The sequence below is a fragment of the Scatophagus argus genome, chromosome 12 (genome assembly GCF_020382885.2).
Source record: "Scatophagus argus isolate fScaArg1 chromosome 12, fScaArg1.pri, whole genome shotgun sequence".
Taxonomy (NCBI): Eukaryota; Metazoa; Chordata; class Actinopteri; family Scatophagidae; genus Scatophagus; species Scatophagus argus.
The window spans coordinates 17,216,967-17,337,896 of NC_058504.1; the positions used below are offsets into that span (position 1 = coordinate 17,216,967).

At 40.2% G+C, this 120,930-nt stretch overlaps 1 protein-coding gene across 6 annotated transcripts; it reads left to right on the forward strand.

The window, feature by feature from the left end:
- The first annotated feature begins 35,059 nt into the window (after positions 1-35,059).
- gria1a (glutamate receptor, ionotropic, AMPA 1a) lies at positions 35,060-99,046 on the forward strand. 6 transcript variants are annotated; one of them, XR_006844890.1, is made up of 16 exons: positions 35,060-35,514; positions 35,654-35,788; positions 53,352-53,591; positions 57,345-57,529; positions 61,067-61,120; positions 63,426-63,584; positions 63,999-64,166; positions 65,160-65,264; positions 65,821-65,931; positions 70,963-71,169; positions 71,714-72,159; positions 86,794-86,992; positions 87,455-87,702; positions 91,550-91,664; positions 96,488-96,882; positions 98,670-98,805. XR_006844890.1 is itself a non-coding variant. In XM_046406207.1 (16 exons), exons 1-16 carry the CDS (start codon positions 35,427-35,429, stop codon positions 98,835-98,837), a joined length of 2,763 nt encoding a protein of 920 aa, XP_046262163.1. In that variant the 5' UTR covers positions 35,061-35,426; the 3' UTR covers positions 98,838-99,046. The 6 variants fall into 6 exon arrangements, 3 of the variants coding, with proteins under 3 accessions (XP_046262163.1, XP_046262164.1, XP_046262162.1); XR_006844889.1 differs by lacking the exon at positions 91,550-91,664 and adding an exon at positions 90,699-90,813 and having other exon boundaries at positions 35,061-35,514; XR_006844891.1 differs by lacking the exon at positions 98,670-98,805 and adding an exon at positions 90,699-90,813 and having other exon boundaries at positions 35,061-35,514; positions 96,488-96,622.
- The last annotated feature ends 21,884 nt before the right edge of the window (positions 99,047-120,930 follow it).

Here is a 120,930-nt window from a genome sequence, read left to right on the forward strand (position 1 = left end):
ATAGCAAGAGGGTTCCAGGTTCGAATCCTCCGGCTTCCTCCCACAATACCAAACACATTAAGTTAATTGGCTACACTACGTTGCCGCTAAGTGTGTGTGCATGTGGTTGTCTGTCTTTGTGTTTTGGCCCTGCGATTGACTGGTGAACAGTCCAGGGTGTACCCCGCCTTTCGTCCGTAGTCAGCTGGAATAGGCTCCACCTCCCCCCTGCGACTCTGATGGATGAGCAGTATAGATAATGGATGGATGGATATTCCATGTGGAGCTTCAGACACAAAACATTTATATTCCATTATGATGTGCATCTTATTATTAGTGTTAAACTTAATAAATTGAATTGTCTATATTAACAGTTCAAAATTATCTTTTTTTTTTCTCTTTTCATTTGAAAAATATTCATATTTGGTCAGCTGAAGTCATTATATTTCATTGGAATGGGTTTAACCATTCTTTCAGCCATGTATCTGAAGAATTTGCAGATTATTTTCATGTTTTTGACATGCACTTGCACCAAGAATACTCTCCGGATATGCTGCATACAGGTCAACACATGCAAAAAAGAAAAGAAAAGAAAAAGATGTTGGTAACGTATTTAATTGCCATGTCAGCACATAGCCATATGGTTCTTGGGAGCATAATGAAGCCAGAGAGAGAGGGAAGCCAGAGACTAAACACTGTGTGAGCCTCATCAGTTGCAGCTGTAGGCAGTGGACACAAACTTCTCTCAGCGAAGAACTCTTTGACCTTGGTCAGAGTATTCTTGGCAGAGGCTCTAGTTTGCACTATCCACTGCAACAAAAAGCAAAAATGGCAATTCAAATATAGCCTTTGTTGAAATTCATTCTCGTTTATTGGAGCTGTATGGTTTGGTACCTGGAGGTCTCTTAAATGTACCTTAAATGATCTTTTTCCTGTAAGTTTTTATTTACATGGGCATGTACCTCTGACTTTTCTTTCTTGAAGCTCATATTGCCTGTTGCTTATCATCTGCACTTGACTAATTCAACCGAGGAGCTGTCATTGTCCATCCACAGTCGCCTATATTGTCTTTGTAGAAAATGAATATTACTTTACAAACTTTATAGCTATCATGGCTGCCATTACTATTTTTGGGGGGAGGTTATTGTATAGACTAATAGAATTAAACCTTCCCAGAATGGTTCACTATGGAAAATAAAAATAACCAATTTGTACCTATTGCACTGTACTTCCTCCTAATGCGAGAGGAGGAGGTGGTTTGATAACGTCACATCTGCCTGTGCACAGTCATGAAGATCTCATAAACCAGAGCAAGACTCTCAGATAAATCAGCACCTAAATGTCAATACGGCCTTTGGAACACTGTATTTATAGCTTGGCTACCACACTCTTATTCACTCTGTCTGGTACTGGCTTTGTGATGGGCTTTGTCTTGATGCAAACACATATACCTTTAGCCTCTCACTCTCAGATTTTAATTTTTTCTTTTCTTCCAGTTTAGCTTTCTTAACATGTTATGTTCTAACCTTGTGTCACAACTGAACTGTGGACCTGAACCCAAATGCACGACTCTTAAAGTACAAAAGAGTAAAGTACAAACTGAAAATCACTCTTCACAGAGGAAAAAACCTACACTAATCTAAAAAACAAAAACTCACTAGACTGAAGCTAGGCTAAGAAAACAAACAGAAAAAACACTTAGAACAAAGTAACAAAATAACAAAACCTGGCAATGGCAAAGGCATGGAGATGACACTGGTTGTCTGACACAAGGGACAAGACAAACTGGCACGGGACAAAGGGAGATGAGGACTACACACACACATGAGGTTATGACACAGGTGGAAACAATCAGGGCAGAGACAGGTAATCCCATCCATCCATCCATTTTCTGGACCGCTTATCCGTCAGGGTCGCGGGGGACCTGGAGCCTATCCCAGCTGACTACAGGCGAGAGGCGGGGTACACCCTGGACTGGTCACCATTCAATCACAAGGCCGACACACAAAGACAGACAACCACACACTCTCACACTCACACCTAGGGGCAATGGAGAGCAGCCAATTAACCTAATGTGCATGTCTTTGGGATTGTGGGAGGAAGCCGGAGAACCCGGAGAAAACCCACGCAGGCACAGGGAGAACATGCAAACTCCACACAGAAGGGCCCAGACCGGGATTCGATATGAGGTGACAATGGTAACCACTGCACCACCGTGCCGCCCACAGGTAATCCCAAAGGAAGGAAAAAGACAAAGGGAAAAAGCAAAGCTCACAACAGACACGGACAGGAAGTAGTGACAAAATAAAACAGGAAATCACAGGACAACATGGACACAAGACAAAACTGATTAAATTAACTCAACGTTTCCTGGATATGACACCTTGGTTTCTTAAAAATAATTAGACATACCTCTTAGAATCTCAAAATACTTATGTTTGTTGAGTGTAACGGGCATAAATATATTTGCTGATCTTAATTTTTACTTTAATAAGATATGTAGGCCTTGAGCAACTGTGATCCTTACAGTATATCTGTCTCTAGTTTTCAGCTTGTATTAACAAATTCTTGCTTCATTTTCTGTGTCATGGTTTTTGTGTATTCAGGGAAACTTTGACCTTTGGGCCTCTTTGGATGGTGCTAACACTTAATATAAAATAATGCCTGAAGGCCACAAAGAGTATTCAATGGAAAATGAGACTTTTCACAGCAGATCTGTATTATTAGTGATATTGAGCCCATTACTGCAAGCTTTACATAAACTGTACTTACTTACTTAAACAGACAGCCTTTTTAAGGTTTCTCCAGCTTAGTTCACTTGATTACTTGTGTTGTCTACATCATTGGCTCGTCTCAGGAGGTGAATGTGACTTTGTCCAAGTGTGGATGTGCTACTGGTATTAAACAGCTGGCTTTGCACAGATCAGCCTACAGCTTTGATCCCTTACTGCAAATAGATTTAAAGGTCAATAAAGGTTGTGCCCATGAGGAGCTTTTCTGTACTGAAAACAAATATGGCTCAATCGCAAGCCTTGCTCTAATTTAATCCCGTTAATGCAAGGGCCTGCCTCCCCATGTGCAAAACAAGTTCCCCCAACAGTGTGATTGGTCTAAAGAAATATAAACACGCAATAGTGTTTTTCCCCCATACCAGAATGATAATGTGGCCATCAAAATTTTCTTGCACAGCACAGCACTGTGGAGATAGCTTTGGCTATGTAAGACTTAAGACTGCCACATACTTTAAATTAAAAGTGGTAGCATGCAAAATCTTGTTTAGCAACTTGACCAACCTCAGGTGTTTACATCAGTAACTCTACAAGCATAAATTTCTATCTTGCTTATCCCAGAACTTACATTTATTTATATGAAAATACAACATGAATTTTTGCTTTGAATTATGTGCGATCATTGTTCCAACTTGTTATGCACATGTGGAAGGAACATGTGGTGCGGACAGTCTGAGGACATGTGTTCACCCTTGCCAACACTGTGTTTGTGTTGGTGTGCTGGAGGAGCCCTGGCTGATCCAAACAGATCCTGAGGCCAACAGAAGTGTCCCCAGATGGGTTGCCTGAGGCTGGTAAAAGGAGAGAGATTTAGCCTTTGCCAGCCTGACCGCAAAACCGAGTGAAGAGATTCATCATGCTTATGTGATCAACATGATAAGTGTAGGAAAGTGACAAACCCCCTCTTACAAAAAGGGGAAAAGGAAGGCCACACTGTATTCACTTTTCTACCTTACTATTTAGGTCAATAATGCAAATTAGTGAAACTCTTCTGGGTTAAAAACTACATTAAACTAATTATTTTACACAGATTATTGTCTTCAAAAATAGTGAGAAAAAGGGAAATGCTGGTGCAGGCAATAGACTATATAGATAAAGATAGGTATGGGAAGTGATCAAGTTTAAGTAATGATGAAGGAACAAGATGAAAGAAGATGGAGAAACTATTGACTGACCAACACAACATCATAATAAAAGCATAATCAGATGGCTGAAATTGCCTGTCAGAGGCAACAGTATGACAACATTAAGATGGAGACACTTTTCATTTCACTCCCTCAGCACACTATGTTAAACTATGTTATGGGAAAAATCATTTTAATGCAAGCCATCAGTATTCACTCGAGTTAAACAGACCTCTTGTGAGGACGCTTTTTCCATAGTGGAAGTGAATTAATATTCATACAAGTGCACTTCTCTGGATGCAACCATATGTTTATGAGTTGGGAGAAGCACAGAGCATCTGCTGACACCCTGGCAGACCAGAAAAGAAGCTACCCAGGAAATGAGCTCTCGTAAATAATCTGTGAAGTTTCAAACTGAGAAAAAACTTGGGAGAGAAAGACAAATTATACTATATGTCTAGCACATGATGTAACTAGTTTAGATTATTTCTTGTGTCCTGCAAATTGCATGAAAAAAAAAATCAACTACACATTTTATATTTAAAAAGCAGTTGCAGTACTTTCATTACTCCTTTACATTTCATTACTATTTCATGACTTCACATAACGACATTTGCAAAATCATGACCACACAGAGAAGCTTAAAATCAAAACCTATACAGAATTTCATGACAACTCTCTTTGGACCTTTACATCAAACATAAATCAAGCTTTACATTACTCACAAAAAAGTAATCATTTTACTGAATGTGTTACTGCGTAATGTGCCCAACACCGATTGCTTTTCACTCATCAGATTTGTTAATGTATACATAAGCTGACAATTGTGCATTTCTCTGCTTATCTCTGTTCTTGCCTTTCACTGTCTTTCCGTCCTGGCATCCTTTGTTCTGCCATTTCGATCTCATGGTGTTTGCTATTTTTCTCCTGTAATCAGACACACAGATTCATCTCTGTCACCCTCAGACATCACCTAAATCAATTTCCCAGCACTCTCCCATCTTGGAGGGCTGCCGTCAGGGTTGGCCCCTTGTAGCTGGGGACACACTTAAGCGTACACACACTTTCTCTTTCATTCACCCACACAGTCTCTAAAGCACACAAACAGGGACATATAACACACACACACACACACACACACACACACATCCAGGTGATTCACCACATCACTGTTCTCTAATGTCTTACTTGCTTCATCTTTGCAACATCCATTTGTCACCGCTGACAGGTGCTGGCAGCAGCATCTATCCATCGTGGCTTTATCCTCATGCCGTCAGCCCACACTCTGTTTCCCTCAACCCTGACCTCCTCTTCTTTTTCTGAGCTATGGAGGAGGAAGTGAGAATGGTATACAAAGTGTAGCTTATATTGATGCAGGGCCATGTCTTCAGGTGGCACTCGGCTTTGATGCCAGGGTGTTCAATCCCAACGTGGGGCTTTAAGTTGTGCAGTCATCCAAACAGCCAGTCAGCCGTAATCGGTGGTATCAAGGAGAGCACACAACGCATAAGGGAGGAGGACTCAGCTCAGGCTGGCATCAGGCGAAGAATCGCTTAGACATGGTCACATGGCTTCTGTGTGAGTGTGGTTGACATGGAGCCATATTCAGCATGTAAATGTAATAATATAGAACTGAAAACAAATAGAATACCCCTATAAATTGATACAAATTAGAAATGAGTTTTCCTTTTACAGTAAGCTATAGATCAGAGCTAAGGATAGTCATGTTAGTCAGTTGGTCAATCACTTTTATCTGGACTGAAATATCTCAATTAGTGTTGGAATAATTACCATAACATTTTATACTGACATTCTTAGTTCCCAGAGGATGAATCCTTCAGACTTTGGTAATCATCTGGCTTTTCGTCTAGTGCCATTTTGAGGTTGGCATTTGTTGTTTTGTTTGCAATTAAATTAGGTTCACACATTCGTATTCATGCCCGAAATATTATTTATTCCAATACTTTGGTTTTTGAATAAATACCAAGCAAAGAAAATGAATGACTAATCAACCTGAACAGTAGTCTCTGTTTAGTTAGCAAAAGTTAGCATGCTAACATAATAAACTAAGAAGTTGAACATGGAAAACTTTATCCTGTGTAATCAACAAGTTTTTATTGTGAGCAAGTCTGCATTTGATGACCATTTAATTCAAAGCACTACTGGGCCTTAAGCCTCACAAAGCCACTAATATGACTATAGACTCACTTATTTATGAATACTTTGGTATGATGTGATTGTATGTGTTTGTGTTTATGTTTATTTGAGTTTGTGCGCTTGTAGCCACATTTGTGGGATTGTAATAAGTCCTGTATTCTTACGAGCAGAGAAACCCCCTACTGACTGCCTGATCTATTTCTGTAGCACCTTGATGAATAAATATGCATCTCAATGAGTATAAAATGATTTTCTTGATATTGCTTTCAATGCTTTACAATGGAGGGTTTGAATTAATAGAGCTCATGTGCTGTGTGAAGTCATCAACAAGTTTGTTAATTAATGCATATATGGCTTAATGAATGACCTTATTAGCATAGCTGGCTAGGTGTTATGTATCGTGGTGATTATAGCCATGCATTAATAGGTTCGGTACCGCTTGTGAAAAGTGTGTACAGGAGGTGCTTGATCCTGAAGAAAATCCTCAAAACACAGGGAATCTGTAGAAGGTTCACTTAGAAGGAGAGAGAGAGAAAAAAGAGAGAATAATGAAAAAGTTATCTACAGTACTGACCTTAAGAGTAGCTCTGCAATGCCAGCTCATCCATCTCTTCCTGGTTCCTCCTTTGTTTGCCCGACTTTGCCACTCAAACACGGTGTATGTTTGTATGTGTGTGTCCACTGATCCGACTGGCCTTCTCCTAATAAAATATTGATCTACAGATCAAAGACAGAGGGAGTCAGAGTCACAGTTCCCCTCTCCATAAGAAACAAAACAATGATTGTTTACAGCATGTTTTTAATTCTTATTTTTTATGCCAATCAGGAAGACAATCAATATCTCACAATGTCTTGCAATGCCATGTCCAAGTGCATTTGTTAAGTTACAATACGAGGATCCTTCGAAGATAATGAATACATTGAGGCAGTGTTGTTATATTTGCAGCCACTTTGAACTTCTTTGGTGTGTGGCATCAGAAGTCACTCCACCGAAGCTGTGAGTCATCAGTGTTTGCTGAAATAAATTTGTCTGCTATGCTTTTCAATTCTGCTCACGGTCATAATGCTTGTCAACACAGAGATAGTTAACAAAGGAGCCGTGCTGCTCCATGACATCAGGATCAACTACAAGACAGCATCCAGTCTATTAGAACACACTGCTGGCTCACTACGCAAATTAAATATGTCACGTTTGGGGTTGAATACTTCTGCCTTTGAAATACATAGTCTGAATTGTTCATGTTGAAAGTCTAAACAAACATAGATTTGACCTGAAGGAGAAAAATCCACATGCCATGCAAAACTATGGCCAGTAATTGTGTTGACAGTGATTAATAGTGATGTGCTGAAGCAAAAAGGATCATAAATCACATGTGACAGCACTCATGGAGCGTAGCTAGAAAACATGCAGCAAGCGTGCAGGCATCTTACAACCTGAGAGTCTTTGTCGACTCATGCTTTGTTGTTTACTCTCTTTTTGCAAAATCGATTCTGAGCTTACTGAAGCTTTGTAAGAGCGTTCTGCTCGACATTTTCTTCTTCTTCATCAGGCAGATAAGTGAGTTTTATGAGTTAGTTTAAGTTGAATAATAGTCTTTTAGCTTTTCAAGTCTATACTAATGCATTTCTCACATGGTCACTTGAACTGATGTCTTTGTGGAATGGCTACACTGTAAGAAACGTGGACAAAATTCCTCTTAGGATATGCTCTGGTTCTGTGTTTTCTTTTGTCTCTCTCTGTTTCCCTTCTCTCTTCCATTTTGTGCTGTGTCTGTGAGTGTTTGAGAGCAGAGCTGATCAGAGCCCCTACACCTTCCTATCATCCTTACCTGAACACCTGTTAGTCTTCTCCTTCAGTCATCATCTTCCTGCCTCCTGCTTTATAGGACTGGCTCCCCTGCTTCACACAGATTATACCATCAGCTCTTGTGGTATTCATGTCAGGCCAGCTCTGCAAGTTAACTCTCTGCTAGAGTTTTTTGTTTGCTTCTAATTCTTGTTTTTTGTGCTCAGGTTTATGCACCTGCCTCTGCCTGCCCAGCTCAGTTCCTGTTCCAGAGTTTGTTTCCCATTGGCGTTTTGGACTCACCTTTGTTTCAGACCACACACACCCACCTGCTGCCCACACTGATCATTGGTAAAGTTTCTGGATATACTAATTCTGTTGAACGGCTTTGTAGGCCTACATAGTTTCAGTCATTCCTGTTGTAAAGAGCTTTTGAACTATTGCTCTCTAGTCTGTGTCTGCTTTTTGAGGTCCAGTTTTGTACTTAAACTTAACAAGTTGTAGTTCTCATTTCTTGCAAAAATGAATTTCAGTCTCAGCTCATATGAGACTGCAGCAGTCTGACTTGGCCAAAGTGAGTGTCTGTCTTCCAAAGTTTCAAACCAATTCTTTAAGCAGATCTGATCAGTTGTCACATTAACCTGAAAGCAAAACATTAATCTTTCAAAGGTGAAAATTGGTGATTTGAGAAGGAAACTGTCAAACAAAACAGCATGTCAAAATCACCGACTGTATATAAAAGGGGGTGAAACATCATGATAGTTTCAGCCTGCTTGCAACACTTCCCCACTGTGCAGACTCTGTCTCCAAATTACGTCACCAACGCAAGATGGCAGTGCTCGTATCTGAGATGTTTTGGCTTAATTTGGATGGATCATCCATCTTGTCATCATGTCAGAATCAAATTCATGTTTGACTCCATGATAGAAATTTATTTATGTCAGCCATGTGATGTGAAGCAAAGTGATCCTAGTACCTCCTCGCTTGACGTGCCCCTCAGGCAAAGTGCTTGGCAAATCCAGTAGGGATAAATTTGTCCTTGTTTATGTTTACAAGCCTCAAATTGTTGGCAGATGTATTTCTCCCTCTGTGTGTAGGGTCTCTTGTGTGGGAGATGGATACACTTTTATCTTTGTACTTAATGTAGCAACACGATTACCGAGGAGCATTTTAGCGTACATACTGTAGTACTCAGGCTGCTGATGCAGTTCATGCCTCCACATGTGCTTTAAGACAAAACCTGCACAAACCTCCTATCTCCTCTAAAGCATGGCTCTGGAACAGTGGCTGAGATAAGCTTTGCAATTTTACACAGCAGCACACCAAAAGAATCACGGGGAATACATTTACACATGTGGTCAAGCTAATGCTCTTCAATAATTGAGAGCTGTGAAAGTAAAGACATCAGTGAATGAAAAGTTGTATGAAAAGCTCTTCATTCATTAGCAGAAGCCCTGGTCTATGCAGCTTTAAGTTCATCAACATTTGTTTGCTTACACCCAGCAAAAGGACACAGGGTTACACTGAATTTATTAGTAATGTAAACACATAAAAGTGATGTGTGTTGTTTGTGGTGTGACTAGCAATTTTTGGAGCTCATCATAAATTTTGAAAGATTTAGTCTTGATGGAAGACTGGTGTTTATGTGTTGGATCCAGTGTCTTTTAAAGGGGTTTTTCATGTCTTAGCCTTCAAATCACCCATGAGACCTCTCCTCAAAACTGGATAATGTGGAAAAGCTGCCAATTTATTTTCAGCTTCTTTCTCCATGGAATGGGCTTTGTCTGCCTCATTGTATTGCAAGGCAATAGATGTTCATGGGTAATTTCACACACTTGTGGAAATGTTAATCTCCAATGATAATACTGCAAATGGAGTTCAATAATTTGATCTGGCATGGTAAAACATCTTTGTCTGCTCAGGCTTCACTTCCCCCAGTCTGTTTCTGCTTTGTTGCTGCTTCTGTATGTCTTTTTCCTTTCTTATCCACATATGGTACCTAGAATAAATTCAGCTGTCATGCATGAAACTGCATTAGTCCTGGCTGGCTCGTGCTTTGTCATGATTTGGGGGCAGCCATGGCATAGAGGTTGGAGAAGCGACTTATGCCAGTTTGGTCACCCCGAGACTGGCAGAAAAAAAACTTGGGTGGGTGTGGGGGGGGGGTTAATCAACACTCTCCCCCCTCCATTAGTAATGGCTGAGGTGCCCTTGAGCAAGGTACCTAACTGCTCCCTGGGTGCCTGACATGGTAGCCCACTGCTCCTGTGTGTTTCACTGCATGTTGCATGTGTGTGGTGGATTAGAATCTCGTATGTAAAAATATACTGACAAATAAAGTTTGAAGTTCATAGCTTTGCCTTCTTGGCTGAAGCCACGCTTTATAGTCATCTAATTGAGGCTTTTAGGTCCAGTTACTTTCAGATGGCCACTTCAGGTCATAGGGTCTGTGGCACTAACTGTTGGGTGAACCCCCTTTCTCAAGGGAGAGGCAGCACAAGCCACTGGGTGGTGTCATCCCACCTCCATCACCATTGAGTTTACCCTGACTGCCCTGAAGCCTGAGTAAAAAACCATGGTCTAACAAGGTGGAAGAATAATATCAGGGTGATGATCATATAAAATTCTAAGTACAAGGGCAACCAGATATATCTCTTTTTCTCACTGATGGTGCAATTATCATTTTTTCATTTTATCATTTTTTTTTTATTTATTTATTTTTTAGCCATGATAGTAACAGTGTTCTATGAGTAACAATGTCAGTCAGTTAGTCCACCACAGTGCTCCAGACTGAAGTGTCTCAAAAACATGAATCATGACATTGTCTAGGATAAATAGATTTTCAAGATTCCAAGACAGTGAATCCTACTGATGTGGTGCCCTCACTTTTCCTCTAGCATGATGAGATTCACATTGAAATATTGCATAACCATGGAATGAAAAGCCATGAAATTTGGCGTACACCTTTGTAGTTCGTTCAGGATAAATTCTCCTGAGTTTTCCTCTAGTACTGTCATCAGGTCAAAAATCCAAATTTTCCAATACTTCGGTTATGACAACACTAAGATTGTGATCACGACAAAAAAATTAGACAGTATTAAACAGTAGTATGCTAGCATTGTCATAGTGGGCATGTTACAGGCTGTTAGCATTTCAAAGTATCATTGGGCTTAACAGTAACACAGAGCTGCTAGGATCTTGTTTTAACTTTATTCAGAAATTCAGTGGCGAGCAATCCTTTAGTATCTTATATCCTAAACCAGAATCTGGCCTTGGCCATTCAGGTCTCTGACTAATTTATGTTCACATTTATGTTCACATATTAACAGGAAAAGCAACTAGCTATTTCAACTATTTTTCAACATTCTTTCATATTTTTTATTTTGCAGTTAGTCTATGCAATCTTTTTTCATGTGATTTATTCCCATAGTTTGCATTTGGTGAACTTTGAGCCCAAGATGCTGTGACCTTTGTGAGTGCTAGTGGCTGTAGGCTATTGCCATTTCTTAAGTCTTTTAATATGATGATTATGTCTCTAGTAATCTAACTACTATTATAAATATTAGCATTGTATCATAAGTCCTAGCAAAAGACCTCAGTTCTCAGCTGCACTCAGTCGCTACCCAAAAATCTTGTTTTTAATTGAAAATTCACTCACTGCTTGACATAAATATGGAATACATTGGATTCAGTGGTTAAGTTGGTTGAGTGATCTCACTGCTGCTATGTAAGTTGGAGCTTACTGGTTTGGGCTAAACAAATTTTACTACTGTGTTAAACATTAGAAGTAACCAGGTTTAGTCAAAATATTTGGTAAAATTAAGAATGATTGTTTCCTGTGGAGAGTTATTTAATTGTGACTATCAGATAAAGGCATCAAGAGAATAAAACGAACAGATTTATTTCTGCAGGACAGCTTGACAAACTGAGTTGCCGCCCACAGCTGGGTATTAGGGAACACAGTGGTTTATGTTTAACACAGAAACAGCATAAGGCAGCAACACATTATGTCTCCTTATAGTCACTGAATTGGATCACCAGCTACAGTTATCATCTATGTACATAAATGTGTGTGTTTGTGTGTGTGTGTGTGTGTGTGTGTGTGTGCGGGTCAACGAAACTGGAAGGAGGTAGAATAGAGGAATGTGTCCATACAGAGAACCCAATTAGTATCACATTCTTTCAAGGCACTGAGCAGAACAATGGAGGTAGCATAAACAGCATTTCTTTGGGCATAGAAAAGCAGTGAACTCAGCCTTCTTCTAAATTCCTGTTTATATTATATTTCTTACTAAAACAGCATTACTTATGTAGAAATATAATAATTTATCAGATTAACTGACATTGGTACCACAGTCTGCTTCCATGTAAATCAGGGGGAGATTGCTCCATGGTACCCACATGATAAATAAACATAACAACAGTCTACATTCACAGCTACCCTCAGGATAAGAAGGAAAGGATGCATCATTGGCGATTTTGACTGGTACATTAGATCACTGATTACTGTTCAGCTTGAGGAATGGTTGCAAGTCAGTTGCATTATCTCAGTGATATGTTATCAGTCCCATATAGTCAATAATTAAAAGCCTAAAGCAGTTGGAACAATGTTAATCAGAGAGAAGAGAAAAGGTTCATGTCACTATTATGGTTTGTCATTGTGGAACTTTGCTGATAGGTCAGCTAACCCTCAAACTTTTGCTACTATTGCTAATATTCACCAGAAACAGTAATGGGAGACATTTGATTTGTCTTGATTTGACTTGAGTTTGTGGTTTGTGTGTGTCAAATAAGACACTGTTTAGGTTAACGTAAAAGTGGACTCCGAATAAGCAGATGCACTCAGGCAGGATAAAAAGATCAAAGTCTTTACTTGAGTAGAAAATCCAAAGCACTAACAAATTATCAAACTGTCCAAAATTCAAAAACAGAAAACAACACACTAAACCGAGCGACAGGAAAATTCTCAGTGATCCAAGAGAAAAAGCTTCAATCCACAAATGAAGATCCAACTCTGGATACGGAAGAGACAGAGGCAACACTATGACAGAAGAGGGTATAATCTGGTGATGATGGAAAGGAGACGCCGATCTTGAAAAGATCCAGGTCTTGATGAGGAGACTGACTGCAGATGAGCATCAGGTGCAGGTGAGTGACTGAGACGACCAGTTCAGAATCAAAACCAAGAACTGACTAAGAAACAAGCCATCACCTAAATCAGGAAAATTCATCATATTGAAACCATTGCTCTCAATACTAAAATTTAGTGTAGCCTTGAGTATCTGCTGCGATGTCTTGTTCTGGACCAAGCGTTAGATAGAAGGACAGATCACGGCCATGCTGCAGAAAACTTTTGAGAAGTTCTTCTGAAAAGAGTTGGCAGACTTGTCATGTGTAGCTCTTCTCTGTTGTAGGTTACTGTGGGTGAGCTCCCACGTCTGAGAGTGGCTGAATTGAAATCCTTTTGACTGTCCTAATACTGGATGACAGACTCAGATTGGCTGTGAGTCACCAAGCTGTCTTTCTTCCTGAGAGGTTGCACTAGTGGTTGCCTAATGAAAACTTCTTCAGACCTCCAGTGGTTTGAGTGCCAGCATGACTTTGAGTCATGGGAGTGTGACACATCAGTAGAGAACACCAAACAAATAACTTAGGCCTCAAATGGAAATAATTCAACCCTACTGTCTTATGACAAGCCAGGAAAAGAATAGAGAGGAATGCTATGGAAATTTTATGTACAATATAATTGATAAGGTTTAGGATGAATGAGGACAGACAATATGAATTTTTCTTCCTCCTGTTATACTCAAGCAGCTTGCAGAAGAGAAGTGGAGCTGCAGGGTTAAAGAGGTGAGAAGTCTCCCATCGTGACAGGAGTGTGGCCATTATCACTCAACAGCCATGGGTTTTAAATGGAGTTATTTCTGCCACGTCCAGCTGCCAGCTGGAGATAAGCGCTGTTTGGCTGAACCTGTGAACCTACCAGCGTTTCTTGGAACCTGTTCTCACCACATTAATTGATGAATGCACCTTCAACACTGCTGCCTCATATTAACACAACAACAATACTGTAGCTGGGATAAATGGATAGGCAGTTTGATTTCAAGTCAAACTGAATTATTGTACTGTAGGGACAAGGCATACGATGAGGCACTGAGCACTCGCCTAAGAGTACTGATACGAGAAAACCATCATGCCTCTAAGCCACTTGTGCTTTTTGTTGTTGTTTAAGTTCAAGTTAATTAAGTTTTTTATTACTTTTACAGAATACATGACATTTATTTACTTAGACATTTACTTAGGCATAAATACGACATGTCCCAGGTGGGAGGACTGTGTGCATATTATGGACACGTGGAAATAGGATAAAGAAAAACTAAAGAAGATGAAAAGGGATCATTGTTCTTTGGTATTACGCATCTGTTAAGGGATTTTACCTCTTTTCAAGCGGTTAAAATTGCTCTCACACTTCATTCACATTCTGTTTTCTCTTAATACATGCCATTGAAAGAGAATGTTCACCTATATAAACAGTGAAATTACAACATAAATGCAATGACACATGAGACTGACAACTGGATTACAGATAAATTGAAATTTTCTAAGGTCAGCATGTAAAATGGAAGTGGTAAGGCATGGAGCACCATTTAAACAGAAGACTTTCCATTTTTATTTCAGCAAGGGGAAAGCATTATCATGTCAAGCCAGCATTTCCTACAAAGGAAAGGTTTATGACCTTAAGATAAAGCAAGGAAGCTCTGTTTACCTGCTTGCATGTCCTCTGACGAGCCATTTATCCAATCTACTACTACGCTTGATTCCCACACTTTATTTCACAGCAGAAGTTTTGACTTGTAACAATAGAAAAGCATGTGGAAAAACAAGTGGAAATACTAACATTAATGATGTATACTTTCCAAAAACTATTCCAATGCAGCAAGTATATGGTCTCTGGTCATATTGTTTGGGGAGCACTGGCGTAAACTGATGACTTTTCTGGGGGTCTACCAAGGTATAAGCCTGAAAAGTGCACCCAAATTTAAAACTTTCAGAGTATAAAACCCTTTGATTTCAGTAACAAATGACATTTTTTTACACCAGTCACAAACGTCAACATTACACTATTAGTAAAAATTAAACAGTTGTCTCTCCATTTTATATCTTTCCAACAATCTTTGTTTTCTGGTGTGTAACAAGTCTTACAGCCTCCTTCATCTGGCTCTGTTAAATACAGTGTATGTTGTTTTGCAGTGTGGCTTCCCTTTAATTTTTTGTCATAGTGTTACGTAACTGACAGTTACGCTCCCAGTTCTCAGGTGCAGTGACCCATAGCAAGCAATTTGGACTAGCCCTGACACTGCAGAGACATGGATCCTCTGTAGAACCATGACACTTGGGCCACATTAGTACTCTGTTGATGCAGATGACACAGCCTCAGGCTACTAATGGGAATATAGTGAAATACAGTACGTTCATTAATCAATATTAACTATGTGACATTGACAGTATTAATTGCTATGAAGACAGTAGTGATGATGGTAGTAATGATAATCATTTTATTGATGCATGTAACATGCAATTTACTCTCATGTGGCACAATAAAAGCGTGATGTTTTTCTTTAAATCAGCTGCCCCAGCCTCAAACTCTGACCTCCAATTGAACAAATACTCTTGACCTTATATTTTTTTAAAGGCTGTGCTGCTTTTTAAAATATAACGAGACATTTATCTCTTCTGTCCCGATTGGTGTTATATTTCCTAGTTATGTTGCACTTGATTTTTAAGAGTCTCTTGTTAAAAGCCTCTGTGCTCATCGTGTTTTAACCTCCATTCCCTGTTGTCAGGCTTAGAAGACAGACATCAAAGAAACAGTCTTGTTTTTAATTTCCATTACATTAACGACCCTGTTGATTGGCTCTGTAAAACTAGATATTATATCCATGGCTGCAAATACCATTAACTGCTTCATGCACAGCTCAACCATGCGGACCTTAAAGAAATAAATAGAATGGGTATGCAGAATGATTTGAGACACACACAGTCACTGTTTATATGCCTTTTAACAGATTTTTCACTACAAGGTGGAGTAAAAAAGATTGTTTCTTTTGATGTTTTAAGTCCAGGCCAAGGCTAAACCTTGGGGTAGGGTCTTGTAAAAACAGACAAAGCCAAGTCAAGGTTCAGAATTTGCTTGAGAGTGAGTATACCTACAAGTTTAGCTAGTAAGGCCAGTACACTCAAGAATGAGGGGCTAAAGATTAGATTAGGAGCTAAAGATTAGACTGTAATGATGCTCAGGTTTCTGTGGGGCTTCAGCATAAGAAACATTAAACTCATGTGTTGTCATCGAAACAGTAAAGGGTTTAATAAACTTCACCAATGAATTCTACCCCTCAGATTTGTCCCCTTACCTGCTTCTGTACCCGAATAATATGCCAATAAAATGCCTTAAGTGTTACAAATCACTTTCTTGACCTTGATAGGGCAACCAACCATGATGAGGGCCTACAGGGAATTTATACCTCAGCCTATCTAAAGAGCTGACTGGCAACGGTTGATACATAGACAGTGGGAGAGAGAAAAGAAGAGAGTCAGAGACAGGAGAAACCATGTATTTGTTGGAAAAGATGCTTGGTAACAAAACCTGTATTTCTGAATCAAATACTGTACTTCTGTATGTTCTATGAGAGTACATAAAAATAACCCTGAGGAATGAACACATTTTAATTTTTCCAAGTGGATCACATTAAAAAAATCACATCACAGACTTTGATCATTGCAACAAGAATAAACAGGATATGAAACTGACTTTTCCCAAACAGAAACTGCAAAAACAAGAACACACAACCAACAGAATGACCACATCTCTGCTACGATTAGTTGATCAATTAATTAGATGCCAACTGCAAGCCTGCTCAGACTTAGTATTACCATCCATCCTGAGTGATCCAATCACAGGTGGACGCTTTAAGTCCAGCAGTTCCAACTTGGCATTAAAATACATCTCCACGTGCTTTGAGTTACCATTTGCAATCCAGTCTCACCTCCCTAATGCAAATAAACACACATATCATTGGAAAAAACTGACACTGTTTTTTCAGAAATAACTGAATGTATACATCTGACAAATTTACAAGAAGGCCCATATAATCAAGAATTCTTTTTGTAGTAAGCATTTCATTAAATTTATACTGTTTCTTCTCACTCAACAACTCACAGAACTGCAGAGTTTTAGTTTTAGACTTTCTGTACACTGTCAGAATTTATTCAAAAAAGGTGTTTCTGTCTTCCATTAAGTGCATTAACACTTTTTCAAAAAATAAATAAATAAATAAAACACACGTCAAGCAACACACTTAAAAATACACTGATGGAATGACTGCTGTTTACCAGTGACTGACGTAGTGCTGTGAGCAAACAGAACCCATTGAATACCAAATTGCCTTTTGACGTGGGCCACAATGTTGCACTTCCATTAGAGAGGTTACAGTGACTTCTAACAGGTTATGCTTCCCCCAAGATTTGGTGATCACTCCCTTCCCTCCAACAGCCAATGTCACAAATGTGACAAATATCCAGCAGCACTGCAGGCTGCGCTGCCAACATCAGATTGTGGGTGAATGACAGAAGTTACTTGGTTCCTTCCAAATCCTCAGCCTGTGAGTTTATAGAGCTTTGCTTTTTCTGTTAACTTGTTGATGATAAAGAATGCATCCTGGTGAAAGCAGACAAGGATTACTTACTTGGTGGTACAGTGTCTTGAGCACCATGCGCAATACACCAGTAAACACCAGACAGTAAATTATTTTACTCCTTGAAAGGTAAAGAAGAGGAAACTTGCAGTGCCTGGACGATACACAGGGCCTCAAGTGTATCTTTATAAACCACTCAGCCAGTGGAGGAATATTTGTGAAGGGAAGCATTCAAATCCAACAGTGTAAGTAAGTTGTAATTAATTACTTTATCTGTGTTTTATTTTCCAGAGAAACAGCTTCAACGTCTTGAAAAAGACACAAGACATTCCAGAAAACTTTGGGAATTCCTATAAAGAGAATACTCGAAAGTAGACAAAACTCTACTTTGGAAAACCCTTCTCTATCAGTCCCAGCAGCTTAAAGAAACACAACAGGGACTAGAAACACTTGTACAGCAACCAATGACCCTCTCAGACTGAGTGGCCAATAGGAGCTTGGGCCGCAAAAATGAGAACTTACTTTTTGCCTCTGTGATGCTGCTCAAGAGGGCACAGACAAAGGGCCATCAACAGAGGAAATTACCTCTGTGGCAGAGAGAGGAAGCCCAGCTGGCTTTTCATTCTCAAGCCACAACATGCACTGTTCAGGATCTGGTTGCTTATTTGCTAAAGGACCAAACACTTGACTGACCTATGTTGGGCAGTGCTTTCACACCCTGCAATTGACTGGCACTCAAATTACTGAGGCAGGAAAAATACAGTGAGACAATTCCCATTAAGAAACTCATAATCCAGCTAAGTATCAGCCTCATTACTCTCTGTTAACCAACAAATGCTTTTGAGAACCATGAATAATTCATAGGGTGGGAATCTTAATCCAAGAGAGCTGCAGAGGCAGGACACAGATACAATTGCTGTTTGCCCAAAAACCACCAAGGTTTTTTCACCTTAACGTACTACAAGACCATATACCTTTGTAGAAAAATATCATATAGAGTAAGATAAACAGGAAAGCTATGACCATTACGTTACTATTACCAAAATGTTATGCTATCGTATATAAATTAATTCAATACATTTGTTAATGAGTCTCCAAGAGTGTATACTTCTTCAATTTGCTTACCAGTCTGACATTTTACACCCCACTAGGCATATTAATTCAAAAACAAAAATTGCTTCAGGGTTTCGGAGGGAATACTGCAATTAAACTGGCATTACTCACCATTACTCATCACTTCTGAAGACAGATTGTACTGTATACAGCTTACAGAATATGGAAAATATAATTCCTGGAGCAACGTAAGAAAGGAAACTCTGAAGCACTGTGAGGTAAAACACAAGAGAAGAATGTATGATTCTTTGTGTTTTCTGTCCCTGAATGGACACATTACATTTTTTGCCTTTTTTTTTTTTTTTTTGCTTTGCTTTTTAGCAATCATGCCCAAATTACCAGTAAACATTCATTCATCACTTTAGGGGGTGGCTACATAATAACAAATGCTTGTGGTAGGAGAATGAAAGAAACATAAAAGAATGGATTTGCAGAGAGGCGATAACGCAAGAATCTGTAACATCTGCTCTAACAAACCCACTATAATAGCACCTCTCAACTATTATCACATAACGTACAATGAGGCAAACAGTTTTATTGCAGCAGTAGTGTTATTTTTTTGCTTCAAGATATAAACAATGAAAGATTCCTAGATACATAACCAACTGGAAGTATTTTATTGTGCTGCATGCCAGTAGCTGGATAAAGAAGCCGTCTTTACACACATGCAGTATGTTTGTGTATATGCTAGGCAATGCATATTCATTTTGCTATTGTCTCATATGACAACAACTTATGCATTGAATATTTCCATGTACATGAAACATGATCCCTTTTCCCCACTCTCTGTTCTCATATCTTTTCCTGGTTTGTGGTGCTTGTCCTTTGAGGCTCAGCAAGCTTATAAGTCTGTCGTGTAGAGCTTTCATCCAAACTATACACGTAGCAATGGCACCAACCCCCAAGAGAAAAGGTAATGAAACATCCCCCCTCAGCAGCTTAGAAGAGAACTGCAGTTTCCATAGGAACAGATCTAGAAGCAATTAAATATGACGCACATAATGAAGCTTGATGAGCCATCATTCAGGAATGTCCCTCGAAATTCCATCTGAGATGTGCAGAACCCTCCCCGCAAGCCTTTCTTTTATTTCTGACTCTTCATTGCTTGTGTTTTCCCTGTCTTTCCTTTCCGCTCCTCACCAGATGCTAGTTTAAAGCACACTTTCCGCGATGAATCTCATCTTTACATCATGAGGGTCCTATTCATCTTCTGATCAGCCAGCATGTCTGAAGTGGAGATCGATGACACAGTCTCATTTTCTGAAAAGAGAGAATGAGATGATGAGAATGGGCCGGTGAAGCAAGCACAGAGATAAATTTAGGGATGATTAGGAAGTAAGGGAAGGCATTAAGGAGAAAATTAAAAAGGAGAGAGGGAAGATAAAGATACAAAGACAAACTGGACAATGACAAGGATAGAGAAAGAAGGTGAGCAGACGGGCAGACAAGAAGGAAGAAGGGGGAGATGTATCAGTGACCCTGCTTTGGGGCTAGTCCACGCTCCATTAAGGCTCATCTGCATAATGTTCCTCCTGGCCTCATTAAAGATGAGCAGAGGTGCTAGCAACATTTTGCCAGGTAACACATGTGAAAGCATTCCCTCCTTTCCCTCACAGTCCCCCCCCACCCATATTCCATCACCGCTTTCCATCCCTCCGCCTGTCCGACCTTCCCTCACTCTGCCTATCAAAAACGCATAGGAGAGATAAAGGGAACATCTGACAGTCTGCAACCCTCTCCACCTCTCATCCATCATACATAAATGCTTCCCTCCCCTCCATCGCTGAGCTGCCACCCCCCTACTCATTTGCTGGTATATGTTCTGCCTCCCTTTCTGCTCCCCTCCGGCGTACCTCCGCTTGCTCTGGGCAAAAGCATGACTGCACGTCGGCAGCAGTTTAGCAAAGTACACATCTTTCCAGGAAGAAATGAATGGATTCCATCTATATTTTTGCCTTGCTTTCCTCCTTTTTCCAATTAGACTTAACAGAGAGTGACAACAGCTCTGGTGCCAGTGTTAAAGGCCACCGGTAAATGGATAGCATGTGTAAAAATTGATGCTTTTTTTCTGTAAAACTGAACATTAGGAAACACACATATGCATCAACCAATACAAACCAATAGCCCCAAGGAAGGGAAATTCAAAATAACATCAAATGCCATCCACCATGCCCACCTTCTTTATTTGCTTTAATATCTTGACTTAGAGAATAATGCCTGCTGTGGCAATCAATAGATTTCCTCAACTAATGTCACTCTCTGTTCTGCTCTCTCCCACACACCTCGTCACTTGTTGAGAGGCTAGCTAGCACAGCACAGATTTTTTCTCATTTTCCACTCACACACTCCATTTGTTTTCTACATCTTTGTATGTCTCTCCAGCTCTGGTCCCTTTTCACTCTGTCCTCTTCTTTCACTCTTTCTCTCTCTCCCTCTCTCCCTCACTCCCTCTCTTTGACAGCTGTTGTTGCTTTGCTGTGTTTGCAGCCTACGCCTTATCCGGGCATGAATTCATTTAGCTGCCATTAGATGCCTCTCCACAGACCCTGCCCAGAGCTCTTCTAAAGGAGGGAACCCATTTAAACAGCATAATTCATAACACAGAGAACAGCAGTACAGATGGAAGAGTAATGTGCTTAATGCTGTCAACTGTGAGTAGACAAATAGCTGGTCATTAACACCCATATCAGTGCATGGGTAAAAAAGTAGATACTTCAGTGTTGTTATCATTTACATAGAATATGTTGCAGTAAGCGCTGCAATTTTGACATCAAAGTATTCTCCCAGCAAAACAGCACATTCCATGGGATTTATGCTGAAATGTAGGGTCTTATTTTGCTCACACAGCCTACGTATGCAAATTCTCCTCAACTTTTAAACCTTTTATCCAACTTCCCTGGATTCTCTGGCTCTTATGCTTGCCATCAGCATATTTCAGCAGTCACCTATCCAGCTTTGTGTACCATATGTCCTGAAACCATATGAGCATGCCTGTTTTTAGACTCAATCCCTCCTTCTCTTCCATCCCTTCTTCCCCTTCTCCTTCTCTCCTTCCTCCCCTACAACATATAAATAGACAGACTGCAAACTGTGTGTTGCATTCTGGTTTGAATCCTATTTGAAGGACAGGAGCTACTTTGTGTGGACCAGTATTTACCCATCTGAGAGTAGAAAAATTACATTGTGGGGTACCCCAGAGCTCTGTTTTCGGGCATTCATTCATTCAAAATCTACATGCCTCCACCAGCTGAAAATCTACATGCCTCCACCAGCTGAGTTATGTAAAACAACAACATATCATATGATAACTATCCAGCCGATGCACCAGTTCCTACAGTAATGTCACCTGAAGGCAATGTTACCAACATTTTTAATCTGTTAATAATTATTTTTAATAAAAATAGCATTATCCAGGGGGATTTTATCCTATTTTCAGGAAAAGCATCTATTGCTTTGGTACTTGGAGCATACAGCCATCCATCCATTTTCAATACTGCTTATCCATCAGGGTCGCAGGGGGTTGGAGCCAGTTAACTACGGGCGAAAGGCGGGGTACACCCTGGACTAGTCGCCAGTCAATCGCAGGGCCGGCACACAAAGACAGACAACCACACACTCACACCTAGGGACAATGTAGAGTAGCCACTTAACTTAATGTGCATGTTTCTGGGATTGTGGGAGGAAGGCAGGGTACCCGGAGAAAACCCACGGAGGCACAGGGAGAACATTCAAACTCCACATAGAAGGGCCCAGACCGGGATTCAAAACTGCTACCCTCTTGCTGTGAGGCAACAGTGCTAACCACTGCACCACCTTGCCACCCTGGAACATATGTGAGAAAGTAAAAAAGTGGTAAGACTAAGTAATTGAAGAGAAATAAAATTAAAAATTTTGTATATTTTAAGAAAAGTAGATGATCTGAAACCTGTTTCCAACAGCATTCACTTGAATGGTAAAGTGAATGGCCATGTGATTTTTTTTTTCATGCATGCTAGTGTCCATGGAGAAGAGATCTGAAACAATGTTGAAACATTTGTCTGGGTGGAGATCTTTTCTGTCTTAATACTCCATTACTTTGCTTTGCCTTTGTCCTTCCTCTGCTGCATAAGTAGTGATAATAGTGTTGTCACTTCCTCTATAAGCCAAGTCACCAGATAGCTTTGTAGCCTCTGCTCAGCTCCGATAATGTCTTCGTATCATCTCTCTCGTACAGGTCTAGTCATACATATTAATTGGAAATCAAATTGAAGATGCCCCCACCCCTCCCCACCCATTACTTTTGCAGAGGTATTAATGTAAACCATTAACCTATTATTATACTATATTCCTCAGATAACTTGCGTTATGCATGCCTATATTGAATTTGCATTGTAAAGTTCGAACATCAGCGCAAAACACAAAATTAGAGGCCTTAAATGTGCAACAAATGTCTATGTTTTTTCAGACCATATTATTTTGTGTGTGTAGTGTGTGTGTGTGTGTGTGTGTGTACACAAGAGTGTGTGATGTATTTGTGCAATGCTTCCTCAAACCAAACACTACACTTTTCCTTCCTGCAGGGAGGAAGAAAATGAAGCTGTTCTCCACTGAGATTTGTCCCTTGTTGATGTTGTCTTCACTTCAAACTGCTGGGTCATTACTGAACCACACGCAGCTTGGCTTAATGTCTTTTGACTTAACACTAATGGCTGACTCTGCATCTGTCCCTGCAGGGAGGAGGGTGGATGAGAAAAGGTCACACTTATTCTTATTTGCAACAATTAAGACTGCAATTCCAATGTCATCAGTTTTCTTAAAGTACTTGTACAAGGATGTTTTGGGCTTTCATAACACCACTGATGAAGAAATTATGCCCCATTATAGCAGGAAAGGAAAGGAGAGTAGCTCAGAGGCGAGAAGAGGAGAATAGATGGAAAGTGACGAGAGGGAAGAAAGGAGTTGAGAGGGGAGGAAAGGAGTGGAAAGATGAGGTGAGAACAGGAGAATGAGAGGAAGGCAAAGCTGAGAGGAGAGAAGAGGAGAAAGGACTTGGTTTCCTCTCTCCTTTCCCTTCCTTTCTTCCCTCCACCACTTCTCCATCTTTATCGCTCCTCTCCCTCACTTTTTCACCCCCTTTTCCCACTCAATGCACTGTGTTGGATAATCCATGCATATTTAACATAGCTGCATCTTCAAAGCTATGAACTTATTCATTAGCATTTAGAGTGCTAATGAAAGCACGCAGAGTGCTAGCACCCTCGCTGTTTCCCTACACCCTCAGCTCATCCAACCCCACATCACCCACTTATTTTTACAGAATCTGCAGCACCTCAACTCCAACCTGTCCAAGCTCCCTCTGTCTCTCGCTCTCTTTCCCTTTTGAGCACAAAATTCAATTACAGAGGGACTGACTTACAATTTAAAACAGAGAAATGTGTAGGAGAGCAGAACCCCACAGGGTTTTCTTTTTCTTCATGCACCAACACCACCACTTCCACCCAAGGTTGCTCTATTCATATCTCACCCTTCTGTTTCTTTTTTTTCCACTTTATCCTTTCCTTTTTCTTCCTTGTTATAGCCTGACTGAGGAGGGAGAAGATCCCATGAGTCACCAGGGGTCATGAAGGTGTGTTGTTCATTCCTTGACACGCCCCCATTCTCCCTCTGTCTCTTCCTTGCTGTAAACATGCTCTCTTAGCCTCTTACTGCACACTCAGAACAGACAGGAAGCATCTGGATGCTCAGCTAATTGGACAGACAACAGTGTTCTCCACTCCCATTCAGTTCCGTTCAGTGAATGAAGGGAAAAGTGGGCGCCTTTTCTCAGCGGCCAAACGCAGTGGACGTCTTTGTCTTCCCTCAGCCTGTGGCCTCAGTTTCGGTCTCTTTCATTGCTCCATTCTGAAAAGAGAAGCTTTGGAAGCCGAGGCTGCTACTGTCACAACGGGGGTGGATCTCTACGCCTCCTCCATGGCTACAGATTCATCGCTCTCCCACACAAATACACAAGAGCCCAAGCAGATAGTCTGATTGACAGAGAGACATAGTATACAGAAGCAATAAGTGAGAAACTTGAAAGAGTGATGAGGGAGGAGGAGGATGAGGAGGAAGAGGGGTGGGAGGGGGGCAGACACTGGAGATAGTGGGTGTTTTGCAGAAAAAAGTGGGGTCTGGAATGAGAGAGTTAATCTGCAGAGGAACAGATTGGCTTCCCATCCCTCCTTCCCTGTCCTTCAAAGCAAAGCACAGACTCAGCACTCTTCAGACACACATGCTCTCTCTCTCTCTCTCTCTCTCTCTCTCTCTCTCTCTCTCTCTCTCTCTCTCTCACACACACACACACACACACACACACACACACAGTCTTGTTTCCATTACTTTTGGGGACATTACACACACTTACATTCATTTCCTAGAAGTTTAACCACCACCTAACCATAACAATGAACATTACTTGTCTAATCTTAACCCTAACCTTAACCTAGCCTAACTGGAGTTTGCTTGCTCTCCCTGTGCTTGCGTGGATTTTTGCCGGATACTTTATTTTCCCTGAGGGGAAATTCTTCTTTCTTACAGACATTGCAATTTTCCTGACCAAGAAAATGAAGGAAAAAATATAAAAAAATATAAAATAAATTATAAAATATAAAATCTTTACACACACACACACACACACATACATATATATATATATATATATATATAACATACATACATAACATAAATATATATAACCACAATCCCAAGAACATGCACATTAGGTTGCCCCTCCCAAGTGTGTGTGTGTGTATGTTGGTCTTTGTGTGTGACTGACTGGCGACCAGTCCAGGGTGTACCCCGCCTCTTGCCTGTAGTTAACTGGGATAGGCTCCAAACCATCCACATCCCTGATAGATAAGTGGTATAGAACATGGAAGGATGGAAGTAAGGAGGGTCCTCACAATGTGACTCTGTAAACAAATTTTGTCCTACAGGAAGACACATCCACATACACATACACAGGCATCCAACTCACAAAAGAAAAAAAATGGAGAACACCAACGCATGCTGCTCATACTGTGAATAATGCAAATGCAAATATACACAGACACTAACAACAAAACAGGGTAATTTAATTCCACCACATCCATGAACAGGTATGGATTTATAGGCTACACACGGCTCCATCCCATTGCTGCTCTCCATTTTTGGCACAAAGACACTTGGGGTGACCAGAATGGGGTTTTGTGACTTGAAAGATATGGGTCAATAAAACACAAGGGACATTTTAGCTCAAAAGGAAATTGATTTCTCAGCAGCCACAATGTACTGTGACCTTCACAAACCTTCACAGACACTTTTCTCGTGACTTTATGGGGATTGAGCTACATTTCTTCTATCGTTTGTTCCAAACAAATTCCACTGCTGACCCCTCAGCATATCACAGTCTATTAATCAATATTCTGGACTCATCAGCTCAGAGCTCCTTTGGCTTAACTGTAGTTTAAACTATGGGAATCTGTATGAGTAGCCACAAATATCCAAGGGCTGATTTTTATCCCCTGGTAGCAGAACAGTAAGTTTTAACTTGCAAAGAAAAGCGTCAGTAAACCCATAATTATTCACTTATTAAAAGATTTTGAAGATAATGTGTTAGGGCGCTATAAAGTATACTTTTTGGGCTTATTCACCTCCTTCCTTTCATTTCATTTCAAACCTTTATTTTACCAGAAAGTCCCATTGAGAATTAGATGAAAAGATCAATACCACTCTAATATCTGCCTTTTATGGCTGTAATACATGAGATTTTTGTGAAGTCAACTCCATTTTTTGATTCTCTTCATGGCATGATTGTTTTCAGGACTTACCATTTAATATATTTACATTCAATAATGACTTCTTATTATAGTTGTTTTCAGTGAGTCTGCCACTCTTGTGCTGGATTCAAAATTGCTTTCACACTCACATGGGGTTCACAGGAAATGATGCAGCATTATACATACATTAAGTGGCTGCAAATGCAAGGGGAACATTTTCTGCTGCTACTGCTGCTGCTTCATGTTAAAAGCAATCTCCAGAAGTGTTTTCTGTGGTAATAAAGTTAGTATGAAACCCCATTTGCCACAGCATACACTGGTCTAAAGGATTATAATTTTAAATATACAGCACCAGCTGGCAGTTGGTTAGCTTAGCATAGCACATAGGTAATATAATGCAGCCTCCAGCCTCCAGAGTAAAACATTTTCTTCATTTTCTTATGTTTTGTCTGTTTGCATGTATTTTCTTGCAGTTGAAATGTGTTGGGCTCTTATGCACAGACACGCCATTTTTTTTCCCCCACAGTCCCTAATAAAAAAGATAAAGTCAGTGTATTAATACAGTAACAGTAGAGTAGTTGTGAGTGCATGTATGTCTGACCTGGTTTGCTGACCCAGTAACTGTGGGCATGTTCACCTGTATTACTCACACTTGTCTGCTCTATGCAGCTCAGGCAGCCCAGCAGCACACCGCGATCTATCAGGCTCACTACTGAATCATAATTCCATCCAAAGTGCAGGTCACCTGGGGGTTGGGGCAGTGGTGGTGTGTGTGTGGGGGGGGCGCGGCGGTGCTGTGCTGTTTAACTGTTGCTCTGAACAGTTCAGCCATGTGACCAAAGCAGTGGCTTGCACCTCATACGTTAGACTTCAACGTGTAACAGGCGACCAGCAAGTGTGATTCTTCAGTATGGTGTGTCTGGGAGTCATGTTGTGGGGAAAGATAAAATGTTCTCAGCTTACTAGAGATTTCGAATCAGTGTTGAGATTGTGTGAGAGTTTAGAGCTCCTGTTTACTGAAATGTCTCAAGTTGTGCTGTTTTTACCAGCTCTCTCTCCACTTTGTCTCCACGCCATGATTTCTCACTGACCTTCCCACCTCTGCTTCTCTCTCCCAATTTCCAAGACTTTCTTTGCGAGTATCAAGTCAGTCAGACTGCATCAGGCAGCGCTTGAGACCATTAGAGCTGCTTATTTAACGAGCTCATCACACCCTGTGCAGCTGCCGCAGTAAAGGTATGCGTTGCTGACATAAATACACACACACACAAATTGATTGGACCAGCACTGATTTCCCTGGGCAAATGTAGGATGCGTGGTCGCTTTCATGGGTAGGAGCTGTCAATTCCATCGCCTGCAATGTGTGCTGCAACACATGAGCCATGATATTGAACTATTGTGTGTATAAGAAAGAGAGAGAAATAAAGAGGCAGAGAGTGGTTAATCAACCCAGCCTCGAGGTTTCAGAGGGATTTCATGATTAGAAAATTAATTACTTTGCATCTAAATTTTCGTATTCTTTTTTAATGAAAGGCGTGAGTCTATGCTTCTCCTTCATCACTCTTAGGCCTATGGTACCCATTCTGTGTAATAATTCCACCACCTAAAATAGTACTGTTAACATTTTCAGTGTTATATTTTTATTCTTCTGTCTCTTCCTCTGGCTAAATGGCCAGGACTACTATTATTGTATGCAGCCACTTCCAATTTGAGTCTCAAATGATTGTAATGAAATCAGTTCACTAGTAAACACTGGCCAGTAAGATTGACAGCTCGAGGTCCCATTATTCATTTATTTTGCGTGTCTGATCTCATTTGGGCTGACCCTGTTAGCCGTGCAGAACGTTAATTTGTTTTGATTGAACCTTAAATGCTTCTTAGCGGAGGCACAAAATTCATTCAAGACTTGATATTCGAAATGATTAGACAGTGAGACAGGTAGGTAACATATCAATTTACATCCCTCAAAATGTACTGTTGTTATAGCACATTCACCTGAAATGTGTCCGTACCATCATGCAATAAACAAATCTAAAGAAAGAGATATTCTGATTAACTTGATTATCCTCAGATTATCGCACATTTCTTGCAATAGCAGATGGTGGAGCAACTAAATACGTTTCACGTGAATAACAAGAGCTGTTTATCCTCTTCACTAAAGCAATTAACAAACAACAAGCCTCATTTGCTTAGTCCAATAAAAAGAAGGTGTCAGAATTCATTTGACTATCATATATTCATCATATATTTTGTAAAAATTACTGCACACAGGAGTGGTTAGCACTGTCGCCTCATAGCAAGAGGGTTCCAGGTTCAAATCCCGGTCTGGGCCCTTCTATGTGGAGTTTGCATGTTCTCCCTGTGCCTGCGTGGGTTTTCTCCGGGTTCTCCGGCTTCCTCCCACAATACCAAAAAAATGCACATTAGGTTAATTGGCTACTCTACATTGTCCCTAGGTGTGAGTGTGAGAGTGTGTGGTTGTTTGTCTTTGTGTTTTGGCACTGCGATTGACTGGCGACCAGTCCAGGGTGAACCCCGCCTCTCGCCCGTAGTCAGCTGGGATAGGATCCAGCTCCCTCGCGACCCTGACAGATAAGCGGTATAGAAAATGGATGGATGGATGGATACTGCACACAGGACCTGAAATAGTTGTCATACATAGTACACAGGTGACGGCTCAGGGAAGTTTCATAAGTCAGCCTGTTAACAGGTGTTTTTCACAGCAGACATTCTGACATGTCAGAGAAGGAAAAGCACAGGTGTGAATAATATTAGTTAGCTACTTCAGTTTCAGGATCCTGGTTTTGTTCATGCCACCTCACTGTCACACTGTAATGCTTTATGGGGAGACTCGAATAGAACAGAGCCCTTCTTAATGTTATGAATAACACCTGTGCTTTTAATGCTTCAAGTCTTAATGTAAAATGAAACGCCTGTTTCTTTAAAGCAGCTTTGTTAAGGTTTATTAATCAGTCTCATTTTAATTTTGATGCCTCTGTATGTATGACATAAGCAATGTTTCAAGATTTAAGAAAAATGTATACACACACACACTAAAAAATGTTTGAAGCGTCCATTTTATGTTTAATAACATATTAGTGATGCAGTACTGAAGTTCATGTTGTGTTATTCAACTTACTTTTAAGTGAATAATTCTTCCACCTTTTTTTAAATGTTGAGCAAATGTTTTGCAACGCTTCAGTTATTTCTGCATAGCCACAGTTGCAGATACTCTGAGGAACCTTCTCACTGTGATCACCAACTGTTCAAACAAAACATTACTCTGTCTTTGTCTGTCTCTTTCTCTAATTATGATACTTCACGTGTGATTGCTTCTTACAGGAGATGTTGCATAGACATCAGAGGATTTTGAATTATTAATATAAAATAACTAAATGCATATTACATCCTGTTAAACAGCATCCTTATTCAAGCTTCTTTGCCAGCAAACAAACCAGTAATCATTGCATGCACCAGTTATGCCTCATATGTGTTTTTATAGTTCCATGTATTACACAATGCTGTGTTCTTATTGCACAGTAAACGATAAACATCTGGTCAGTGAGCCAGCATGACAGTAAATGTTGATGATGTTATAAGCTGTCAGGTTACAGATACTTGGGTTTTGACACGATTCACGTCGCCACACTGAATTACTGTCACCACAGTGTGAGTACCTATTAGTAAGGCAGAGAATATAAAAATCATTTCTTTCCAGAGTTAGAGAATGATGAATTCTCAGTGACAAAAAAAAATCTACATTTGAAATTTGGCTGATTTATCAATCAGTACCCTTTCACACATTGTTAAGCAGCCCTAGTTGTGAATTTCCTCTTCGTCATACTTATGTCTCCACAGCTAAACAATGGATACAAAAGCCCCCGTGCCTGGTCCTATTGCAGGGCTCTATGTCCTCCACGAGTTTATAGGTATTCACAATATTTCCATTTCCCCAGAGGGGATTAATCAGGCCATTATAATTTGTTCCCTGAAATTTGTCATGTCTGTGTGCTGCGATGCTCGATGTTCTGGAACCGCACAAGTATCGACTCCATCAATCAGTATTACCACGGTAACGTTGGGAGAGCTCCACTTCCCTCACGGCCAGTGGAGGGAAAAGGCAATTATGCAGGTAGCACATCGTCACAACGTCAGCAAGAGACAGAGCCAGAGAGAGAGAAAGAAAGAGAGAGAGAGAGACATAAAGGAACACCTGAACAGCAATAAAAGGCTATGAAGAGAATATGTTTATTCCCCCACTCCACTTAATGTTTTTTTCCCTTTGTACTGCACTATGCCTGTTTGATCATTGACATTATCTGATTGGCTGTACTCTCTGTGCATAAACAGCCTCTCAGGGTATATAAAGGTGATTGATACAAATATTAAGTGTGACCATCTGCAGTTCTTGGTAACTGAAAACTGTCCGACCCGTCAAAGGACTATGCCGATGGTTTTCCACAGTGTAGCTCACTGACGAAGAAACAGTTCTCTTCAGTTCTTACTCCTCTAAAAACCGACCTAGAAATACTCTGCGAACTCTAGTAAAATCATATTTTTCTGATCATTGAATTAGAAAAAAAATAACTGAGTTGCCACATAAAAATAATATTAACTAGATATGGCTAACTAAAATCTGTCTGGATCCAGTTTGAAAACAACTGCCATTGAAAAAACCAAAACTGACAATGAAATGATCCTACTGACAAGTTCAAGCGGTCAAAGCCTGATGGCTCATTGCTACCCCTGTACGACAGGTCATGCTGTGTCCTGTTGTCCAGGTGCACATCAGTGAGCCACACTCATGCACTGGATGAAATGCTTCATCTTTACAATGAACATGGTCACTGTTTCTTTTGAACTTATCCGTCATACACTGTCCCACTGCGGGACAAAGCCACTGAAACACCAAATCTATGGCTGGAAACAGACCCCCACAAATGCATTATTTACTGTATTGACTCTTGAAACGGCACCCAGCTGTTCTGGCAACTTACAGCCTTTAAAAATAAATGAATAAATAAAAGTATGTATTTGTGACCATTTAAAGATTTTTGTCTTCAGTTGAAAGCAATGGGCTTTGAGAGCAAATGCAGGCTTGGGGAAGTCAGAAAACACTTTTGTTTTAGTCATTTCATTTGTTAACAACAAGAAAACAGAAGGTGTTGACTGTCTTATCTTATAGTAAAAAGAATAAAACAAGTGTACGTGGCACATGAAATATGACATTCAGTAAGTTAAATGTTCAGAAACCAAATCTATCTGTAAGTGAATGAAATCATTAATTACATATTAGTCAGTACACTCACATGATTGTTTTAGTAATTCTGAAAAAGAAAAAATTTAATGTTCCAAATCACCCATGAAAAGAGTATTCTTAAGTGACCTAGAGTACATTTTCCTGTTTATGGCATGTGAATTCTCACACAACTTTTCAAAGGTCTCCTCCTCCTCATCCTCATCCTCCTAAAAGCCAGAAAGGCTCTCTGAGCAGACCTGCTGAATCAATTATGGGGGATGTCTAATTAAGCTACATGTCAATAACTCATCCCAATTAAGGTACAGAGTAGAAATCAAGCATGCACTGACTCCAAGTCGGCCTGCTTCCTATCGATTCTGTGCTAATGCCAGGCATTTGTCCAAGACTGGTGTACTTCCACAGTGTCTGTCAGTCAGTCAACAAGTGCTATAATCAAGTGTGCAGATAAAGCGAGTAGCAAGACAAAACCATCAGAATCCATTACTGACTTCTGTGTGTGACATGAAGATTGATCACTGCTGCACAACTAAGTCGTCACATTGAGAGAGGTGGGACCACAATTCTCACACTATTGCTTTACGAATTGTTGTTTTGCTGTTCTTCTTTCCTTTTGTTAGTGAATGATAGGAAACAGTAGCATGCAGAATTGGTCTAATGTGGCTTTTTTCATACAGTCTAGTGTTTTTAAAGGGAAATGGACTGGAAAATCTCATAGGATTGGTGGAATTTCTATTAAAATTCTGTTCTGAGCTGCTCTTACTTCCTTTCTTTACACAGATTTACTTAGAGATCAGACCGACCCACCAGAATAACAAACTGTCCTGTTTTACTGTGATTGACAAGATGATCATACTACACAGAAAAAAGCAGAGGGGATCCATAACAACGGATGTTCACCAGCTAGTTGCTAACTTGTTGTCTGTCTGCTGCTGGACAAACAGCAAGCTAGCTATTAAGCAAGCTGTAAAGAGACCTAGAGTTGTTTCATTCTGCACTGTAGATGGATCTTGAGCAGGCAAAGCATCCCTCTACATATGACTAAATTACTGTAACATGAATTTTTGTCCATATCATCCAGGCATATCCAGCACCATCCCTACCAGCACTTTTTGTTGTTACTGTCAATAGTTCAGGCAGTCTCTGGAGAGCTGTGTACAGGTTGTTTTGCTATTCCACATGCCTACTCCTCAGCCTGTTTGACATATTTAGTTCCTTTGTCACCTTTGCAACAACATACTTTTTATAGTTTTGCCTCCAGCAGTATGACATACACAAGTACTTGACAGCACAAGTGCGTTGGCTCAATTATGGGAATAACACACAGGGGAGTTTTCCTTTTTCTTTTTTTCTTTACCCCCGTCCTCACTCAAGCTGGAGTGGAACCAGCAGATTTTGACAGATTAGCCTCATTATACTCCTCATATTGACTTCTATTAAAAACCCCCAGACAGACACTTACATTATGATCTATGATGAAGATGTCTTTAGAAAAAAAAAGACTGAGTATTTCCTTCTTTCTGTTACATAGTGTCTGTTTGAGGGTGATGATATTTTTAGCAGAGAACAACAAGCTCTGTAACTGTTATTCCTCTGCTTAGCACCACAGAATATTTAGCCACCGTTGCTAATGCTATTCTAAGATCTATTTGCATTAATCAGGATTTTAGAAAAGATTGCATGGCACTCGTTCCACATGGAACACTGTGGGCAAACACACACACACAAAGCACACTCAAACATTGAAATAACCACTATGAAACAGGGTGAAATATAAGCAATAATGAAATAGGTTCTTGCACACGGATAATAAAATGCCAAAACATGTGAGGAAAAACTGAAGTATTATAATGAAGGTCTGGCCAACCATTTATGTTCGAGCTAAACGCTCATCGTTGTGAACAAAGGTGAGAAGAATTGACCATTCCATCATTCATGAATTAGATAACCTTTTACTTCCTTCTTTTCTATCGATCAAGTGCATAAAGTACTGAGGTCTGAGTCATTTGCTGCAGTTTTGCTCATTTGGAAACACTGGAAATCTAATTCAGCATTTAAGTTTTAATCTTCTAAATTTCATCCAATGGGATGAGTGAGTTGGAAACAATAAGTGATTTTAATGATAAATAAATAAATAGATAAAAATGTATCCTGCTTTGGTCTGATAGCTCATCCCTAATCCTAATTGTGTCAAAGGCAGGATTTACCACTTTCAAAACAATAAGCACCAGTGCATTAAACTAGCTTTTCAATCAGTTTGTGAATATATCACAAATGCTGGTGAATTTCACAAGGTACCCAAAAGCTTGGGGAATGTATCCTATCTTCAGGAAATAATTGGCTGTAGCTGCCTGGAAATATATGGTTTAAATCATAACCCCACTTCTCAGCTACCCGCCAGTTGCACATTGTGAGAGGAAGGTGGTGCATGCCAAGCAAATGTCATGTCATATTCAGAAGTGTAAAATTTTATTGTGAACAATGGCAATTTAAAGGACAAATCCTGACAATGTTAAGCCCTGATATAAAGGCAATTTTCCAGTGTGTGTTTTCATCATTTTCAAAACTCTGAAAATGTTCATGTAAACATTTCAGTTCCCAGTGATGTTAAAAGACGTTACATTTCCCCATACCAAACAGTGTGTAGTGTTGGTTACGTTTCAATCCATGTATTATCTGTATTTCATAATCTTCTATGACAGACCAAGCAAAGGCAAGAAAGACTTATTTTGTCTTAAAACCACCAATTGTTCTCTCAGCCATGATAAAACTGTAGGTGTTGAACCCAAGAGCAGGCAGAAAAATGATATTAATATGTTATTTAATATGGTTTGATTTGTTTGATTTTTTTCACTGTATGCAGATATTTATATCACTTCTGGTTGACTGGGTTACTGTTAGAAGAAATTCAAGGTGCTGCATATGAAAAGCAACTTTTCACTTGAATTGTTGATAAAAAATGCAAAATGACTCAGTACAAAATAAAAGCAGCTCATAAATATGGTGTGAATAGTAATATGGATACTTTTTACAGTGCAAGAAAATGAATAGACGTCCACGAAATGCTGTGCGTCTCCTGAGGGACATGTGGGTGCGCTCTGCACGCTGCAAGAAATATTCATTCAAGCAAGTAGTTAAGTCAAGTATTGAGTGCGGCTTTTTTCTTTTTTTTTTTTTTTTTAAACTAAAGGATAAAACGTTTTGCAATAACGTGAAATAATGACACCTTTTTCCGGGCAAAACATCTTGTTGTTATTGTTTTAGGAATAGCTGTCATTTGTTTTGTCATCTCGTCTATGCCACCTTGTTACACCGACACTTATTTCCTTACATTTCTTGGAAGAATCGAAATTTCCCTGCAAAGAAGAAACAAGTAGCGAATATCTTCTCGCTGCATTGTGGGAAAAAAAAAACGACCGCTGTTTGGAGAGGGGAAAAAAAAATCACACCGAGGCTCAACAGCTTTTCAAGACGGACATATTTTTTGCAGTGTGGCTAATGCTGAAGTCATTCTCCGTCTCATACAACAGCAGCCAAGGACACGAGAGCATCAGCAGAGAGAAGAAATAGAGGAGAGAGAAAGGTGCCTCCTCTCGCCATTGCTATAATTGCCTCGCTGTGTCGATGTTGGTGTAAATTTGGCTGTAAGAGGAGGCGATAAGAGCGGAGGAGAAGCGGGGAATATTACTTCACACACGGACAAACCTATGCTTGGATTTCGGCTCTTTTTCCCTTCGCCAATGCAAAAGGAAATATGCAGCGAAGCTTCACCATCCTCTACACCAGTTTACTGGGAATGTGCTTGGGTTCAAGCTCAAGTTTTCCAAGTAACATCAATATAGGTGAGAATTGCGCACACGCGTCAGATCTTTTGTCTCAGCGTTTAAACCTCTATTCCAAGTTTACCTCGTGTGTCTTTTCTGTTCGCGTCTTTTCCTCGATTTGGCCAACATTAACTCCTGATTCTTTGTTGCTCAACAGGAGGATTGTTCCCAACCGAATCGCACGAATATGAGGTTTTTCGTTTCGCCCTCTCTCACCACCAGGACATCCCCAAACTGGTGCCGCAGGTGGATATGGTCAAGATGGGGAACAGCTTCTCCATGACATATGCCTGTAAGTATTAGCCTGTCTCACTGGAAGCTGATTACATCTGCTGGCGTTTTCCGTTCAGTTCGGTCAGCCTGCACATCCACCCCCTCAGTGTGTTTATCAACTTTGTCAAGAGCGCTGAACTCCATTGGTATAAAACCTGAGCGAGAGATACATACATAGATATATATGTACATCTATCTATCTACATCTACCTATATATACATATATATTTGTGTGTGTGTGTGTGTGTGTCTGTGACAGGCCTACAAAGACTTGTGCTTGTGTGTTAGTAGCCTGTGGGTTATCTTAACTGTTGCGTGGGACTACGAAGGACTTATTTTCTCTGCTTTCCCGGGCATGATTGCAGCGTGATTTTGCGCTCCAGGGTAGCCACGGGGTTTTTCAAATCAACGTCTGCAGCAGTGGCAGAGATCTTACAGTTGTGTAATATCAGATTGTACAGCTTTATGAATTTTGAAACGGCTGCCACTGTTCCCTGTGCGCTTTTCCTTTTTCAAACAAGGGTTAAAAAAACAACAAAGAGCCAGAGCGCAAATCAGGGCTTTCAGGCGACGCGAACAAAGAGGGAAAACAACTCTGAATGCATTTCTAATTATCCACGGATTGCAATCCGATTATCTTTTTTTCTGTCAGAATACACACTATTACACCCTCCCTGATCTAATACCCTTTTCAAAGACAGGCATGCACGCGCGCACAATGCACATTTCAACTTTTAGGACGTTAGGATGACCTGTTTAACGTTTCTGATATGATTTTGTTTATTGACGCATGACGGGTAAAGATACAACACGGGTAGTATCTTTTTTTTGTCGTGAAGAGGAAATGTGGCATTTTAAATAAAAAGATGGCAATGGAATGCTACATTTATGGTCAAAAGCGAAGTTTAAAATTATATGAGTTTGGTCAGACCAGTGGGGATGCCACTCTCCTGTTGGTGATAATGTGCGCCATTATGACAGAAGTCATATTTCCTGGAGATACCCTTTGACAGATTTGCCTTTCTGTCTCTCTGCCAGGTGTGTGACATTGCCTCAGTGACAAACATTTAATTACACCGTTCACACCCTGAATGTTGAAATATGGTCTGGTTTTTAACAGCTGGTCTTTAATCTATGTCCACTGGCTTGTCGGTCGCCAATATCAATTGTAACTCAGAGAGTAAACAGGGAAGTTGGAAAAAAGTAGTTGATGGCATTTTAATAAATGCATAAAATACAAAAATTATGACATTCTGACTCAAAATCTCAAGGACAGGGTCTCTGTAACCTTTAAACTTTCCGGTTTAGATTGTAAATCCACAGACTTTTGGTTAAGAATGAGGCATTCAGCTGTGATAATTATTGTGACGTACCAGCCAACACACCCATTTGTCCACTTGTTGATTAGTTTATGGTTCTTTACAAAAGGACAGATAAGCACGTCTACAAATTTAGCATATCAGCCTAAAGTAAATAAACTCTAACAATAAGCAAATCTAAATATTTATTTAATAGTTAGATAATCAGTGATAAGTTAAATAACTTTAAATTTTTACTAAAAAATAAATGGCATCCTCTATCACGTTACAAACACGCAGTTATGTGGCATTCATACATGCACTATAGCCTTAGGCTGTAGGACTATATCCAGCATCCAGGAGTTCACACCTTTGTTGGTATCTGCCAGTACCAGGTGAGGTGGAGCTTTCAACCTCAGAAGTAACACTACTGAAGGTAGGTTGCTTGAGTTCCTCTTCGCCAGCAGCAAGGAAAGATATACACCTTGCTGGCCGTTTGTCATGTGACTGCCAGAGCAACTGAGGCCCGTGTGACCACCTAGTTGAAGCTGACAGCCCGCCCGTCTCTTGCTGCAAGCGTTGTCATCTGTGGGGTATTTCACTCTATCCCAGTAGTGCCAGTCCTCATGTTTCATCAGGTCCTGGATTCCCACAGCCCGGTGCCAACAAATACCTGCTAGTCCGCAGCTTAACGTGATTGATGGGTGGACTGAGTCCTGTCCTTAGTACATGAGTTAAGTCTGTGTCACTTAAAACAGCCCAAAGTTCTAGCCTTGGGACTGGCTGCCGCTGTTTTGGTGCAACCCTAGATTGCTGCAAGGAATTCAACCTCAGTCCCTCCATCAGGGCCCTTTGTGACCAGGTAGGGAACTGAATCGCACACTCACTCATTATTGGGTTATTGCTCTCTGTTGTGCGCATGTTCGGGCTCACGCCGTCTTCCCCCAGTCCTCTAGTCTAAACGTTCATGTTTGCTTGACAAAAGTCTTGCAGATACTGTGCATGCTGTTCATGGTGTCATCATTGGGGCATTGCTTGTCAGATAACATGTCTGTTGGACAGTGCCAATCCAACTTGAATGTAGATTTACAAGAGTCTGGTTGACCCTGATTCCTCCACAAGTCACTGTTGGTAGCTCTAGCATCTGTAAAAAGGTTTCTCATCCACTGCTGTAGGCTAAACTCTTCCGGCCCGGAGATTGCAAGGCTTTGCCACCAGGGCTTTGACCTCCTCTAAACCTAATGTCTAGAGACAGTTGTCTATATAGAGAACTTTCCCACCAACTCATGAACTACTTCTCTTGGTTGGCTCACAAACCTGTTTGTGCAGTACTTATGCTGGACATTGTGACTGGTGAGAAGTGGTCTCAAATGGGAGCACCTGCAACATAAACACCTCAGGTGGATTCTACTTTTGGAGATATACCCTTAAGAAGCAAAGAAGAGAATTAGAAGAGGTCTCAAGAATGTGAGGTCTCACATGGTTCAATCTATTTTTTGCTTTGTGTCTGGAACACAGAAGAAGCACTGCAAGAAAGATAGGACCTGAAGTGGGTCTTGGCAAGAGGATGATGTTCGGGTTCTTTCCCTGGTACTGGAATTAGCAGTTGAGTACTCCTCTGTTCTTGCTACTGTGTTGCACCATATCATGAGATATATGTCACCTCTTCAGGCTGCAACTGAATGATGTAACCAGTCACTTCCACCTTCCGAATCTCTGCCCTGACTGCCTAATGGCAGCAATATGCCAAATGGTATATATGATCAACATTTTATCCTAACACTGCTGGACATTGGGTTTATTTTGCCACTTGAGGCAGGGCAGCTCATAAGGGCTGCCGGGCCTCCATTGGCAGCAGGGCAGACAAGCTCTGGAAAATCAGAGCCGGTCATCAGACGCCATGTCCGGTTGCTGCAGTGGTATATCTTGTGGGTGTTGATACCAATAAAGGGGGAGAACAGCAATATGTGTATGCTCTTTGAGACTCCAGGATCTAACAATGACAGCTTTCTAAATCCAGAATGTTCTTGCAGGCTGAGATGCTGGGAGTCTGGCGAAGGACATTGTAGCTTTGAATGGTTAATATATCTGTCCAGATGTGTGTGGAGGGCTAACTCTTCACGTTCTCCCAAGAAAAGTTAGTAGATTGCTCAGACCCATTGTCTAACAGCATAAGTTTCCACATTATCTATGTTCCATATTATCTATGAGGCATCGGAATCTTCATAATCTTGAGTGAAAGTTTCACTAAGGGCTGCCTATGCAGAGCACCTCTTCATTTGTTTTTATGAGACAAGAACTGCTAGTGGTGTCCTTGTCTGGTGGTTTAATCTTTCTGGTGTCTTGTGTCTCTGGGAACTAAAACTGACACTGAGTTATTACCAGATGTCTGTGGTTGCCTTCATTGTGGGTTTTTCAGACTGTGGTCATTACCCTTATCTACATCCCCTTCCCTTACTACAGTAGTCTACACACATACTTGCCTGCTTGTTAGTGCATGGTTCTGTGAGCTGTAATATTAACAAGTAAGCAGGTCTCCATATCTGCTGCTGAGATTTAATGTAGTAATGTAATGTAGTTGTAGCAGTTCATATGTGCTTCAGTTGGAAATAAATATAAATGTTTACAAGTCATGCAGGTTTATTGACATTCACTGCTGGCTACTGCCAATTCTGAACGCAATGTTGAACACTATCACTATGAGGAAATTTCCTTTTATCCGTCAGTACTTTTTCTGCTGGTGCAGTGGTTAGCACTGTCACCTTATAGCGAAGCGAAAGAGGATTCCAGGTTCGAATCCCAGTCTGGGCCCTTCTATGTGGAGTTTGCATGTTCTCCCTGTGCCTGCGTGGGTTTTCTCCGGGTACTCCGGCTTCCTCCCACAATCCCAAAGACATGCATGTTAGGTTAATTTGCTACTCTGCATTGCCCCTAGGTGTGAGTGTGAGAGTGTGCAGTTGTCTTTGTGTGTCTATAATTCCTGCCTTTCTATATAAACACAGACTTCCTTAAGTTCATCCTTTCCAGAATTGTTGTTATAGTGTTTGTAATTTTGGAGATATGTTTCTTTGTAAATACAATTAAAGCTGCAGAAAACATTTGAAAATATGGACATGCCCCTGGGTGACACACCAACCCCCCCTAGCCATCTAGGCCAGGGAGCAGGCAGAGCTGTGTAATGAAATGTAAATGCACCCAAGATGCCCTCATTAATGAGATGGTCCTGTGATTAGAAGAGAATGTGATGTGAATATGAGTGTCAAGCTGCTGCTGAACATTTTCAAGGATGCCGCTCATGGATCAAACATGGTCTATATAAGCAGAGAGGGATGGAGACAGCAGAGGGTGGTGGTGGTGTTGGGGTTCAGTGATACAATAATGATGTAGCCATAATGTACACCCAGCAGAGAACCAGCAGCATACACGCAGGAAGGAGTTAAGGAATATTTCAAGAATTTGGAATCAAGTGGCTAACGTACAGCATGTACCTTCTGTTATCAGCTTTATTCTGTTTTTTTTTTATTCAGTTAATTGGTAGATTTCCTTTCAATATTCAAAATGATGTGAAAGTGTAAAAGCAGATCTTTTGCCACTGTCAGCACTACAGGATAACCACAGATTTTTCCTACATCCAGTCAGCCCTCTCAGTCTTCCCTTCGATGCCATCAAATATGACATCTTTTCTTCATCGTGTCACACATATCACTGCAGTCCATGGGTATGATGGTGAACTGTGATACAAGCATGTCAGAAAGATTCACACGCGAGGGAGACGGCATAAATGAAAGTGACACCTCCTCCTGCTGTGTGTCACTCGTTCTAAAAGTGTATTTGGATGTTGAGGCTATAGAGAAATGTTTGTAAGGAAAAGGGCTCTGGGGCATGTTTATAATGAGTCAGATGAGAGAATGCAGCCTATTCTTAGGTTTCTGTTGAATATGCCTGTGTGGTGTGTGTATATATGTATGTATGCATCTGGGTGCCCATTCTTGCATCTATGTAGGGTGTCTTAAGTGAGTGACAGTTCACCTCAGTTAGTGTGTGATAGAGTGGGAACCTGCCCAGGGCTCTTGGGGTCCACAAGTGTGAAAAGCAGTGACTGAATGGGCCCTTGTGCATGGGGATGAATGGAGCTCCGGATGAGGGTGATACTCATCAGCTGGCTCTTATGACTTGTCACTTCCTCCACAAGCAAGCACTCCCACCACACACACACACACACACACACACACACACACACTTGCTGGCACCTGCCTAAAGAGGAGGGAAAAAAGGGGTGGGAGGTCGTGGAGCTCTGTGAAATAGGGCAAAGGACTAGTGGACTAAGGAAATGAAAACAAAGAGGAAAGAGAAGAAACAAAACATAATAGATAGAACATTTAATGCCGATGGCGGAGTGATTCATTTTACTTCCCGCCTGTGGAATCATCAGGGTAGTAATGACGATGGTAACACTGTCTGCATAATGTGAGACAGTGGAGCTAATTTGCATTTCTCTGTCTTCTCTGGAACAAACCAAGTCATAAAGTGGTCCAACTGTATTTTGTCACTTGTTATCATGGGTCATGACTCTATATGTGCTTTTGTTTTCACATTTTCAGTGAAAGTGCCTGCTGGACTGACTCATTTTACATGTTTCCAGTGGTTAAAAATTACTGCCAGGGATGCTGTGTGTACATGAATAATATTAGTCACAGTTTCCCTCAGTTAGATATCACATTACCATAATCTGGTATTGACTTGGTTTATAATAAGGACTTCACTGAATCATGAGCTTCATGTCAAATCCCCTGCAGGCTCACGCCTATATTATCTACTTTTCTCTTTGATATCTTACATATGTGTGGTGAGATTTAGCCTAAGCTCTGGCTATTTTTGGTTGAAAATCTGTCTGCATAATATTGCAACTAGTGACAAAATGTAATATTTCAGACAATGGAATTTTAAATGAGATGTACATTCAAATTTGCAAGTCACCACCTCACATTTGATTTTGTGTCCAGTTCAGCCATCCTGATAATAAACCTTTCATTAAGACTAATTAGTGTTTATGGGAAAGACAATTTGTGCTGTTACTGCGATATAGGCAGTTGTATTTCCTTGGGTCTCTGAAGGTCAGTTGAAGAGGACTAGAAGAGGATCTACAAGGGAGCCATGATCAATGAACCAAGTACAGAGGCCTGCCCAGTTGATCAATATGGCACAGATGAGAGGAGGAGGAGGAGGGGGTTATTTCCTTCTGGGCGGGCTCGGAGGACAGATTTACCGTAGGGTGATGGGATGTACGTAGGTCTATGTCACAGAGACAGTGTACAGGTAGAGGTCAAGTACACGGGTGACCGAACGTTGGTGCTAAAAAATGTCCTGCATTGTTGGAAATGGGCTATAATATCAGGAACACAAGTGACATGTACAGTCAATAGTGATTATAAACATTAGCGTTATAGCTATTTTCATGGTTGTGAATGTATTGGGAAAACTGGATGGTATGTGGCTTTACGTTTTGCTCTTAGAGGGTAAAATCGCCCTACTTAGGCCAGAGAAACAGATAGAAATGTCATCAGTCTGAGGTAGAGAATCAGGGGACACATAGCAAAGTAATGATGCAGTTTTTTTACTCTGATAGTGTGTTGCAATGAAAGTAAGTGCTTGGATGTTTAGACTTCTTTCCTTCTCTGTGCTAAGTTCCAAGTTATTACAACTTATTATTTCAATTTTGTCCATTGTTGTTCCTATCGGTAGTAATAACATTGTACTTTTCAGGTTGAATCATCAGATGTGTGAGTGTTGAGTAATCGCTGTACAGAAGTGAAAAGCAGAGTTTAAACATACCCCTAGGTTGACTAAACCAATCTCAAAAAGAAAATTAAGGAAAATAATCAAATTGTTAACCAAACTGACTTCCTGACTCAGCTTTGAACCGTTCCACTTTAGGGATATTCTCTTTCATTTTCACCTCAAAATAAATTATTTAAATGAAAGTATTTAAAATCAGTAGTCTTTATACCTTGTGACACCTCAAAACACCTGCTTCCTCTGTAGATATAAAAAGGTAGATTTGAAGGTAACAAAAGCACAGTGATTCATACTTTCAGATGATTATACACTATTAAAAATCTAATTATGAATATTCAATTTCTGCTTCCAAAGCCACCACTGGGTCTTTAAATGACACCAAAACACGATAGAGACTGTCAGCATATCATCAACAGAATATTTCGGTTCAAACATTTGCCCACCAGAGTGGCGGATAGCCAGCCAAAACTGTCAAAATAAGCTCCAAATAAATTGGAGCTATCCTTTAACATTGCAGAAGAAACAGTCAATTTAACGTTGTGTCTGCCTGCTGCTATATTTGCCTGCCTTGAGTTTTCCTCATCAGAGTACTTCCTTGTTCTGACTACTAAATAGAAGTGTGTGCAAGCATGTGAGACTGCTTTGTGAAATTCTGCAGTCACACACTTGCACACACACAATAGCTTAACAAGAGACAGAACTTGAGCAGATGCATTTTATGTATTATTCAGTGCAACACATCCAAAGCTATCATTCCATGGAGTTATAAGCATAAATATGTAATAATAACCCTGTGGAAAAAAACCCCAAAACATTGCAATTGACTCTGTGAAGCACTGTAATGCTTAGAAATACTTGGCTCTCTATAGGAGAAGCTAAAGAAGAAATAACTCATGTGTGAAGATCATTATGTCTGTATTTCTTATATACTAGCCACACTAGCCCCTTTAGGAGCAAACAATGCCACAAAGAGAGGAATCTCAGCTGGGGTGTATGTGTTAAGAGGAAGAGGGTGGGGGATGGAGGCAGAGGTGGTTGATGTCAGTGGGTCTCTGGGGTGGTGTATATTATTGTGAAGCTTCTGTGTCAGTCATTGAGGTACAGCTGTGGTGACTGACTTCCTTACTGTGTTTAGGGGTATTACCGAGTGTTCATTGCAATGGACGAATATCAGATCACCACTCCCTCCTGACTCTATGGGACATGACAGTTATTTGTTGAGGAGAAAACAAAGAGAATGAAGGAGAAAAAAAAGAAGCTGACGGTTGTTCTCTTGGGCTAGAGTCTGTCAGGTGCTGGTTTGATGAATGAGATGACTTGGATTTTTTTTTTTTTCTTTTGCTCCAGAGCACCAGGGATAGAGAGTGGCCCATAGCAATCAATGTAGATCAGCCAAAACTGCTCCCCAAGCAGCAGAGTGATAGAGTGTGGAGCAGAAGGGGAACAGAGATTGTTTCTCAGTGTTGTGTGTGCCTGTGCTGCTTTACAAAAGAAGGCAAGAGGAGGGGATGTGAAAATGGGGTTGGTCTTAGGAAAGAGAGAGAAAGGTTAGGAAGAAGAAAATAAGCAACCTGTCATTTAATCTCCTCACCCTCTGTATGACCATTTTCTAAGAGCCGCTGCCTTGAGGTTTGAGAATTCTAGTGTGGTGATGAGAAACAGATCTTTGTCACACGTATGCTTCTCATTCACCACATAAATGCACAAACACATTACTGATGGCAGTGTCTACACTGTTCCTATTTGTTCTCCTCATTGTCTTTCTGAGCCTGCTCCGAATCCTTCTTTGTATTCATGCAAGCTCTCCAAGTATTTAAAACAAATCTGTCGTCCCTGGAGGTAATGGCAGCTGGGACATGGAGGTCTGAGCTGAGACGTGTGGGGCTGGCAATTAGAAAACAATGTGTTCGGGGATGAGGACCAGGATTTGTGCTGCGGGGTGGAGGGACGAGTGCTGGATGACGGCAGCTGTCACGGTTTTGCTGCAAAGCAGAGTCCCTCATACAACACATCTCAGGAGCTTCTGTGTACTTTAATGAGGAACAAAGCCTACAAGCATATTAAACAGTGTGACATGGTGTAACTGCTTTTACAGTGACAGCGCAAGACTGCTGTTGTCATCTGCATAGCCACGCAGATGCTAGCGGTACTAAATGACTGCCTTGCCACGGAGACCAGACCTGTAACTGTTGCTGAAAGTTCAAGAAGCAAAGCAGACAAAACACACACACACTCACACAAACAAATTATGCATTGCAAGTGTACAGTAAGACAATATATTCCCTGAAATGCCATAACTTGGTTAGACTTTTGTGACTAATGTCATAAAATGGCTAGCAAATCAGAACTGACAAGATTTCTAGCGGATGTAACTGAGTGTTTGCTTAGCCCCGTGATCCTTAGTTACTGTCTCTGTGCTTGTCAGCCCCCCTGTTCTCGCACTGGACATGTAGTTTACAGTGATATCAGTGGCAGATTCACCACTTGAAATTCTAATTTTTGAAACAAAGGGGCACGTAACTACAGACGAAGGATAACAAATGCCGGCTTTTCAGTTGTAGCCTGTGAGCGCTGATTTTGTCTTAAAAACAGAGCCCCCCTCTGTTTTTTTCTGACCAACATCTTAGCTTCTCACATTAAAGAATTAGCTTCTTTTATTTGATTTATTTATTTTTTTTAATTTTTATTTATTCGTCATGATGGTCATTTTCTACTATTCTATAACACTGGAGAGATTTTTGGATTAATTGATTAATCACAAAAATATTCAACAGACTATCAGCAAATAGGGTAATTGTTTCTTCCACCTCTAGTTTGTTGTTCTAATGACATGATTTTAGCATTTCTAGTTGTACTCAGACATTCTGCTCAGGTCTGTTATTAACACTTCCTTTCATTTCCCAGTGGCTCAGCTGGAAGAAAATTGTTAATTTATACAACAGTTCCCAACGAATTAGTATGTATATTGTGTGTTTGCCTCTCCTTGCTTCACATCCACCACACATCACTTCTTCTCTTCTGTCAGAGAAATGAAAGTGTGTGAGAGGGACCGTCCCTCTGCACCTGTCGACACTGATAGGCAGATGGGAAGATAATTGCAAAGGGATGATTGTTAAGGAGATAATTGGAGTTTCCATACCCCCTGACAGGAGTTGGTCTGGGCTGGGTTTCTGACCCACTGCCCAGGTAAGCATTTATTCAGCAGGCGGCACAGCTCCGCGGCAAAGCAGATTGGAAACATGGCTAGAAACAGAGAGGAGGAGAGACAATGGCCTAGCGTGAGAGGGTTAGAGAGAGAGAGAGAGACACACAGGAAGTGGGAGGTATGTTCAGAGCTGGGGGGAGTACTCTCACACCCTCCATTACCCATTTAATGAGGCGATGCGGTGCCATTGTTTTATTACTTTGAGGAAATAGGAGAAATCTAGATTTCGCCGTGTGGTCCCTGTGTTTCCCACTGCTAGGCTGGCATCTGTTCTCTTTGTTCGCAGCAGTCATCCTATCACCTACTCTCGCAGACACTATAATGCTTCTGTTTCGTCTTCTCTCCAGCAACCAGCTTTGCCCTCTTTCTCCCATCACCTACATTTTCAAGACACGCTTGCTTTTTGGCTCGTCCTTATTAACCTTCCATTACCCCCATTTCAGCTAATGTAATCTCTCTTGAGTATCAAACGCTCCCCAGTGTTAATCGTTAAGATCTGTTTGGCTGGTCAGCTGCTCTGATCACTGCTGTCCTGATTGGTAGAAGCTTGAGAGAATAGTGTCTTCCTGTCAGCCTTCTTTTTCTATTTTTTATTTTTTATTCTTCCTTAGGTATGTCAACCTCCACTTCAACTGCTCATCTTTCTCTTTCTCACTTTTCTCTGTTATTCACTCTCTCTTTCTTCCACACACACTGGTAAGAGCAGCGAAATAAACATAATTTTACTGCTTTTGCACAGGTAGTAAATCTCCCTTAAGCTTTAGGAGCTAAAGCTGTTTATACTGGGGAACATCAAGCGCACCTCTCTGGAGTGCAACACTCCATGGGCCGTATAGATACTCTAGAAAAGTAGAAAGGCAGTGAGGCAGTGAGCCCACATCCAACTAAAAGCCTCTAAAACCTGTTTAGTGTTTGACGCGGTATTACAGAATATGCTTTTTATCTCTTTGCTGTACTTTGACACATTATCACTGAATGAATCATCAGCTCTGCAATAGATTTCAAGTCATTTGCAGGAGATCCCAGTTCTCACTGTACAGACCTCCTACTCAGTCATGTCTGGAGACATTCATACAGATCTACGCTGATGCTGAGTTTTAGTCCCCTGGTTCCCTGTCCTCTGAATGCTAGGGAATTGATTGCACTGTGTGAGTCATGCAGTGTTGCAGGACTCACAGAGTAGGCCACCCCCACCCAACACCTGGAGGATTCTTCAGAAGCACAAGCGTGTGAGACACTTTCTTGTCAAAACCAGTGAGACATTTTTTTTATTGAGATGGGGTGTTGAGGGGGATGAAGGCAGCGTGTGCACCCTCAGCAGGCCCTGAATGCATGTATATGTATCCTCGCCTGAATCGGATATCGACTTCTTTTGCTCTGTCTCTCATTAGTGTAACTGATTATCTCTCTGAAAGATGGATGGGACCAGGGGGACTGCATCAAGCTCTCTGTTTTTATTACACACATCATCTGACAGTTATTAGCCATGGGTGGCTGAGTGGAGGATGATTGTGTACGTCTTCCAGTGTCTGGTGTCAGATGTGTTTATCTCCCCTCAGAGGGCTCTGCGGTTGATTGAGTGACCCTTCACCCTTGTGGAGGTAGTGTATATTGATGCCTAATGTGACAGAACCCTTCCTGCTCCTTTCAGCCCTCTCATCTTTCAAAAGGATACCTTAAACTAAATGTGGAAAAGATGCTACAGCATACCTTGTGAATGTGAGCCAGCTGCAGTCAGCCAAAATGAAAAACCTGTTGTCACAGCTCTACTAGTTTTTGTATATTTATTTTGGAGCACCATTCTATACTTTTATTAGAAATCTCAGAGCAGAGAGATGACAGGAAACGAGGGGGAGAGAGAAATCAGAAATGACGTTCAACAAAGGTCCTTGACCAGACACAGTCCAGCGACGTACTGGTTCACAGTTGGCAATGCAACAATTATAAGCACCAATATGATTTGTTTGGCAGCACAGTGATGAGTGTAAGCACAGTGTAAGAAAAGCCAAAACTGGACAGTTGATCAAAGTTGAAGTTGATTGATTGATTATTTGATGAAAATGAATCAGCAACTATGATGATAAACGGCTCATCATTTCAAGGCTAAACAATAAAGTGCAGTATATTCTCTGGTTTCAGCTGCTGAAAGAAGATTTGTTGTTGTCCTTCCCTTTGATGATTAGATCCCTGGGTTTTGGACTGGCTTTGTGAAGCCTTTGTCTTGGGCTGTAATTTGGGCTGTAATTACTTCACCAGCTTCTGGGTTGACCCTTTGGTTATGTGACACAAAATTGAGCTCAGTGTTCTGAAGTTTAATGATGCACACAGCAATATGTACGTTCAGAGATTTTTTTTTTCATAAATCTTGATAAGAAAGAGTACATAGGAAGTTATATGTGAGGAATGAGGTTGTTTTAAAATGTCAAGGTTGGTTACAAAAAAAATGAATTGAATGGGGAATGGAAACAGCTTGCAAAATGAGTCAAGGTAGGAAAAAAAGGTTATGTTCAGAGTTCAGGGTGTGATGAGAATAGAACAGTGAGAGGAATGTATTTCGCAACATTGAGTTGCAGTTAGTTGCCCTAAAATATAATGTCCTTGGTTTTTCTTGTTGTGTCCTATTTCTATACCAGTTTTGACTGAGAAAGAACAGATTTGAATTCCTCAGGCATCAGTCTGAAATCTGTGGGCTTGTGGTGTAAAGGTGACCTTGGACGGATGACATAAACCCGGGTGTAGTAGTGGGATTGAGGCTCACTGTATGAATGTGGTGTATGTCTCCGGGAATCAATCTGGCGAGGTTATGCTGAGGCTGAGGAAACCTGGGCTGGGTTTAGCTGCTCACTCTTCCATACCATGGTTTTTTGTTCATCTCTGCCTCAACAAAACATTTCTTACCTGGAAGACAGATTTCCTTGGAGTTTTACCTTAAAAATACACAGAATAGAAAAAGAAATATAGTTGATCAGAGGATAAGATGAAGAACTTAATTGGATGTCCCATTTTGTGGAGTCACCTAATATGTCAGTCCTCCATAGTTGGGCTCTATTAAAAAAGGACCTTTATGGATGGCTGAACAAGAACTGTCCAATCAGTACACATCCTCCAGCTCAATCCGTCTTCGTGCTGTTGTGAAATTCCCTTTGTACTGCTGACCTTAATGTTACATGGGATAGTGACATGCAAGTCCCAGAGGAATATACTAGAAACCCCATGTTCCCTCTCTGTGTGCTTGTGGGGGCATATTATATATATATCATATATATATATATATATATATATGTAAAATTTTTGCAAATCTGGTTATGTTTTGGCTCCCCTAAAAGTACATTTAAAATTTGTTTTGCACACTCTGTACAATTTAATTCAACTGTATTGATTTTTTTTTTTTTTTTTTTTTTGAAATATCAAGAAATGCAGAGCTATTGCAAAAAGAATCACACACACCCACACAAAGGAGCGGTTGTGTAAAACACAGACTAGTGAGCAGCTCCAGTGGAGCAGCTGGGAGGCAGGTACCATGCACAAGGGCACCTTGATACCTTTGACCGATGCAGTTGGCCAATATATTTGACAAAAAAAAGTTGACTTGTATTTAAATTTTTTCCCATCAAATGTGCTCACTTTGATATCAGATATCCAATGCATCCTGGAGCTGTTATGTTATTTTTTACAGCTTTATTATTAATGTAGCCATCAAATCAAACTCAGACTTTTATTTTTTAGATTGAACCAGTGATGTCCCAGTAGCATTTTAAGATTTTTCACTGAGCTATAAACATTCAGGCGTAGTATGAAGGCTGCAGCTACCAACCGCTAGCACCCCTCCCGTCATCCACAACTTCAGATGCAGGAACAACTGTCACAAACACGCCCTCTTTGTGCAGCCGGCACAGACACATCTGTCATTTGATATTTGGCTCATGCTAAGCAGAGGAACAGCTGCAGGGCACAGGAAACAGAGAACAGGGAAGACAGTAGCAGCATGAGTTGTTTCTGACAGCTCCTCCTGTTGTGCAAGTATCAGTCCCTTTAGAATTTGTGTTTTCCTCTCTTTTCCTGCGGCTCAAAACTCTTTAGCCACACCAAATGCAAATCAACTAGTTGTTCATTCATAGGAAAAGTTTCGAAAGCTAAGGAGAAAGTTCCAGTGAGGTTTCCAGTCTTCTTGCATCATTTGTCTGCATACGTTTGAGAATTTTGTTGACTTTGAGATTATTGTTTGTTTTGACTGCAAATAAGAATGTGGTGCAGTGGAAATGAGTTGCAAATCGTCCATTATTTTAGAAATTATCAAAGGATTTTGCAAAGCCAAGTCAGTTTTGCAAATTCACTAATTCCTTGAGGGGAAACCTAATTATGACAAAATGTCCAAACACTCACAATTCCCACTTCATCTTCCAAAATCCTTTAGCAGCTCTGAGCTATACTATAATCCCTGCCAGAGAAACAGACTGTTGCCCGGGCAACCTCAGTCCTGCCACTATGGCAGCTGTAACTGTGGCGAGGAGACATGGCGTGCCAGGGTGGACAGGTGTTGCTGGGGTCTTCAAGATCACTTTGGGTCTCTCAACCCCACCTCAAATGTCGTTACACATGTGGAGCAGCGCTAACAAGCTCGTCACACACACAAACTCACTCAGTATGCCGCTCTTCCAGACTGCTGTCTGAACAAGACCTGAGACTGCTGAGTTACACTAATGTTTGAGGCTATGCTCATGTCGAATTAGACAAGCACATGGTTCTCTTTGCCAATTCTGAGCAGGAGGTCCATGCCACATGGCTTCGTGTTTTTTTCTTACATACTGTAGATACAAGAAATGACTCATATGCAGTGAAACATTGTAACCTGCCATAGGGCAGAGCAATGGCACACTGCACAAAAAGTCAAACAAGCCCTCATTACCTTTTATCCCAGGCAGAACATGAAGACCACCTCTGAAATTGGTCCTAGAAAATTGTAAGGGGACATATAATGTGTGCTGGAGGAAAGCAATAGCTGAGAGAGTGTCAATTTAATAGCAAGAACGTGTGCAGACCGTGAAGGAAAGATAGTTCTGTCACTGAGTCAGTGTGTTGAGGCTCAAAATGTCTATTTCAGGGCTTGCTTTAAGTAGGATGAGTCACCAGGCTTTTGGAGCACTAGAGACTGCATATGTGTGTGTGCATTCATGTGTGTGCACGTGTATTTTTATGTGACACCACTGAACTTCTCTCTCTCTCTCTCTCTCTCTTTCTCTCTTTCTCTCTGTTGCTATCGCTCTCTTTTCCCCCCTTTGTCTCCATGACACACACACACACACACACACATACACACACACACGCACGCACAAACAAACACACACGTGCCTGCCCGGAGGGTGCAGGTCTGTGACAGGTTAGGCGTTTTGGGTGCAGGCCATCCTCTCTCCGTCTCTCCCTGAGCTCCTAGCAGCAAGCTGGCCCTCGCGCGGGGACAGGCAGCGACTTCAATCTGTTTGGTAAATACTGAGATAAGTAAGGCCCACCCATCGCCACAGCAAAAAATAACCCAGGCCAGACCTGTGAGTGCAAAGATAGCATGCTATGCTGAAAAGCACAGACAGGATATACCTTCCAAAGAGAAGACCAATGACATAAATGAGCTATTTTAAAATATTAGAGGGTGTGAAATAAGCCAGATTGACGGACAGACAAAGGGAAAATGGAGAGACTGGGGGAGAAAAGCACATGAGAGATTGAAGTCGACTCCCATTGCCAGTAAAATGTCAATGGAACCTTTGAGATGCATTGATTAACCTCTTTACTCCTAATCTGCCTTCACCTCCTCCACCTTTCATTGATAGCAAACACACTGGTGGTACACAGATGGACAAACTGGCCATTTTAGTGTAAACATGCCACAGAGTAGCTGAGTGGACCAAAGCTATTAGAGCTATTTTCAAAAAACACTGCATAAACACTGCAGGATCGCTCAGTTTTTAATTGTGAAAGGGTTAACAAAGTGAAAGTGTGACTAAAGATGTGTCTATTTTTTGCTCTCTCTTCTCAGATTTTTCCTTTTTTTCTTCTTCTTTTTTTTTTTTTTTAACGATCGGGGATAGCATTGCTTTACACATTTGCATATTAAGGTGATAGATGGAAACAATAGAAATGAAACCATGATAAAAACTTTCACACTCTATACAATTCAATTTAACTCTGTTCAGTTCAGTTTAATTCAATATGGAGCTGTAGCTAGTGATTTTTTCCATTATTGAGTCATTGATTAGTTGTTTGGTCTATATAGCATCAAAAATCATGAAAGTGGACATTATAATTTCACAGAGCCGAAATCTGCAGATAGCTTTATCTGTTTGACCAGAAGTCTAATCCACAGAAATATTAAATTTACTACAATGTAAGACAGGGAATAGCAGCAAATCTTCACATTGGAGAGCATGGAATCGACCCTCTTATAGATTATATGATTAAAGATCCCCTCCACATATGTATTAAGGCATTCATAAAAATAGTGTGTCAGACATCATTTTTGCAAAAAAAAAAGGATAATTACCTCATTAAAATCTTTACAATGGCATCTATTCCTTTTCGTTCATTAGAAATTCCAAAATATATGATACATTAGAAAGTTTAACGACTGGACACAAGGTGTCTCCTACTTCAGTGTATGTGTACAAAGGGGTTCAAGTTTCCACACACTTGTGTATCTGATTGTTGGATCTGGACTGGCTTCCACACTGTTTATGATATAGTAAATCATGCTGTAGGCCTGCCTCTTAAAATCATGTTTTCAGTGAGCCCAGAGAAACTAATGTCTTTAAGCAACGGATGTGAAAACAGCGTCAAACTCTGTACAAGAAGAAACATTTTTTTAAGTAGAAATCATTTTAGTTTTAATTCAACAAATCTTTTTCTCTCCTACATGAGGACATCATTTAAAATACAAATATAACATGCCTACTCAGAATGTAGGTGTCATGGTGCAATTAGATACGCGACAGAACAAACAATCCACATTTAACTGTATTGTGCTCAATGTGTAAAATGGTTAAATCTGCCGAATGAAGCCTACATGTTCCAGCGTTGAAAATCCAGTAATTCTTATTATGTTCTGTAGTTTCTTTCCAAAAGTTGGTGTGCACCAAAGTAGTAAGTACATACCTGATGTGAGGAGGTTTTATTTGTTTCATTTTAGCTCACTATAACCACGCAGGTCTTTATTTACTTTTAGTTACTCCTCCAGCTATTCCAGAGACTGACTTTCCCTTTTCCCTGTTTTGTTTATCTTTTCTCTCTGCCAGTTTGCTCCCAGTTCTCCAAGGGTGTGTATGCCATCATTGGCCTATATGACAGGAAGACAGTCAACATGCTCATGTCCTTCTGCGGGGCGCTGCATGTCTGCTTTGTCACCCCATCTTTCCCCATCGAGACGGCCAACCAATTTGTCATCCAGCTGAGGCCTGAGCTCCAGGACGCTCTGGTTGGAGTGATCGACCACTACGGATGGACCAAATTTGTCTACATGTACAGTTCTGACTCAGGTAGGAAACCCTTTACTTAATTACACATGACACATAATAATGTAGTGGGCACCTTCACATCGATAAAGATAGATTTCAAATTTTGATGCATCATAATAAAAAGATGCGACTGTGAACTGGGCTAAGACACTTGGAGTTTACATGCAGGTTATTCTTGTAAATATTTCACTACAGACAGACAGATATCTTAAAGGAATTACTGTCTTCATTCACCTTTTCAAACCTTCACCATAGGATTCCTTTTTAAAAGCAGCTTCACAATACTACAGCCACACAATGACAGTCTGAGGCAGAACCAGTCTTTAAACCAACCATTATCCTTCTTCATATTGCCATGGCTACAGCAGTGGGGTCAATTGTAGCCATTGTGCAGCGATGAGCAACCATCAGAGCATTTATTTTAGACCACTGTCTTTGAGCAGACAGAGAACACAGAAAAGAAACACCGACCTGCACCAGCTAGCAGATAAATCACACAATAGAAAAAAAATTAAGCTTTTCATTGAGCAGTCACTCAGCAGTGACCCATGTTGCATCTGCTCTTTTGTCAGTAGCATGCCAAAAGAAACACACACACACACACAGAAAGTGCTGTGTCTTTCAATTTAAACATCTTAATAGCACTCCTGCAGAGGCAGGTAGAAGTAAAGCAGCACACCTGTCAGCCTCCTGCCTCCTCTCCTCTCCAGCCAGTTAGCTACACCCTCTCCATAATGCCATGCTATCTTTACTGTTGTGGGTTTTGCAGCATGATTATAAAGGGTCTAGTGTGTGTGTGGATGCATATTCCTGTAGTTGTGGGGACAAAAATATGTTTACACAGTCACATTGTGAGGACCTGCCTCATTGATGTAAGTCTATAAGTCTATGTAATGCATGCACATGCATCCCAAAACATGCACCTTTATGTGCACATTTTTTGCACGTGGCGGCTTATTGCAACTTTAATCTGCTCATGTTTTTGACTTGTACGAGAGACGTAAACAGGCTTAAGTCAGCTTTAAAAGACAAATGCCATCATGTCACTCAAAGCTGAAGTGATGGGAGATTTCACAGTGGTCTCCAGTCCTATTGATGCATGATAGCTGCAGCACCACAAGTCTCTCAGAATTCTTTTTATCTTCTGGCATCCATTCATTACCCACTCACAAACTGTGTGAGTGTGTGTGTGTGTGTGTGTGTGTGTGTGTGTGTGTGTGCATGCGTGCGTGCATGTGTGTATACAGGGTAACCCTTGTGTGATTGAGGGTTGGGATGGAGCCACTGGAATCCATATCAGTAGTCCTTGGTTGCCTGGATACTATTCTGACACCCTTTCTACAGGGTTATTTTAAGCCTTTAAGAAAAATCACATTTTAAAAATATTTCAGTTTTCAGTATCTTGTTCTTATCTTATTATCTTTTAAAGAATTTCCAGATAATTTTGCTGATGAAAAGGCCAGCAGTTCTTTAATTCCTTGTGTATATATATTTTTTGTTAGATATGTATTTATATTTCATATTTTTTCATTATTTCATTATTAACATCTGTCTCGCTGTCTTACTGTGCATCATCCACTCTTCTTTTTTTATTTTCAAAAGAATTGGAAAACAAATTTGATAGCCCATTAAACCCATCATAAACAAAATTCAGGTAATGGTTTCCCCAAAGTGTCATTTTCTCTACTCTTAGTCGCCTGGTGCCCAGGTCTCCATTTATTGCCTTTAGCCAGAAGGGCGCTTATGACAACCAGATTCCATTATGATGTTACTTTCTTCAAGGATGGCTTTTTTTTGAGGACCATTTTCACCTTGGCCAGTCCCACGAGCCTCCCTGTCACACTTTCTGTGATTTATAGGGGTGCATCAGCTACATAGTTACATTTAAAAAGAGGAGGCAAGAGGAAATTCTGTGTAACATAGTGAGGCAAAAAAGGGACAAAAGATGGAAAGGAAAGAAGAAAGACTGAACATATGAAAATGTATGGTATGTAATAGGTTAGCCACACTGATCACACAGAGGGAAACTTGACTCCAGGTCTCCTTGTAATATATTGCAGCACACACCACCCTCAGCACTACGTGCTAATGAGATTCAAGCACTAATTTTAGGCCTTGTTGACTGCTCCTCAGCTTTATGTGCCAATGTGGGAACATAATCTACATGACACAGAACCATATTAAATAAATAAATGCATAATGACATTTGGAAAGAAGTAAGATAATAGCAGTAGAAGTTAAATAATAAAAGAAGGGAACAGCTCCAATGGGACAAACTGCTGGGTCCTATTACAGTGCATGGTGCTGTCTATGGTGCTGAAACCTTCACTGACAGCAGGACTTCAGAGACCGTTTTCCATTCTCTTTGGATCCTTATTCAAATCCATGATTAACTGTCTCCTGTCTTCCCATGCCCATCATCAGTTTCCCAGCTACTATTGAATGTGTCAGCACCAAGGACTACAATTATTCACTCATGAGCAACAGAATGGAAAGAGACACCATGAAAAGGTTCCATACATTCCCATGTACCTTTCTGGTAATACTTAACCAACTTTATCATGTCGCTGGTGTCCAATTTATTTACATGTGCTGTATTGTGGTCACATGTGGAGGTGAAACAGCATCCATCTTTTTATTTCTTAATGACCTTGTGTCAAATTCACGCAGCATGACTTGCCTGGAGAGCAGCTGGTGTGCATTGTAATATTGCCAGGCAGTCATCTTTCAGAGGCTGTCACTACATTTCCCATTTTTCTTTTGACAGGATCTGTGTTGTTGCTGTGGTAGATAAACTATTTTTACATTTGCTCAGTTTACATAAAATGCCTGCATGAACATATTACAAACAAGCGTGGAGGATATGCAAAACACATCAGGTATAGGCCTGCAGTGGCTTAAATGGTGTTTGCCAGCTTAGTGGAAGAAAAACAAGTACAGCCACATCATGTATTAGTTTTCATGTCTAAATTTTGTAATTGCTTTAATTCATTTGGGTAATGGCTGCCAGTCTGCTGCGAGTGAAATTACTTTATTTACTCTGTGGAACAATTGTGGCTGCCAGCTCGAAAGAAATCTGATTGGTCTACTGCCAGCAGCAAAGGAGTACAACAGTGACTCAGACTGTAAATCAGATCTCAAGATCAATGTGTTCTCTAATCGCCTTTTATTTCCTGTCTTAGCATGAGCTTTTAACTCATTGGCTGCTCTGTCTTCTTTCTCTGTTACTCTGAAGTGTCTCAGCAGCATCGGTGACTGTAAATGAGCAACAGCACTTATAATTGGTGCTTTGAGGACAAAGCTGCCGATGATGCATGGGCTGGTGATTTGTTAGTGCGAAAATGGTGATTATTTAGCCCAGCACTGTATGATCTGGAAAAGCACACCTGTATGTGTCAGTGTGCTTAATGGACTGTCCCGCTCATCGTACTTCATCACTGACGCTACAGGGGAGGTTCTGATGGATAGGATTATCAGGAGCAGTTTGGTTTGCTTGCAAGGCTTCTGTTTTGTTCTCAAGTTGTTTTAATTTATCTTTCAGCTCATACTGTAACTGCACACGGCATCAGATTAACCTGTGCATAATTTATGCTGCCTAATGAAAAAGATACTTAATGATCGGCTTAGTGGACTTAGCCAGTCATTCTTCACTTCATTCATCTTAGACTTTTTTGTAGAACTTCATAAATACCCGTACAGTTATCTCCCAGAGTTTCTCTTTTCTTGCTTTCCCCAAAACCCAAGAGTTTTAACATCTTTCACTTTTCTGTTTAGGCCTGTCAGTGCTGCAGAAGGTTCTGGACACAGCAGCGGAGAGGAACTGGCTGGTGACCTCAGTCAATGTGGAGACCATGACAGAGGCCTCCTTCTTGAAAGTGTTTCAGGATTTGGACAAGAGGAAGGAGGGCCAGATTATCATCGACTGTGAGACTGAGAGGCTCACTGGCATCCTTAAAAAGGTAAGGAGTTTTCTCTGTTTTGCAACAAAGATTATGTAATTATGTTGCAATATCTAATACAATTCCATGATAAAGACTGCAACCTCAAAATGTTCTAAAACCATAATGAATGATTTTTACATGATCAATAAACTTACCTTTTGGAATCATTCATTTTTCTATTTAAACCTACATACTTCAGAACAAATTTGTACATGTTTTAATCAGATGAAGAAAGGAGTGCGGCAGGAAGAGACAGGAGGTGATATAAATGGAGAGAGGAGGTTGGTTGGTGGTCCACTGTGGTGTTTATTCTCCTGGAGCATCAAGGACAGGAGACATAAATAACACAACATTGGCATTTGGAGTCGGCACTTCTTCTGTGATAGGATCATCACTTACTCACCTCTGTGCTGTTGAAAGAAAAAGGAGCTTGGCATCACAATCGCCTGTTTGCTAAACTCCGAAGAAAACTACGAAGATTGTTGAAGTCAATAATCATAGCCAGACATGGCAGGTGAAGCTTTGATCTAAGCTGCAATCATTAGCAAATCTGTCCAACTAGCTTACTATTTAGTAGCATTCAGTAGTAACCGATGATTCTTTCCAAATAAAGGTGAGCTCTCTGGACAAAAAAATGATATAACAAGCCAATAAACTGAAATCAAGATCCACAGTCAATTTTGAAATGCCCTGTAGAATATTGTCAGACTTGAAATAGCCTAAAAACTTTACCATTAAACACAACGTGGCATTAGAGATAGTTCATTAGCAAGCTTCTCATCCACCACTAACTACTACTGATGTTGCATTGGAAGAGCCATGTGAAGTAATTCATTCAGTCAGCGTAGCCATTTAATTGGCTGCATCACTGTATTGGTATCTTCAGTCCCACTAGTCAATGATGAGGTTATGTGAAGTTTCAAAGTAAGAGGACATTAAACACAATCTCTGCAATTACCCTGGCAAGTAGATTGTGGACCAATTCCAAGGAACATTTTATTAGTTACCTCAATTAATTAGCTAGGTTCCAGGTTACATTTTAAAAAAAAAAAAGTCCTAGTCAATAACAACATTAAAACAAGTTCACTCCATTTAGGTGCTTTTGCTTTTTTTTGCAGTGTGCACAAATGTGGCAGGAACAGAAATCCTGACTTTCCAACAGTAACCAAGGGGAGGCGGTGATTTAATGACATCCACACATGGAACTAGTTAAGCATACAGAGTCAGATGTGTCACCACAAATGTCCATATGTTTGTTCCATTTGTGTTATTTTGCTCATTTATGTCACTTGTGTGATTTATTAGCGCACACACACACACACACACACATACACACAGTCCCTATCTGTATGTGTAGGCCACGGCTGCTCTGTGTGAATGTTATTGATGGCCTGGTGTCTCCAGTTAAGGTTATTGCATCAGTTCTCACCAGTTTACCACAGCTGAGCTTGAGAAGTTCTCTATTCAGACAGCCCCCATCAATCACCCACATCTGGTCCCTGCCTCCACACTGTGCACCCACACAACGGCAAACAAACACACTCACACACACTTTATTTGCCCTTTAAACTCTCTCCTGTGTTCATCTCATTCATCTGATACAGTACACAGATTCTCTTATCGTCGCTGTCCGACGAGAAAAAAATCCTATCTCAGTGACAGTTGACAGTTTACATTGTACGGCATGTCCGCGTTCCTCCCTAGCAACTGATGTGTTGGGTATTTATGTGACCATCAGTCAAACTGTCGTGTGCACATCAATATCAGATTACTATTTGTCCACGATTTATCTTGATTTCAATATAAAATGCGAACCAAAAGCTTTTGTTAGCGTAATGTGTTAAGTGGAGATGCAGAATAGCCTGCAATCAAGTTTGGTGGGACAAAAAATGAGACTGGAGAATTGTAAATAACCACACGTCATAGTAAATAAAATGCTCCTGGAAAAAACGGATTTTGGACATACGTTTTTTTCACGGGGCAGCGACGTTGTGATAATGTCACTGACAGCATCCTGAAGGTGACTTCTTTTATAAGAGTGAGACACAAAGAGTGACCTGTTCTCTTGGGGCTGAACTCTGACTGACTCTTCAAATTTGCATTTATAATTGAAAAGATAAACACATCCAAAACATTTCCATTTGACGGTTCCACCATGGCAGTAATTTGTGTTTTCCTCTCAGCGCTGGTGCGCGTCTCTTTTCCCTTCCTGCAGTTTTTCCTTTCCTGGGGCTCAGCCGCAGGGCTTGCCTTGTGCTGGGGTCACCATTAATAACAAATGCCACCTTCTGTCATGACCTACAGCATCATTAGACACACATACACACAACACACATACAAATGAACACTGCAGAGCGTCAGAAATGTGTGAGGTCAAGCATAGTGCCTGAACAGACAGTGGAATGAGCTTCTTATCCCCTTTGCTAAGTCTATTCAGGCGATTCATGGCTTTGAATAAGTGATCCCCACTCTGCCTTCTTTTATGTGACTGCCCAGTATGCTGTGGTGACACATACACACTTACATATTGTTGTTCAGTACAGCAGACTCTTTATTTAGACATAGGTGAGCTAGACAATTTTCCTTGAGTGCTACCAGTGTGATGTGCGATTTTTTATTCGTACCCCACATGTATGTTCAAATGTCAGTCAGAGTGGTGTCCAACATGCCCGTTTCATTTATAAATAAACCAGTTCTGGCATTACACTACACCTCTCACTGTGACATTCAGACTGCCCTGACACTCCGTGTTTGGCTGCCCTGTGACGCCTGGGTTAGAGAATGACTGCAGTGCAGTTAGATAGAGAGATTGAGCGTAGGCGAGGGAGCGGGCCTTGTGGCACAGTTCAGCGTTGACAGACTTCATTATTTGATGTTATTGTTAGACCACGCTGGAGTTCCAGGGGACTACAATATAGTTATTCAAATATTAGATCAAAGATCAAATTGAAGCCTCAGGGGAAGAATATTGAAAATAGAGGAAAGAGGAGGAGAAGGAAAGTGAATAAAGTATGATATACATTATTACATTAACAAATTGATGACAGTTTGATTTATTACTGATTTATGACTCATAAAAGTGATATGAAGGAGATGTGAAGTGGAATATGTTACGTGCAATTCATTTGACTTTATTTCCTGTTTTCAATTACTTCTTTATTCAGATCAGGTTGTTTTAGGGTGTAAATTGCCCGGTCGCACATCATGATTAAATATTTAATTGAAGTCATCAATTGAGTAATTGTCGTAACATTTAAAAGTAATATTCATCAGTGTGGATGGAAGAGAGGAGATGAGAGATATTATATATCTGTATTATATCTGTAGATTTTTTCAGCCAGATATTAAATTGTATTAGAGTGTTCAGTCTCTTTTCTCTGTTTTCTCGTAAACCTTCTTTTTGGTACTGTGGTTTATACCAGGTATGCTACTGGGACACTGTCAAAACCCCTCGTTTTCTCATTTGTACACACACACACTGGCCCACACCCAAAAGACTGATGGGGTATCACATGCATTTTATTGTCTGTCTTGTCTTTCTCTGACCTCTTCCAGATTGTTGAACAAGGAAAGAATGCAAAGAGCTACCACTACATCCTGGCTAACCTGGTAAGCAATCATCATTACATCACTGTATTTTCATCTGATTTGGATTTCTTTGAAAATTTTCCAAATACTTATCCACATAGTTTCATACCTTGCTGAATTTACGTTATTATTAAAAGTGTTTTACAGCAGGATTCCAAACTATCAGTACTTTATTGCTATTTTAATAGACTTGCATGTGCAGAATAATTTAGTCTAAAAGTACCTGATTTTATGTCTTTTATATTCTCTCATTCCATTTTCCTGTTCAGCTCCATCATATATTCATTCACTGCACTGTCTAATCTGAAGACATGACAGTTCCACCGGAGTAGAATAACTGTAAAGCACGAGCAGGAAACCTGTGACAGTTAGAATCAGAAATCTATTCAGACTCACAGTGACAGACAAAGGTCAGGCCAGGAAGCTCATATGGAATAGCTCTTGTTGTCTGCTGCCATTTTCTTGGTGCAAATGGTATGTAGACCCCTCAGCCATATTCACGCTTTCTAAATGCAAGCAAATGAAGAGAAAATTGACATCAGCTGAGGCTGTAGTAATAACAGCATTAATATGCAGCTGCTGGTTTAAACAATTTCTCACTGCTAGACTCTTAGATTGGCTCAATCTCTCGTCTGGCCCGTTTGCCAGATTTAATTTTAAATGATAAGGCTCGGGCGTTAATAAAAGCTGATACGCCAAGTGTCGACACTCATTTATAATGGGTCCATTAAAGGTTTCACCAAAAAAAACTTTTTCAGAAATGTTTCGAATTTACTCACTCGTTTGTACTGTGTGCATGCCGCTGTCTGTGTGAATCTGAAAAAGATTCGATACAGAAAAGTAAAAGAGTTTGACGTAATACTTAAATGTTAAAATATCTTAAAATATCTGTCAGAAATACCCCCGTCTATGTCCAGCACTTGCAACAGCTCGTTTCTATAGTAACGTCTTCAGCTCACTGCACTGCATTAGCTCATACATGGAGCAGAAAAAAAGACATAACTCTGTCTGTTCAGCTGGGGAATATGGACACCTGGCAACACGCAAAGCTACATTAGGGTGACCGTGGGAAGGAGGAGAGTGCTGGGGAACTGAATACCACCTCTCTTCGTTCCTTGCATTCGTCTCCTGTAGCTTGAGTTCGCCTTCATTTTGTACCTGTCACCATGTGGACCCTCCCCAAAACTGGAGGAGCACAAAATAGTTTGAATGCTAGTTAACAGCTAGTCACTTCTACACAATATGGTGACTGGAGAAAGCAAACCAGTGAGAGTTTCAGGCAGACATGTGGCCAAGAGAGGGCCGAGGCTTCAAATGATATGAAGCAGACACCAGAGCAGAGAAGAAAGAGAAAGGATGGAAAGGTGTGTGCTGTCAGAATGATGCCCGACGAGCAGGACACCATCTAGAGAGGCAGCTTTTCTTCTCATCAGTCAAAAGTTTGCTCTTAAATCTCAGAGAAATCACAGACAAATGTGTTCTTCTCGTCTCCTGCTCTGTCTCTACACCCACCCATTCCCACTTGTCTGCCTCCTCTTCTCCCCACGCCGACAAGCTGTCTGCTGAGAGACTGAATGTGCCTCTCCTTCTCTCGGCCTTTCTCCCTCTCTGGAAAAGAGCCGTCCCCACATAACAGTCAGGGGAAAAAAATACAAGTAGGAGATACAATTACAGTAAATCGCTTCTTTCTCCATTCCACTCTGCCTGTGGCAAACCTCGAATTGTTCACAGTAGCCTATAAGGTTTTGATCCTGCTATTGTTAACAGTAGCCTATGAGAACTCCGTCTGTTAGAGATTAGCTACGGCCAGCTTCCACCATGAGATGAGTTTTTTTTTTTTCTTACCTACCATTCCTCCCTCTCAGGAAAGACAGAGATGAAGTCTGCTCAATGGGACAACTTCTCTAAATGTAAAGAATCATTTGTTTTTTGGGGGTGGGTCTTGTAAAATACTGGATATTTTGACCTTTTCCAGTCTCTGAAAACCATTCAAATTAAATAAGAAGTAATCACTCTATAGACTTTTCCAAGTAGGCACTGATTTGTTTTAAGGGATCAGGGACCTAAAAAGGTTTGGAACCACTGATCTTGTCACCCATGCACTGAATAGCTGCACTAGACAACTAGACTCACATGAGTTTTCATGCCAACAGGGTCTTTACGTAGTCGTAGTGGATAGTGAGCACTGACCAGTCTGGTTCAGTGCTCACTATACATTCCTCTCAGCACTCACGTAACTAGAAGTCCTAATTTTATTTACATTTGAATCTCCTTTCCTACCTGTATGTCTCAGTTCACCACTTTACCTGTCCTCTCCCTGTCTCAGGGTTTTCTGGACATTGACCTGACAGACCTGAGAAAAGGTGGGGCGAACATCACTGGCTTCCAGCTCGTCAATAACTCGGAGCCCAGCGTCAGCCGTGTTGTCCAGCAGTGGATGGAGTTTGACAACAAAGACTCCAAAATGCCCAAAAGTGGACTCAAAGTACTACTTCTTGCTCTTCTTGATGTGTCTTCCTTTTCTTCCATTGTTTTCCTTCTTCTTTAAGCATTAATACAAAAAGTTGTTAAGGATGGCAGGATATGCTAAGAGTTCCTCTGTCATGTTATTTCCCATGTCATTTAGTTTGTTTGGGACTGTCAGCAGTATATTGGATAAAGTTATGAAAGAATTTTTATTAAATTTGGTGGACAGATAACCCTTGACTCTATCTGAGATCGGTAGTTAAGGTCTAGGATCTCTGCTATTTAATGATAATTCGTTTTTAGGCATAACGACTGTCTAACCAGCTGAGATAGAGGATTGGTTTCAAATTCATACATTTGTGTGTTTTTCAAAGATATTTGAAAGATATTTGTTATTTTCTTCTATTTTCTTTTGTCTGCTGTCTTTTTACAGTACACAGGGGCACTAACATATGACGGGGTGAAAGTCATGTCCACAGCTTTCCAGAATTTAAGGAGACAGAGGATAGACATCTCTCGCAGGGGCAATGCTGGAGAGTGTCTTGCTAACCCACCAGCTCCGTGGGGACAAGGCATAGACATCCAGAGAGCCTTGCAGCAGGTCTGCACTCTGCATACACAGGAACATGCTAATGTGTGCACATGCATGTACATCTGTAGAGCCGCACAATCGCACACACGCGCACACACACACACACACACACACAGTTGTGTAAATTCTTGAGTGGCACATTGGCTAACAGCTCCTGAGTCGGGGCTGGCTGAACAGATTAGGTCTCATTCTGTCGTGTAAAGTTCACATTAAGTCGTAGGAGAGCTCTCCAGTATCAAATGTGACATTGTGGCTGGTAAACAAAACCTGCAGGCAATAACACTCTGCTGTGAGGATCATAGAATATGACATCAGCAATTGAGTTTAGAAATGTAATATTTGGCAATGGAAATAGAAATGTTGGACTGACTGTGAGACTTCTTGATTTCAAGGAGACAGAGAAACACTCATGCATGTAAAAACAGACATATCGAGAAACACACTTTTTTAAACATTTAAAATAGCATTTCAAAAAATGTGATACAGAAATACAGTCAATTAAAAATGCAATTAAAAGTCAAAGATGCATGGCAGTATAACTAGTGCACTAAACTGTATTTGTCAGGCTATATGTATAAAGGCATGTGAGCGAGTGTGTGTGTGTGTGCAGCCTGAGGCTCTGTCTGCAGAGTGGCTGTGCAGAGGCCTGCTCAGAGTCAATCTAGCCATCTGCCTGCGGATAGACTGGAGATTGAAGCCGTGTTCGCTCAATTAACTCCATCACACAGCCAAGACAAACACACCGCAATGTACACATACACGGACATCACATGTCATTCACTTCCGTAGGGACCCAAGCAGTGTGGACATTCACAAATGACATCTATACAAACACATGCAAAGCATACTGAACATTCATCGCATGTAAGCGTAAAGTGCAAATGTCTGCTGCCAGAGTAGACATGATGAAAATTGGACTGCATGAATAATAGAATTCACGACGGCCACTATTTGCCCATCTGTCTGTAAGTGACTTATTCGATATATGTGACTCTATTGCAGGTCCGTATAGATGGCCTAACTGGTCACATCCAGTTCAATGAGAAAGGCCGCAGAACCAACTACACTGTTAGCATCATGGAACTTGCCCCTTCTGGACCCAAGAAGGTAAGCCCATAGAATGATGAACAAGTCCACGATTTATTCTTGCTCAAGAATTGTTCTTGCTCTAGACAGTCCTTAAAAATGTCCCCACATACAGTACAGCACTGATTCAGGTAAAATATTATTCATCTTGACCAGTTATAGTGATTCCAAATGGGCCCTTTTTTAGAAAATGCCTAGACCCTCAGAAAAACATGTATAATGTTCATTTTGTGATTGAATTTGAACTTCAATGAGGTAAAGCTAAGCACAATGGTCCCACTGTGTTTTCCAGTTGATAAATTCCTAGGTATAGGTCATCTGCTGACATGTGTTTGCAAAAAATATATATTTAAGCTAGAATAAAACCTTCAGTGGGTTCAATGCCAGTAGCACTTCTGACTGGGAAAAAAGTTTTTCCCATTCCCATTTAACGTTAATGTTAATTTTACAGAATTTACAGGAATGATATGGAAGTCACAAAATGAAAGTGAATAATTTTCACATTTACTTCATCAATTTAAATTTGGATGATAGCAGTAAAAACAGGCTTGTTTGTGACACGTTCTCTTCATCTTAGGTTGGCTACTGGAATGAAGATGAGAAGTATGTGACTACCGCCAGCTTCATGAGAGGCAGCAACGACACTTACGGCCTGCAGAACAGAACTTACATAGTGACCACTATCTTGGTAAGTCAGTGTATAAAATAGAGAAGTTGAGGGATCTGTGGGAGAATGGGCTGGTGAGATGGGAGAGATGGAGGTAGGCAGTGTGACATTTTTCGTTTTCTTTTATAATAGAGTTCCTGGAAATTCAGGCCCCTTAAAGAATTCAGCAGACAACTGTGATTATATCTCCATCCCTTCCTTCCCTCCCCAACTCCATGCTCTCTGACGAGTGCCTGCCCAGAATCAGAAATGCTGTTTTTGGCAGAATTTTGTCTTGGGAACACTGGCTTATGAACTTGCAGCGTTCCGCTGAAAATGCTGGGAAGATGGCACAAACAAAAGAAAAATTGTCTGGTGTCCAGGAATGAACATATCTCATTATATTAATAGTTATACAGTATAAAATAGCACTGGAGAACATTAATCTCTGAGGATGTGAAATGTCAATGTGTCTTTCCTTTCTCTGTCCTCCCATGTTCTTTATTTGGCTCAGATGTCAGGGTGTTCAATACATCCAGGATGATGTAAGTGCCCTGACCTATATAACAAACATGGAGCAGCCGGGCTCTGTGAAGGTTTGAGAACAGGGCAGCAAGAATTTGGTCTGTCTAGCTAACACTGCATTTAGCCTGTCAAGACATGGTTTGGTAATACCTGGCTGCAAAGGGTAATATATATCAGGTCTTGTTCAAAACATCAGAGAATATGGAAACATCTGTATATGCCAGCATTTGTTCTATTTGTATTCCTGGAATATAAGAAGGAATCTATTTTATCAATGCCTATCACTTGTTCAGTTTGTAGCAGACATAGCTTTCCAATATATGGATGAGCTGTGGGGACAAAAAAACCCCCAAAAAGCAAGCTGATTTTAGCAATTCTGCACCAGCCTTTTGGGTCTAGCAGGGCAATGTGTGTGCAGCCGATTGCCAGTGGGAGGGTCAATGGGGTAAAGGGTTTCAACTACTGGTATGTACTTCCCTTAAGACAGATTCACTGCTCATAAAGATAAAGGCTTTCTGCAGGTGATGGAGCTAAGAGACATTGTAAGAATAATAAAAAAAAAAGCATTGGTGCAGTCCAATGTGTGCAAGGGTTTCAGTCGGGGCCAACACAACAACAGTATATACTGACACTACCAATGTCAATCAGGTAACGCTGCATTCATGACATATCATTCCGACCATAAGTACAAGCAACCGAGTATGAAAAACTGTTCATGTCAGCGTCTTAGTTGTAATTAAGGTATGGGGGCTGTCTGATGCCAACTGTATTTCCCACTTGGAAGAAAGAATCACTTAGGTTTCGACAAATTGGTGCTGAGAAGGCTGCAATCGTGAGTGGTTCTGTCTAAATAACCTCCAGCAATAAAGCTAACACAAACAATTCAGCTAATTACAACAGAGCTGTGTTGCTTACACAGTCTGTTTATACCGGTTTTAACTGGATAACAAAGGGCTACAAAAATGTCACCTCATAAAACTTGCTAATTTAGTCTACTTTTACATTTATCTGGCTGGTGTACAGGCCTAGAAATGTGAGTGAGCCAGTTTGAATAATGTGTTAATACTCCCAAATTATACCAACTTTTTCTCAGCCTAATCTCAGTCCTGATGCAGAAAAAAACACTTTTTGGACAGAAATTACGATTTGGTTAAGATAGTATATCCACATAATGAGTAAGCTTCAACAATTAAACTCTACTCTGCAGTAAAAACTAGATGGCAAGCAAGCAGAGAAGTTGAAACCGTTAACTAAAATGAATGGCCAAACAATAGACAACTAACAGTTCAAAGAGTTAGGTAAATACAGTGGATAACTGGTTGAAATAGCTCAAGATAATGGATAAATGGTAGCTCTTCACTCTTCGAGTGGTAGTAGTACATTTGCAAGCTAACCTTAACATTTGATTGCCGTTAATTAACACTTAATATTTAATTGAATGAATAATAAATAACATTTCAAAACAAAATTAATAATGAGTAACATCGAGTTTAAAATGATTCAAAGTAAATTGAACAGTCAACACATCAGGAAAATAACAGGTGGTGTTGATGACAGGATGTTTATCAGCACAAAAAGAGACAGAAAAGGTTGGAAGCTTTGGGTATACTATGTAAAACTTAACTTGTAGTCTATTGGCATCTAATTAAAAAAATGTGTGAAAATCCTCATTTAAACCCGAAGGTTGCAGTCTCCCAAGAGTGTGGACCTAAAATAACTCTCTCTGACATAATCTCCTATCAGTGTCCCCTTTTCTAGGAAGATAAATTGGTTCTCTGTCTTGGAACCTAAGAAGAGATAAGGTGTGAACAGTTATTGGGCTGTGGGCTAGCAGTAGAGTTTTCATTCCTTGTAACTTCTGTACTTGCTGATTCCTTGCTTGAAGGAATGTGTTGTTTTGCCAACTTGAAGGTATCACTTTTGTGCTTTCATACAATCCCTGCTGCCCTGTGCATACATAGTGCGTGTATGCACTATGAGTTGTAATATGCTCTGTATGTACTAAGAGTTGCTCTTATGACTGCAATGGGTTGCTCCTAGTGATGAAATTTGAAGAAATGTCTTAGAATAATGACACCAGACTTTCCCCTTGAAGGTAAAACTGTATCCTGGTAAAGATAAAAGTTATTTACAAGCGTCTTTGCTCTTAAAGAAGAGTCTTGAAGTGTTTTTTGCTTGGCAATATCAAACAGATCAAGCACTAAAATGGCCAATATGGTAAATAAATGTGTAAGCAAGTAAATATAACAACGATCAGCATGTGACTAGACATAAAAGTAGGTCTTTCAAATATTTTGTAGGCTTCTTTCATAACATGGCTCATAATTTATTCACTACAGATATTGAAAATGTATTAAGATAGTTTTCATAATTGCACCATGCCTCAGAGTAATTCTGTGATTAGGCCCATTGATCTCACTGTCCATATTATGCATATTATGGCCAATATCATTAAGTGAATTTATATTTTTTCATGTATATCACAGCTTTTAACAGAATGTGTTATACCTAGCAACTGGATAAACCTCACCTTCTCTGTCACAGTTGTTCTGAGACGTTTCCTTGCTAGAAACTTTTAGACTAAGTTAGGAGTTCTCTTAAAGTATTCTCAGAATGTTAATATGAATACAGCCTCAGGCCTTGTTTAAAAGTAGCTCTGAAGAAGTGAAACAGCTTAATGTTTCATGGAGCACTCGAGCTCTGTGTCTTCAGGATTGTGTGTGTAAACCAGGCCATGACCAGAATTTTAGAATTTAGAAGTTGGTGAGTTGGTTACCCTTGTGGAACATGTACTGCAAATTTCAGCCATGTATTGCAGCATCTAGATGCTGTGCTTGTTAAATCAGTGTAAGTGATTTGGCTTTGTAATATTGTCTCTATTTATCGACTATGTCTTCATTATCTGCCAATAGACTGCTAATATAAATTTCACATCAGTGGGCTGATAATTTAATATATATTGTGCATCCCTAAAAATAAGTACAGTTATTTTAACAGGCTTAAATCAACAAATGGCATCATGCAAGAGCAAGTTACGTAATTTCCAAAATTCCCTCAGGGTCTATTTAGTTGTCCTCAGATAAAAAAAAAAAAATAGGTTGATTTTTACTATTTTAAATGTAATGAAACATTACTAATTTCCATGCACTTTATCATGTCATAAGCTTTGGTGTGTATTTGCATTTGCGCACATAGCGTGTGTTGGGAATGTGTTCTTGTTCTGACGTGTGTGTGTGTGTCTGGATTACATTTAACATGGCTGAGTGACAGCGGCTCTCAGTTGAGCTGTTCGAGGTCAATGAGACCGAGTCCTGGAGGACCTTCTGTATGCCATGTCATGTCTTCATGTGCATGTGTGCGCCGATGTTCAAATGTGAGTGTGTCTATTTGTGTGATGGCACGCGTTACTCACACAAGTGTGTATCTGTCCTTGTCCGTGAATGAAAGTGCACATGCCGCTGAAGCATTGCATGGCAGAGTTTTCTCACTGCTGTCTCCCTGGGGTGCCGTTTCTCTACCAGTGGGACAAGGGTTTCCATGTGTAACAATGATTATCTTCACCTCAACCATAAAGAGCAGGAGCACCCAGATAACTGTAACACTCAGAGGACCCCCTTCCCCCCTCCCCATCTCTAGACCCCGGTGAAATATGATGGCAGGATTTGTTCAGCTCAGCACACAATAAAAGCAAGCACACATAACAACTTGTGGGAATTGAGGTCCTCCAAGGGGTGGACAATTCAGACTGAGTTGAGTGGAATTTCATATGAAATACATTTTTCTCAAAGTAAAGAAAGACCCCAGGTGCCATGTCAACTGTAATTTCTCTGGATACCCAATCAGTGTGAGATGTACACATGTTGGTACGATTCAACAAGAAGAACGGCCTCACCCTGGAGCAGAGGTTGGCAGTGTCCGCTTCGGCTTCATGTATGGCTGAAACACACACACACCAACACCTCATCTAAGACCTGATCACTTCTTAGCTTTAACAGTATTATCAACACTCCTTTCATTGTGGCAGTGCTATGGTAATGATCATACTAAGGCACCTTTTGTGTTTGAATTATACACCACACCTTCAAGGAACAAAGACAAAATAATACCTTGTAAAATTATATAATTATCTTTTCTTCTGAACCTCTCATTTTTTCCAAAGGCTCAACTATGACATAGTGGTTAAAAATATGTGATGAATTGCATGGAAGCATAAAATGCATCCATAACCGTTCCCAAATTTTTAGATAGTAATGTCAAATTTAACTACATACTAAAGCTTTATTAGCAGCCATAATGATGTCTTTGACTTTATTAGCTTAACAAACTGTCCTGCTGTAATAGTTATGATATTCAGAGACTCAAGAGCCTGTGTCAAGAAATGATGCATATCTGTGTACATTTTGTTTTCACAGCAGTGAAATTATTTCAAAATCTGTTCAGTAATTTTCTGTATTCATCATTTTTGACACCAGGTATGACTGAAAGAAATAAAACTGATGATTGCAGGGAAAAATCTGTTTTTACTCATGGATGTCCTACATCCGACAGGAGTCTCCATATGTGATGCTGAAGAAAAACCATGAGCAGCTGGTGGGAAATGATAAGTACGAGGGCTACATTGTCGAATTGGCAGCAGAGATAGCCAAACATGTGGGCTACCAGTACAAACTGAAGATTGTTTCAGATGGGAAATACGGAGCCAGAGATCCTGACACCAAGATGTGGAACGGCATGGTGGGAGAACTGGTGTATGGGGTGAGTGAGCAAAGTTTTCTGGGGTTTTCCCAAAGAAGAGGCACATGGGGGGTGGTGGTGTTACATGCATCAAGCCAGGGACACTGCACTAATTTTCATTGTGACTGCTGCTTTTTGTCTGCAGACTAAAACGTATTGTATGCCATGAGAATCATTTCAACAATGCTACATTTACATAACAGGTTAAAAGTATACAGCCATACTAGGAGTTCTGTGAGGCCGCATTTATGCACAATGATGCTTTGAAGCTAAATTCTAATGTCAGCATGCTGACATACACACTTTGCAGCATAAAGTGTTAAAGCAGTGAACAAAGTGTGGCTGATGTGGTCTGACTGACTGACTGACCATCACCACCTGGCTTGCGAGGCTAAGAAATTCTACTCATAGCGGCTTTACTTGCTCTAGGTGTATTGACAAAGAACCCTGTTTTGCACAATACTGCACTTCTTCCAATAACAAATAAGACTATAAAAGATGGACAGAATACTGATGCTGTGTGCATCTGTTTACAAGCCTGGCTGCCTCTGTGTCCCTCCCACAGAAAGCGGATGTGGCCGTGGCTCCTCTGACCATCACCCTAGTCCGTGAAGAAGTGATTGACTTCTCCAAGCCCTTCATGTCCCTGGGCATCTCCATTATGATCAAGAAACCCACCAAGTCCAAACCTGGCGTGTTTTCATTCCTGGACCCGCTGGCTTACGAGATCTGGATGTGCATTGTGTTTGCCTACATTGGCGTCAGTGTTGTCTTGTTCCTTGTCAGTCGATTCAGCCCGTATGAGTGGCATGCCGAGGACTACGAGGAAGGAGGTGAGCCACAGTCTCCCACCCAAGCTTCAGCCACCAATGGGGTGCAGCAGGGCCAGACACCAGCGCAGCAGAACACCAACCAGCAGAGTCCTGAGCAGACCAATGAGTTTGGCATCTTCAACTCTCTTTGGTTCTCACTGGGGGCCTTCATGCAGCAGGGCTGTGATATTTCACCACGGTAAGAAACTGAGGTCTCCCATTTTGACACATTACAGTCGCAGCAGGGTTGTCACTATTTATTCAAACATTTGTACTTACATGAAAGAAAAAGTTAATATCCTAACTCTAATGTCCTGTTCGAATTCAAAATTTTGCGTGTATATACGCAACAGACTGTTTGGTTTGTGATCCAGCAGGGGGCGCTCTCAAAATGCACTCAGCGTGATCTATTGCATCCCCTGTCAGGAAACTAAGCATGGAATGTTGTTTGCTGAGCAAATGAGGACACTAGCAAGCAAACCTGTCCTGAGCTGACAATAACGATATGAAAGCATCTGAGAAGCAGAGTAAGCAGAGTAAGGGCAGAGTTAGGTAAAGATTGTTTGCAGTCTTTGTACAAAGCAGCTATCTTATTCTACAATGACAAAAAATCTGCAGAATCACCTGCTAGCTTGTTATCATTGACTGTATAAAATACAGCCAGCCGCTGGGTCCGAAAAGTGAAGCCAGCGCGAAAGTGCCTTAAATCTCCATTCTGTCTAATGGCCTGTAGGGGGCCTAACGAATTTATGATCTCGATTGCCAGAATCATACAATTTTTGTAAATTATGGTTCCATTTTAGAGTAAATTAGGTGATGAAGTATATGGGAACCATCATCATTTGTTGGGAGGTGGGGCATTCATTAAATGAATTGTATTTAAATTTATTCGTTTAAAATTTGTTCAAAGTTGTATTTTTGAAAAAAAGTGACAGGCCTAGTGCTTTGAGTATCAGCTTTGGTTGTTGGTACACAAAGAGACACAAGGCACCACCTACATACAGTATATTTCTGTCTGCAACATCAACGTTTGTTTGTTGCAGGTTTGTTCTTTGCCACTCTCTTGTCATACATAACAATGATAGAAGTTTGAAGAAGAGCAGCTGAGGGAGTTTGTGTTGTGGTCAAGTTGCAAAGTGTTATGTTTTCATTTTACCATCTCCATATACTTCCTATACTGGAATGAACATACGCTGAATGTCAAGAGCTATTAAAACTTATTGTTAGTAGCTTTCTCCAGTGTTTTCAAAATTGCAATTTATCTATCAATTGATCTATTGATCAATCAATCTGTGGGTAAAGGTAAATATTAGACCTTTTGTCGACTGTTATGGAGGATCCTGGTGTGAGTATGAGTGGTATGTGTTGGCTCCCCTCGAGTGCTCTCATGAGCTGTGGCATGAAACCATTCTCAAAAGGTCACCAATTAAAAATCTCATTAAGCGTCTGAAATTAGAGACACTGAGGTCGACTTTCTGAGCTTTCCAGAGGGACTAACAAGGGGAGATGAGAAGATAATGTCAATATTATCACTGTAAGCTCTGAACCAGCAGAGACAGGTTAGGTCATGGACAGGCATAGAGCTTCTTGTCTCTTAAACTCTTAAACTACACATACATTATGTATAAGTGCAGGATGGTGATGATGTACACTTCTATACTGTAGCGACCAGGATGAGAAGCTCATTCAGAATTGTTCATAAAGTTTAGATGAGAACCAGAAAAACTGCTAATGTCACCATCCCCTCCTAAACACAGATGTGCACTCAATAATATTTCAACATTTTGGCAAATGGGTGAGCTTAGATTAGCATAAGGACCGGAAACAGTTAGCCTGGATCTGTTCATAGCTTAAAAAACATCTAAAAGCATCTCTAAAGCTCACTAACAAACAATGGTATAGTTTCTTTGTTAAATGTTTATTTAAAAAAGTGTAAAAATAGCATGATGTGTTTTTTTCCATCTTTGTATGAAATAAATGAACCAACTAAAGATTATCTATACAAATTATGTCCTGGCTGTAACTCCATATTGGACAGACACATATTAGTGTGGTCTGTCAATGTCAAGCTCTCTCAAGCGCTCTCTTCAGATGTTGTGTTGCAATGCTCCCAGTTCTGAATGGGATTATTTGTTTCAAGGGGTGCTATAGAGAAATAGCAGCCATCTCTCCTTGATTGAGCTGCTAAAGGTTAAAGAAATTATAGCTATGTGCAACACTCCATTTTTATCCTGGCTTCCATCTTGTGACATTTACAAAATATATTTTCGCTTTGCCGTTACCTTACACAAATATCAAAAGGGAGAAAATCTCAATCAAGCCTGCATACTGCACATGGGTGCTCACCGGTACATAATGTAGGTACTGGATACCTACTCCCACAGGCATTTACCTGACATTTACCATTTTCTGCCTGGCGATTCCACTGTGCCTTATGCAGGATGAAGCCCATTGTCCTGAGTGTTCTTCTCTCAAAGCCAGATACTGCATCTGCAATAATTATTGATTTCATTGTACACCTAACAGAGCCAGAAAGAATGTCACAATAAATCTGCATATTGCTTATTTCCTGTGGCAAATCTTTGAATGCGAAAGTGTTTTGGTGAGAGTGTGTGTGCTTTGGATTTATGTGTACGTCTCTGTATGTGGGCTTGACCACACACGAGTTCATGCACATTTGCACAGTATTTGCATTTGTTTTGCTCAGGGGAAAGCAGTCTCTGTTGATGCAAGACCTTTCACTGACTGTTTAAAAGGACAAGGCGGCTGTTTCCAGCGATTCTGTTCATGCTATCTTTGACTGCAAAGGAGCCAGTTGTAAAACACATTGTATTTCATCATCAGCTGTAAAAACATGAAGTTCCGTTTTCCTACGGATAAAATGTGACTAGTTGCAATAACATTGACTTTTATTTGTTTGACCACAGGAACAATTTTCACTTGAAACTTGACAAAAGGTATTTTGGGATACCTAACCCACACTGACGTGCACACAGACATGGATCAGTACTTTTTATGTTCTCTTTTAAACAGGTTTCAGGTGGTGAAAGATTTCCTTAGGGTCAACAGTGAGGGTGACAGCTTTAAGGACTCATATCCTCCAAGGACTTGAGTCAAATATCATCATTTTCTTACAAAGTCTTTCCAAGGTGACTCTTTTTGTATCTTTGATGAAACACTGTTTGGCAGTCAGTGTGGCAGCGTTAGAAAACCACCACAGATCGGTTAGCGTGTATGGCACTCCACAGCGTAGTGATCAGGATGGCTGAATCTGCTTGCTGTCTTGAAAACCAACACAGTGAATGTTTCACCCTGCCGAATGCTGCCTCGAAGGAAACATCTTCCCCTTGAAAATTTGGGTGACCTAGTTGCTCTAGTTAGCACAGCATGTATTAACACATGGAGGCGCATGTTGATGTATCTCCTAAAGTGTCACGAGTTCCTCTGCTGCTCTAACTTCAAAGGACATGTACTGATGTTGTTGGGATTTGAGAAAATGAGCTTTTTATCGAGAAATGATTTTGTGAGAACATTTGTGTTTTTGCATGTGAGTGTGTGCTCATTTATTTATTTAGACCCAAGCTCATTTACAACCTGTATTTTTGCACTTTTTCTTAACCCATTTCCAAGTAATGTAGGTTCATACTATCACATCCCTGTAATATCAGCACAGTTTTCATAAATCAGTATTAAGCACCATAAATTGGACAGTATCAAAATATGATAAGGACCCATAAGCGGTGACTTCGGCATATGTTTATAAAGATGGATTATTCTTCAGGTTATTAAGTAAAACAATACCACTCAATGAAAATCCAAATTTTACATAGGCTAAACTAGGCTACAAAAGTCAAAAGTAAAAATAGTCATTATGCAAACTGATATAATATTAGGTTTTTTTTTTAACATGCAAGCAGCACTTTACTGTTAGCTGAGCTTTAAATTAGGTTTAATCTTAATTCAGCTTTTGAATAATTGTTGAATAATTGAATAATTGAAAAACGTATTTCCCTCTGAACTGTGGAAGTATAATGTAAATTTTCAAGTACGACTATGTCACAGCTGGATATTAGTTCAGTATTTGGTTAAACTGTGTTTTTCAATGGAACCCTAAAGTGTTTCTGTTCTTCCTTTTAATGCTAATAATCCAAGTTCACAAGCCAGCATAGCTCGATGGCGAACAAGGCAAGTAGCACCTGTAGCCTAATCTTTGTTTGTAGCCCCTGTGACTGTGCACCAAGCACGGTGTTATTTGCTCATACAACTGGGCCTTCCTGATTGATAAGGAGAATAAATATTTACTTAATATTTATTTTTAATTATTATACTTAACTAAACCACAATTAACTAACTTTCTAAAAGAGTGAAACATAACATTTATTAGACAAATATCTTATGAGGATTAGACCAATGGAAATAGCCTGTTTTATATAGGCCAATTTGTTCACGTGTGTCACTTTCACTGTATTTCAAAAAACTATGGCTACAGCTAATTAATTCGTTGTTATGCTACAGCAGGAATCAATTTATAAATAAAGTGTCTTAAAAGAGGCGACACCGAAATCACGCCAATTTCCAGCTGTGTCAAATGCAAATACGGTCTAATTTTATGGCTGCAAATGCATGGCCTACTGAGATCAGAGGATCCTAGAAAACAATGTAGGCAAGATGGGCGGTAGAGCCAAAAATCTCTGATTTAATTGTTGCTATGCTATTTCTGTTTTGGAAAGACTAGTTGGAAACTGTCAAAGGAAGTCAACTTTTGTCATAAAAAGGCCTAGAAAAAATTATTTGACTCCATCAAAAAGCTAGCTAGCTGGTGCTGCTAACAACAGCTAGTTATTTGGTAGCCTACATTAGATTGGCATTGTTGTTCTAATGAAATAATAAAGGAGCTGGTAAAGTTGTTTAACGCTTGTTTATGCTTCTCAATGGCATATTTCAAAAAGAAGACTTTTAAAAAATGGTGTTAATAAAATAAACAAAGATTTCCATTAAAGAATAAAACAGAACTCCACTTATGTACTATATATTATATTTATTTATTGTACTTACTTTTGCTTGTTTCTTGTAAAAAGCATAAAAAAAACACAAATGACATCCTGTTAAAATCATAAATGGCATCGTGTTACTGTATGTGGTGATACAGATGCTTGTAAGCCACTCATTACTGTGCTGTTATAACTAATAGGTGAGAACAGAATGTTCGAGAGGTGCATTCAGCTCTGATGTAGGCAGCTCAAAACACTTCAGTCTTTATGCTTCTCTATTTAACCAGACAAAAGGCCAAGGAACAACAGTGACGATCCACTCTGTCCTGGATTAATCAGTAGGCGTGTTTAATTTTCCCTGTCTGCCTGTATGTGTTTAGGCTGGTTCTATTAAAAGCAGGCACTTTTTGCCATTTTCTTTGTCTGCTGCCTGACAGTTTCTCTGTGTCAAGGTTTACAGGCAGCTCTTTGTGTCTGAATGTAAAGCATGTGCTTATAGTGTACATATATTGCTGTGCATCAATAGTACTTACGTGTGTGTGTGTGTGTGTGTGTGTGGCCATTAGCTGCTCCCCTGCTACTTATTCTCTGTGAGACCTTGTTTACTGTGCTCTTTCTAAATGTCAGCACTGTCAGTCAGGCCCTCCCATAAGCCCCAGTCCGTGCTGTTGGGTCCTCCCTGTGTTTATCTCTGCAGACAGGTGGACTCTGAGAATGCCCCCGCCCCCTCCCCCAACACACACTCACACACACACCACTTCATTCATCCATCCATCCATCCACCCATTTATTTCCTCCTGTCCCCCCTTTTCAATCTCCCTGTCCTCTCATCTGCTCCTCTCTCCCGTTCTTTGTAGATATCCCGCTCTTCCAGCAGTGTGCCTCATAGCTTCACTGATTGCTTACTGTTTCACCTGGCTTACCTGCCTGGCCTGTGCCGAACACCCGTATACAGAAAATGACGTGCTGTGGGGGTGTGATTTGAACCGTTTTTACACATTGATAACAATAGGTGCTTTTGTGTGGCTTTGCTAAGTTGTACAGTAGTTGCTTCACAGAACTTCTGGGATCCGAATGAGTAATGCTGATTATATCCAAAATCTACTGCAAAACAAAAGGTGGTGTCAATCTAAGTTTGAATGTTATTGAACTTTGCAAGTGATGAATTTTACTTCCAAAGTGCACCAACATTTCATGGAAGAAAGTAAGAAGAAAGAAAGTATGAAACTCAGCAGTAAATACATTAAGCAGGAACAGCATTGGCCTTGACCTTGCATTTGTCCTTGTCTCTCATTTCCATAAAAAGCTTGCCGGGTGGGAGCTTTTGGTAGGAAAAGAACTTGAGTAAAAGGGCGTGGCTACATAATGTTCCTCCGGTGAATGTTTTTTGAGATGTTCGTGTGTGTGTGTGTGTGTGTCTGATGGCCTCGTGCAGTGGTCTTCTCTTCTCAGCACCTGTGTTGCTCCTGTTACATAATTGCAGACTGAAATAAATCAGCTCTGCCACTCACACTCTGCTCGCCACATGAACAGTTTCTCACCCTGGCAGTCAGAATAATTCAATAATGGATCGAGTATGCCACGTATTGTAGTAATCCAGGGAGGGTCAGTATTTCTCTTTTTTGTCATGAAATAATGCTTTGTTTTCCTCTAAACTCTAAACAGGAGAGGGCAAACACTGTAGCCTCCATGTACACACCACATTAAGTTATTTATTTCTCATAAGACTTAAGTCTTGAACAGCAACTGTCTAGTCATATTTTAGCAATTGTAACCAGCCATCACAAGCCTGTCAGGGATTTTTCCATGTGTTGAAAAAGTATGTTTGATTCATATAAGCTGCAGTCGTTAGTAGATCAAGCTAACTACCTTCCTAGCTAACATACTTTTATTGTGAGGTAGTCAGACAGTCAAGTTTTTGAACATGACTAAAGGTAATGAAAACAAAACATTACCTCGTTCATGAATGTTTCATCCATGTCAGATTTTTATTGGAATGGTGGTTGTTTAACAATTAAGACAACAACTCCCATGATTCCATGCAATTTACATGTTTTGTTTGGCTTTGTTTTGATTGAAAGACCTCTGCCGGCAAAGATTACACACTGAGCGATTAAAGAACTATACCAGTGGTGATACGCACATATTCTTTGCACAGTGTGTTCCTGTTGACTACCTTCCAAAATATACATATTTTTGTATGTATGAAAATATGTATATTTTTAAAAAATATTTTTAGACTCACTTGTAATAATACTATTGTGAACAGAGGCTGTTTTAAAATTAAAAGTAGATGTCAGAGTGTCCTTGAACACAACACCATGTAGAGCTTTTAAAATGGTCCCTGCTCGCAATCGCAGTAGCTCAGGGTGGCAGTGGAACTTGACAAAGAAGAAAAGACAACAAAATGTTCACTGTTGGAGAGCATCTATCTCAGCCAAGTTTTCAAATCACTTCAACTTGATTTTCATGGTGTACTCAAAGGGAATGAAAACCACTGTCTGAATAGTGTGAAATCTAAATTTCTTTTGTGTTGTTTTGTTACAGTTTACTCTATGTAATAGTCAATGAGCTAAAATGTGCAAAATCATGCATGTTGTCTTGTAAGACTTGCGGCCAAACCCTGTATTACGTACGTAATAAAATCAGAAGTGTAATGTTGTCTTGTATGTTGTATGATCTAAAATAAGTGGCTGTTGGGTTGCTAATCAAGCCCTCGTGGAGGAGCCAAGTAGATATTTATGTTAAAAGGAATTATTGATCTTGCACAGAAAAGAGATCACTTACATAATGCTTTGCATTACTGTTGTCATTATTATCATTAACAGCAACAAATTAGATTGTTGCTGAGTTATATAATAGTGGTGTTAGTGAGCTGCAGTTGGGGAAGACTAGGAACGAATAATTTATTCAGAAAGAGACAGTTTAGGTCATGGTACTGCTTATGTTTTATTTATCTGGAAATTGCATGAAGGCAGCTTTTGATCATACATGCATGTGTACTCACTAACAGAAACTGAAGACACACACACACACACACACACACACACACACACACATCCATCCCTAGAGGATCTTGCTGGGGTACCATACTTTGTACACAGACAAAGACACCATCCCCTCAGTGGTGTATACTCAAATCTACATATAAAACACAAAAACACTGAGGCACACATATGTTCCAGCAGCAGAGAGAGCTTTGTTATAAGCTAGTTGCGACGGCATGTGAATGTCTTTTCTGGAGCCATGAATTATACACCGGGTCCGAGGCCACATGGGAAATCTACCTGGGCCAAAGTACACATTGCCAATAGTTTGACTGGAATGATGTGCATTGTGATGCTTAGAGGCTTATCAGTCACGATGTGTGTGCCAGCCTGTAAGCGGAAAGAAGCCCTAATGAGAGCTTTCACACTGTAATGGCAATTCTGTCCTACTATAGGGGTGGTTGCCCTTATAGAGAGAAAAACAGAGAGTGAGAGGAGGAGGAGGACTGAGGTGACTAAAGTCTCTCTCATCTCAGCTGTACTGTTTAGAGCGCAGAGTGTGCTACCATGGCAACCTTAAAGAGACAAAGACTTTTCTGTCAGTGCATGCAGGTTCACATCAAGCGTCTCTGATCTAAGAAACTGTGTGAGTGCGCACACATGTCATCTCTTTGCGTTATCATACAGCAAGTTTTCATACGCTATAAGTCGATGCATATGCGTGTTGATTTTCAGTGAGCAGTTGTGATGTATCTGTGTTTGGATTTCTGTTTTCGAGCTGGAATGACTAAGAGGCTGTGCGTATGTGTGTGGGCGCGTAGCAAGTGCTCTCACAGCTCACCAGCACTGACTTATCTCAGGTTACATCAGGCTAAGACAGCATCCATGATATCATTCAGTGAAGCCCGTGTACAGCCACACATACCATGATTACAAAAATATCTGTATCGATGCAGCAACACTCGAAAGTGCTGGGAGCTCAGTTGTTGTGCTATCATGCTGCACCACTCAAACGCACTATATGTTGTAAAACAGCCGCTTAACTCAGCTGCTTCTTAATGAAACAAACACACACTAAACTACTTCATAGCATACTTGAATACATGTAATAACCAGCTTTTGGTGTGGTCGCTGCAGGCTGGTAACAACATTATCATAATGTTCTTTTTTCAACTCAGTGGCATGGTAATACTGACCTTTACAGGGTGAGTGAGGGGGAGAGAAAGAGATGTTTTAATAAATCATTATTTTTTTGCTCCCTGTGAAAAGCTTGCATGCTATTTTGGCCTTGAAGATGAAAGCTCACGGAAAATATGCAATCTAGCAATCGTGAGCCTATCAAAACAAAAGCAGAAGGAACCAAGCAAACAAAACCAGAAGTAAACCCTCCATTTTGCAACAATATTAGCCATAACACATTCTCATCCCTGCAGAGCTTCATTTAGCAATATCAAGTCAGAGAGAGAGAGAGAGAGAGAGAGACAGAATGAAGAGGGGGAAAGGTACGAATACACCTTAAGCGTCAGATAAGTGCAAATTCAAAATGTCTGTTGCTTTCTGTGTGCTTTCAGGTGTGCACTAAACGCATTATATGGTGCATATCAAACCAATTTGACATGTCTGCTCCAAGCTTAGCTCAGTTTTGAAGCCACAGCAGAGACCCAAAATTGCCCTTTTGCGTGTGGTTTCGGAAACCCCACAGTGACCTATATGGCTGCAGAATTACATAAAAAGGTAATCACATTTATAAATACTTCATTCTGGTTAATTATCCTGACATGGTCACATTAGTGTGCATGTTTTTAACAGGCGGTATTGTGCTTAGGAAGCTATAGGGAATCAAGAGCTCAATAAAACTTTAATAAACTCGTACCGTTTACAAGCAGCTGAGGCATGGCTGAGGAAATAGTAATTAGCAAAACCCTGTGACATAAGCTATTAAAGCAGCTGAACACAGCTGAGATGTATGAGCAAAATATAAATACAAAAATTAAGGTTTTGTTGATAAACATTAATGTTCAGAATTAAATTAAATTAAATACCCCCAGACATGACTGCTGGAAGAATCCTTGACTTGATTGTCATTATATTTTAGAAAAAGTGACTGATGTGTCCAGAAATACACCATCAAATGTGTTTCCTGATTTAGCTGAACCTCCAGAGAAGGTCTTTGTGTGAGGCCACATAACGATACGCACACACACACACAGTCTTACTTTATCTTCTGTGGTCTTATTGATTAGGGGATGCACTCTGATGTGGTCATGATACGAAAACAGTTCTGGTGTTTTTGTAGCTGCGGTTGCGAAGGACATTTCCTGCAGTTCACCACAGCCAACAGTCCACTAGACTCTTACACTTATTACATTGAATGTATGTGTGTGTGCATGTACATACCTCTTTGCTCTATCTGTAGGTTTTCCAGCTTCTGTGGATGCCTTTTTGTGTGCAGGCTCCACTTTACTGGCTACTGTCACTCTCACTCTTGTCCGTCCAGACATATCGGGAGTGAATGTGCCCAGTCATTAAAAACACACAGCTGTCTTGCTCATTTTTATGAAGTAAAAAAAAAAAAGCAGTGTAGCAGAAAACTCCTTTTCCATCCCTGATTTGTCTTAGAATCACACCATAATTAGAGATCATTTTCTTTCTCATTTAAACCTCTGTAATTCCTAATCCATTGTAATGTGGCCATTACTGGCTCATTTTTTACACTTGCTAAAGTCATTAGTCATTTCTAATTACCATATCGAATAGAAGAGGCCAGTCAGGGGAATTCTAATGAGAGTTTAGTGCTACAGCAGATTTTATGGGAGCAGTGGGTGGAGATCATATAGCAAAGGGTGAAGATGTGGATCTGAAAGGGAGAGAGAGATGGTCCAGTTCATTTTGCTGTCCATCATAGCAACTGCCAAACATATGCATCTGAAGGAATTTTAGTCTCTGTTATGTGTGGGCACTCAAGGGTGCACATGTTCATTTCTCTCAGTGTCTTTCAGCTCATTGTTTTTGTTTTTCGGTGTGCAGCTTATTGTTTTGGTCTCTCTGTTCCCATCAACTCCCTTTCCAGACACAGCAGCGGCTGTTTTCTTTCATAGCTCTTGTTTCGATGAGTAACTATTGGAAACAACCCCCCCCCCCCCCCCCCCCCCCCACCTCACGCATGTTAGTCAGAGAAACAGGGTCACACAAGTAACCCAAAGTTTTCAGCAAAAAAAAGACCTGCACCTACCCAAAAAATTAGCCAATGCAGGTTTAAGTTCTGAGGTTTTGATTTCTCTCTCTCTTTGCAACAAAGAGCAAGGTTCAACATTTCTTAGATTAGATTAGACTGTCTTTGAGTTCTACATCTTAAATATGTAGTTTTCTCTTGTCTGAACTCCATAAATGGGATTCAATAAGGGATGTGAAAATGTTCACATTTGATAAACAGATTTGGCACTGCATTCAAACTGCAAATGCTAAACCTACTTTAAGGTTTTATGCTGATAGATTCAACGTAGCTTTAACTGGCAAATTAAAGCACCTGCAGTTGTTGTTCCTTTGTTCCTATCGGATGTTCCTTGAAAAAAAATTACGATATCGAGAGTCATTCCACCATATAGGCTGGGTTGGGGACTCCAGTGCCACGCACACACAGTTGCACTGCATTCCCTTATACATCACCGCTGTTGAGCCCGTGCTTCTGCTGCTCCCTTTACTATTACGGTTCTTGGTAATTGAATAAAAGATGCAGAGTGAATAATTGATTAATCATTGCCTTAACAAGACTATTGAATTGAACAAGCGCTACTTGGAAGATTCCCCTTACTGTAATAAGACAGCTTAGTTAATGTTTTACTGAGGCACTGAGGTTGACTGCTGTGCAATAATGTATGATCAGCGGAAAGGAGGCTCAAAGGAAACAAGTTCAAAGGGAAACAAACAGAGACAAACAGGTCTGTGTTTGCCAGTCGCTCTGCTCGACTGGGGAAGAGGACTGCTGCAGGAGAACCAACACACACCCACACACCCTTACAAACATCTCTCTCTCTCACACACACACACACACACTCAACACATGCACACACAGCAATTGGTGACCTGTTTGTTCACTTGCACAGACAAACTCACACACTCTCACTCATTGTCCTGGGGATGGAAAAGTATGGATGTTTGTGTCTGAGTGTGTGTGCTTGCATACTTGAATGCGTCAGTGTCAGTGCCAAGGTGTGCTGTCGGCCATTGTTGTCTTGGCCCAAACAAGCCCCTGTCGTACCCCCTCCAAAAATATGAGGAGACAGGCAGGGAGCACAACGGACATGTAGGGTGGATGCAGGGGAAAGGAAAAAGAAAGGAGAGGAAGAGAAGATAGAGCGAGGGAAAGACAAAAAACGATAATTGAAGGAGAAGGATTAGACATCTGTTTGCTGCCATCTCTGGAGGCCAGCAGCAGTCAAAGCGAAGGAGTTTGTCAGCCTCTGGTGGTTCTATCTTTTTTACTTTTCATCTCAGCCATCCCCCCTCTCTCTGTCACACACACACACACACACACACCCTCTCTTTATCTCTCACTAGTATTGCTGTTTCAACCCAACAGAGCACACTTTTTCCCCAAATCTCAGTTTAGGACTTAGTCACACTGTTCCTGTTTTCATTCCAAATAGGAGGACTTAGAAGTAAATGAGAAGCATTTCAAACAGTAATCTATTATGGATTTGATTATAGTTATTGCAGAGCTAACAATTTCAGTAAGTTCTTGCACTCCAAAAGATGATCATAACTGAACATAAGCTTTTTAAGGTGATCATAACACTTGTACTTTGATGTCAACATTTTGGTCCTCAGACTTCTTTCAGGTCCAAACAATTTTTGAAATGACTCAGAAAAGACGAGAAGCAATCAGGACTGGTAAATTGTGCTTGAGCCAAAAGGTCTCAATTAGCCCTTCTGTCGTGTTGTGATGCTGATGAGTGATTGTTTTTCTTCTGTTGTTGTACCCCCTTGTGCTTGATAAAGTGGATATTTTTCCTCATAATAAAATTAATAGACTGTTTTGATAATCTGTCAGTGATTCAATCAATTTTTGTTTTGTTTCAAAGCAAAAATGCCAAAAATTCACTGACTAATAACACGTAAATTTGCATGTTTTGGGCTGCTGGTCAGGCAAAACAAGTAATCTGAAGATGTCACCTTGTGTTTTAAATCATAATCTACCACCGGAATTTCTGTCTAACAAAAGTAGACAAACTTTAATTAATTCATTAATCAAATAATTAGCATAGCCTTGCCATTTTAGTTGCAATTTAGTCTTTATAACCTACACTAACAATAACTGTTTTCAGTATATTATTAAATTTAACTACTTAACTGCTACTTTTTTGTAGGCCTAAGAAAATTGATTGCTCTTTTATGTGGAATTAATCTATTGGATGATATTTTTATATGTAGTTTATTTGACATTTCTAAAAGCACAATTCTGTTTTACCAATTAAGATCAGTGACCTTAATTTGATTGGGTGCTGGTAGGTGCTGCTGGTGCCTAATTGGTAGATTTATTTTAGGCTATGTTTACGCATGAGCGTTCTCTGTCCTTATGAATTTTACTTGAAGAAGGTCTGGGGGCGGACATATTGTGAAGCTGTAATTATTGGTGGAATTTTTTTTGTGTTGTGTAACTGTACAGAGCTAAAATGGAGCGTTTTGACGCATGAGAATCAAGCACTTGGTTGTGAATTGCATGCTAAATAAATATGCACAGGGGTATTTAGAAGAGCATGTTGCTTTTCTCACTGCTCAGAAAAAGCTTAACCTTACCCACACCCTTTTTGAACAGTGATCAGTGAACAAGTCAAACACACGCACACACACACACACACACACACACACACACACACATACACCCTGCAGACAGCTCAACATTCCCCCAACTGATTTTCAAAGGCTCGGCATCCTTTCTGTGTTTACTCTCCACTCGCTCCTCGGCTGCTCTTTCATCATCCACCCGTCATCTGAAAAGCATCTTAAATGATTATGTTTTAGCTTCCGCTTTTTTTTTTTCTTTTTTTTTTTTCCATACTTAATCTTGCCTTCATGTTCACGCTCCATTTGGCTTGACGGCACAAAGGTGAATCATGAAAGCCTTTTTTGTTTCAGATTTGTGTCATTTTCATTGCATAAGCTCTGCTGCTCTGTGCCTCCGCGCTTGTCGGGGACCCAGTATGTAAGGGAACATGATTTCTGCTGTTGCCATTCAAGCTAGCTTCTCTTGAGTTGAAGAGACTTACAGAGAGAGAGAGGGAGATAGTACAGCCGGGGATTTTGCTCGCCAATCATCCAGTTATGTTTTGTTGTATTTTTTTTAAAGTGCAATTCGAGGAGTGGGTAAGTGTTCTCTCTCTATTAATCCCCAACAATTAATATCCGTGCTTCCATGAAACATATTGGCAACTTTCTTAAAGTGAGATTAATTTGGCAGGCAGGAAGCTGAGTGGGCCTTTGTGGAACTGGTTATCTTTCCTTAGCACATTGGGCTAAGCTGTCCTCCAAGCATAGTGGAATGAAAAGTGTGAGTGTAGAGGGAGTGTGATGCAATGTAGGTCATTTGGATGGTGTTAACATCACAAGTTTATTAGATTAGTGTTGTTGATCTCAGGCAAAATTGGCCAGGATGAAACAAAACGATGCTATTTATTTTCCAGGACACCATGATGCTTTTTAATTGTTTCTGTTTGTATAAATAAAACATGCAGTCGAATGTCAATGATTGAAGATACACACAAACATGACAACGTACTGGTTCTTTTATATACAGTATAGTATTTTTGACCAGGTAAATTACCCGCCACTGTTATTTATTTATTTATTTTCTTTTAGCTCTCTGTCTGGTCGCATTGTTGGGGGTGTCTGGTGGTTCTTCACCCTCATCATCATCTCATCCTATACTGCCAACTTGGCTGCCTTCCTGACAGTGGAGAGGATGGTGTCTCCTATAGAGAGTGCTGAGGATTTGGCCAAGCAGACAGAGATCGCCTATGGAACACTGGATGCTGGTTCCACCAAAGAATTCTTCCGGGTGAGAGACCAAGATTGGAACATTTGCTTATTTAAAAGAACAATCCAGTGTTTCACCAGTTGGATGCTTTTAGCAACAGGAGGAGGATCAGTTAATGTTGGGTTTGCATTACCAGTAGCTTAATACCGCCCTGCTACAGTGTTGGGAGAGTGAACAGTAGTGAGGCTGATATCAGTGAGATACATTATGAACAGTCACACTGGATTGCGTGTGTGCATCATTTGCATCCAACGCAGGAAATGCAGACTCTACCACTTAAAATAAAAACTGCCATATAGACAGAGAACTACTAAAGATTAATACATTAAATGGCTGCTACTGAAAAATTACAATAAGATTTTATTTTCATGAAAGAATTTACAATTTTAAACTTTCTATGGCATCTTACAGTATAAAAATCAAAAAGTATTCACACACTGACACTGTCTCTTTCTTTCTCTTGTTAACAATTCGGACTGTCAGAGGTCTAAGATCGCTGTGTTTGAGAAGATGTGGTCCTACATGAAGGCCGCTGACCCGTCTGTGTTTGTCAAGACCACGGACGAGGGTGTAATGAGAGTCAGGAAGTCCAAAGGCAAGTACGCCTACCTGCTGGAGTCTACCATGAATGAGTACATCGAGCAGAGGAAACCGTGTGATACTATGAAGGTGGGAGGAAACCTGGACTCTAAAGGTTATGGGATCGCTACTCCCAAAGGGTCCCCTCTCAGGTAAACCTCTGCTAATGCACTTTTATTGGAGCTTGTGCATGAGCATCATCTGTCACCTTTTGATTTGTCCATCAAGCTCAGTTCCTGCAACATTTGCTCATGTATGAACTTGAATTAGTTTCTTCTTTTTTGTGAAATTCCATGCGTTTTGATCCATTCGTGTGTCTTTTTTATCATAAAATACTGACGCATATCAGTATTAGTATTCTGTTCAGTGTAGTTTGAATGTATCCTAATTAGACATAGACGGCATGGCTTTACTTTTACAGTATTTCATCAGACATTTTCCTCCTTTTGCTCATAGTTTGCACATTCTCACAAAGACATTTACAACTTCATTATACTCATTTTCATGACTGAAGTCTATTTTTGTTTCTGCCTGCATATGTTTGTATGCAGCTAGCCTATTCGTAACTGACTTGTGAGCACTTGCAGAAGTGTGAAGTAGGACTATGAAATTTCCCATTCTCTTCAAGCAACACTTCCTGCTGCCGGCTAATTGCATTCTAAACCTGCTTCATGAGCATTTCTGGTGGCTATTCTCATGCGGTCTCTTTGAAACTGAAGCATCTACTCAGATGCCCAGAAACACACATAAAATGTAAATGTGCTCTCACAAACCAACAAGGCCCTTGAAGCCGGATTATAACTTAAAGGATCAAACCCGTGTGGCTACTTTTCCACTTATGCCAGGGCTCACACCTTGAATACCTGCAGATAATGTGATAACTGATATAATGAATGATTATTTCTACTGGATGTACTTTTCTGCCATCATTGTCCAAGAGCACATCATGTTTAACACCTTGAGAAACTTCCCATTCACTTCCCCTTGCATCTGCAGAGAGAGTGCAAGAGCTGGTGGCATCTGAAGCTTTTAATCTATCTCTAATAGGCCTCATTCATTTTAATGAAAGGGGCCATATGGGGAGATTTCATTCGGAGTCGCTGAGGATTCATTCAGGGTTCCACCTTGGTTGACAGCCAAAAGTCAGAATATGCTGAAAAGAAATGCTGCATTTTTCTTAGTCAAAAGCTCCACTTAAATTCCATAGAAAATTAGAGTAAATTACATACAACAAGTGAGTGCTGTATTATTGACATGACAAGTGTTAAAAAATAATCTGCTCCCAAGTCATGTAGTCAGATTGATCCAAACCTACAGTGTAGCATTGCATTGGATACAGTGTTGAACTGCAGAGGATGGCCACATCTCTCTCTCTCTCTCTCTCTCTCTCTCACTCTCTCTCTCTCTCTTTGTGTGATTTATGCTCTTTCCTTGTTGCTGTTCACACATGTCTAACACTGAGTTGATTCAACAGATAAAAAACATTCATGACTGGAATTGTTGTATTAAAGGATGGTAGTTTTCAATGATTCAGATATTTTTATGGCTGAAGCAGAAATTCTAATTTTGCTGCTCACCTGCAATCAGACATGAATGAATACCCAGTGAATTCAAAGAGTGGAGTTCAATCATACCTGCAGTGCGTTGTTAATGCATCAATTTGCACAGATTACTGATTGCTATTCATTTTGCTCCAATTAGAATTTTTCTTTCTCCATTCCAAATTTGATACCTAAACTTGGGGTATCTGCCAAGTATAGATCTGCTCTCAAAATGTAAAATATTTCCTTGCTTTGTGAAACTCTCTGGAATGATTCTTATTCAAGTTAACATGAGGCTGTAACTAAAACATAACTTCTTAACTTTACTGTAAATTGAACCTGAAACTGTACAGCGCAGGTCCAATTGAAAGCAGCTCTTTGAAAAACAAAAATACTATGATGACATAACTCTTTACTTTGCAGGGTGTACCGGCTGCTTGTCTTCACACTACACTTTGTGATCATTCTGTGAAATGTTTTGTATATAATGTGCTCTCTGCTTCATTTCTTACATATATGATGTCTAACTATCCCCATGCCTGCCTCACTATTTAACCCATCCCACCTCACACAGAGTACAGTCACCTCCCTGTCATCTGCTTGCCTCAAACCAACTGACCAAACTAACAATGACCTGCAGGTCTCTGGATCATCCATGTCAACACACTTTGACTTCTTTCTTTCTGTCTGAGTCCACTAAGGCTAAGAAAGAATTCAGAGGTTTTACCAGCTCTCAGGATACATGTGTTCCCTACAGCTGTGTTGTGCACTTCCGGTTGGGGATAAAGACTCTTCTCCTCTGCTGGTGAGAAAGGCAGAATAGCAAACAAAATCGGTATCGCACAGAAGAATTGACACTGATTTGGGGGAAAAGACAAAGTGACAAAGGCTATAATCTTGACTTCTTTTATGTAAATTCTGGTTGCAGTTTCTGCCTTTCTGTGATTTGTAGATGGAGAGAGTTGTTGTTCTCAGCCAGTCAGCTATAGGAAATACACACACACGCTCATCAGAGAGAGAGAGAGCAAACCTTTGGGAGATGCTTTGGATGACATGGCTCATATAGGTTCATGGACATGAATCTATATTTGGTCACATGGTTTCCTCTCAGCCTCTTTAGGAAATAAACCTGAAGTGAGACTGACAGTTAAAACTCAGAGCCTTTGACTGCAGTTGTCTCTGTTCATAGTTGTGAATTAATCAGCACAGACTATTCACCAGGATACTGTTATGGGTTGAATATCGATAAGTTAGTTACCATAGCAATCTCTATGCTGGTGAGACTGAAAGGAAATTACCTTTTGTAGACAGACTTCCGCATGCAAGGCATCTCCATTTATAGTGTCTGCTCTGCCTCTTTCTCAGGCCCCTGCTTGGTAAAACCTGACTCTGCGACTATATGGGCGCTCAGCATATTCAGCCCATTGCAGATATACAACTAACATGTGCATCTAAAGCCAGTACTCCTGCTTCATATCAGTAGTTATACGCAGGAGTTTCTAATCGTAAGTCAATGTTGTCATAATCACCACCACCATGCGACCAATCGCTTTATATCTGTCCCATAGAGTGTCTCCTAATGGCTATCATTTCATATTATTTTCAAGAAACCCAGTAAACCTGGCAGTGTTAAAACTGAACGAGCAGGGCCTCTTGGACAAATTGAAAAACAAGTGGTGGTACGACAAGGGAGAGTGCGGCAGCGGGGGCGGGGACTCCAAGGTCAGAGCCAGTTTGATAAACCCTGCGGGTAACCCACCACCACTGGAGTGTGTGTGTGGAGTGGGGGGGTGTGTGGGAAGGGAGGTAACCGGCAGACCCACGCTGCACTGCCATTTTAGCAACACTTAAGCATGCTCTCTCTGTGGTGTGGTAAAGGGCAAAGGACAGATGCCAAGTCAGGGTGATTATTTGGCCTGCGGTGAATGGATTTGAAAACCACAGAGGGGTAAATTTTGTATCATATCCCCTGCTGAAACAAAAAGAGCAATGATGATTTGAAATTGATCAATGTGTGATATTTTAAGATCATATATATCCATGTAGTGGCTTTGGAATTTGTCCAGTTTTATTTGTTAGCTTTGGCCATTTACTTGTTACAAAAGATATAGTCGAAGCGTTTGTGTTGCATAAGTGAGGGTAAGCAGTGTGCCGGTTACCCAAAGTGATATAGTAATACACATCTACTGCCTTAGGGAGCAAGCCAACCAAGCTAGATGGAGTATTAATGCATATCACTTTGACTCTGATGTTTCTGATGATGTTTATGCTATATATATGTGTGTGTGTGTGCGTGTGTGGTGCGTGTGCTAAGTTCTTTATTTTATTTAATTTTTTGACCTATAAACAAGCTCGAGCATTAACGTGTGTATGCATTTGCTGCTCTGTGTTTCTGAATGAATAACATAAAATAACATGGTATAATATGTTATTTATGTTATTTCCTTATGGTTGGAAGAATCCCAGTAAACCTAGCGGTGTTGAAACTCAATGAGCAAGCCGTCTTAGACAAACTGAAAAACAAATGGTGGTACGATAAAGGGGAGTGTGGCAGCAAGGACTCCGGAAGAAAGGTTAGTCTGCAACCCAAACCTGTCACCTCACCGCATCTCCTAGCACAACCCTGCCCTGATCCTAGACCAGCCCCAAATCCAGCCCTCAGCCTTCATTACACTGAGCAATATTCCTCATGTGGCCCTGGCAGTATTGTTGTATTGGCCCAAACATAAGACAATACCCCATTTTTCAGCACACAAGGTTTTAATGATGAGAAATACTAAATGTGTTAAACTCTGTTTAACATATTTTAAATATATTTAAAATAAAGATGCAGTAAAGGATTCCAAAAGAAAACAATAAACAAAAACATTATAATTTAGTTATTTATGAAAAACGCAGTAAACTACGGTTGGGGATTAGCTGATTAATTCAGTGAACATTATGGAAAGTCACTGTGTCAGTCTACTACAACAGATAGTTTGATTAGATTACACTGGCTTCAGCCTTAAATGGAAGTGTGTTAAAATGATTGCATTTGTTTTTCTGTCTTTCTGTCTATTTGTCTTTCTGGGCTAGCTGTGTTCAAAAAGGACACCACCTGGCAAATGTCTGTCCTATATATTTCTATTCCTGCCGTAATATTAACATGCGGCAGCAGGAAACTTACAAAGGTTAAAGTGAGCCTGTACAAATGTGATTTTTTTATTTATTTATTTATTTTTTTTTTGTTGTTTCTTTCAAAACATAGTCTTACTTAAATTGGGTTGAAGGAAGGAATGTGGCCTTGGCCATCATTGGCAGATGTTTACTTTGTGAGCATAATAAAAGAGCTTGCACAGTAGTATTAAAACAAGCTAGTCTATTGTAGCGTACTCTCATAAGTACTCTTTGTCTTATATTTGGGCCAGTACTCTGGTGTTACGCTGGGGTCTGTTTCTTTCTCACTGATGAGCTTGTGTTGTCAGAGGTTTAATGTGCTTGACCAGCGTGTACAACTATATTGTGTGGTGGATTATTTGTTACAACAGTTTGCTATACATACAGTGACTACAGTTACCAAAAGGTGGGATAAATCCTCTTAAAATAGACTGTCCAAACCCTCAAACACACACAGCCTCATGCATACAGATCAAATGTGATGATAACCTTGAGTTTATACTGTATATTGAATATGAATCACTCTGAAAGCAATTTGTAACTCGCCCAATGGGAAAGAGTCAGAAAAGAAACACAGACAGATGCGAGGATGACAGATGATGACATAAGGCGGATGGACCCTTCGAACCATTGCATTCTGGCCCTTAACCTGCCCTAACTCTCTCACTGTACAGTGTGCATGCATGGATGCAAACCCTGTCAATCTGCTAGATCGATCCCCAGTCACACTAAGTCTGCCACTGTGCTTGTCCTCTGTATCAGCTGCAAATGTCAGCTGGTCTTCTGATCCTGTCATTACGAGTGTCAGGATTTTCTTCTTCCTTTCCCTTGCTCATATTCTGATACTTTGGTGTAGGAGTGTCAAACCATGTGCCACAATGGGCTCGGTGTCCAGGGAATATGTTACAAACAAATTGAGAGCATTTTCTAAGCTCACAACGTAGCTGAAGACTCAAAACAATGAGATCTATTTAAGGAGAGATTTAATAGAATAAAGCCATTGGTCAGTCAAGTACATCAGTGCATTCATATCAATATATACTTAAGTGTGGTTGACTCTGAAATTTTAAATCCTCCTATATAGTAGATATTTATATTCAAACTATGGTCAGTATTCCTTAAAATTTTATAGTTTTGGAACATAACTTGACTTTAAAGGACTAATTTTGGAAACAGCAAGTAACAGTAAGTAATATACCTGGCTGCTGGCTTTAGCTTCACCATACAGTAATAAGCTATTCTTTTACATTTTAGTGATATGTATAAACTGAATATGTGATACTTCATATATGCAGCTATTTTCTTATCTGCTTAATAAACTCCCAAGCTCTCTAAACAACTCCAACTTATTACTCTAAACAGCTATTAGCTGTGTGAAGGGCTAGACACTTCATTAGTAATTTTTTCCATTGGTGGGTTTTAATTGTATTTTTAAGTAGAAAGTTTTTAAACACACGCATATTTCTTCTAAAACATTTCTTAAATTAGCTGCTAGGACCAAATCTAGGAAGCACTGTGAATAAATATCCAGTGGATACACATAAATTCAACTGGAGTGGACCTGTGAAATCACCTGGGGTCGTCCATGTTTGGAGAACAGCCTGCAAAACCTGAAATCAGTCAGTCCTCTGCGGCACATTGTTTGACACGTGTATGTGCCTGGTATGAAAACCGTATTTACATAATGACTCTAAATGACAGCATATATCTAAATAAAATACTGACTAAAACAGAAGGCAAATTTGCCCTTTGGGTTAAAAAAAGCCTGAATGTCATTTGGGATGATATACAGAGTTAACTGGAAGCTCAAATGCAAATGAAAGTATAATAGAGTTTAAACCATCCTAACAGAACTAGAGCTTTCCCTGTGGCTCTAATCTCCCATAGGTATTCCCCTTATGAATTTACATGAAATAACATGCTCATAAGACCCAATTGTTCTGTTGGACCCCTTTAGGTTGACTGATTTAAGTCTTAATGATTCCATTTCATGATAGACTACAAATAGGCATAAATGTAAATATGTGCCACTGCAATAGAGAGTAATGACCTATAATATGGGCAAGTATTAAACTAAAGACTTGTTTCATCTCTTGCTGCATGAGTGCATGTGTTGTGGGGTGTTAATGCACTTTACCTGTACCTCTTGCCTCACAAAACATAATTTGAAAGAACAGTCATGTGTATAAAGTATTTTGATTGAATTAGTAGTTAATATAGGCATAGATTAGTCATAAAAATGTGTTTGTTTTTAATATGTGAGGCCTGTCTCACAAAGTGAGTTCAATAGTCATCCTCTCTTTGAATTAACATCTGATTTTACTAATTTAATCCAACAGCGGTGATTCTGGATAACTGGTAAGCAACTAACTTCAACACAGCTATGACACCCAACGTAGTAGAGTTGGGTGTCAAAACTAGCAAGCAAGACTAAGAGCAACAAATTTGGAGGTAAAGAAAAGCGAAAGACACCCAAATAAAAGCTTTAAATCAATATGATAAAGAATAATAATATTCCAAAAGCATACAAACAATGTGTGTGTTATATTTTAATATTAAGTAGTCTGGAATAGGTACACAAATAAATAGATTTATCTGTTTCCATTATAAAGAAAAAAATAAATGAAAAATAAACCAAAAGAAAAAGAAAGAAACAGAAAAAATGCAATGGAAATGTTTCATTCATGTTGCTTCTGTAGATGCAGCGAGGAGCAGTGCAGAAGTATGATTTGTTAAATTAAAAAAGGCTTAAAAGCCTCTGACCAAAATGCAGATTGAATAAATCACTTGGAGCTAATTTTCAGGTCGCAAACGTTCTTCCTTCTTCTAAATTAAAACGTTTGATCACTGATCACCATTAGAGTGCAGTCAGAATATGTCTTATTCAGATGACAGTTTCATAATAAAGTTGCCTCATATTCTCTGTTCTTGCATTGATGGAACAGGAGTCTACATTTAACAAGGCACTGAAAGAATTTCTGTCCAATTAATATGCAAGTGTAGATTTTATTAATGGCTTTTCCAGCCTCCCACTGGATACTGTTTTGTGAGAAGCCCTGGTTTACAGCCAGAAAGGAAAACTAGCTTTACTACAAATGATTTATAATATCATGTTTATCAATACACATGGCAAGCGTGCCAAATGTTTAGTGAGCACTCCTATGGAAGCCCATTATTCATGTTAGATGATGTTTTGATCTATCATTAGGGCTTTTAGTGTGTATCAGACTGTGCTGTCATAAATTTAATGTGCCCTCCGACAGGATAATACTGTATCACAGTATTTCAGGGTGTTTCTACATTAATGATACTTTTGAGGAAATGACAAACTAGTCAATATTTTTGGTTTAGGACTCACAATAGCTGTTGAACTGTCCTGCCATTACCACAATATTGATGTTTTGTTTTTTTAAAAACATATTAAAAATGATGCCGGTATTATTGTGACCGATATGATGTGACACATCTCTACAGGTGATGCTATTTTCTAACTCTGTCCTAACATGCTTTGAGTCCTAGCCTGACATTTCCCACTAACTCCTTACTGTTTTGTTAAAAGGCGTTTTAAAGCCAGGGGGGAACACTGACTATTCCAGATCTTTCACACAAAATAAATTATCCATGGCGTAATTATGCAAAGTCATTGTACCAGAGTAACTCAGAGTAGCTCTTTAGTACCTGCCATTTTAAGGTGAATGCAGTATTTTCTTCCGACTTGGATCCTGTAGGTCCATACAGTTTTTCCTCATAGTTGATATATTTTCTCCATAGTCAGACGTTAGCATTATTATTGAGAAATTGAGAAATCCACAGTTCGATCCAAAGTTATCCAGTAATCCTGCTTTGTGAGACAGACCTCTAAAATCTGTTTTTATTGTTAATGTTTACTCACTGTATGTGTGTCTGGTCTTCTTGTCTTGTACTATACATGTACTTGACATAACTGTACTTTGTCTCTTTGTACGCCTAAGTAGTCAGACTCATCTACACACTCGTATGTGTTTGTGTTCTCGTATGTAAGCGTGTGTGTGGGGTTTGAGTGTGTGTTTTGTGTGTCATCCAGTGCATTTGAGTCTTTGCACTTCCTGTTTGTAAAACTAATGTTCCTCTACTAGTAGGTGTGTGAGTCAGTGTGTGCGTGTGTGTCTTCAGTTTGCTAAAGTATAACGATCTAGAGTTTTATTGCCACTATTGCTCCTCACCACTTGCCTCTGCCCCTGCACTCCCTCACCCCCTCCAGGACAAGACGAGTGCTCTGAGCCTCAGCAATGTGGCGGGAGTCTTCTACATCCTGATCGGCGGCCTGGGCCTGGCCATGCTGGTGGCACTGGTGGAGTTCTGCTACAAGTCCAGGACTGAGTCGCGCCGAATGAAGGTGTCCACTGCGCGAGCCGCTGCCGCCTCAGCCGCTCAGGCCTTTCACTGCTCAGCCTTAGACAGTGGTGCTAGCGCCCCCTACACAGAGCTGCAGAGCTACGGCCTGTACGCCAACAACACTGTTAAGATATAAGGGCAGAGCACAGCCACGGGGTAGGAAACGCTGTGATCAAGCCATGATGATGATGATGATGATGATGATGATGATGCTGATGACATCCGCCTCCTCACCCCCCCGCCCATCTAATCGTGATCACAGTAGGGCCTCTCACGGCTTCCACCGCAGTGCAAACGCTCTCCTGTACCTCTCTCTCCTTCTGCCGCTCAGTCTTTACATCACTGATCTCCTGCAGTGTTGTTGAATCACTTGATTTTAAAATTGCCCTTATGCCTGTTTGTTGATGGCCTAAAGTTTACATTTCTGGCAAAATAGCTGATATTGTAAAAAACAAAAAGTCATCTTCCCCATGTTAGTATTTTAAGGCTGTTAGCGTAGTATGGCGTGTTCCACCATTAGTTTGTTTTTCAAGTTTTAAGAATAGTCAACATTTTACACTGTATTATAATGACTTTATGTTGATATAAATATGTCATTTTTATCAGTCACTTGTAGAATGGTAGAATGTGGTCAGTGGTAGAAACTAAAATTTGTTGAGCCTTGTAGCTAACTAAACATTTCACTTTTTCATCACAGTTTACAAAAATACTCCTTTCACTTTCCTTGTTCCATTCCATTACTGCAGTCATTAGGGTAATCTCGTAGCTCACATCCACAAATGAAGAAATTTTTACTTTGCAGCACAGGTGTAAAGGCAATTTGAATCACAGTGGTACATCTATCTACCTCTGTCGCTCTGAGCAAATCTCTCCCCTGCTCCTTCTTCTCTGTTTGCTGACTGTTTCCGCAAATGCAGGGCCCATTGTGGTGAACATCCTTTATATGTATACCATAAGGCAGGCCTGGTGCGGCTAATATGTGTTCCATCACTGCTTTAACCTAGAACAGTCTAACTCAAATTGTTTTATATTGACAAATCTGAAAGTAATGACTTGTTTCTTATAACAACTGTCTGGGAGATGTGATATCTCTCAGCTGTTTGTCATCTTCTTCATGAGTCAGTTTACAACAAACAACCTTTGATTCATTCTTCTAACATCAAAGCCCCTTGCTGATTTACTCTTCATGTAAACAGACAAAAAAAAAACAAAGAAAGAAGGCAAGACACGGTCAAGACAAGGAGCGCTCTTCTGAATGAATCTCTTATGTTTTAATCAGCCCACGAAGAGACACCTGATCAGTATGCTGATGAGATTGTCGAGGACCCTATTAGTCCAGCGGTGTCTTTATGCTATTTGGCTTAAAAGAAATAACAACGCCATTCCAATTAGAGGCCAGAGTAAATCTCCAGTCCCCATGCAGCACTCACCGATTGCTCCAGATCACATTCGCTTTGCCCCATTTAATCAGCTATAGAATACAAGATGCAGGCAAACACCAAAGAGGCACATATATATGTATGTACACACACACACACACACACACACACACGCGTGCGCCACACATCATTAGGTCAGCTTTCAAGCCCAGTGGCTTTTATTACGCTAGACTGTAGAATGGAGCTATTAAACCAGTGAGTGAAGCCTCAGCTCCCGTCTTACCGCCCACACTTCGCTCTGCTCCTCCTGTTACAAATTAGGACATTGATGCACAACAGCCAGTACCATGGTTTACCACCCGCAAACACCACTCAGGCCAGATAAAGAGGGTAGAAACTAGCACCATAGGACTCCCTATCAGCTCATTCAGCCCCTGAATTTCGTGGTGTGCCAGTACAACACTCACATAATGATATAAACACATATTTTAATGTAATAAAGACAGAAGAAGTTCTAACACTCTGCAGACTGAAAGTACATAATTCTGTGAGCTGCTAGCTCTGACTTTTGCATAAGCTTTTTCTCCTCTGATTAGGGTAAAATGCACGCATGTTTGTAAGACTGAACTCTTATGTGTGGACTAAATGCAGTCTGTTTGTTACTGACAGCAATCCATCAATGACGCCATGCGCTGCTCCACCCTGACCAGGATGAGTGGCAACGGGAGCGGTGGAGAGAACGGACGAATCCTCACCCACGACTTCCCCAAGACCGTTCAGACGCTGCCCTGTATGAGCCACACCGCCAGCATGGGACTGGGTGCCTCTGGGATGTGATCATCACGTGACTGTGCTGGTGGCGAGGAATAGGCAGGGTGGGGCAGAAGAAGAGCACAAGACTCTAATGACCTCAGAAGTTCATGGTTGTCTGGTTTGGCCCATCTATTCTCTTGGCTGTTGACGTGCCCAACTTGAAAAAGACTAACTTACTGCCAAAATGCACTCTCAAAACGCTCTTTACAAACTACAGAACCAAGTCTCGCAACATTTTTTTTTTTTTTTTAATAAAAAGATGTTTGAAAAGCGATATTGAAAAAAAAGAAGGGAAATGTGCTGCAATAAAGAAGCCGTCAACGGGGCGTGTTTTTGAATTTTTTACAGTGTTCATTTATGTGACAAAAAAAAAGAACTTTATTCTTCAGTGTGACGCCTGCGATGTGCCATTTCGATGGAGCTGTTGACGTTAGTTTGCGTGTGCAATATCTTCACCTCCACTGCTGACCTTGTACTACCTAGTTGCTTTCTGATGGCTGATGAAACATGTCTTTGCACAGATGTGGCAGAGGAGGACAAAAATTTGTGACTGCTACGATCGATGGTTTGATATTGTTTCGGGACATTCTTGCTCTCTTTCATTCTCACATTTACATGCCATTTTGGAAGGACAAAGTGCTCTGTGTAGCATAGCCAATTTTTATGATGCAGTATATAGTTTACACTGTTGTAATAGCGCAAAGAGCTTTGTCAAAAAAGTAGTTTGATTTGATTTATGCTTGACTGAAGGTTAATGCTGTTTAAATCAGCAGTTGACCAGGCTACAACAAACATGCACTGCTGCTACACCTCATTTAACACATCATGCCTTGTCTTTGTGCCATATGACCATCCTCACAAATGCACACACACACACACACATGATACACTTGTTGCTACTGGGTCATTTGTTTGGCCTACAGATAGATAGAGAATTTTTGTATTTAATGATCACAAAAAGCATCAGAGAGCAGAATCAGAAATGCTCACCTATGTGAGAAAGGTTATAGAATAGAGACACATTATGTACAGTACTGAGTGACCTTACACTGTATTCTACTGTTGTGACATTCATAGCATATTCATTGATGTACTAGAGAGTCTATTTGCAGCACACGTTAAAGAACAATGAATGACGAATTCAGAGAAAATACTCCTAAACATATTGTTAGAGCTGTTGCTGCATAATTCACATAATTCCCTGTGATACATTTTCAGTTGTATTCAGTTTTAATGAAATGGGCAGCACAGCTAATCATTCTCAATTTATTGAGAGTTGACATATCCCCTGCAGATTGTGCATGTCCTACAAAAGGACAAAAAAAGGCAAGGAGAAGGAAGGGAAAAGAAAAAAGTTGAGCTCCTCTTGCTGTCGCTACAGCTCAGGAAGGTGGTGGGATGGGACCACTTGGTATATCTGACATGGTTGTTACTGTCTGTGTGTATTGGAAGACAAGGTTACGGTGGTCACCACACTGCTCAGCTGCAGAATTCTCCCTTTCAGATCATATCAAGTAAAGAGAAATCAGAGTGGCAGGCTCTGGACAGTAGAGGGCAGAGATGACAAAGGCCAGAGAGCCTGGGTTTGGCACTGAAGGCCTTAAAGGAAGATTCCACCTGAACGCATTTGTGTTAACACCGTTAACACAAAATGACTGTTGGTGATGTACACTGCATTTCTTGGCCCGTTTTGTCAATAGTGGTGTATTTTATATTCCCACGTGTGACCATTACTGCCAACTGCCAAAAGCAAAATTTAGCTCATGTTGCAAGTTACTATCAAAGGGAAATTTGAAGGACAGAGAAAGAATAAGGCATGATAACTTATTTTCCTTATTGTCAAGAAATCCGGTCAAAGGACATAATGTGTTGGTTCACTAATCAAAGGCCCTGAAGACCTGTTTTTCTAAACTGTCTCTTAGAATTAGTAACATGGGTCCTACATGGACACAAGGGGTTTTGCTACTTTACATTTCTGTTGTCTCACTTTTCTATTGAGGACAGGACTCAAGTGGGAAAAGAAACGACAAGGATTTCAATATACACAAAGCGTGATGCAAGATGTGGGGTTGCTGTTGACCACTGTCCAAATTTGAATAAACCACACCCACACAGTTCTGTTAAAGCTGATTAGCTGAGGTTTTGGGTGTGAACCTCTTAAATGATACATGACACTTTTTCTGGATATAGACTTGTTTTGTATTTTGTAGTGAATATGTCATATCTTGAAGGGCTTTAATACTTTCTCTTTGTGACACTCCCCTTGATTCTTATTGAAGATGTACATTTTAGTGTGTATTGCATTTGCTGGGGACTATTTTCACCAGTGGATTAATATACAGTTGGTGTGCTCAAAACAAACTGCAGTGGACATGTTTATGGTGATGAAGGAAAATATCAGCCAGCGTAATGATTCATGGAATTTGTTGACAAGAGAAATATAAAATGTTGTCAGCCTTTGAGCTCAGCGCTCTTACACAAAGCAGGAGAGAAAACGCCTACACAACCGTTCCACTGTAGAGTACAACTGGTACCTGGATTATCAGACGTAATTCAAAAAAAATACACAGAAAATAATCAGGTTAAGTCTAAGCAAGTGAAGCACAGAGAAGTGGGTGCAACAATGGCAAATTAAAGTCCTGAAATGCACTGAACATCATCACATATGATTGATATGGAAGAGTCCACTGGTGTCCAAAGCTGTGATTTTACTTGAAGGTGACTGGAAGGTTGTAACTTAAAACGGGATTCTCACCGCTGTCAGATGCCAGAGGTCAGCTTTAGATTATGTACCGTGCACTCTCGCTGACTTCTCATTTCCCATTTTCAGGCCAAGCACCTGTACAAAGGCAGCACTCATCCTCTGCTTCCACAGCTAGTCTTGTATTATTTTTCCTTCTCCTTTGAGTCTCTGCTTTAAAAAGATATGGTACCAAATCTAACGTATGACCTCTGTTTTTCTCTACGTCATCATACAAACAAGAAAAATGGGCAGTCAGAGTTTACTGAAATCCTACATATCTCCACCTGTTATGTATATAAAAGGCTTTTCTCTTCCCCGGTGAAAATGTTGGTTCCCCCAATCATGGCTCAGTGTACCTGAATTAGTTACCCCGTGAGTACTTTTCCTTTCTTCCCTCATCTATGCGTCTTCTTTTTCTTGTATTAATTAGAACACAGCCCGGCACTCTTCAGTAGAGGCTTTACCTTTGGAAAGATGTTTTATATGCCATAACAGATTTGTAAAAAAAAAAGAAAGAAAGAAAGAAAAAAAGAAAGAAAAAAAGACACTCAATGTTTGTATTATACAAGGAGAGTGAGGGTGCTGGTAAAGTGTTATACACTTTGTAGAGTGTAAAAAATAAAACAAACAATGTTGAATAATCTGTAGACACTAATGTTGTTTAAAGTCAGTTTTGAGTTTAATTCATTTTAATTTGTTGAAATTTTAAAAAGGAGTTCCTGTTGGTGTTTTTTAAGTGCTTGAAATTTAACACCATTTAAATATTTCTTTGTCGTTTTCTTTTTCACAGTATTTTACCACTGGAATCTAATCACCAGAAACATCATTATTGTTGTTTTTTAAAGTGTGGAAAGGGTGTTAATGAGTTCAATTTAAAACTATGGTCAAGAAAAGAGTTCACAGTTTAAAAAAAAATATGTAAAAGAATAAAACTATTAGGAATCAGACTTTTGGGAAATAAACTTTTTTTTTCTAACCAAAGTGTCCTGGAAGGAAGTCATCATGCTTTTGTAACTGAATAAAGGAATAAAATATGTATATTTGTTTAGCTTATTTCCATGGGAGTCATATATCTCACTCTGTGCCTTGGGAAAATGGGATGACTTTAGATAATACAAGCAGAGTAGAGTAAAGTACTGCCTGGGTCACAAAGGAGTGCAGTAATCCAAAAAATAATCTCAGGCAGTCTGTCTTGTGTGAAAAAAGAGGAAGAAGAGGCCCCTGTTACATACGCTGCAAGGCAATTAAAAAGAACCAATTTGGGTCAATTTAATGGCCCTCTTCAGGGTCATACAGTTTAGGGAGTACAGATAACATTTAATTAAGGAGCACTTTAGCATGCATTCAACTCAAATTAATTTGCATTAGTATGTATACATCATTTGCATAAACATAGTCAATTGACCTGTATAGCTGAGACGACAGAATAAGAAAACAGAGAGGGATATATTGTTGTAAAATTCAAAAATCCATGTACTAACTAAGAAAACATTTCACATGAACAGGATAAGATGAAGTGATGACATTTTATATCCAAAAGGTTAAAGGTCAACTTCACTGTGATGTAATGTTCTGCAAAAAAAAAACACTTTTCTGGCCATTATTCAACAGCACCACAACTTGAGAACAGAAGGGCAGACTGTGAGTGTATTTATATTTGGTCAGATATTGAATTGGTGAGGCTAATCTGGGGGGCCACCTTGAAACTGTGTTCTTTGTAGACCCTCTGTGCTGCCAAGTTGTGTGTCAAGCATCCACATTTAAAAATTTGCAACATCTGCAGCGTAATCCATATTTATGACATTGTTGTCCACCACAATCTCATTAGTTTCAATAATATGCTTAAGGTGATGGAAGGAAAAATCCACGAGGCAGTATGCTAGTAGTAGTAAACCAAAAAAGTGAGCCAAAAGACACTAAAAACAAGGTTCATATTTCTTTTAATCTGCAAATTGTACTTCTTTCCTTATGATGTTTAACCAATTCTCAACATTTTTGACATGAATGCACATCAAGCATGCATATTTCATTCAACACAAAATTAGTACTCTAAACTCACTGCCTCTGTCAAGTTTTTGAATAGACTATTATCTAAATGTAGAATATATATGTTTGGCTTCTCAGAACTCACCTCATCACCCCTGACAAGGAACAAGTTCAGCGCAGCAAGGACTGGGGAATGATGATAGTAAGTTCCCTCCCTAGGGGGATGTTAACAACCTACAGGGTGATGCTAGGAAGGAAATTGAGTTTATTAAATAGTATATTAGCAGTAGTGTTAGACTGTACCTGTTCAGGTGAGGTGATGTTGCAGCAGGCATACAGCAAAAATGTACACCACAACAATCCAAAGGGTGAAAAAAGCAAGCCATGTGAATGTGGCAGGAGACTCTTGTTGCCTCCCTGAACAAGCTCTGCTTCATTTAGAAGAAACTGGAAATATTAATTAAAATCATGCCTCTGCAGGTACTGTTTTTTATATTGATTTCATATCGATTTACTGGCTGTTTCTACTACAAACACAAACTATCTGGGACATGTCAGTGTACCTGCTGCTGCTGCTGCTGTTAATCCTCAGTGTATGTGCCCATACTTTGCTTCATGATTCATTTAGATTCAATTATTTGTATAATTGCTTACAGCTTTCAAAGTTCCATCTGTGCGCATAAGAGATGAAGCATTTCCTGCAACAATCATTTCTCATTTTATTCTTCAGTCTGGAGAATAAGAATTAGAAAAAGACGACTTAAATATAGAATGCCTTATTGTGTGCTGTAGTGCTTAATGTGTGTTGTGTTTCTGTTTGTGTGTGTTGGGGTGTGTTACATAGAGATAGCAGGGTGTCATGCTGTGTCACACCCCATGATTAGTGACATCAACCACCGGAGAGGCCTTACTCTTTCTCACTCTGACAGCCAGGGGCCTACTGTATAATTAACATCTCTCTCTTTTTCTGTCACTCTCTTTCCTTCTCTTTTCCAAACTAGGTGTTCCAATAGCACTTTTGCATTTTTGTTTCCCACTTCACACCCGATTCTTAGTTTGTGTTTATGGCTTTGACACAAGGTGTTTGAAGGGACTTGTTATAAACTTGAATGTGCTTTCCAACATCAGTCACCTATATGGCATCAGACTTATAACACTGTACTAACCTCCTGGCCTTGCTACAGGTCTGGTGTGTGATTATAAATGTTGAGCACTGTCCACTGGAGTCACATTGACTGGCGCTCTGAGCTTGCACCTGAGATGAATTTTAACTAGTCCCCTGGTTTTAAAAGCCCCACTAATCAGTTCTTATCTAAAATTAAATCTGTACGCATCACCTGTTATGGATGTTTGAAGACCAGTAAATCATGTCCTAAAATTATGTTGTCCTTTGAAATTGTAATGTCTTCAGGAATACATTAAAAAAAGACGCCCCTAAAACCAAAATAATGAAGATTCTCAGAAACACCTGCAAGTAATGATGGTGAAGGTGGCAGAAATATTATGGAGGAGAGAAGAAGACATTTTGATGAGGAAACATATAGCATGAAAACAAAGAGATGGAAAGAAAGCAAAGTACAGGGAGGGATCTTGTCTCAGCCTGGAGCGTCATTGAAAATGAAAGCTGGTTAATTGCGTCCAGGTGTGGATTTCTCACACATTGTGCTGCATTTCATTAGTAGTTCCACTTTCCCCCATTCATTTAGTTTCAGCCCTTGGAATTACATAACAGCATACATTGCACCAAGGCCACTTGTCAGCCAGTTACGTGTGCAGTGCTTTTTCATGCCTTGCAGATAATTCACAATAACTATGCCCCTCAGTGTGGAGCTCCATCTCTTTTTCTGACATTAAACACCATAAACAAAGATAAACAATCACTTTTGTGTTGCCTAACATTACCATAATGTGAAGTGGTGAGCAAATCACTATAATTCTGCAAAATGATTAATTCTAAATTCAAATAAAACGCAATTGTAACAGTGTAGTGAAGTACCGTCGCTTTTAGACATGATTACTTTGATTATGTGGGTATTGTTATGTCACCTAAAATATAAAATTACTTCACGCAGTATTACACATGTAGTATTTTTGTACCAAAGTTTCCTAAGACAGTTTCCTAAGACCCTCAGTAAGCTGTTGCTAGGCCCACATCTCATCTACACTGATCATCCATAACATTATGAAAACTGACGGTTGAACTGAATAACACTGATTATCACCTGGTAGTGGGTGGGATTTATTAGGCAGCAAGTGAATATTTTGTCCTTGAAATGGGAAGCAGAACAGATGGACAAGCGTAAGGATTTGAGTGGCATTGACAAGGGCCAAATTGTGATGGCTAGACATCTTGGTCAGAGCAAACTGCTGGTCTCATGGGATGTTCCCAGTCTTCAGGGGTCAGGACCTACCAAAACAGGCCCAAGGAGGGAAAACCATTGAACCGGCAACAACTCACTAATGCAGGTGGAGAGAGATGGCTGGCCCTTATTTGCCTATTCAATAGAAGAGCTAGTATAGCTCAAATTGTTGAAAAAGTTAATGCTGGTTCCAACAGAAAGGTGTCAGGACACACAGTGCATCCCAGTTTGTTGCATATGGCACTGTATAGCTGCAGACCAGTCAGGGTACCAAGGTACATGTCCAGCGCCAGAAGCACCTACAATGGATATGTGAGCATCAGAACTGGACCATGGAGCAATGGAAGAAGGTGGCCTGGTCTGATCAGTCACATTTTCTTTTCCATCGTGTGGATGGCTGGGTGCCTGTGCGCTGCTTACCTGGGGAATACGTGGCACCATGGCAGTGTGATGCTTTGGGCAATGTTCTACTGGGAAACCTTGGATCCTTCCATTCATGTGGATGTTGGCTACTGGCAACCTGGTGCCAGATACCAAAGTGTTATCAGGTCCAAGCAGTCAAGGCGACCAATGAGGAGATCATGAGGCAGAGATGATGTACTTCAGTTGATTTTTCTTTATTTCCTCCAGCACCAGGTTTACCAACACCAACCACACAGACACACACCATACACAGTATGCCTGCCTTTTATGTCGGGTGCCCTGCTGATGACTGATTGGTATGTACCACCATTAAGTCCCATGAATGACCCCACATGAATATACCAAAAACATTTACATAAAACCACTACCAAATTATAAATACATTATCAGTAAATATGTACATGACAAAACCCAAATAGCAAATGTCCATAAATAATTTACGTAAATATGTACAACAAAAAACAAGAAACTAAACTCCCTTCTAGCCACTACCCTCTTGGTATCTCCCTTCTACTAAAAGGTGTCTGAGCAGAGGCAATGTTCTGCTGGGAAACCTTGGATCCTTCCATCCATTTCACAGACTTTTGGCACAGTCTTACTCTTTACTTAGCCACGCAATTCACCACTGCAATCACTCAAACAATGCATTTTTCCTTTACCATTGCTTATAAGTGAACCTGAAGTGGAATATTTTTTAAACATTTTAAAAAAGCTAAAATCCATGTGTGTTGCTTTAACCTATGTGTACATATATACTGAACATGTGCTTTATATTTTATCATTTACAGTTGGGCCTTACACACAGCATCCTGTCAGAGGTCTAGTGGAGTTCATGCCTGTAAGGATAAGAGCTGTTATGGTGGCAAAAGGGGGACCTGCTCAGTGTTAGGTAGGTCTTCATAATGTTATGGCTTACCGGTGCACATCTCAACCCTTCCGTTCTTGCAAGGTACATGTACAATTTGGAATGATAATAGTGACAGATTTATAACTCAATATTTTTCGCAATTTTGGGGCAATAGGGTCTTTATTTTTAAACAAACATAGACAAAAGCAAATGTTTTATTTTAAGTCAAACATGAGTTGGTTGAAAATGTTGACTCTAGCTTAATACTTCCAGCTTACTTGTTTTTAAAATGAGATCCCTTTAGGTCCAAAATATGAACTTGATGGAAGAAGACTAAAAGCTAACTAAAGCTAGCTAAAGCTAACAGGTAGCAAACAAAAGTCTACAGCCTCAGTAGTTCATTGCCCGTGTATTAGAAATAATGAAACAAACGAGTCTGTTCTTGCTGTGTAACAGGAGAGAAATGTAAGACAAGCAAGCCACTTTAAAATTTGTCTCAAATGAAAATTTTCTCTGGGTCACTGGGGTTTAAAATTGTTCAAATAATTTACAGTACAGTGAATGTGTTATCATTTTCTTTACATAACCAGTACATAATGTAATATGGAACGCTCCTTGGCTTCTGCATGGTCTGCTGTGCCTAGTTAAGCTTATGATTGGACCAATATCGTACAGTTCTAACATAATGGCCTAACAACAACCACAAAACGTTGGTACATATTCATTATTAGGATGAGGTGAACATACAAGTGCATCTCTGGGAACGTGATGAAGAATGAGGTGATGTTACTTTGCCCCAGTCAGCTTCATTGTATGAGATGGTGTTGGAAGCTCCAATGTCTCCAGCATGTCAATAAGGACATTTGCAGTTTAAGTATTGCATGACCCTTTGAACTCTTAATAGATGCTACTTGTATTCAGTAATGTGTGTGTCGAGCATCCAGTGCCTGCAAAAATATTTAAGTCATAATTTTGGTTGGTTTTTCTTCAGCTGAAAATAAATATATATTTGTGTGTCATGGTGCAGCTTACTATTGATTTTTGCTGTGGGCATTTTGTTTTCTAAATTAGGTCCATTGCAAAACTCTCTTCTACTCTTCCTTTGCATTTCAATAATGCTTCTATGAAGAGATGTAGTCTAACTTGGTTTCAGTGTCTCCTCCTGGCATGTGAGCCATGTTTTTCAAAATAGAGGAGGAAAGGAAATCAATAGCAGTGAAGATGCTGCTGCCAGCTCTTATTGGAGATACGGAGTAAAGTCTCACAGCCATCAGGAAGGAAATGCTTGCTGCTCTTTGGAACAGCTTGAGTAAGCTTCCTCAGTTTGTAGCAAAAGGGCACAGTCACACAAATGGATGTTGACTCTTCCTCATTATTTTTATCTAAAAAGTCACTTGTAATTCACCTGTCTCTCTTTCTGTCCTCTCTTGCATCTTCTACTTATTCCTCCATGTGTGATCCTTACAAGCAGCTGTGGGCAGTGGTGGCACACATTTCTATGTAGGAGTTTGGTTTTTTTTTTTTCTTTTGACTCATATGTGAGCAAAGACATACACACAGACAGACATGGACAAGTGTGCACATAAGCCCACAGAGATGTTGCAAGACTGAAGCCCTGTTCAGGCATGTAGCACCTCTTCTCTCTCATCCATCCGTCCCTCGGACAATTTCTCCCAGTCGAAGTGACTGCCACTCACATCAGGTTGAAATCTAAAGACAGTATCTACTGACACACTGACAATGCACAGAAATTGCCTCAGGACAGTCCGAGCGTTTGTTAGATTTCCAAATGCATACATACATACGTATATACTGTATACACTATGGTATTTTGTACTGGTAGAAATGTTATATGTGTTTTAGGGCAACAAGCTAATCCTGACACAACTGACAATGTTAACTTGAGTAGCTTAACAGCTAGCCGTGGGATATCATGAGTCAGAATTGTGTGTTTTGATATCAGGGGGCATAGACACTGCTGTTTGCTGCAGTGTTTTTGTTTTGTTTGCTTTTGTCATTTCCCCTGGGGGCCAAGTTGAAAATTTTAAATTCGGCTGTGGGGACTCTGTATACAAAGAGCTGTGATTCTCACATTTTTCATCCGATGTACAGTTTTAAATTAAATTAAAATCAGAACTTTAACTAAATTATGAGTACGGATTGAACTAAACAAAAGAACAAAAGGTGGACAGACACAGATACTCTGGCCTCAGGCAGGACCATCTTAAATATTGCTTCAGCACTTCAGTGGTCAGTACACACATCAGGGTTCATAGTTTGAAGCTTCACTTATCCCATTAGCTGTTGATTTATAAGTGGTAATGCAGTTTTATCACTCTGTAAATGAAAACGTATGAGGTTTTGATGAGTTATTATCCAGTTGTAGCTTTATTGGTCCTCCCATGTCTCTGCAGTATTGAGGGTCACCCAGGGACCGACTGAATGGGACAGTCAATCAAGAGACAGAGCCTGTTAGTCTGATGCTCTCAAGATTAACTGTCCCTGTTTGAGATATGTCCTTCCTTATTGTTGGAGGAACAGAAAAGTTGCTATGCTGCCAGACCTTCTGAAGTTAAGGCAAAGCTGGCTCCCTTAACGCTACTTCTCTTCCTCTGTTTCCCATCTGTCCGTCTCGCTGGACAGAGGCCTTGACGGCCTGAAGGAGAAGATGGATAGAGGTAGTAAATGAGTGCTAGGGACAGAAAGAACAGGAGAGTGGGAAAGAAAGTGAGGGAGAGATGTATGGCAGGCCACATCGCCTCAGACAGTATGACAGATGAGGGGATTATGGAGCAGCGATACTTTCCACAGTGATCAAAGTTAGGGAGCCTCCCTGCACAACCCAGGTAGACTCGAGCCAATCACTCTGGTGGATAGGGTCAAAATCCAAGAGGCAGGAAATACCCTCCATTTCAGTGTAATATTTCACTCAATAGGCCAAAATTCCCTACTTGCATCACCTCACTGCTAAGCAATGCTTCAATTGTCATTTCCATTTGTTGAAAAGAAACTGTTTTTTGACAGTAGTTGACATTTTTCATTCTACCAGTCAGTGCATGTTGGTATGTTTGCTGGGAGCTATGAGTGGGTAGTCTCTCCAGTTTTAGCAGACAGTTATTCAGCTCTCATTCTCAATGTCAGAGTATAGTTGTACATATAGTTGGCACACAAATCAAATTTGCCAAGACAATCACATTACCTGAAATGCATTACTGCAGTAATGGCACATTTAGACTAATGCATGTATTTGAAGTTGTGTAACTCTCTGTGTTTGAGTATCTTGAGGGAAAATGTATATATGCATGTATGCATGCATGAGTACATGGTGCAGGCGTATGTGCCCCGGTGTGTGAAGCGTGTAGGTGTGATTTCAGCAAGCATCAGTTGTGAAGTAAACCTTGAATAATGGATTCAGCTCCAGTAAGAGTAATCAGTGAACCCTGAGCTCAGCCTATTGAAGTTTAATAACATTCTGAATGTCACAACACATGACAGCAAAGAAACATAATCCCTTCTCCCTGTAGACAGAGGCTGCAAACTAACTCTCCCTCTCTCTTCTCTCTCTCTCTCTCTGTCTCTCTCTCTCTCTGTGTGTCAGTGTATACACACATATCAACACTGGTAAAGCCTTTCAGATTAGCTGGTGTGATTTAAACGGCATTAAAGAGCAGTAAATAAGGGAGAGTTCCAGTTGAACAGAGTTCACGTCCCCATCCCCTGCAGGGTTTTGTCACTTTATCACAAGGTTCTCTCTGATTATTGGAATGAAAGTCACGCCACTCTCTCTCTCTCTATTGTGTTTTGGGCTGCATGACCGTTGCAGCTGCATTGGTTTGTATCAGTATGAAACACCTTTGAACATCAACACTGAAGCTAAGCTAACATGGGACGTCTATAATTCTCTCTGTGCTGAAGCTAAGTGGAGTCTGATTGAGAAACACATGCGTGATGGTGGAGATGTTACTATATATAATCGAAGCTCTCAGACACCTCTTGAACTTTCCCTCCCTCACAAGGTAACCATATTATAATGTTTACATGCTTCGTCCCACACGAGCTCTTCAGTTAAAGTGGTCAGGTGGTTTTTATTGAGGATCTCCATCACAGTTCCAGCCTCTCTTTGGGATTATTTTTCAATGTTAGTGGCTATTGGAGAAGAAATGCAACTTCACTGTGCTTTCAATCGCCAGCTCAACTTTGCTCTTTTACCATCAAGCAAAACATGTTATTATCATTTTCCTCTCTATGCCTCTACCTTTATTTCAGGAGAACTTTGCCTGAGAAAGAGGTCATCATTTACAATTTATTGGTCGCTGCAGTATGCAATTCACATGTGAGTGTTGTGAGAAGCTGAAAAGCACAAGCTCATCCTCAGCACTGCATTAAAATGAGCAACAATGCAGCCTATATGATAATTTTCTATTCTCTTCTCAGATATTGATCTAATTTTTAATGTTTAGGCTCAGAATACTTGCATTAAAGCTACTATAATTAATATTTTAAAGAATAATATGACTACATGAGCATGACAGTTGGTCATAGTGAAAAGCCTGTAGAAAATTATTAGGGAACTTTAGAGATTTTGGTACCTTTCAGCTCATTCTTTTGGTTTTAGTGCCTGTAGATTAACTGTTTTAGTTTACTTTCATTGCTCTCATCAACCACATTTGGGTAGCAGGCACCTGCTGTCAGTGAAAAAGCTCTGGCAAACCCATTCCACATGCACAGCACCAAATGGAAGAAAGATAAAAAGTTTACTACTGGACAAAGTGGAGCATTTAGCAGTAAAGAAGACACATAATTTGCATAGAGAGAGAACAGAGCAAAACTCAAAGTAGAATAAGTAGAATAATTAATATTGGATTTACATTCATCAGGTGGTGTTTCTCTCTATCTGCTTAATGTGTGAACAAGAAACTTTTTCCTAACAAGTCTGAAATCAGAGGGTGATCTTTCCCCTTGTGGATACTTTTTAGTTCTTCAGGTACGCACGAAGTAAGCTGCTAAGTATATAAACAACACTGTTTCATCACAATCTGTAGTCTATGCTTATGCATTGCTAAAAAGCAAATATACCATGAGTTTTAATGTCGCATTAACATGTGACATTTATAAATAACCTAAATGAGAAGCACCATGATATTTGTCCAGCTCATGCAGCTGATTTCCATAATGCAACTCAAAACCAGCAGTTGATTGTTGACATTAAAGAGAGAATACAGGAAGAGAGGAATACTGAAATCACGACAGTTGATGATGCCGCTGCTATCTCATTAACTCATTATCACTGACTTTATCCAGAGTTTGCATTAATTCAGTACTTGAATACCTTTTTATCTCTCCCCTGTCCATCGTCCTGTCTCTCTCTGTCTCGCTCTCACACATCTATCACATCTTCTCTCCACACTACCTCCATCTTCACGTTTTCTCACTGTCCCTCTCTAATCTGTAAAACCGCACATTTGGCTCGGTACACAGAGTGATGAGAGGAAATGTCACATTCCTGTGCAAGCAGCGGACCATCACACTGGAATGTCAATTGGCCGACTAGTGTCGGGGTGGAGGGATGGAGAGATGAGTGGCTGGAAGAGTAGAGGATGACAGGAGAGGCCCTGTTCCATTGTGTGTTTTTAAAGACATGGCTTTTTTGATGATTATTCTAATCCCACCAAGGACCTCTCATCCTGAGCTGGGTGCCTTATCTCTCCTCCGCAGTCTTTCTCTCATTAAAACACAATCACAGGCCACCAACTCTAATAAACCTTCAACTTCCTCTTTGAAAGAGAGTGGGAGTGGGAGGTGGGGGTGAAAATGCAGATTACAGTAGGTCTGTCTGCCAGTCCCTCTGTACGTGACATAGGGAACAGGAATACTGTTTCTAATCACTTTCAGTGCGAAAAGGCCATTTAAAAATCATTGGATTTTTTTTTTTTTAAATCCATGTTGAAAAAGGTCACTCTTAAATAAAGGTTATGGGGATTACAGAGCGCCTAGTGGGATTTAGGCCGTATGTACCTTGATTGTTTTTGGTTGCCTGGAAGAAGTGACTTAAACTCATTTCTGAAGTCACTGCTTTTGGGCAAGTGGTCCAGAGTTAACATCAAGCCAAACACTGGGAGGCATTGATGCTGCAGCCTGCAATCCTTTCTGACTACCATAGTCTATATTTCGCCCTCTCTGAGACACATACGCACAAATACACACACACACACACACACACCCCAGACAGGGTTTTAAACCCTCTTTAATCATAAGCTCAAGCGAATATATCAAACCCTGCAGCTTGGCTTAAATTCAAACATGATGCAGCAAAGTGGGCCAGTTTGTCACCCACCTATCAACTACAACATTTGGGTTTATCTCATGTGCTTGTGTACTGGGACTGGGCAGTAAAACAAATTTGCTTATTTGATTTGATTTGATTTTATTATTTTATTATTTACTTATTTACTTATTACTTATTAAACTAGTCATACAGTAATTAATCCAGAGAAACACTAGTATGCCAGCATGGGAAAAGAAACATCTTTTACTGATGTTTTGCTGTAAACTTACTGTGAGATTTATTATCACAAATGCAGAGGTATTCACATCTTTTGCTTAAGTAAAATACAACAATATAAATTACAAAATTAAAAATTCAAGTATTGTCAGCAAATTGTACTTAGACTTGTATCATTTGTGGCATTTTAGTCTATAACAAATTAAATTTTGATGATTCTTTTCTTAATCTGGAAAATAACTGGACTACAATTAAATATGTCAACTCACTGGTGGTATACAGTATACTGTACTGGGCTGTCTCTAGTATATACATGTAATTTAGTTATTTAAGTTGGATGTGATCCCATGAAAAATGAGTCACATCAAAACACATATGTAGGCTCTCTTTTCTCTTTCTCTCTCTTCATTTAAAATACTTCTGCTGGCCGAAAAAAGAGAAAGAAAAAAGTCATAATAAACAAAGCTATCGTTGCCAAGCTGTGATGATTCTGCAAATGTAAATAATAATTTGGCCTAACTGCAGTAACAGGTTTAAACAGGATTAAACACAGTGCTGATGTGTTGTTTGTTTTTGACTGATACTGGCTCAGAATCAAGAGTCAACCACTTTTTAAGCATTTTCCTCTAGATTTCATTTCCATTTTACTCCTTCTTTACTCCCTCTCACTTCCAGATCTTTTCTTCTTCTTTTTCTGAAATCAACAACCTTCCTATGATGGAAAACTGCAAATCAATATTGCTGATGCTAAATAAATAAATGATTATATATAGGCTACACACGTGCACACACACACACATATTTGTAATGTCCCATTTTCCCATTCATCTACAGTACAGATATTTATCTCCAGGTGAGCTCCTCTACCTCCTCTTTGGGTTTCATTGTTATTATTATTATTGTTGTGTCCCTCAGGCCATAACCCCTGCTTGCATGTAAGAGAATTAGCAGTATGCTCTTTGCTTACGGACACAGCCTAGAGAGGTAAGGAGAGGAATTTATGGAAATAATATGCATTAAAAACGATGAGAGAAGAGCCAAAGTCAGAGCAAGCAGCTGTCATTGGTAGTGATTCAGAGGTCTATGAGGCCTCTCACTTTGTTCCTAAATTATTCATGCAATCTGTCAATGCTGCTGTCAGGCAGACTCCTCTCCTCGTGTGTTCAGTGACGACACAAATCCTGCACTATGTTCACCACTATCTTCTGCAAATCCCTTACGGGAGGCGCACACGCTGGACTCGCGAAGCTCAAGCACACACTCTTGTGTGTGTGTGTGTGCGAGTGCATACTCCCACTCGGATGCAGTAATGATACTATGTTGTGTTTGAATTGCTTCCTCTTGTGTTTTGTCACAAGCTTCAGAATCATTTTTGTGTTGTCTCATGTCTCTGTAAGTATTCTCTCATGCAAAACAGATAATGAAAGCACAGTGGCATATGAATATTCATACACAAATGTGCACACACTATGCTTACAACCACACAGACATGCAGACAGAGAAACATGGACAGTGTTTCCTCTTTTCTTCTCATCTCAGTCAGGGGTAGCTTTGCTGCAGTTCCACTTCTCTTTGTGTGTGGACTATAAAAGACAGATATATTCCTCAGATGTTGGAAAGCATGTATTATAGAAGCTCTCCCTCAAACAGACCCCCAAAGTGCTCCCCCCCGTAACATGTTCTTATAATAGATATAATCTTATACATATATATGTGTGTGTGTGTGTGTGGGTGATATATATATACATATATACACACACACACACACACAGGATATTCACATCAAGTGCACTGCTGTCACATGTCTGGCTATGCAGATCTAGTGAAGTATATTCCCCCTAACTTTGTGCCTGCTGTGTTTCGAGTTGGACAGTACAGCTCAAATTGGGACAGATGTGTCCATGCGTCATGTTGATCCAAGAAACTGTCACTCAGCATTAGGGCAGATTGTGCCTCATCTATCGAGGATGACCAATTTTTGTATGTGTTGGCTCTTAAAATAGTGAATTTAGCCGGGTAGTTTTGGCCTCACTTTGAAGTATTTTCAGTGGTTTATACACTCGGAAATACTGACAAATTAGTCCCTGCGAGTCACAAGTGCCCGTTTAAGAAATGGAAGGACTGTTTGTTTCTACAGATGCTGACATCAGGTGTTTGTACAGCAGCCTCAGGGAGGTTCAGGAAAGACACAGGGTGAATGCACACACTCGCATGAGTAGGTACACAGACTCATAGATGGATATATACCGATGCAGAGAAAGACATTAATATATTGTTCCTAAATGTCTGTGGCCAACAGTGATCTGATTAAGAAAAGCCCAGTGAGCAGATTATTTATGTAATGGTAAGTCACTGTGCTGATAATGCACATATTGAATCTTTTTCTTTTTTTTTCTTTATTCTTTCTTTCTTTCTTTCTTTCTTTCTTTCTTTCATGTCATAACTGACTTTTCACTTGTCCCTGTTTGTTGTATATTGTTTCTTTATTGCAGGTCTTACTGTAATGGTAAGACCCACATGGTGAACAGTAAATATGATCTCATCCACAGCTTTGGCTTCTGCTTTTTCTATTCAGACGTCGCCTTATCTTCCAGACACACCTTTGCTTTGCAACAAACTTAAATCCCAAACTCCCTGAGGTAATGCACACACTCCTGTGAGAATGCCATGATGACTTGCTGCTGGAAAAATTATGACCACTAGGTGATGAGATGAAATAGAGTGATATCAGTGTATGTAGTGAAATGTGAATATTTGTCAAACTGAACTGGCCTCTGAATCATCATTTTATCTCGCTTTTCTTCCTGAACCCTTTCTACCCATTTCTTCTGCATGATCGCTCTTTCTTTAACTATTTATTTCCTTCTTTCATCATCTTCATCACAACCACAATCCTCGCCATTGTCTTGGAACTACTAGATAATGATCTCTCGCAGTTTTTCATTATTCAGATGGTCATTACTCAACAGGTATCCCTCCCATATGTTTCCTAGCTCCTCGCTGTCCGTTCATTTAAACAAAAATACCTGTCTCTTATTTTCTATACAACAGTGGTTCCCAAACATTTTCTGCATAGTCCCCTTTTTGTAGATCAGTATATTTTTGTCTCCATAGGGGGCGTGCCACCCAGTTTGGGAGCCACTGCTCTACAATATGTCGGTCTGTTAGTTTGATTGAATCCCTTGACATACAGCATCTCCATTGAAGCAATAATAATATAATAATATTTCCTTTAGCTTCTTTTGGCCACTTGAGGGCAGCAGAACACACTGTAAACCTAAACACTCCTTGTAGTTGATATAGCCAACATGTTAGCATAAAATTGCATTTTACATAGAGCGACAACAGCTTTCCTTTGTGTTTCTGGCCTCTTCTAATGTTAATTCTTATTTTTGATCTATTTAGACTTCGGTTCCTGAGTGAAATATCTGGCTTTTCAGCTTCTGCTACAGTAAGATACTTTGCTTGTTGTTTGTTGCCAGTGTGGTCAGTACATAGAGGGTAGGTTAGAAATAGAAATGAAAAACTTACGCAGGGCTGATGCACAGTCAGTGGGACTGAAACAAAACAATTAAGTTGCAAGCAGTGAAAACAAAACAGTCAGCTGAAAGATGATGGCTATCTGAAGGTTACTGCAGAGCTGGGTGACAATTCTCTTGCTTCAGTTTTGGAAAAATAAGCAACATGATATTGAAACTAGATGATGGGTGAAAAATTCAAACTCCAAGATTCCACGAATTTTTACCTTCTCCACCAGAATCTAAAATTAACCTCAGAGGGTTTGAGCAATGTTTGGCTGCAGGGTATGAGTTTGTATTGACTCACCCACTTCACTGGGTCAGTGAGATTTAAAGGGATAACATCCCTTACAGATTGAGCACCTTGAGAGTTACAGTTCAGGGTGAGATACATCATTAATCAATAAAAAATAGCAGAGTTAAATACATCAGATGACATTGTTGACATCTGATGTGATTAACTAAGTTCTGGTAAATTTTGTCTAGCTTGCACACACTGCTGCGGATGAAGCCAAATGTGGTGCAATGTTATAGTCGCAAGAACTTAGATATCTTTGCATACACACTGAATCACATTTGGCTTGGAGCATGCAGCTGGTCTTGAAAACACATTTAAAAAAACGCACCTTCAAACATCTATTGCTTGCACAATACAACAAGACTCACACACACACTCCTATCCCTTTTCAAAACTGGCTCTGGGAATGACCTCCCATTATTACATTTGATGCTCAGTGTCTTTCTGTCCTTCAGCTACATAAATGTAGACAAGCAATCCTCACAGCACACAGACCACATTATACAACTGTGAGGACCATACGAAAGCAGCCTCACAGCCAGGTGTGTGTCTCAGCAGGGGATAACTCTACGAATCAGTGAGCCAGTACCATGACATCATGTCTCCTGCAGCGCCCTCCTCCCCATTTCCTGCTTCTCCTGTCCTTCATCGCCCAGCAGGCAATTCTGCTTCATTTGTTTTTTTGATTTTTTTTTTCTCCCTACAAAAAATCACTGTAACATTAAAGGACGCTCCGCTTATTTTCCCCTTTAACTCACTCAACTTGCTCTAGTGTTGCCTCAAAGAATTCCTTGTAGTGGGGCAAAGGGATGTCTCATCCATCTTTTTCTGACATGTTAAAGTGTCAATCATGCAACTGGAAGGGCAAATTCTTTTGTTCAGAATCATCAAGTGTCTTCTGGGGAAGTGAAGGGAAAAACTTTCAGAAGTAGAAGAGATAGAGCTCTGCAGTCTAATCCTGCAACCCAGTGCTCCTACCTGGGCTGGGTCTCTTTATCATTCTTTATATCAGGTTATTTATGATGTGTTCCATGGTGCTAACAGAGGCAGGTGGGCAATATGTTTACCTTGACTCTCAGAGGCACTGCCACACGAGAGAATACTCATGGGTTTATCGTTGCGTTGACACTCAAGGGGACTTTACAAAGACAGAAACGAGCGAGATTTATCAGCCCCCCCCACACACACACACACACATACACACACACAAAACTCCAATCCTCCAATGAAGAGGGACATTGAGCACTGCAGAAAGCACACTCGCAGATTTGACAGCTTGGGCTTTTTCCCCACTATCTTCCTCTCCCGCTCACCCTGCTTCAATTCACCACACTTATCTGTGGGAATTAGCTCACTGCATGTTGTCTTTCATGCTGTATAAGGTAAACAAAATGGTTTTCACTTCAAAGACAAAGTTTCTCAGTTTCCTAATTGATAATCCTACTCTTGACATTGAGCTTCGCCAGGCTGGGTTTTGTGTGTGTGACAACAGAGCTGCATTCATCCTCCGGTGCTCTGAGTGGCCCTTTTGCTTCTATATAGCTCAGAGAGCAGGAGAGCCTATTTTAGCCAAGACCCTGGTGAGTGCTACCATAATTATGGAGGGTAATTGTTAAAGATTCACACACATACACACACTCATTTGTATTAATGTGCTTTCAGGATTCATCTCAATTCTAATTCTCTCTATTGCACTTCTCGCCTTGACCCTCACCTAACACAAATTCCAACTTTAATCCCAAACCCTTAAACTAGAGAAAATATCCTTGTAGTAGAAGTTTTTTTTCCTCTTCCTATCCCTGAGGAAACTTGGTCCTCTCAACAGCAGAAAAACAAGAACACACATACACACACACACACAGCCACAGCCGGTTCCCCCTTTGCGATAACTCCTACAAAACGCCTGTCATCCTTACTCAGTCATACACAAGCAGAGAGTCAGTGCAAGCCGATGGATCAATTTAGTACAGAAAAGCTGTGGCATTCTTCAAATGTAATGGGCTTTGATGTAGACGCTGAGCTGCATTACAGAACCAGATGAAGCCATGTGAAACCTCTTTTCATCTGCCTGCTTCCTATGCAGAGACATTGGCAGGAAACGTGCCTCACCTCTGCTGTGCTGTGTTTTTTTTTTTTTTTTTGTTCATCTCTTGCAAAGAGGAGCGTGACTCATGGCATGTACACCTACACTCACACATCCTCTTTTACTTTCACTAATTTATGTTCTTTTTAGCTGCATGGGGCATCACTCCCCCCAGCTTCTTTTGTACGACTGGTTCTCTCCATGCCAGCCAAAATGTCATTTTAAGGCCCTATTTGTGACACTGACATGCTCATTTGTAGCCTTTATGAAATGGAAAAGTGGAGTCATACTCTTACTGAGATCTCTCCTTGTTAACAAAGGATGATCCCATCTGCACGACACTCTGCTGTCCTTCCATAGCTACAGATTGCCCCCTGGTGGAATGTTTGCCCATAGCATGTCTTTAGAATGAACAGCTTTCCTGTATGAAAAGATTTCTTTTGTTTTTCAGTACTACATGTTTAAATCTGAACAACTATACATGAGACAGATGTGTCTTTTCAGATACGTGCCTCATGTCTGAACATAACAGACATTATGGATAATAAACAGGTGAAAGTGTTATCATAACCCATGCCATTTCACTGTGCTTGTACAGTCAATGTTCTAATCTAATCTAAAAATCTCATCCAATTGGGCATTCACTGGGACTACCCATTCTATTGATTGTAATTTTAATTTCTAACCACAAGAGCAAACCCAAAGCTTTTCACTCTGCTGCAGCTGCAGCACTTCACAGTTCTGTTCGTAATTATAACTGTTTCCATGCCAAAGTGTCTTGATATCAGTATGTGGGGCACGTTTCACTCCCATCACCCCTCCTCCTTACCAATTTCTGTCATGCTGCGAATTGCAACAGATCTTTGCCACTTCCATTTGGTTTGCAATGTCACCTTAATGACCAAAAGGAAACTGGTGGCATAAAATTCTAATCACTCAGACACATTAAATGAAGACATTGCAGAATTTGCTGCAAGGAGCTTTATTTCTAATAACATTTAAAAAGTCATCCAGGGGAGCATGCAAACAAACAATAATCGAATCAAGATAATTTGCTTCTCTCTGAAGTGAAGAAATGAATATTAATCAGTCAGATAGAAAGTGTTTCAGTGTCAGTGAGTTTAAGTGTACTTGTGACTAACACCAAGCTATTTGAGCACGGAATGCAGAGAATAATGTGTGTGGTTCAAACAGACCACATCAGCCAACGTTTCCAGCAAGCTGCAGCACATAGCGATGTTCGCTGCCTTTCTTCCACAAGTACACAAGTGTAAGACTCATTCTCACGGGGAACTGCTGCCAAGAACAGATCACTTATCGTGCTCCATTTTCTGTGTTAGAGAGAATGTGGATTCAG

Excerpts from the sequence above, each read along its gene's own strand:
- gria1a (XM_046406207.1), top strand. The coding sequence starts at position 35,427 with ATGCAGCGAAGCTTCACCATCCTCTACACCAGTTTACTGGGAATGTGC. Across the intron at positions 61,121-63,425 it reads ACTACATCCTGGCTAACCTG|GGTTTTCTGGACATTGACCT; the intron begins GTAAGCAATCAT and ends TCCCTGTCTCAG. Across the intron at positions 86,993-87,454 it reads CCACCAAAGAATTCTTCCGG|AGGTCTAAGATCGCTGTGTT; the intron begins GTGAGAGACCAA and ends TCGGACTGTCAG.